This window comes from Carassius gibelio, chromosome A4 (assembly GCF_023724105.1).
Source record: "Carassius gibelio isolate Cgi1373 ecotype wild population from Czech Republic chromosome A4, carGib1.2-hapl.c, whole genome shotgun sequence".
Classification (NCBI taxonomy): Eukaryota; Metazoa; Chordata; class Actinopteri; order Cypriniformes; family Cyprinidae; genus Carassius; species Carassius gibelio.
The window spans coordinates 29,559,053-29,680,948 of NC_068374.1; the positions used below are offsets into that span (position 1 = coordinate 29,559,053).

The window sequence follows — 121,896 nt, forward strand, 5'->3', positions numbered from 1 at the left end:
TAAATAGAAATAAATATAGAACAGATTAAACATATTGCCAATAGACAATTACATTAATACATGTTTTGTCTATATTCTTAATGAATATTAGCTGGTTAGTTAAATGATTTGAAATGAAATAAATTTCCAGGGGCTGACTTGATGTATAACCAACCGTATTGTTGATTATAAAGGCTAAAAAGCTAAAAATTAATAATAATAATAATAATAATAATAATAATAATAATAATAAAATATAATAATTTATATTTCATTGTAGATGGATATACAACATTTTTTTTGTCGTGCGGGAGTAGGTCTGCAAATGAGCAACAGTCAGGTGAGAATAGAACAGACAGCCTCACACACACACACACACACACACACACACACACACACACACACACACACACACACAATACCACTGTATTCCCAAGATTCATTGCAGTCATTGAACCCTTATGTTGTTTTAATTTTCTGCCAATTTCCACATACATTTCATAAGAAAAAGCAGTGGTATCATCAAAGGATAAACATGAATGTCCTAATACTGAATCAGGAAGTCTTTATTGTAAATATCTACATTCCCAATTCAAAATTTTCCAGTGACTGGTCACATCTAAAAAACTGTATTAGTTTTTTTTTACAGTGTTGTATATGGCTCAGTCAGTACTCCTACTCCCATATATGAAATACAGGGAATACAATGGAATAGTGGATTGCAATAAGGTTAGTAGTATACAACCCTACCCTAATAGTCAAATATAATTTTTTAATCATACCCTTATTGGGGGCTGAGCCCCCCTAAAATTAAAATCTTAGAATCGCCCCTGACCGAGTCATACAAAGCTGCACACAACATTACATCTTCTCACTGCTGACAGAGATAGTGTGGAGCTGCAGGTTCGTTTCGGTTGATTGTAGGTCACTGGCGTAGCCAGGGGAGGGGCCATGGGGGCACTGGCCCCTCATGAAAACTGATTAGCCCCCCAGTGTGCCCCCACATTTCTACTTGTCTGTCACTCACAAATTCAAATTATAATCTTTCAGTTTAGTAAATAACTCATGATTGAGTCGCGATGCTTCTCAACGAGGACCAGGAATAGCGAGCTGCTGTTTTCCAACGAAAAAAGCACCTATTTTAAATAGCTTATGTTTTTCGATTAGCGAGTTGTTGCAGTGCAAGAAGTGTTTGGTACTAACGTTAACGTCTTTCGGTGTTAGACAGACCTGGTTCGATGACGATGTTATCTATAGAGCAGACCAAGATGCTAATCATTATATTTATATGCTCCTCTGATGCTGAATGTAAAAGGGGTTTACTGCGTTACGATTTACTTATTTTTCGGCCGAACAAGCCGATATAGGCAACAACGCAATTTAAAGCAATGGTTTTAAAAAACTATAATAACAATTCTAATAAAGTCATTATTTAATCATGCAGTCGATTAGCGACTTTTTTCACTCAAGTGAGGTGACGAAACAAATCTTGAATGTTTATCTAACGCTCCACACTCGAGACTTTTTTTTTAAGTCTATATGGGTGAGACACATGCAAAAACATTGTTTTTTTTTACTGGTCAATTTTGAGATTTGGGGCTGTTTGTCTTCAGTAACATGTCTTCTTTCAGACTTGTGGTGAAAAAAAAGTCCAAAATACACATATAGGTCTTTATTTTTCTACACCTGTAGTCTATTTGCGTCTGTAGATTTCTAATAAATTCAGTTGGTGTTCTAAATCACCATGGTGGTCCGCGATTGCTGTCTGCACCCTGGAAAGCTCTCTCTCCCTCCCTTCACAGAAGTTATTGACAAAACGTCATTTGATGACACCCAGAAACATTCTCAAAAAAATCATACATAATTATTTAATGCATGATTAAATAGCAAAATAAATAATTAATACTAAAATAACACTGGACTAATTAAGCTATTCTAAACAGTTTTATAGGATCCACATATTTTACATGTTAAACTAAAGCTACCTTTTTGAACAAGTAGCTTTCTAACAAAGTATGGATATATTATATTTTTATATCAATATGCTCAAGATTAATTAGTCTTGACATAAGTAGATTTTGTTTATTCATCAATGCAAATTTAGTGCAACTGCTGCTATGCAAATTTAATGGGATGTGGATAATAAACAAAAACATATTATGAAATTATATTACATTTATATTAGTTATATTAATTAATTAATTGTGTATTTTTTTTCTATGAATTATTAATGTTATTCTGCATTTATATAAATAAGGCTATTATATATATATTATATAAGGCTATTGTAAATAAATAATATTATTATTATTTGTGAGTTGTACACTATTCATACATTGGATTATTTTTTTTATTACAGTTTTTCACTTTTGTAAAGTGAAAAGTTAATACAAATTGTATTCGATTTTTTTTTTATTTAGAGCAGTGAATAACTGCTATTAAAATATAATAGGGTATCACCGTTTATTACTGATTTTAAAGGTTACTGAACTCTTGAAATGATTTGGATATACAGTTCAAACAACACAAGATTGGCCCCTCTGTATTAATCGTGGCCCCTCTTGTGCCCCCCCAGTTGAAAAAATCCTAGAATCGCCCCTGTTGTAGGTAAGTATCCTCTTCATCGAGCGCTACTTTTTTTCTTATTTTATTTAGATGTTAATATCTCGTTACAGTTTTGCTAAGTGAACTCCATTGATTCAGTTCTATTATTCATTTAACAATTAAGTGGTCATCAAGTTTACCATTTCAGTCCTTTACTGTCACCAAAGGAATAGATCGGTATTTCAGTATAAACACATACAAGTGCAGCTGCAAACTTTTTCTGTATGATGAACTTTTTATATATTTTGTCTTTTTTAATACCCTACTAATATACTATATGCATTAATATATGTAAACTAATGTGTTCCTGACAAGCATTGCTAAAATATACTTTTTAATAACAATACTTTTGAGTCTTTAAAAATGTAGCCTACAGTTGATTTAATAGGCTAACTAACATGAACTCAAAACATGAAGTAATTTGTTATCTGCACTAGTATTTCTATATCTGCAATTGCTGAGCTTTGTTTTTGTAAATGAACTGGAAAGTTTCCTGTCCCAATCAGTTTCCTTTATGAACATTTTGATGAGTGACCTCATAAACATAGTTTTAAATGAGTTAGAAGAGTCCTAAATGACTGTGAAGAGTTGTGAGTAGAGATGCTCAAACATCATCTGAAAGTCGCTGCATGAAATAAATTATCCATCCGCCAACCCACACCTATTTTTCTCTGATTTTGATATCCACCCCAAACCTGAGAGAGGCACTGGATGGAGGACAGAAACCTCATCTGAGCCTTAAGGGGGTAACAGTAACAATAACATAAGAGGCGCTGCTAAATATAAAGCTCTAATAGGGCACATGTCCCTCAATGCTCATAGGCCTATTACTTTTCTTTCTTGCATGCAATAAGTTTACAACATTGAATTATACAAACTTGTGTAACCCACTGATTTAAATTAAATTTGTAGCCAAAATGTGTGAATTAAATAAATGAACATTTTTTCTCTTGTGGCGACACAAGGACAAGACTCTTGCCTGCTGCTCTTTATAATAAGAGCTTTGCTGCCATCTGCTGGACACATATACAAATGTATTTGATATGAAGTCAAATTAATATCTTTGGTATTTACCCATACTCTGTCTTCCTGCTCCCTCAGGACCCTTAAAGCATGAATTAAAATAAATAAAACAACAACAATAAAATAAAAAAATAAACAAGTTGTATTTACATATCAATGTTCATTAAAACACTTTTAAGATAATGATGATGATGATAATAATAATAATAATAATAATAATAAATACTTAATACATATATATATATATATATATATATATATATATATATATATATATATATATATATATATATATATATATATATATATATATATATATATATATAAAACGAAATATGTTTTGCTTGTGCAGTAATCTCATATCTAATTTATTCAACAGCTGAAAGTGTCTGATTATAGTGGAGATACTGAGAAAAACTTATTAGCATTGGGCTGGTCATGTGATCTCAACTTGGCTGCCAGCAGGCACATTTACTGGGCCTTTCAAAGTAAATAAACTACATATGGTTCACACAATCGGCAAAGTCACATTTTTGATTGCACTTTGAAGATTATGTCGGTTACTGTAGCTGTCTCAGTTATATAATTTATTTGTGGGTTGCAGCCGTGGCTGAAGTGTTACTAACATCACAGCTTAACAAAATATGTCAGTCTTTAACAACATGTTGCAGTTGTGTGTTTTTGAGTTCTTACCTGGCCAGATGTATCACATTAGCTCCAGTATAAGCACTGCACTCATAAAAATTCAAGTTTGCTCCCTATCAAATTTATCAAATACTATTAATCTGTGCTTACTGTGTTGAACGAGGTGATGCTAGATAAAGACAGAGCATATTATATATTATTAATAATTTACTATGATATACTGTGTGATTGACATCATAAGAGATGTCTACACCTCTGCTCAGCCTCCTTTGTCTGCACTTCTCTCTCATTCTTCATGTCCGATTTGTTGCCAAGGAGCATGACAGGTATAGGGTCGCCTACGGCCTCCTGTATGCTGGTCAGCCAGGGGCGGACTGATCTGAAACTGTCCTCCATTATGATGTCATAGATGACCACCACACCATCTGCCTTACAGAAAAACTGCTTGGTAATGCTGCGATACCTGCAGGGCACAGTGACATTGCTTTTTATTAAAGCTGGATGTTTATCATCAGTGACAAGTTGAGATTATGTTTTGGTTATGCCATAGATTACTCTAGACGACAAGCTTTTCAGAGATGCTTAAAAGGATAAGAGTACAGACTGTGGAACAAAAATAAAGAAATCAGACTCAAGCTAAATGTAAATGTCCTAAAAGACGATAATAATTGTATTAATGCAAAACTAACTCAATCCTGTTTGTACTATGTAGGTATCAGGGCCTTACCTTTCTTCATCTGCAGTGTCCCATAACTGAAGAGCCACATGACTGTCTCCCAAATTCAGAGTCTGCACACAGTCAATGTAAAGCACTGCAAAGCACAATGGAAAGGTTTTTTTTTTTTTTTTTTTTTTTGTGACATAAATTGTGACATAGTCCAAACACAATTGAAAAGCATTTGAATTTCAGATGTCTTACATGGAAACCTGTCAGTTCGTGTCGGGGTGGGAATATACTTTGGGGTGTATTTGTATTGGGAAATATTTTGTGGTTTTTACCCCAAATCTCTCACTGTTTGCACTCTGATTCACGTCAGCAAAACAACATTGCAGTTCTACTCTTGCATCTCACCGTATATTTTATTCCTCAGGAGAAAAGCATTTGGTTAATGGTGAATATTGACCAATAGTACCATGTGGCTTCACCTGTTAGCAGGGGATAGTACCTGCATTTGGGGTAAAAATAACAGACTTATTTATTGTGTAAGGTGCCAAGAATATAGGGAGACCCAGGTTTCACTGTCAGTCCTTTAACACGCATCTCTCGGAGCGGCAGCTGCCTTTAGTAGTGCATTTACCTCTATTGTTCAAAGCGTTTGGCACAATTGTCTTTGAGTGAAGTCCCCTCCCAATACAAACACGGCCCATAGTATTGTCTGTAGCAACCCTGATCAGTACGTATCCAGATCAGAGGGGTCACTGCAGTAACTCGGATCCAGTGCGTATCCAGACCAGATGGTGGATCAGCACCTAGAAAGGACCTCTATAGCCCTGAGAGACAGCGGAGACCAGGACAACTAGAGCCCCAGATACAGATCCCCTGTAAAGACCTTGTCTCAGAGGACCACAGGAAACAGATGATTCTTCTGCACATTTTGACTTTGCTGCAGTCTGGAATTGAACTGCTGGTTTCGTCTGGTCAGAGGAGAACTGGCCCCCCGAATGACACTGGTTTCTCACAAGGTTTTTTCTTCATTCTGTCATCGATGGAGTTTTGGTTCCTTGCTGCTGTCGCCTCTGACTTGCTTAGTTGGGGAACCCTTAATATCAAGCTATATCATTGACTTGATTGCACAGCTGGATGATACGTCGCTGAATCAATGATGAATTGACTTTAACTGAAAACTGAGTGTTTACTGTTGTCCCTTTTCATTATTACATACTATTTTCCTATTTATTTAGCTGCTTTGATACTGTATTTTTTAAATATTATAGGCTTATTGCTCATAATACATGGAAAATACAGCTGCCAATGGAGTTAGATTTTCCATTTGAAATTTGGCAGTCACCGTGCATTCATGAAAATGGAAACATAATGCAAGATTTGCAATTGTGTTTGGATTATGTAAATATAATTTGCAATTCCTTTTGAAAATTGCCCTTCTATAGACAGGCTCTATATCAGACCACACTGCTCTCAGTTGTAGATCTTTGCTTTAAAGCTTTCTAAGTGTTTGACAATAGTTCTCCCAAAAATGAAAATTATTCACCCTGGTCTGAAAGCTCACGGATTTCATCGAAAATATCTTAACTTATGTTGCGAAGATGAACGAAGGTCTTACGGGTTTGCAACGACATAAGTGGGGAGTAATAAATGAAATAATTTAAATTTTTGGGTGAACTACACCTTAACTACACTAAGCAGTGCACATCTACCTAGGCGTCTTTATATGCTTTATTTACATTTTAGGACATCTTTAAATTATTTAACATTCTTTTTATTTTTTTTTTTATTTTTTTTGTCAATGTCATTTCACTGTCATTTCAAAATGTAATAGTTAAACAGCTAGACACCAGTCTTTCAGAACTAATTTTCTTATTTGATTTTTGCATTTGCTGGAAACTGCTGTTGAAAATGTTGTTTGTCATTGGTACAAATTTTGACACATTTGTGATGGCATTAATATATATATTTTTACAGTCTAAATAACCTGTATTCTTCATTATTTATTAATCCATGATTGTCTTGTTGAGCATAGGCAAAATTATGAGAATAACCCAGAACCACAAAAATACAAATGGTAAAAATGACTTTATCTGGGGTTTTCACAATAGCCCAACCTGCTGGGATAACAGATAAATGTGTAAACCAGCATGCTGGGTTACTTTAGCCCAGCACGTGTCTGTCCCAATATTTACCCAGCACGTGTTCTTGCCAATTGGGTTATTTTTAACCCAGCCGTGTACCTGAACAATAACACAAGTATTTTACTCTTCCAGGGGCCTGTTCTTCGTACGTCACTAACTCAGTTAGCTGGATTTGAATGTTGACGATTTGGTGTGATCTTGGATCATTTGGTTCTTCGAAGCTCATCCCGGAGCTGCTGTCATAGCAACAGGTCCGTAAACTTAAACCTGCTCGGGAGCAGGCTTATTTCATGTAAACAGGATTAGATCGCTTCACTTCAACCAGAACTGATACTCAAAATATGTCTGCTACCACCGATACTTTATTACAAGAGTATCGTACTGATCCAGGGACAATAATTTAAAATAATAATCATTAAAAAAAATATTTAAAAATAATATAAAAATGCTGTGTAGTCCATAACAGCCTAGGCCTACTATAGACAGCCAGTTTTACTCACTGAAATATTTATTTGTCATAAAATTATTACTTCATAATTGTATTAAAGTCTTACACACATGCTATACAGATAATAGAGTCGTGCATTATTTTGAGTGATGACTGCTATTATAAGAGTGGCTTGATGGAGCGCAGGAGATGCAGATAACATGATATTGACCCTTAAGAAACTTTCATTAATGCTGTCACGTAACATCCATCCATCCATCCATCCATCATCTTCCGCTTATCCGGGGCCGGGTCGCGGGGGCAACAGTCTAAGCAGAGACGCCCAGACTTCCCTCTCCCTAGCCACTTCTTCCAGCTCTTCCGGGGGGACCCCGAGGCGTTCCCAGGCCAGCCGGGAGACATAGTCCCTCCAGCGTGTCCTAGGTCTTCCCCGGGGCCTCCTCCCGGTGAGACGTGCCTGGAACACCTCCCTGGGAAGGCGTCCAGGAGGCATCCGAAATAGATGCCCGAGCCACCTCAGCTGGCTCCTCTCGATGTGGAGGAGCAACGGCTCTACCAGGGGCGTCGCTAGGCCCTTTTTAGGGGGGCTTCAGCTGAACTTATGCCCAGCCCCCCTAAAAAATTATTTGATTAATTAATTAGTGATCGCTTCTGTCCCCTTTAAAAACTCATTTGAAACGGTGGCAAGCTGCATCAAGTTCCGGTGTTACGGTTTAACTGGTTACCGTGTTATCTGGTGACCAACTTCCTGTTTAGGTCTCCGCTGCAGATGTGCTGGAACGACGGCAGCAGATTCGCCGATTCTGAAAGCACAAACTGACGTGATATTAAGTGCCTAATAAACTCAGACTTGCTCATTGCATGATTTTGATATTCTTGCAGAGATAACAAGTTATATGTATGATCGCCCGTAGCGGCTGAAGTAAGTAGGATAAACAAAAAAATAAAATAAAGTACATCTGTGTTGGCACGGGTTTCGAACACGCGCTAAAAGACGACGCGCCGCGAGACGACACTCACGAACCACCGAGCCATCGATCTTTACATAAACAGTTCCAGATCTCTGGATTCAACACAGGACTCTCGGCGTCACATCGTGAAACGGGCTGAATCAAGGAACTGTGACCGTGTTAACTTGTGACCTCTGTTTGCAAGCCAAAATCCAATTTTACTGTTACTATAAGTTAACATTTCCAGCCAAAGCGCTTCTAATGCTGCTAAATGATTTGATACGATCTGAAAATTACTCATCGTCAAAAATTACGAATCCCATTAATGTAAACATGCATAACAACAGCCCAACGTTTAAGTAGCTTAGTTCCCATTGGTTCATTGGCAAAACACATTCTTACAGTGGCAGGCTGCCCACATACACTTCTTGGCTATGAACTTCAAAACTAGATGTACAGAAAGCATCATTTCACTTTGAGGAACAATATTTAATAATAATAGGTTGCACTACTTTGCTGTAAAGTGTAATTTACTTTGTTTAAATAACTTTGCAACATATTTTTTCTGCTTGAATGGTTGTGATTGTATGCATCTGAATTGAAATCAACTAGACACAAAGCACAATTGATTACATATAATTATCATTAAAGACTTACATGCAAAGACCATCAAAGTTTTGATTGAACCCAAATGGCCATTTCCGTTACAACCATTAAAGCTCGTGAAAATGTTCTGTGATGTTTAGATGATTTAGATAATATAATAGATAATATTTCACATAATCTTTATTAAACAAAATAGATGATAAACAAGTTAACACAGGCACATTGTCTTTAAAGTGCAACATGCATTCTTCACAGATTAATATCACATGTGACCTATGGTTTCACTGGAACTGTGTTGGTCAGCCTCCTATTGAGGAAGATTTGATTTGTCCTGCTTGTGTTTAAGTGTGTGTGTGGTAAAGCAGTGAAAAGTCCTCTAGAAGTGTTATATGAATTTGTTTTTTACCTTTGTTTATATAGTGCTTTATACAATACTGATTGTGTCAAAGCAGCTTTACAGAGTCAACAGGAAAATGGAGAACAACAGTCATTTTTCAGCTAAAGTCAGTTCATTGATTTAGTGATGGCATCGTCAAACCAATGAGCTTAGTGATTATGAACCAGTGAAATGAACCACTTCTGTGTACACTGTCTTTTGTAGCATGATTGATTTGAGCATTAACATTTCTTTGATTCATTTTGTTTTCTTTGTATTTTTCACAAATGTCTAGTACACCAAGATAAATTCCTTGTACCTATAAATCCATTGTATCTTACAATAAAAGGGATTGTGATGGTGAAAAATAACTTGTGGAGCATTGATTGAAAGATTTTGGAAATTTGTCATATACATATTTTGACATTGTGGCTGAGAGGTTGCATGGGAACAATGTCCCAACAGATATGGATCCATTTCGAAATCCTGATTTTTACTAGTGTTTTTGACACTCTTTAAAAGTTGTGGCTATTTAGTAACACTTTAAATGTTGTCTTGGATAGATGACAGGTGATATATATCTTTTTTATGTTGTAAAATAAGAAGTGTATGTGGGCAGCCTGCCACTGTAAGAATGTGTTTTTGCCAATGAACCAATGGGAACTAAGCTACTTAAACGTTGGGCTGTTGTTATGCATGTTTACATTAATGGGATTCGTAATTTTTGACGATGAGTAATTTTCAGATCGTATCAAATCATTTAGCAGCATTAGAAGCGCTTTGGCTGGAAATGTTAACTTATAGCAACAGTAAAATTGGATTTTGGCTTGCAAACAGAGGTCACAAGTTAACACGGTCACAGTTCCTTGATTCAGCCCGTTTCACGATGTGACGCCGAGAGTCCTGTGTTGAATCCAGAGATCTGGAGCTGCTTATGTAAAGATCGATGGCTCGGTGGTTCGTGACTGTCGTCTCGCGGCGCGTCGTCTTTTAGCGCGTGTTCGAAACCCGTGCCAACACAGATTTACTTTATTTTATTTTTTTGTTTATCCTACTTACTTCAGCCGCTACGGGCGATCATACCTATAACTTGTTATCTCTGCAAGAATATCAAAATCATGCAATGAGCAAGTCTGCGTTTATTAGGCACTTAATATCACGTCAGTTTGTGCTTTCAGAATCGGCGAATCTGCTGCCGTCGTTCCAGCACATCTGCAGCGGAGACCTAAACAGGAAGTTGGTCACCAGATAACACGGTAACCAGTTAAACCGTAACACCGGCAGCGGCAGGCGCCGTCGCCGTTTTAATGACGGACAAAAAAAATAAATAACATTTGCACGCATTCGCTGGTCAAAAACTATATATTGATAACAACAACATATAATTTGTTTTTACCATCGGAAAATCATAGCAGGTGCGCCCCCGCGCTGTTTCGTACTGGAACTTACACAAAGCAGCGAGTGATCCTCGTCACCTAGATAACTATATTTCTAAGAAATTTCTTCTTTGATTTATGATTGCTGATACACTTAATTTTTTAACATTTAGGATAATCATGTTATGGTATACTCTCCGAATACTCTCTGTATAAAAAGTAGTAAAACATGGTTTTACTACAGTAATGTAGTAGTAACTAAAAAAAATTACAGAAGATCACTGTGAAATCTTTATATTTTATCATGCAGAATGTAATTCATGATTCATTCCATTTTTACAGCAAAAACAGTAATATAGTGTAATATTTTTACAATTTTAAATAACTGTTTTCTATTTGAATATATTTTAAAATGTAATTTATTTTTGTGATCAAAGCTGAATTTTCAGCATCATTACTGCAGTTAGTACTCTTCAGTGTCACGTGATCCTTCAGAAATGCTTTTCACTGCAACTGTACTTTTCACACTATTTTTATTAATTTTTTCATTGCTGGCTTATTTTAGGGAAAGTGTAGTGAATAAGAGACCTTCAAGAAACCAACATCCCTGGTCCACCACAGTATCAAATTTTTGCCAGGTAGGCGGAAACATGTTGGATATGTTATAGTAACGGTATGGCTATAGTTTCTTATAATCTGGAATTGAGTTGTACCGTAGTGTTGGACATAATTACTTAAATTATATTTCAAAAAAGTTAGTCAAAAATACTTGACTCATTGCTTACCTTCCCCTCTTCTCAATGTAATTCATAATAATGTTAACCAAATAATACAAATTAGCTTATGAAACCAAACAGAATAGCTAAAAAAGAGAATATATATAATTGATATAAAAAAGGGAGGGGGGTGCCCTTTTTCAGTTTCAGCACATGCCCCTCAAAAGGTCTGTGCACGGCCCTGTTCCAAATAAAACATCTTTGTGGTGAAAAGTTATGCTAATAAATTAATGCCCATGCTAAGAGAACCTGTCGATGAAAGTTGGAAAGTTTGATCGGGAGTTTGGATATATCATAATCACACATTAAGAGAAAATTAAGGCCACCAAGTTGTGAAAACACTAATTGAGGAAAAACATTCCAAATAGAAGATGGTTGGGCTAGATATTGGTTCAGCCAATTAATTTTGAAAGTATTGTTGAGAGAATCAAAATCAATAAAGTTCAGACCACCATTATTTTACCCATTTAATATGACTGATTTTCTCAATTAATGAGATTTATTTTTCCATAGGAATTTTATTAGAACCTCATTAATTAATTTAGATGTGGGCCTATCCACAAAAAGAGATTGAGCTGCATAGGACAAACGAGACAAACCCTCTGCCTTAGCGAGCAGTGTTCTGTTTAGTGACAGATCCCTTTGTGACTAACAATTAAATTTTTTTTGTGGTTTGGTAATAATAGGTTTGAAGTTTGTTGAACACCTACATTCATCTTTATTAATTAATATACCAAGATATGTTACCCTATTTTTGACAGCAATATCCTCAATAGAAGTAAGAGAGCAATCTTTAATTGGAAGCAAGTCACATTTATTAAGGTTTAAAGTTAATCCTGAAGCTTTAGAAAAAGTCTGAAGAATACTCAAAGCCAATTTAATTTGTGATGAATCATTCAAGAATAAAAGCTGTATCATCTGCTAATTGACTAATTTTAATTTTAGTGTTACCAATTCTGATACCCTTTAATTGACTTTTGTTTATATGTGTGCTAAGGAACTGTGTTGCAATAAGAAACAGGTAAGGGGACACTGGACATCCTTGTCGAACTCCTCATTTAAAAAAAAATCTAGGTGAAGTGCCATTACTTAATTTAATAGAACTGTTTCCGTTTATGTAAAGCATTTGGACCATCCTGCAAAAAGCATCACCAAAGCCAATTTTTTGTAGAGCCTGAAATAAAAATTCATGTTCCAATGTGTCAAAAGCTTTGTAATAATCTAAAAAGAAAATGAAACAATCACTGTCTATTAAATCTGAATAATCTAACACATCTAAAACTAACCGTATATTATTAGAAATGTGCCTTTTCTGCATAAATCCCGATTGTGTTTCGTCAATTATGGAGTGCAAAACACATTTCAATCTTTTTGCTAAAACTAAAGCTATAATTTTATAATCATTATTTAATAATGTAATTGGATGCCAGTTATCTATTAAAAGGGGATCTTTATTTAATTTTGGGATAAGTGTTATTAAACCTTGACATAATGTGGCTGGAAGCAGTGTTTTCTCTATACTTTCCTCATAAACCTTTAATAAGAATGGTGCTATACTACAACTAAACAGCTTGTAAAATTCTGAGCTGAGACCATCTGTTCCGGGAGATTTGTTAGCTTTTAAAGTATTAATAGCTTCCTCTATCTCTTTCAGTGTAATAGAGGCATCACAAATTTTTTTATCTAAGTCACTTAGCTGGTTTATATTAGGTAAAGATTTAAAGAAGTCATTCATATATTGTTGGGATAATTTAGAAGTATACAAATCACTATAAAATTTGGCACAAAACTTAGCAATATTTTTTGGGTCATCACTAATATTACCATTAATCATTAATTTTTGAATTTGATTGTTTTTAGCTTGCTGCCTTTCCAGTCTGAAAAAGTATGCAGAGTTCTGTTCACCCTCTTCAATCCATTTTCTACGCGATCTAATAAATGCCCCTTCTGCTTTCTGTTTATATATGTTGTCTAATTTGCACTGTAATTCAGCCAGTTCAGCTTTTTCACAATCAAGTAAATCATCCATATTTTTGATAAAAGATTAGTGATTTTGTATATAACATAACAATATTTTCATCAGTTTTTTTCTTTTTTGCCACATCACTACTAAATTTTCTAAGATATTTGCCAATTTCGTATTTAGTAAATTCCCAATTTTTGCTGTAACTGTTCTCATCTTTTGCTTTATTCCAATTTTTTTGAATTATCTTTTTGATTTCATCTTTTACTTCATTATAAGAGAGAATAGAATTGTTAAGTTTCCAGTAAGAACAAAACCCACGCACATCATCAGAAGCAAGGAAATGGGCACGAATAAAGATACTCTTGTGATCAGAAAAGAGAGATGGTAAAATATCAGAAGAGGTATTGTAAAATTCTTTAGAAACAAGCCACATGTCAATTCGGGACTGGGAGGAGAGAGCGTTATTACTCCATGTGAACATCTTTTGAGAGGGATGTAACTCCTTCCAACTATCAATCAAAGAGAATCTTTGCATAAACATTTTCAAATATAAACTACTATTGTCAGACAGTTTTGGAGGCCATAGGTCCATGCTGCTATCTAAAGCCACATTAAAATCACCACCAAAAATAAGCATGGAATTTGGGTACTTAGTCAATAATTTCAATACATGTTCCTCTAAGCGATTAATAAAGGCTTCATTTTTTTTCTTCTGATTATAACCGTAAACACAAACAAGGATACAAGTCAAATTTGAAATTTCAGTCACGAGACTGATAAAGTGTCCATCTACGTCACTTTCACTGAGTAACACCTTCCCTTTAAACTGATTTTTTAAAATGCATACACCGGCTGAATGTGACGTGCCATGAGACATCCATATGTCCAGACCCCATTGTGATCTCCAGAAATTAAGATCCTCTACTGATGAGTGACATTCTTGGAGGAAACAAAAGTCAGTTTTAAATTGTTTGAGATAAAAGAAAACAGCCTTTCTCTTAGTGAGATTTCTTAGTCCTCTAGCATTTAAAGAAACAACAGATAAAGACATGAGAAGAAACAAAAAAAAAAAACTAAAAAAATTGCCTACAAAATAAATAAAACAATTAAATAGTTTGTCAAGTTTTTCGTCGGGTGTCATTTTAAATTATATGACGTCATTACATTGCCGTCTTGCCATCAGCCAATCGCTGCACTGCTGATCATGGTTTCGAGTATCGATACATTACCCCTTTTAAGCCAACACATGAACACGCAATTATCTCAGATAACTCAATCGAGTGATACTAAACATACACAACAGGTGTGTTCGAAGAACCCAATTAGCCGGATCATGATTAGCACGATGATATCATCTTGGATGTGTCACTTGATCTCGGATGTAATAAGCGACGTACGAAGAACGGGCCCCAGGTGTATGCGTACAATAATGTTAGTATTGACTTTTTAAAAAATCCAGTAAATAAGTCAAGTTTGAGGAGAGAGACTGTTACTCAGGTCTCAATGCTCAGATCTCGGTGCGCGCGAGAAGAGATTGAGAAACCTGTTCAGCTCGCGGTCAGAACAGTAGATACGTTTATAGAGTGACACAGAAGCATGGGATAAAATTATTCACAAATTTACTAAACAAATGCACAATTATCTATTAACTTGTTAAATGTATCTTACTATCCTCAACCAAATGTCTGTCAACTTGTGTCTGTGGAATTCAGAATTATATGTATCTGCAGCGGTTTCTACAAATAGAAACATGTTTGTGAATACAGATTTTTTTGTTTTGCGTTTAGCAGAATTTGTGTATGCAGCAAGGAAGATGTGCGTTTGTGGATCAAGTGGCACTCGTGCATTCGTTGGCGTCTTTTCTGAGTCAATCCTTGTTTGATTCATTTGGATTTAGAGACTTTCTTTTCGCAGTATTTAGCATTTCACAACCCACACACAAACAACTACTACAAATTAATAAGACCCCGCAATAGTAATCATGGTTGCTTAGTAACGGAATAAATGGGCGTTATGTAGCCTTATCAGGATACACAAATGTAATAACTATAATCATTTACAGTTGCACCAAGAAACTAAGCATTCAGATTACAGTTACATTTTGTAAAATCAGGATTACACTGGTTTCATTTAAAATTCAATGAGTATTAAGACATAACGCTATATATCCAGGCAGCCATGCACAGTTCCTGGTTCTTGTTGTGATATGTAATACGTGTGTACGTGTGTGTACGAGTATACGTGAGCCGGAAGTGTATGTTATATTGAACATGTGAATCCTTAGTAAAGATGTTCTGATCCATCTCTGATTCTGTAGAGTAATACTTCATGGTGGCAGCGGTAAAACAACTATAGTATCATCCACGTGAGTGTTCGTGACCAATGAAGCAAGGAAATTATGCTCGAGCCCAATCTGTTTAACGTTAGATAGCTGTGTGAATACCGTGGGAGTCCACTCTGTGACACGCTCTCTTATACACGTGTGGGATCGTAAAAGAGCATTGTCTGCGTGATAATTGCTTATCAGTCCGAGGATACAACAAAATACAGAAAAGGACGACTACTTTTAACGTGAGTACAAGATACATGTGCAAAAATGGCGGCACATCTACCAATGATGAACTGGTCTGTGCTTATTCCAGAATCCATGACCAGCAACATTCTGACTCAACTCCATGCAGCCCACCAAGGTATCGAAAAAACATGCAGGTTGGCTAGAGAAAGTGTATATTGGACAAAAATAAACACAGACATTGAAAAAATGTGCAGAACACCAAGATGCACAACCAAAAGAACCTCTCATTCCACACAAAACTCCCACAAAGCCATGGCAATACCTGGCATCAGATCTGTTCGAGATCCATGGCCATCAGTACCTACTTACCGTGGACAGATATTCTAAGTATCCATTAGTTGATGAAATGCCCATACCAGTAAGTAGCCATGCAGTTGCACAAAAAATGCAATGTTACATGTCTTTATTTGGTCAACCAGATGATAATGACAGATAATGGACCGCAGTACACGGGACAACCTTTCAGGAAATTCGTAACTGATTGGGGAATAGAACATATCACAAGTTCACCACACTATCCAAAAAGCAATGGATTTATTGAACGACATGTGAGACACATCAAATCAATCATCAAAAAAAACAATACAACACAAAGGAGATGTACAAGTGGCTCTGATGTAGGTGCGAGCGACACCCATTGACAGTGATTTACCATCCCCTGCAGAATTACTCCTCGGCAGACCAATCACCACACTCCTACCAAGTCATACAGATCCAGGTAAACTGGAACACAGACAGCGCCTGGAAAAAAGGATTACAAAAATGAAAACACACCATGACCAATGTAGTGGTAGGGACTTACCACCATTGTTTCGTGGACAGAGTGTAAGGGTCCTAGACAAGGAGAGGAAAACTGGCACCCAGGAACTATTGTGGAAAGATGCAAGGAGCCGAGAAGTTACCTGATCCAAACACCAAATGGAAACACAGTCCGACGTACTAGGAGCCAACTCCGTGAAATGTATGTAACACACACACAGAAAATACAGAAAAAAGTACAGTTTGCTGAAACACCCCAAAAAGATGAGGTGGAACAAAGCCACAAGAATCCAGTGGAGAGCAAAATAACACAACCTCTTGATACAAAAACAGACAATACAGGTACTGAGACAAGACCAACACGCACAAGGTCTGGACGGGTCATTATCAAGCCAGCCCAATACAAAGACTTTGTGTAAAGCTGAAGTAATAGTCAAACAGTAAAAAGAATACCAAATACGGACTAAGTGTGTATTTTTCACTTTTAGTGTATTATTCTCCTCAAACGAGAGATGACTGAGACGCTGCTACAGTAAATTAATTACGCTGCTTTCTGCTGTGAAAAAGGTTTTAAAGTATGTAATTGTCACAGTTATTTTGTTTTCAAAGAGGATAAAGGAAATAACATAGTTGTACAGTTTAAGCTATGCCTGAAGACTCTTGCTTTAACAAAGACTACTCAACTAACTTGAACTTTTGCAGTTACGAGTCCGACTAGCATGGAAATCATAAAGTTAGCTAAATTCAGTGTTTGATTTAAAGCTCCATGGTGTGCATAACTGCAGTTGTAAGTTTTCTGTCGGAAATGAGCCTAAAAATGTAGATCTGATCCCACCCGGATCAGTCAATGAAATAAAATAAAGTTAAAGAAATGAAAAATGTATAAAAATAAAAACTGTAATTCTAAACTGACACTAGATTAATGCATAGCCTTTTATGTATATATACGGGCTTTAATAGCTAAATAGTGAAACAAGACACGGTTTTTAATAGTTTAAAATACTTTTTACTATAGATTTTATTATCTTTAATTTTAAAGTCATAATAAAAAAAAAAATTGCTTTTTTGATTTACATATCTTAAAGTAATCCAAAAGTAAGGGGTGTGTAGAACAATTGAACATATATATTTGTTATTTTCAATATTTTGCATTTAAAATAAACGTCTAAGTGTCTGTTCAGTCGTCCCTATAACAGACAACACAATTTAATAATTGTGGTGGTGCTTAAGCAATAAAAACAGTTGTAAATGATGTACATAATACACATACTCATCTTTGTTTCAATAAAATGTAAAAAAAAAAAAAAAAGAAAGAAAAAAATGTTTTACTATAAGATTATATGCAATATCAAATTATTTTAATTTACAGTCAAATGTTTTCCTCCATTTCACGATTTCGGAGCACAAGATCCTGAACATGATGCATGATGGGATACACTAAGCCTTGAATACTGCTTAGGAGCAGAATCGTGTTTAGGTGTAGTGTGCATCAAAGGAACTGAACTGATACATTTTTAGAGGTGCTTGCAGCTCTCTCTGTTGGTCAAAATATTTACAAAGTTACATGACTGCTCTGATGACCAACAGCAGCGGTACACAAACCATGCCAGTGTTTGGGGCCCCCTGTGGGACCCCCCCTTCCCTGAAATGGGATTTTTTTTTTTGCCACATTATAAAAATCGTGTTACACCGGGGACTATGTTAACATTTTTGGTGCCAATTCTCCTTAAGTTTGCATGTTATTTAGACATCAGACAAGAATTAACATACAACAGTGGTCTCTGCCTAATATAATATAATAAGTTCTCATATAACATCTGTTTTTCTCTTAAATCACACAACAGTTCCATAAGAGCTTTGTTTCAATGAGATATTGTGCATTTGCCTAATCTTTATTAATATCAGAATAAAGTAAAAGACAATATTGTTTGGAAAAAGGTTTTGTTTAATACCTAATCAGTATTAAATTACAAACAAGGTTTAGGAAGTATCATTCAAAATTATACACAGGATTTACTCAGCCTAATATTATTTGTTCAAATTTAAATCTGATATTGATTTTAGTTGCTCCTTTTGTGTCAGTTGCCCTGAGACTGTGGTACATTTGTTTTGGCATTGCCCTTTTGTAAAACTATTTTGGCAAAATGTATGTGATTTTATTGTGCAAAATATTGATAATCATTTTGTTTTGTTATGGAAATATGTATTATCGGTATACTAGAGAAGAGCAAAAAAACATGTTTACATGATAAATCTTATTATTTTTTTAAAGGCAAAATTTCATATTCACAAATGTAAGTTCTCATGCAAAAGAAAAACTAACTTTATTGATGCTATACGATTTTCTGTTAAAAAAAAGCTTAAAAGTTTGAAAACGCTTTAATATTTTTGTATAAATTTGTATTTATATACAGCCCCTCTAATGTGAAAAGTTTATTTAATGTATAATGTTTGTATTATGTATACTGTTTGTCATATACATGTAATTTGATCTTGTTCAAAAAAGAAATAAAAAAGAAGTCTGTCTGGAAAAAGAGAGACGCTCCCAAGGACAAGACTCTTATCTGCTGCACTTTACAATAAGAAGTGTTTTGCTGCCATCTGCTGGAAAAATTACACATTACAAGGATAAGCACTTAAAAATGTCTTAAGTTTAATATGATGCAAAATTAACATATTTAGAACAGAAAACAATGTTTATTTACAGATCTTGTCAGAATAGTCTTCTGCTGTTGAACACAATCAGTCCAGTTCATTTGATAATATATTAACATACTGTTTATTTTATTATTGTTTAGACCATCATAATGGTGAAGTAAAATCCACCCAATATTATGCACTTTTGTTTCTAAAAATAGCTTTAAATAGTTTTGTTCAGTTTATTCTAATTTATAAATTTATAGCAAAAATAGCATTTTTAAAAAGTTTCAGTAAGTGAGCAGTCATCAGTGCTTGTGTCTGCTGTGTTCAGGTTCAGGTTTTGATGCTGAATATAAGCTGCAGTGTTTCTGTATCAGTCTGCTTTAAGTTTAGTGTGACTTTATCTCCACACTGACTTCTGATGACACGAGTCTGTCCTCAGTGAAGTGTCTCTCACGCTGGAGGAGGAGTCCCGCTCATCAGCGCTCACACTTTATTGATAAATATGGAGAAAATAAAAATGCTGCTTTCTGATTTGTCACTGATTGTGTTTGATGATTTCCTCTGTTGTGTCTAATAAGGTAACAGTGAGTGTCATTGGCAGCTGTGAGTCTCTCTCTCTCTTTAGGGGGCTGACAGGAGCCAGTTTCTTCAGTGTGTTTGAGGGAGCAGAGGAGAAACTTTGGTGCTTAACTAATTCGTTTTTTGGACAAACAAAGTGATGGAAAACTGTCTGTTACTTATTTTATTGTCTTCACTGGTTACACTCATCAGTGCTAGTAAGTACACTCAGCGACAGATGAAATTCTATTTATTTTTTTAAACATTCTATATTGTATTGATTTATCTGTGATTATGCAATTAAATGTTATTCTTATAACTTTTATATGGTTAATATTTTATTGTTGTATGCTAATTAAAAATGCTTATTTTATGATGTATCCCTCATGGACAGACAGTGTGAATGTGAGGCTGGTGAATGGTAACAGTCGCTGTGCTGGACGAGTGGAGGTTCTTCATGATGGTCAGTGGGGAACAGTGTGTCATTATAACTGGGATATGAATGATGCTGCAGTGGTGTGTGGAGAGATGAGCTGTGGAGAGGCTTTACAAGCACCAGTAATTTCTTACTTTGGACGAGGATCAGGAAAAATCTGGATGGATGAAGTGCAGTGTAAAGGATCAGAGTCTACACTGAAGGACTGTAGATCATTAGGATGGGGTAAACATGATAGCGGCTGTGCCTATCATAATTATGATTCTGGAGTCATATGCTCAGGTAAGTGATTTCATGCAGCTCATTGTTTAATCACTTATCGACCTTTCTTCTCTTAACACAACATAAGCAATATACAATAATTTTATAGAATTTGTTTCAGAGCTAGCTATAAACAAATAATTTGCAATTAATTGTGATTGTATTGTATTGTAATGTATTGTAATGTTCTGACATGATTTTGTTTATGAATTGACAGTTTTTTAATTACAATATTCAACTGAAGGATAGACTTAATCACTCACAGTTGTTGTTTGTTTGTAACATTCACAGTAAGACAGCTTCACTCACCATGACTCTAATTTAATTGGTTTTGTGTATTATGCAAATATGTAGAAAGATTTACAAGACTTGCTGATGGACCTCACCTGTGCTCCGGGAGGTTAGAGGTTCTTTATGGGAACACATGGTACGCAGTGTGTGACGCTGCCTTTGACCAGAAGGATGCAGAGGTTGTGTGTAGAGAGCTGGACTGTGGGGCTCCTGTACAGGTGCTGGGAGCTGCTGCTTTTGGCAAAGGAGACGCTCAGATGTGGAAACAAGAGATTCAGTGCAGAGGAAATGAATCAACCATTCGATTGTGTCCAACTTCAAATGATATAAAGTGCTCTCAAGACAACAATGTGGGACTTATTTGTTCTGGTAAAATCTCACTGTTTATCCTGTCAGTTAATTAATAAATCAAATCCAACACTTTAATCGCTACTGTAAATATATTAGATCCAATTGTTTTATCAACATTTCTAATGAGCATGTTATGCATTATGAATGGTAATACAACAATAGCAACAAATGAATAAATAAATTAATAAACAATCAGTTCTCTCCTCTAAACTACCCTCATCTCATGTCTTGTTTAAATATATTTTAATTTCCTGTAGGTTACACTGATCTCAGACTGGTCAATGGTCCTGACATCTGTTCTGGTCGAGTTGAATGTCAGTACTTTAGTAAATGGGGCACAGTGTGTGATGCATGCTGGGATATGAGAGCTGCCAATGTCCTCTGTAGACAGCTGAATTGTGGGATTGCTGTGTCTGTTGTGGGATCAGACTGGTTTGGAGAGGGAAGTGTTGAAATCTGGACTGATGTGTTTGATTGTGACGGGAATGAAACAAAACTCTCAGAATGTTCCATCTCTTCATGGAGTCGAGCTGAATGTTCTCATAGACGAGATGTTGGAGTCATCTGCTCTAGTGAGTCTACATTACTGGAACATTTTACTGGAAGACTTAATCTTATACAAAATGCTGTATATATTCCCTATACCAGGGATAGGCAACTTCGGACCTGGAGGGCCACTGCAGAGTTTAGCTCCAACCCTAATTAAACATGCCTGAACAAGGCAATCAGTGTTTTCGGATTACTAGATCGATACAGGCAGATGAATTTTTATGAGGGCTGAAGCTAAACTCTGCAGGATAGTGGCCCTCCAGGACCGGAGTTGCCTATCCCTGCCCTATACGTTTCAGATTGAAGATTAATGCTTGTGTCATTTAAGTTCCCTTTCAGTCGGTCACGTTCGACGTTACGATTGGGATCTCGCCCGAGAGCCCAATCACCTTCGAGTGGTACAAAACGAGCCAATGGTACACAAAGTACCTTGGTCTGCGGAATTTGCATCGCGAGCTCCGCCCCATACGGGCCGATTTGCGTCTTTTTAAAGATGTCATTTCGCCCGTGTGTTTCTGGGTGCGGTCGATATATCGCTCCTCGTGACGGTCACGATCGCTGTGTCACATGTCTGGGCTTCCAGCACGCTGAGACTGCGTTCGTGGATGGCTCATGTTCTCATTGCGGGGACATGACCATCTCGGCGTTGAGATCGAGACTCGATTACCTTAAAAGGTATAGAGTCCCCTCTGCCACACCCCGTTCTAGCTCTTCTTCTCGTAAGAGAGCTACTTCGGCTGGTGGCCAGGGTGATCTGAGGGTTACCGTGTGGGCTTCCCTGACGAGCGAACCTCCTCGGGCCACACCCCCCTCACATACGCCGCAGCCGGTTGAGTTCCCGGATGAGTTTGCTGGACCCTCTCAGGCTCCTGACATCTCATTCGGGGCTCGCGAAGAGGACCGTATGTCGATCGCCGCATCACAAGGCGGGCTTGAGTCCTCGGGAGATGAGGGTTCGGCTGCGTTGCCTCCCTCGGGAGTGCCAGCGTTGTCCGAGTCTGATCCCGAGCTGACGGCCGTGCTTTCCCGGGCAGCGGAGAGCATCGGGCTTGAGTGGAATCCTCCACCCTGTCCTGAGCGCTCGAGGCTGGATGATTGGTTCCTGGGGGCTGCTCATGCGGATCGCCAGCACCCCCCTCTGGTTCCTTTCTTCCCGGAAGTGCACCAGGAAGTAACTAGTTCATGGAAGGCACCTTTAACTGCCCGAAACCGTTCTGGTTCTTCCTCCGCCTTCACTGCCCTCGATGGCGGGGCGGCCAAGGGGTATGCTGGGATTCCCCCGGTGGAGCGTTCTGTTGCGATGCAACTGTGTCCACAGAGCGCCTTCGCTTGGCGTGGTGGTCCCAAGCTGCCCTCCAAAGCCTGTAAGTTCTCATCCACGCTTGTGGCCAAGGCTTACAGAGCTGCGGGCCAGGCCGCTTCTGCCCTGCATGCCATGGCCTCACTGCAGGTCTATCAGGCCAAGCTGCTCCGGCAGCTGCACGAGGGCAGTGCTGACCCAGGGGTTTTGCAGGAGGCGCGCACTGCAACCGACCTCGCTCTCTGGGCGACGAAGGTCACTGCGCGCTCCTTGGGTCAGGTGATGTCCACTTTGGTGGTCCAGGAGCGCCACCTATGGCTGAACCTGGCAGACATGAGGGAGTCTGATCGGGCTCAGCTCCTCAACTCCCCGGTCTCCCAGGATGGCCTCTTCGGCGACGCGGTAGAGAGCTTTGCCCAGCAGTTCTCTGCCGCCCAGAAGCAGTCTGAGGCCATCAGACACATCCTGCCCCGGCGGCCCTCTGCTGATTCCACCCCGCCGCCGGCGCAACCTCAGCCTGCTCGTCGCCGAGGGCGCCCCCCTGCGGCCTCCTCCACTCCCGCTCGGCCACAGCAGCAGCCTTCACCCCGGCTGCAGCGAGGAGATGGCCGCAGAAGGGCGGTGCAACCCGTCTCTGCCCCTAAACCTGCCAAACGCCAGGCCAAGCGGCGTTCCTGAGACGGGCGACCTGGAGTTGGAGACGTCAGCTCATCAGGAGATGGTAGCAGGACCACTCCTTCCCCCGGAGGAGGGCCGGGGGAGAATCCTTTGTTCTCGTTTTCCTTTTGTTCCGCCACTGGCCCTGCGGCCAGTGGTACACAAATCTTCACTAAAAGAGCTGTTTCCTCTACCTCCAGGTCCCAAGAGGCCACGAATGACAGCTGGCGACGTGCTTCCTCGCCGCTCTCGTTCCCCTCTCCCCTTGCCAATTTCCATGCAAAGACGGCTCAAGAACGCTTCGCCTTCTCATGCCCTCTTTGCCACTTGGAGTCAGACGAGTGCCCGCACTCCGCCCCCGCTAAGGGACACTATGCCTCCCATGCCGGGGCTGTCTGCTCCACCACGCTGCCCCACTGTGGGTACGCCTGTAGTCCCCTTGACCCCGCTGGTTCGGTTCCTGGGAGCCTGGCTAGAGCTCCCCAGGCCTTCCCGCTGGCTCATCCGGACGCTCAGGCTCGGCTACGCGATTCAGTTCGCCCGGCGTCCCCCCAGGTTTCGGGGTGTCCACGTGACGATGGTGGGCAAAGATGCCCCTGTCATGCGCGCGGAGGTCGCGACCCTGCTGGCAAAGGGCGCGATAGAGCCGGTCCCTCCAGCCGACATGAAGTCCGGCTTTTACAGCCCTTACTTCATAGTACCCAAGAAGACAGGTGGGTTACGGCCAATCCTGGACCTGCGTGCCTTGAACCGAGCTCTGCACAGACTCCCGTTCAAGATGCTAACGCCCAAGCGCATTTTCGAATGCATTCGTCCGATGGATTGGTTTGCAGCGATCGACCTGAAGGACGCGTACTTTCATGTCTCCATTCTTCCTCGACACAGACCGTTTCTTCGGTTTGCTTTCGAGGGGCAGGCATATCAGTACAAGGTTCTCCCAATCGGGTTGGCCCTCTCTCCCCGCGTCTTTACGAAGGTTGCGGAGGGAGCCCTGGCTCCTCTCAGGGAACAGGGTGTCCGTATCCTCAACTACCTCGACGACTGGCTGATCCTAGCTCACTCTCGAGAGCGGTTGTGCGAGCACAGGAATCTGGTGCTCAGACACCTCGCCCGACTGGGTCTTCAGGTCAACTGGGAAAAGAGCAAACTCTCCCCTGTGCAGAGGATCTCTTTTCTCGGTATGGAAATAGACTCGGTCGCCATGTTCGCGCAGCTTACAAACGAGCACGCGCAGTCACTGCTGAGTTGCCTGAGACAATTCGAGGGCAAGAGAGCGGTTCCAACTGTTTCAGAGGCTCCTGGGGCATATGGCGTCCGCGGCGGCAGTCATACCACTCGGGCTACTCCATATGAGACCGCTTCAGCACTGGCTTCACGACCAAGTCCCGAGATGGGCATGGCAACAGGGCACGCTCCGAGTGACCATCACTCCGGCCTGCCGTCGATACTTCACCCCGTGGTTGGACCCCTCGTTTCTACGGGCCGGCGTGCCCCTAGAACTGGTGTCCAGACATGTTGTTGTGTCAACAGATGCCTCTGCCACGGGCTGGGGTGCCATGTGCAATGGGCATGCTGCGTCAGGCTCCTGGACAGGACCCCGACTTCAGTGGCATGTCAATTGCCTCGAGTTGCTAGCAGTACGTCTTGCTCTGCACCGCTTCAGGGCCCTGCTGAAGGACAAGCACGTTCTGGTCCGTACGGACAACACTGCGACCGTAGCGTACATCAACCATCAGGGTGGTCTACGCTCCCGCCGCATGTCGCAACTCGCTCGCCATCTCCTCCTGTGGAGTCACAAGCATCTGAGGTCGCTTCGTGCCATTCACATTCCAGGCAGGCTCAATCGTGCAGCCGACGAGCTCTGACGACAGCAGTCTCGCCCCGGGGAATGGAGACTCCACCCCCAGTCGGTTCAGCTGATTTGGGAACACTTCGGAGATGCTCAGGTAGACCTGTTTGCCTCTCCAGAAAATTCCCACTGCCAGTTGTTTTACTCCCTGACCGAGGGCACCCTCGGCACGGACGCCCTGGCACACAGCTGGCCGCTGGGCCTGCGCAAGTATGCGTTTCCCCCAGTGAGCCTTCTTGCACAGACGTTGTGCAAGATCAGGGAGGACGAGGAGCAGGTCCTCATGGTTGCGCCTTTTTGGCCCGGCCGGACCTGGTTCCCCGAACTTGTACTCCTCGCGACAGCCCCTCCCTGGCCAATTCCTCTGAGGAGGGACCTTCTTTCTCAGAGACGGGGCACCCTCTGGCATCCACGTCCCGATCTGTGGAACCTACATGTGTGGGTTCTGGATGGGTCACGGAAGGTTTAGGTACCTTGCCACCACACGTGGTAGCTACCATCACTTCAGCTAGAGCCATGTCCACCAGACATGCCTATGCTTTGAAGTGGAACCTCTTCGTCACTTGGTGTTCTTCACGGCGTGAGGACCCCTGGAAATGCCCGATTGGGTCAGTGCTTTCCTTTCTTCAGGAGGGGTTGGAAAGAAGGCTGTCTCCGTCCACCCTCAAGGTCTATGTGGCTGCCATTTCGGCTCACCATGACCCTGTTGAAGGTAAGTCTCTTGGAAGGCACGATCTGATCATCAGGTTCCTGAGAGGAGCAAGGAGGCTCAATCCGCCTCGCCCTCAGCAAGTCCCCTCTTGGGACCTCGCAGTGGTTCTATCAGCACTGCAGAGAGCTCCCTTCGAACCCTTGCTCTCAGTAGAGCTAAAGTTTTTATCTTTGAAAACTGCGCTCCTGACGGCTTTGGCTTCGGTGAAGAGGGTCGGGGACCTGCAGGCATTTTCAGTTGACGAAGCGTGCCTGGAATTCGGGCCGGCTAACTCTCACGTTATCTTGAGACCCCGGCCTGGGTACGTGCCCAAAGTTCCCACCACTCCTTTTAGGGATCAGGTGGTGAACTTGCAAGCGCTGCCCCTGGAGGAGGCAGACCCAGCCCTGGCGCTGCTCTGTCCAGTACGTGCGCTCCGCACCTACGTGGACAGAACTCGGTGCCTTAGGACCTCAGACCAGCTCTTTGTCTGTTACGGAGGCCAGCAGAAGGGAAAGGCTGTCTCCAAGCAGAGGTTATCCCACTGGATAGTGGATGCTATTGTCCTGGCTTATCAGGCTCGAGACCTGCCATGCCCCCTAGGGGTGAGAGCTCACTCAACTAGGAGCGTAGCTTCCTCCTGGGCGCTGGCGCATGGCGCCTCGCTAGCAGACATCTGTAGAGCTGCGGGCTGGGCGACACCTAACACATTCGCAAGATTTTATAATCTCCGTGTAGAGCCCGTGTCCTCCCGGATACTCGCCCCTTCGGGCCAGTAAGGACCTGCTCGGTGTCAATCCGCTTGCTGCGCCATTCCACTCCGCGGACTGGATGCGTGCGCTATTCCCCTCAGGTGAGTTCCTCAGTCAGAACCCTGGGTTCCTCCAGCACTGTTGATGTCCAACACTTGCGTACATGCCCCTTGGTCAGCCATGTGTGGGACTAGGTGCCTCCATGTGTCGTGATTCCCCTTCTGGGTAATCCCACGTGTGTATGTCCACAGGACCGCAGCATGTGTCTTTCCCTTGGCAAGCCCTTGCCAGCTCTGTCGTTGAAAATTCCACCCTGCGGGCTGGGTACCTCAGAGTTCTTATTTATCACCACCTTGGTAGATACCTGCTTTCTGTAAGTCCTCCCACGGGCAGGCAGCCTGCTAGCATATGTCCAGCTGGAATATGCTCCCCAGCGTATTCTGTGCGAGCTGTAGGCCCTCACTCGTGCTGGCCTCACGACAGGGTGCTATCACTCACACGGGTCGCTGGAAGACAGCCATGTGGCGTTTTGTAAGGGACCCCATTCGTAATGTTGAACGTGACCGACTGAAAGGGAACGTCTTGGTTACGTATGTAACCCTCGTTCCCTGAAGGAGGGAACGGAGACGTTACGTCCCCTTGCCACATCGCTGTTCCGCTGAACGGCCGGGTCACTGGCTCGGCTCCTCAGCGAAGACTTGAATGCGAGTTGCTCGCGTTGCTCCTTATATACCCGCTCTGCGGGGCGGAGCTCGCGATGCAAATTCCGCAGACCAAGGTACTTTGTGTACCATTGGCTCGTTTTGTACCACTCGAAGGTGATTGGGCTCTCGGGCGAGATCCCATTCGTAACGTCTCCGTTCCCTCCTTCAGGGAACGAGGGTTACATACGTAACCAAGACGTTTTTAATTTACTTATATAAATGTAATACTGACATAAAGCATATTTATTATATAAATGTTCCTCTGTGGTCTTTAACACATTTGCAGTATTTTAGTAAAATGTCAGATCTTTCACTCAGATTCCTCTCTGGCTCTTCATGACGGTCTGGTGCGGTTGTCTGGAGAGAGACAGTGTGAGGGGGAGGTGGAAGTTTTCATCCATCAGGTCTGGAGGAGAGTTCTGCTGGACTCCTGGAGTCTCTCTGAATCCTCTGTGGTCTGCAGACAGCTGGGCTGTGGCTCTGTGCTGAACTTCTCTGGCTCCTCTTCATCCAGTCCTGAACACAGTCATGAGTGTGTGACGGGCTTCCAGTGCTCTGGGAGTGAAGCTCATCTGGGGAACTGCAGATCTCCACGAACTCTCAACTGCAGCTCCACACAACAGCTGTCAATCACCTGCATCGGTGAGAAGAACAACATCTGGACAGATTCTTCAGTTGTTTGTGATCAATAATGTGTTTTTCTTTCTCTGAATATCAGGTCGGGGGTCCATCAGGCTGGTGGGTTCTGGGGGAGACTGTGCAGGGAGGCTGGAGGTTTTTCACAGCGGCTCATGGGGGACAGTGTGTGATGACTCCTGGGATATTAAAGATGCTCATGTGGTGTGCAGACAGCTGCAGTGTGGAGTGGCCCTCAGTAACCAGCCGGTACCAGCCTGGTTTGGTCCTGGTTCTGGACCCATATGGCTGGATGAGGTGGAGTGTGAGGGGAATGAGACGTCCCTGTGGAGCTGCTCTTCTTCAGGCTGGGGAAAACATGACTGTCAACACAAGAAGGATGTAGGAGTCATGTGCTCAGGTAAACTGTCAACACAACCTCCTTGTGTTTGTGGGGCAGCTGTGGCCTAATGGTTAGAGAGCTGGACAAGAAGGTCACCGGTTCGAGTCTTGGTGCCGTACAGGAGTTGTAGGTGGGAGGGAGTGAATGAACAGCGCTCTCTTCCACCCTCAATACCCATGGCTGAAGTGCCCTTGAGCAAGGCACTGAATCCCCAGTTGCTCCCCGGGCGCTGGATCTATAGCTGCCTACTGCTCCGAGTGTGTGTTCACAGTGTGTTCACTTTTCACTGCTGTGTGTGTGTGCACTTGGATGGGTTAAATGCAGAGCACCAATTCTGAGTATGGGTTACCATACTTGGCAAATCTCCAAACTTTCACTTTAAACACACTGCTGTGTTTTTTTTTACATCATATTTAAAATTAATATAACGATTTTAGAAATAACCTTTTATTGGGGAAGTCGTGGCCACCCACTGCAGAGGTTGGTGAAAACTGCCCAACGCATCACAGGGACACCACTTCCTGCTCTTGAGGACATCCAGAGGAAACGCTGTTTACATCGAGCTTGCAGCATTCGCAAGGACTCCTCTCACCCTGACCACGGACTGTTTAACCTCCTGCCCTCCAAGAGGCGCTATAGGAGCCTCCGGACAAGGACCAGCAGATTCAGGAACAGCTTTTTCCTTACAGCTGTCTCCTTGCTGAATCCAGAAACACTGAGTAATGCATTTGCACACTGAAATATTTTCTATGGAATTTACTGTCCATTGCACTAGTGTAAATGATGTTCATATGTTCATAGTTTCTGCCTATAGTGTACATACACTTTTACATAAACCATCTGTATAGTATGTTCATAGTACACCAGTACATCTGTATTTCATGCTGATAGTATTTAAAATCTGTAAATTATGTCCATAATACTTAACTGTATAGTTATTGTACATATTGTAGACCTTGTATATTCTGTACTTACTGCTTATTGCACTTCTGGTTAGATGCTAACTGCATTTTGTTGCCTTGTACCTTACATTTGCAAAGACAATAAAGTTGAATCTAATCTAATCTAAAAGTTAGAGACTCAGACCCAAAGGTTGTGGGTTCGAGTCTCGTAACGACAGGGATTGTCGGTGGGTGGAGTGAATGTACAATGTTCTCTCCCACCTTCAATACCAGGACTGAGGTGTCCTTGAGCAAGGCACAGAACCCCTAACTGCTCCCCGGTGCTTAAGCAAAAATGGCTGCCCACTGCTCCAGGTGTGTGTTTACTGCTGTGTGGCCCTTTGGATGGGATAAATGCAGAGCACTAATCCTGAGTATGTGTCACCATACTTGGCCACATGTCACTTTGCTTTCACATATCCGTAATGCACGGGTTTTTCAATTTTGGAATTTTAAAATTATATTTTCTTGTCATTTTCATCTAGAGTTTAAAGAGATCAGGTTAACTGAGGGCTGTAAAGGGAATCTGGAGGTTTTCTACAATGGATCCTGGGGTAATGTGTGCTGGAACCAGATGGAGGAAGACACAGTGAGTCTGATCTGTCAAGAGCTGAACTGTGGAAGATCTGGTGTTTTGTCTGATTCTACAGCAAGAGTGAAATCAGCTCCTAACTGGCTGGATAAAGTTACATGTCGGCCACATGATTCATATCTGTGGCAGTGTCCATCTTCACCGTGGGGACAGAATGACTGTAATAGAGATGAAGTGGCCAAAATCACCTGCTCAAGTGAGATGATATTTAAATGATGTAAATGGTCTCAGTAGTCACATTTCTTTAAACACAATGTTTATATTTTGTGAGAAATGTTTTTAAGAAAAGCTAAACTTAGCTTTTAGAAAAGAAAAGAGCATACCGGTACATTGTTTTGTGAGGTTTAAATGATATGTTTTCACACTGATATGTTTCACTGAATGATGTTCTGTCCCTTGTGTGCTAATGTTCAGTTCTCTTCATGTTTTAATCTCAGAGGATAAGAATCAGGAGTCTCCTCGTAGTCTTCTGACATGTTCAATCTCACCATCTCCTCACCAGAAACAGTGTTCAGGTAAGTTACATCATACAATTAAAGCCATCTTGATTCAGTGTGTTTTTTTGTTGTAAATGTGCTGAAGCTGGTATGTGCTGATATGTGTGTTTTAGATCATGTTCCTCTCAGACTGACTGAAGGGGACGGCCGGTGCTCTGGGAGGCTGGAGGTGTATCATAACGCTGTGTGGGGCTCAGTCTGTGATGATCAGTGGGACATCAGCAATGCTCAGGTGGTCTGCAGGCAGCTGGGTTGTGGAGCAGCACTGAGGGCTGATGGGAATTCAACCTTTGGTGCTGGTGAAAATGTTGTGTGGATGTACAAAGTCGAGTGCAGAGGGAATGAGATTCATCTGTGGGACTGTCCTCTCTCACTGAATAATCACACTGACTGCTCCCGCAAGCTTGTTACACTCACCTGTGAAGGTCACAGCAAGATTGTTTGATATTTTTAGTGCAAATAATAGTTGAGTAATTAATCAGTCATTTGTATGTTTTTTATTATGTTTTGACAGGCTTGTTGGATGTGTCAGTCTCCACTACTCCTGCCACAACATCATCAGCTTCTCCTCCAGTTTCTCCTCCAGTTCGCTCAACATCATTCTCTCCTCCACAAACTCCTCCACCAGTGTCTCTCCCGGTGCTTGTGATTGTTCTGGGAGTTGTGCTCTTACTGCTCTTAGTGCCACTGCTTATACTGATTCAGCAGAACAGAGTGATGAGGAGAGGTAGGAGAGATCCAGAGACTGTCATATTGTGTCTTATTCAGTGTGTGATCAGTCATGTGTTGTGAACTGATGCAGGTTTGTCTGTCTACACTCACAGCTCTCTCTAAGAGGAGACACAGGACAATGTCTGAGGCCGTTTATGAGGAGATTCAGCACAGACACAATCACTTCACTCAGAGGGGTGAGACATGAGCCATCAATCTCATTTAATATCATTAATAAGAGTCTGTCAGACAGTAGATGTTCATCTATTATTAGTCCTGTTAAACCTCCTGCTTCAAACCACAGAATTCCTGACAGAAAACCACAGAGCTGCAGGTGCATGTTTGTGTGTGTGTGTGTGTGTGTGTGAGAGAGAGAGAGTATGTGAGAGAGAGACAGAGAGAGTGTATGTGTGTCTGTGCCAGTCAGCGTCTCTTCCTGTGTGTATTTTTAGACGGTCATAAGCAGGGATATGTTTGTACATGTACAGTAGATGCAGGTGTGTGTGTGTGTGTGTGAGCGAGTGCGAGAGAGTGAGTGTGTGTGTGTGTGTGTGTGTCTGTGTGTCAGTCAGCGTCTCTTCCTGTGTGTATTTTTAGAGGGTCATAAGCAGGGACTTATATGTTTGTACATGTACAGTAGATGCAGGTGTGTGTATGTGTGTGTGTGTGTTTGTGTGTGTGTGTGTGTGTGTGTGTGTGTTTGTCTCTTCCTGTGTATATTTCTGGAAGGCAGTAAGAAATGGGGTCATATGTTTGCTAATAGGCCTAAACACCATGGGATTTATTTATTGAATGCATTAAATAATAAAGTAATTGTGTTAAGAAATAAAGTAATTTATTGTGTTGTCACTAACACAGTGTTTTATAATCGAAAGGAAGTAAGCATTCAGTCTATTTCTAATGAACATGTTTCTGACTGTTCTGATCTTCTTTAACAGGGAGTCTCATCTCTGAAGAACTGCATTCTGGGTATGAAGATGCTGATGAACTTCTCTCAGGTTAGAGAGCTGAAGCGCATAATAATTCCACATTTTACAAAAAAAAAAAAAAACTTTTATAATGAATTACTGTAACTAATAATTCCATATTATATTTGATTAATGACTCAATACTATTCAAATCCTGCTGTTTACTTGTATATTAACAGTCTGCTCTCCTTTTTTAGCAAAAGAGTTCAATACTGCATATTATGATGATGTCAACAATGGCAGTGGCCTAAAAGGTCAGTGACCTTTTAAATTGATCCATGATTCATTACCAGATGACATGTAATACATTTTCGGTTTGATCTGAAGCAACCACATATTTTGGCTTTTGTATCTAAACATATTGTGTGTTGATGCAGAAGAGATGGTGAAGGAAATCACACCGGGATACTATGATGATGTCATCACTGATGGACTGAAACCAGATCGTGAGACAGGTGTCACTCTCTTATTCTACAGCAGCATATGATATAATTTTAAATCTAAATATTACAGTATATTTAAAACTGATATTTCAAATTTGTTCTGAATGTAATGAATGTGTGTGTCTGTGATGAATGTGTGAATTTGTAGAAGACACACCTGAGAGCTATGATGATGTCATGACGAGCGAACACAACTCTGATATCAAAAAAGGTGTTTTACTTGATCATTAAAAAAAATTCACTCTACAATCAAGATCATTACAGATAATATTTTAAATTACTTAATTTACTTAACTACTTAATGGTTTTTTGGTTTACAGTTAAATTAACTCATATTTGCATGTGTAGTGAACACCCCAGAGAATTATGATGATGTCATCATTAATAGACCGAGCTCTCAAGGTTTAACAGGTGAGATGCACAGAACTACATTTTTAATCACCCTTCACATATTTACATGAGTATTGTGATGTGTTGGAGAAAGCTGTCTGAGATCAGATCTAACTGCATGAGTTTAATAGAAGTAACACACGGAAGAGAAACACAGGCAAAACAAGCCCCAATACATTCAACAGCTGACAAAACACAAGAGAAACACAAGGGCAATTTATAAATTTTTATCTTATTTTTCAACACAGAAGCCAATTTCTGTGAATGTGAGACTTCTGGTTCATTAGCTTCTGTAGGGAAATAACGAGAAAAATAACAATGTGCAGTAAACCGTAAAATATTTTGCATTACAAACCAGTGTGTTAATAATTAAGATTATAAATTCAAGTAATAAGGTAAGACACATCAGTTTGCAATATCAAGCATCAAAAAGGGCTGTTTTGTACAGCTAAAAATAGCTAGAATCAGATGAGACCAGAAGCCAGACATAAAATTTACAAAAGCATACACTCTTACAGGAAAAATAAGGTGGATACACTAAAAAAAGAGACTAATGAGTTACTATAGCAACAAACAGATGGGTGTGGTCAAATGAGTGGCTATGGCAACTAATGAGGTTAACAATAAAGACAAACAAGGCACACAACAGACAAGGACAGAAAACACACAGGAAACGTAACAAGTATCAGGCCCTGTCCACAGGAACATGGGTATTTTCAAAACTCCTGCCAGGGTGAAGATTTTCAGAAACTCTGATTGCAGTGTTGTTGTGTATTTTCATGTGGACAAGTTTTTATTTTATTTTTTTATTTTTTTAATGGAGGAAAAATCCTGTTTATAAAAATACCAGTGTATTGTGGACTAGGCCTCAGATGTGTATTCTGTGTAATAACGTCACTGAATGGAAAAATATCCTTCAAATGAGATGACATGTTTTATAAACTGATGTGACATGTTTTTCTGTCATTCTTGATCAGAGAGAGTTCAGGAGGAGTATGATGATGTGATGAGTGTCAGTGAAGATGTGAGAAACCTGTTGGGTAAGTTATTATAACCCTTTTGTTCTCATTATATTAACATCTTTATTTTAATTTAGTTAATATTTTCAAGCTAAGACTTTTAAAATATTCATCCAATAACAACATTTGACTTTTGTATTTAATAACAGATTATGATGATGTGGAGGAGGAGTCAAACAAAGAAGTGGGGCATTCGGCTCAGTGATCATCCTCTGCCTCGGTTCAACAAATCTGAACAAAGTTTGAGTGATATTGATATTGATATGTTAAAACTCCGTTTTTATACCCCCCCGCCTCCCATCCCTTTTTGTATTAAAACTTTTAAGCCTTAGAGAGTTTTGTATTTTTTTGTTGATACCAATAAAAAGACTTAAAAAAAACTTTTCAGACTTTTTTTGTGTATTTCAATAAGACATTACACAAACTTTGAAATCAAGCTTGAGATCCTACCTTATAAAGCACAACCACAGTGATAGTTGAAGACATCTTAAACATATGACCAAATGACCGTGAGTGATTTAACTGTCTTCAGCATCACTGCAGTAAGCACTAGAGATTTGTAAGTGGATAAGTACTGAATAAATAAATAGTCTAACTTATAAAATAATTATTAAAATAATAGTTATTGTTATTAACCTTATTAATATATTATAAAGTGTTTTTTTAACCATTAAATAAATATGCATATTGCTTGTCTGCTGGGCATTTTACTTTTATATGCATCATTTATCAGACTGTATAAGTGTTGAGTTATGTGTAGTTCAACAACCTGTAAGACTTTTAAAAAATACATCTTCACTATAATCCATATGAATCACTTTATAATAACTTTTACAACATATGACTTAATAATAAATAGAACATTAGAACCCAATGCAGCTCATGTTTTCTCCATCAATATAAAACAAGTACAGTTGACTGTTGTGTGACGTCACAGTAATTTAATCTACACAAATTCTTCAGTCATACATGAAAACATGGTTATGTCCTGCTAATTTATGATTATGATGAGATTGTTCTTCCCTGCAGTACCGAGTCATTCAAAGCTGCACACAGCATTACATCTTCTCACTGCTGACAGAGATAGTGTGGAGCTGCAGGTTCGTTTCGGTTGATTGTAAGTATCCTCTTCATCGAGCGCTCTTTTTTCTTATTTTATTTAGATGTTTATATCATGTTACAGTTTTGCTGAGTGAACTCCATTGATTCAGTTCAATTATTCATTTAACATTCCAGTAGTCATCAAGTTTACCATCTCAGTCCTACTGCCACCAAAGGACTAGATCGGTATTGCAGAATTAAACACACACAAGTGCAGCTGCAAGCTTTTGCTGTAGCCTATAATGTACTGTTTATATATTTTGTCTTTTTTAATGCCCTACTAATATTCTACATGCATTAATATATGTAAACTTATGTGTTCTTGACAAGCATTGCTAAAATATACTTTTGAATAATACTTTTGAATCTTTAAAATGTAGCTTACATCTGATTTAGTGAGAAGCCTGCACCCCATTGCTCATATAACTTTTCTTTCTTGCAGTTTACAACACACTGAACTCTACAAACTTGTGTAACCCACAGATTCTACACTGCAAGCACTAGGTAAAGTAAATGTATACTTTAACTTTTTATTATACAACTTATTAATTTGTGTCTTCATCATACTTCACATGAACATTCTCAATTACCAAACAGCTGCCATAGCTACTGCCAACTGTTTATGTTGTGTCAAAAAAGAGTTAGCAAATTAAGTATAGGCTTGGCAAGGATATTGATATAACACATTTTATAAATAATTGCATTTCAAAGTGTTTTATGAATGGGAAAATGTATTAATAGCCTACTGTTTAGAATAAAAAAAGAGGATAGATGCAGTGGAATCAGTCGTACTTATTCATTCAGCAAATGCACACATGCACAGATGTGTTTTGATTCTGGATCTGAATGTGGCTAAACTGTTGGAGAACATCTGATCTCTTCTGGAAGCTGGTTCCAACTAGCCTATGTGTGCCATAATTGCTGAACCCTGTATTTCTAACTGACGTGTTCCTGATGATCTGTTTATATCTGATTCGGCCATAAGCTTATTGGTTAAGTCCGCCCCTGCTTTTTAGATTGTAATGTAAAAATCGATTGAAAATATGAGAAATATCACTATTACTGCTACAGTGTATTTACTTCATTCTGAGTGTTAGAATATATTACAGCAGCAAAAAGTCAAATGAATGTGCTGTGAAATAAGATCTACATTTAATATATTATACTGGTAGCCGGAATGTAGCTGTGAATTAAATGAACATTTTTTTTGTCTGGAAAAAAAGTGAGAAGCTCCCTCATGTGGCGACACAAGCTATATTAAGATTATAATAAGAGCTTTGCTTCCATCTGCTGGACACATATACAAATGTATTTGATATAATGGCAAATTAATATATTTGGTATTTACCCATACTCTGTTTTCCTGCTCCATCGGGACCCTTAAATCATTAATAAAAAAACAAACAAACAAAAAAACAACAACAATAATATTAAAAAAAATAATAAACAAGCTGTATTTACATATTAGTGTTCATTAAAATACTTATAAGATGATGATAATAATAATAATAAATAATAATTAATACACATTAAAGTTGCTGCATATATAGCTGAAATGAAAGTGTCTGATTATAGTGGAGATATGAGATAAACTTAGTAGCATTGGGATGATCATGTGATCTCAACTTGGCTGCCAGCAGGCACATATAGTGGGCCTTTCAAACTAAATAAACTACATATGGTTCACACAATCGGCAAAGTCACTTTTTTGATTGCACTTTGAAGATTATGTCGGTTACTGTAGCTGTCTCAGTTATATATTTTTTTGTGGGTTGCAGCCATGGCTGAAGTGTTACAAACATCACAGCTCAACAAAATATGTCAGTGTTGGATGTTGCATTTGTGTGTTTTTTTGTGTTCTTACCTGGCCAGATGTATCATGGCCTCCAGTACATTAGCTCCAGCACTGCACTCATAGAACATCAAGTTTGCTTCCTGTCAAATATAGCAAATACTATAAATCAGTGCTTACTGTGGTGAGCAAGGTGATGTTGAAGTAATATCAAATCATATGAATTTAATGAGAAAACATCACCTGACAAGTCAGTGCTTTTTAAATCTGAAGTATCTATGTTCATTCTTACAATGCAAACACTCTAGGCATATAAACGGTTATTTTCTTTAATGTCGGGAATTTTCCCTACTTATTAAAAAGCTATGTTGATTACAGTAGCAAACATCATGAACATGATAAACATCAGACAGAAACACGACCTCAACATATATATAACAAATGACAAGTGCTCATTCTGAAATCCTTGTTCAGTTATTCTTTTATTCTTACAATAGGCACTAACTGCAAAAGTTTCAACAATAATCTCGTTAACAGCATTCATTTTGAAGCAGGTAATGATTTAAACGATGGTTAAATATATTATTAATTAATCATGCAACATGTAGGCCTAAGCGGTGGTGCTAGTAAACATATTTGCCCAATCTTGAAGAGTCTGAAATAGATGATGCTCAATCAGGACATTAAAAATATACATATCATAATTTATTCAGATAAATAACTGAGTAATACAGTACGGACATGAAACTATATTTCAAGATGGTAAATTAAGCTTTACATTTCAGTATACAGCAATATAATAACAGAGGCTATTGTATTATTCATTGTATATTCAAATCAATTTCTGAGACTAATAGGTTCATGTTTAACAATTCCTGAATAATTACGTACATAAAGAAATAGGCTATATTTTGTGTAAGATCAGTTACCTGTGCCGTCAGTGCGGTTTGAATGTATCTCAATGGTGCTCTCTGCTGGTAGGGATTAGTAAAATAGTGGAGCAAACACTTCCGGTGGCTTCACTTCCTGTTGGCAGTTTAGCACGTGATGAGCGATGCAGTCATATATAGATCAGTGGTTCTAAAACCCCAGTATGGTGAGGGGGACACAATGCTGTCAAAAAGCACCGTCGTTCAGATGAGATGTTAAACTAGGGTCCTGACTCTCTGTGGTCATTAAAAAAAATCCCAGGATGTCTTTTGAAAAGAGTAGAGGTGTGACCTCGGGATCCTGGCCAAATTCGTCCATTGGTTTCTGACCATCATGGCCTCCTAACAATCCCCATATCTACTGATTGGCTTCATCACTCTGTCTCCTCTTCACCAATAAGCTGGTGTGTGTTGGGTGTTCGCACTATGGCTGACGTCGCATCATTCAGGTGGATGCTGCACACAGGTGGGGGACGAAGAGATACCCCTCACAATGTAGAGCACTTGCCTAGAAAAGTAGAAAAGCGCTATAGAAATGTAATGAATTTAATATTATTATTAATATCATTATTATTATATATTTTTATTTTAGTTAACATAAGCCTTATATTATATTATTTTCCAAATGGTTCAGTGTGCTGGTATGTTGTGCTGAAGCTGGTCTGTTCTGGTTGATGTGTGTTTTAGATCATCTTCCTCTCAGACTGACTGAAACGGACGGCCGGTGTTCTGGGAGGCTGGAGGTGTATCATAACGCTGTGTGGGGCTCAGTCTGTGATGATCAGTGGGACATCAGCGATGCTTAGGTGGTCTGCAGGCAGCTGGGTTGTGGAGCAGCACTGAGGGCTGATGGGAATTCAACCTTTGGTGCTGGTGAAGGTGTTGTGTGGATGTACAAAGTCGAGTGCAGAGGAAATGAGATTCACCTGTGGGACTGTGATCTCTCCCTGAATAACCACACTGACTGCTCCCACCAGAAGCTTGTTACACTCACCTGTGCAGATCACAACAAGATTGTTTGATAATTTTAGTGCTAATAATAGTTGAGTAATAAATATGTCATTTGCATGATTATAATTGTGATTTGACAGACTTGCCAGATGTGTCAGTGTCCACTACTCCTGCCACAACATCATCAGCTTCTCCTTCAGTGCGCTCCACATCAGTCTCTCCTCCACAAACTCCTCCACCAGTGTCTCTCCCAGTGCTTGTGATTGTTCTGGGAGTTGTGCTCTTACTGCTCTTAGTGCCACTGCTTATACTGATTCAGCAGAACAGAGTGATGAGAAGAGGTAGGAGAGATCCAGAGACTGTCATATTGAGTCTTATTCAGTGTGTGATCAGTCATGTGTTGTGAACTGATGCAGGTTTGTCTGTCTACATTCACAGCTCTCTCTAAGAGGAGACACAGGACGATGTCAGAGGTCGTTTATGAGGAGATTCAGCACAGACACAATCACTTCACTCAGAGGGGTGAGACATGAGTCATCAATCTCATTTAATATCATTAATAAGAGTCTGTCAGGCAGTAGATGTTCATCTATTATTAGTCCTGTTAAAATTAAACCTCCTGCTTCAAACCACAGAATTCCTGACAGAAAACCACAGAGCTGCAGGTGCATGTTTATATATGTGTGTGTGTGTGTTTGTGTGTGTGTGTGTGTGTGTGTGTGAGAGAGAGAGAGAGACTGTGTGTGTGTGTTTGTGTGCTCTTGTTTTTGTGACATATCAGGACACAACTTTGTATAATGACATGGGTATGGCACTGGTATTACAAGGAGAGGGTGACTTATGAGGACATAACCCATGTCACCATTTTTTCAAAACGCTTATAAATCATACAGAATGAGTTTTTTTTTTGAGAAAGTAAAAAGGCACAGTTTCCTGTTTCCTGTTTCCTGTGAGGGTTAGGATTAGGTGTAGGGCCATAGAATAAACAGTTTGTACAGTATAATTACGCCTATGGGATGTCCCCACTTTTCACAAAAACAAATGTGTGTGTGTGGGTGTGTGTGTGTGTGTGTGTGTGTGTGTGTGAGAGAGAGAGCACGAGTGAGAGAGTGTGTGTGTGTGTGCCAGTCAGTGTCTCTTCCTGTGTGTATTTTTAGAGGGTCATAAGCAGGGACTTATATGTTTGTACATGTACAGTAGATGCAGGTGTGTGTGTGTGTGTGTGTTTGTCTCTTCCTGTGTATATTTCTGGAAGGCAGTAAGAAATGGGGTCATATGTTTGCTAATAGGCCTAAACACCATGGGATTTATTTCTTGAATGCTTTAAATAATAAAGTAATTTGTTGTGTTGACACTTACACAGTGTTTTATAATCGATAGGAAATGAGGATTCAGTCTGTTTGTAATGATGAACATGTTTCTGTTCTGCTCTTCTTTAACAGGGAGTCTCATCTCTGAAGAACTGCATTCTGGGTATGAAGATGCTGATGAGCTTCTCTCAGGTTAGAGAGCTGAAGCACATAATCATTCCACATTTTACAAAAAAAAAAAAAGCTTTGTAATGAATAACTTTAACTAGTAATTCCATATTATATTTTATTAATGACTCAGTACTATTCAGATACTGCTGTTTACTTGTATATTAACAGTCTGCTCTTCTTTTTTAGCAAAAGAGTTCAATACTGCATATTATGATAATGTCACCAATGGCAGTGGCCTAAAAGGTCAGTTACCTTTTAAATTGATCACATGATTCATTATCAGATGACATATAACGCAATTTCAGTCTTATGATCTGCATCAACAACATATTTAGGCTTTTGTATCCAAACATATTGTGTGTTGATGCAGAAGAGACGATGAAGGAAATCACACCGGGATACTATGATGATGTCATCACTGATGGACTGAAACCAGATCGTGAGACAGGTGTCACTCTCTTATTCTACCACAGCAGATAATATACTTTTAAATCAAAATATTAGAATATATGTAAGATAGATATTTCAAATTTGTTCTGAATGTAATGAATGTGTGAATTTGTAGAAGACACACCTGAGAGCTATGATGATGTCATGAAGAGCGAACACAACTCTGATACCAAAAAAGGTGTTTAACTTTTTCAATTGTTTAAAATTAATATCACTCTACAATCAAGATCATTACAGATATTATTTTAAATTACTGCCTTTGGTTTACACTTAAATTGACTCATATTTGCATGTGTAGTGAACACACCAGAGAATTACGATGATGTCATCATTAATAGACTGAGCCCTCGAGGTTTAACAGGTGAGATGCACAGAACTACATTTTTTTAAATCAGAAAACACACAGGAAACATGTAACAATTATCAGGCCTTGTCCACAGAAACCCAAGTATTTTCAAAACTGCAGCTGTTTCTGTGTGGTTTAGCTGTTCGTACACACGCAAACACAGTATCAGGTCACTGAAAGTGGACCTTTTTAAAAACTCAGGACTTCATTGAGTAATTTTTCAGATAAGGTTTTTATTTATTTTTTTCTATGGAGGAAAAACTCAGTGTATTGTGGACTAGGCTCAGACATGTGTCCTATGTAATAAATTCACTCAAGGGAAAAATTATCCTTCAAATGAGATGAAGTGATATATAAACTGATATGTATTTATGTAATTCTTCATCAGAGAGAGTTCAAGAGGAGTATGATGATGTGATCAGTGAAGACGTGAGAAACCTGTTGGGTAAGTTATTATAACCCTTTTGTTCTCATTATATTAACATCTTTATTTTAATTTAGTTAATATTTTCCAGTTCAGACTTTTAAAATATTCATCCGATAACAACAATTGACCAGATTTAATATTTAATAACAGATTATGATGATGTGGAGGAGGAATCAAACAAAGAAGTTGGGAATTCGGCTCAGTGATCATCCACTGCCTCGGTTCAACAAATCTGAACAAAGTTTGAGTGATATTGTTATTGATATGTTAAAACTCTGGTTTTTACATATACACCCCCCCCCCCCCACCCCCCCATTAAAACTTTTAAGCCTTTGAGAGTTTTGTATTTTTTTGGACTTGTAAATATCAATAAAAGAAAAACATTTTAGACTTATAATCTGTATTATAATAAGTACATTACACAAACCCTAAAATCAAACTTGAGATCTTACCTTAAAGCACAACCACCACAGTGATAGTTGAAGACATCTTAAACATATGACCAATTGACCGTGAGTGAGTTAACAGTTTTCTCCATCAATATAAAACAAGCACAGTTGCCTTTTGTGTGACGTCACAACAATTTAATCTACTCAAATGCTGCAGTCATTCATGAAAACATGGTTATGTCCTGCTACTTTTGATTCTTTTAATATTCGTTTGGTCGGAGATTGTCCTTCCCTGCAGTACCGAGTCATTCAAAGCTGCACACAACATTACATCTTCTCACTGCTGACAGAGATAGTGTGGAGCTGCAGGTTCGTTTCGGCTGATTGTAGGTAAGTATCCTCTTCATCGAGCGCTAATTTTTTCTTATTTTATTTTGATGTTAATATCTCGTTACAGTTTTGCTAAGTGAACTCCATTGATTCAGTTCTATTATTATTCGTTTAACAATTCAGTAGTCATCAAGTTTACCATCTCAGTCCTTTACTGCCAAAGGACTAGATCGGTATTGCAGTATAAACACATACAAGTGCAGCTGCAAACTTTTGCTGTATGGTGAACTGTTTATATATTTTATCTGTTTAAATGCCCTACTAATATACTACATGCATTCATATATGTAAACTAATGTGTTCTTGGAAAGCATTGCTGAAATATACTTTTGAATTTTTAAAAATGTGGTCTACATTTTATTTAATAGGCTGACTAACAAGAAATTAAAGCAAGAATCATGAAGCAATTTGTTATCTAAACTAGTATTTCTATCTGCAATTGCTGGGCTTTGATGCTGTAAATGAACCGTAAGTAGTAGATATTCTATACCTTCTGTCAAGATGATTTATGACTTTGACCTTTGACCTTTTGACAGGTTGAACTTCCGGTAACCTTATGATGGATGGCGGGACAAATGAGATCAAGGGTTAACCTATGACCTTTCCACGCATCGATCATGTGCTTTTGACAGAAAGTTTTACCCTATTGACCTAATTAGTTCTAAATCATGGTTTTGACGGCTAGTTTAATCTGTACATGAAAGACTCCCCACACATCGATCATGTGCTTTTGACAGAAAGTTTTACCCTATTGACCTGTTAGTTCTAAATTATAAAGGTATATGAAAGACTCCCCACACATCGATCATGTGCTTTTGACAGAAAGTTTTACCCTATTGACCGTTAGTTTGTTTGAAGTGTGTGCCAGATAGCTTGTTTGAAGTTTGTGTCAGTTAGCTTGTTTGAAGTTTGTGTCAGTTAGCTTGTTTGAACTTTGTGCCAGTTGTTTGAACTTTGTGTCAGTTAGCTTGTTTGAACTTTATCCCAGTTATACGGTTACGTGTGTGTGTGTGTGTGTGTGTGTGCGTGTGGTTATACGGCTTCTCCCCCCTCCCATTACGTTTATGAGCGCTGTATAAATGGGATCGGTGTGTTCTACATTTTATATATATATATATATATATATACATTCTATATATATATATATATATATATATATATATATATATATATATATATATATATATATATGTATGTATATATATATATATATATATATATATATATACATTCTATATTTTATATAATTCTAAAAAATAATACATTCTATATTTTATATAATTCTAAAAAATAATTAAAGGTTGAAAACACATTTTAATTATTTCACATTTATATATATAAAACATTATATAATTTCTATAATCTAAAACACATTTTAATTATTTCACATTTATATATATATATATATATATATATATATATATATATATATATATATATATATATATATATATAAAACATTATATAGTTTATATAATATACATAATCTAAAAACAATTTAACTAAGGTTGAAAAAACATTCCGTTCTTTTTAAAAAAAAAAAGGTTATAAATTAAACTGTATAAAAAAATATACTGAAACCGACTGTTTCAGATAAAACAAGATCTTTTTTTTTCCTTTTTTTATTTTTTTTATTTTACACACCTTTGATCCTGACCCTCTGTGTCCCCACTGTCTGCGTTTGCACGCCACAGTGCACACTCGTCGGAATTTACTAACCAATCATAATATCTTCAAAGCCATTTTTTAATTAAAACCAAACGTATCTCACGCGGGAGTACCATGATTTTGACAGTTTTCTGACGGTTCACCTATGAATTACGTTTGGTGCGCGGCTAGCATCTCTTGTACCCCTCTCTCTCTCTCTCTCTCTCTCTCTGATGCCTGTGTACACACATTCGTCTTCAAGTCTTATTTCTTATTTCTTATTTTAATGTATATAAAACAAAACATTTACAATAGTTTTAGTCATCACTAAAAATATATATTTTACCAGGATCGGGGAAAAAATATATATAATTGATCAAAGCCTGTTATGCTATTTTTTACAGTCTATGGCGACTTTAAAACCATATTTCATGTCATTCCTGTAATTTTCTTCATGTTAAGCAGATTACTCAGTCATCTGCTGATACAGATATTTTAACACTATAAAGTATGTGTTATTTGACTTAATATCATGAATGAAAAAATGAAAAAATACTTTTATTTTGAAAATATGACGAAATCCTGTGATGCGTGCTTAGCTTTGCCTGCTTCAATGCTATGTATAGAATTTCAAAAAAAAAAAAAAAAAAAAAAAAAAAAAAAAACAATTCTGCTCCGTTAAATCGACGTTTTGCCATCGCGTTATCCGTTTGTCATCTATGAACACGACATCGCGGGCGTGTATGCGCTCCCGGTTAGGAATGCACGGGTCTATGGTCTTAGTGAAACGGCTTCCTCCGGTGGAATTCATACGCAATGCATTATACTGATTATTGTATAAGCCCTAAACCCTTCCAACGCAGTAAAACGGAACTATAACTGATCTTTTTCAAAAAGCTGTTTAATTATTTTTATTTTAACCGTACACCCTACCACCACCACACAATAAAATGCTGCATGCACGTACACTTTTAAGCGATCTGAATTATGGCTAGCCTATAAACTTCATCATAAGCCACATGTACCTTGTTATATCACTATAATATCCACGGCGCTATACAAATTTGTATTTTGATAAACCATATAAACAAGCGGACATACGCGTGGACATATCAAGTTAAAAAGAGACTTATCTCTATTTTAAACAATATTAAATTATATATGACGGCATGTTACTAAACCGGAACATACATTTTAAACAAGTATTCATCGTTTTTATAAACCACATCGCAGTAACAGACATGTTACTAAACCAAAACAAAGAATTGTATCATTCATTTTTTAATCATGTATTCAACCAATACTTATACAAACACGTTTTAAACATATTTTAAACAGAAACTAATCATAAACGCAGCCTTCTCAAAATTACAGACATGTACAATCATGCTGATCACATATTATGGATATTCCGACTTTTAGCCACTAATACGTTTTAGGATATTGAAAAACACCAACGTCTGAGGACTGCCAAAATATCTCCAGTCCCCAAAACCCACTCATACTCCAGGGGTTAAAGAATATGAAAATAAATAATTATATAATGACATCATCATCCTAAAGCAATTCATTAAACAAAAAAAGTATTCAACATTTAAGTTAATCAAACTTATAAAACACACCGTACTCTTCTTTTTTTAAAAAGATAACTTATTTTAAATGTGATAGCATAGTATATAAAATATTTCTGATGATACATATAAACAATTATCCCTTACAGTTTTAGACCGGTGAGAGATGTCCAAACATGAATGAAATATCCCCAAAATAAAATAATACGACTTAAAAAAATAAAATAAAAATGTTTAAATGATAAACAGAATCTCACAGGTCCTCGTAGTGAAATGTATGTGAGACCTGAGGGGCTGCTTCACACACACCCCGCGCAGGATAGGGTGGAGTTCCAGACCGCATGATCTAAGTCGATGGTGTACATTATTTCAAAGCTAACATTAATGTAATGTTTTTTAATAATCAGTACCCCCACTACATCTGATGTAATTTATTACAGCTGTTTAAATGTTTCTTAATTCAACAAAATGATGATATGTATTACCTAAAATATTTTATATTTTTATATAATATTATATAATAAAAAATTATTTATATCATATTATATCATATCATATATATGATAATATTATATAAGATGCGTCATGCATTAATCACTTTAGATTCTTTAAAGTTCTTATTTTTAGCACCATCTTCAAAGTTTTCATACCATCTCTCTCTCTCTCTCTCTCTCTCTCTCTCTCTCTCTCTCTCCCCCTCACACACACACACACTCTCTCTTTCTCTCTCCCTTTCCCTCTCCCTCTCTCTCTCTCACACACACAATGAAACATGAAGCCAAAGTCTTTCTGTATGTTTTTTAAAAATAAAACTTAAAATATTGATTTAGCTTTAAATCTATACTTAGGAGCTCGTTTGTTTGTCACAGTATAGACTGTGAAGTTTAGATGAAGTTGTTTTATCTTTTAGAAGAAAGACCCTCGATGGTATTCAACCATTAAAGATGGTTCAGGAAAGACCCACGCGTCCTAGAGATGTAATTTATGTGCGTTGCTACGGTCGTAAACCTTTCACATATCCACGGTACACAGAGCAGGAAAGACATTTTGCAGGCCCTCTGCTTAGCCGTCCAAAAATACCTCCATTTAAAAGCAAAAATATTAAAATGACCGCCTGTACATCTAACAGGCTGTAGTTCTATTTTATATGTTTTGTATTAAAAGTACTATCCATATTATATTCCTTATTTAAAACAATATATTTAACCGGCAGTATCCCCCAACGTGTGTTTTCCATCAGTTGTTTGCCCTTCAGCCTTATTACGTAGTGCTTTTCATTTAGCCTACTGTAAGATCCCTTTACAGTAGTGTAATGAAAGTTAACTTTTCTTAAAGTTTATAGTTGTATTTTACTGTATCCCCATCCTTCTATCCTGTAGATTGTATGCGTACTGTAAAATAACAAATATGCATCTTGCTTAAAGTCACTAAAATAATTACACCCACAATTTGAAACGTGTTTAAACACGTTGTGTGTCACTAAAGCAAGGCGTTAAATAACCGATGACCGTCATCGTCTCTTCATATAATTTATCCACCCGAGTGCTTTTCTCACACGAGTTGAAAACTCTTTCTCTTTGGATGTGTTTGGCTGAAACATAATTTCTACATCAGAAAATTTTTTAAATGTACGCTGAACTTTTCTCATTCGACAGAAATACTATTTTCAAATTATTTACCCGGCCTATAACACTCGGTGTAAATGTTCTTACCTAGAGCAGAAAACTGCTCTAAGCAGATTTAGCCGTATCAAGATTTTGGACGGCCGTTCACAATTTGTTTGTCGGATCCTACGTTTTTATGCGATCTTTGTGCGGCGTCATCATAATAGGAATAAATGAAAATTAAGAAATTAAGTTACAGTTTTTCTCTTCGAGATATTTCTTTTAGCTCAACTTTGTGTCTGTCCAAAAAAATGTGATCGCATGAAGCATCGACGCAAAAATGAAGTCTAGCTGTTTTTACACTTAAAACTATTACAACCTAAACAAATCAAACGGTACACTAGTTTAAGTTTGAGCGCGTTAAAGTTTCCACACTCTTGTGAGATACATTTTATCCATAACCTTTTGTGTATTCGAGCGACCAAACCACTAAGATAGATAGTATAGCAAGAAAACTAACGTTTACAACGTATATAGAATTCAGAATACAATTGTTAAAGTATTTTTATTTATTTTTTGTTAACTGTTGATTGGTAAATGATATTTGTATTACTCCATTAGATTTAGTCATCGTGTTCGGATAGCCGATGACGCAAATCACATTTTGTTTTAAGACTCCTGTAAGTCCATGCTAACTCTCGCGTGGGAAAGAGAGCGGGGTGAGCGTATTCTATTCATTTAAGAAAAATTGCCCAAACTTTTCTATTATTTTGACAAAGCACGACACAACGACATTAAAGAATGTTATCAGTTCCTACGGCCATCTTCTTCGATTCAAATAAAGCAACATCTCTAGTGTATGTGCTAAACATCTTTGCTTCTCCACTTCTCCAGATTTGTTAGATGGGCTACCGTTGTAATACAAACACATTTGAGAACTACGACGTTCTCACTTTTGTAACGGTTATAGAAAAATGCCGTACACACTTTTGCATTTCATAATTCAGTGATTTTAGCTGTAATGGTCACATAAGACAAAAATTGCCAACGTGTGACTCGTAAACATCTATCATTTTATTTATTAATTTTTTTACCAGAGATAGTCGACCGATCTGTTGACACGTTGTTTTGCAGTTTTCTGATGAAGAGTTTTCTCTGACTGCGGTCAAACATACACCGCCTGTTCATAGGAATTTTACAGCATGACAATATCGCCCCTACATCTAGAGCTCTTGTTCATATAGCCGATGACCGTATTCAGATTGTTTCAGCATTTGCCGCTTGACATTAAAGAGTAGGCCTATGCGTACCCCCCTTCGGTCGTAAGCATTATCATCTACCGTGCGCTGAGATTTTTCTGCTTTGTCCACTTTTGACAGATTTGCTAGAGGGACTATGTCGCTTTGTTGTAACGTGATTACGTTTAAGATCCATAAGATTTCACTACATTCACCTGAAAAGGTTATAGATATAGTCTTTTATACAGGAAATGTGTATCGGAATAACAATTAGCTAATAGTGAAGTCCGCTCTTTTAAAGTATTGTGAAAACTTTTAATGTTGATCCGGCCCACCAGCCGTGTATCTTTTTCATTGTTTTTAGATAAAGACTATTCTCAGAGTTTGGTCAAACAGACAAAAACATGAACAAAATAGAGTACAAGATGATTAAATGATTGTCAAGAGAGTGTTTAAACTGAGATTGTGATGCACTTTAGAGCTTTTTCTGGTCTACCTGTGTCACAATGACAAATAATAGCCACTACCTCGACTTTTAAAATGAGCCTTACCATCTTCTGTTATGACTCTTATACTTAATACAAACCCATCTACTACACTAAAGTTAGACATTAAAAGTCATGGATGTCGTGGATGTGGTATTTTCATCGTATGCATCTCTAAACAGTACTTCAATAAATAAACTGCTGTTGATAAGTCGTTCATTTAAGTGAGAGGCGGGATGATTTTGACTGTTTTAGTCATTCGTCGTGCTTAAGGTCTGATCCAGGAAACCGCGCTACGACTGTAACTGCGCTGTCACGTCTAAATAACCCGCTCTTCTTTAAGAAAACCGCGAAGCGAGCAGTTTCTGACATCTATTAATTCACTTCATTTTTTCACCACCACAAATATTTTGTTTAGCATACATATTAGTTTTAGTCAGTTACATAGACGTCACGCATTAAGTTTATAGTTATTTTAAATAATTATGATGGAGTTACAGGTTTAGGTTAGTGGGGTGCCTGTAAGCGGTGACAACTTCGAGCATCGGAGACGACGGTGTTACTCAAACAGCCCATATCTTTATCTTTCGTCGTATTACGCGTTACTGAGACAAAATCTGTAACAGCGTTCATTAATATGTTGAAATGAAAATAAACACACAAAACTTTATAATGACCGTATAGCCTAACACCGCATTGACAAATGTTTGTTCTAACGCTTTCGCCCAAAAATTGCTAAATTTCTTAACGGACGCTAGAGCGAACTGTAAACCACACACTTCCTCATCACATTACGCTAAGAAACTGAACATGGTTAAAGCTATTACGCCATAAACTGTCTAAAGTCGTTAATGTACAAGCACAGTAAACTATTTCTACAAAAAATATCATTGCACTACTGTTTTTGCATATAATACATCGTTCAACAATACTTTTGCACACTCATTCGACTTTATTTATTACCGCCGTTCTAACGTTCCTGCTGTTCATAATGTATATATAATCCTTCATTGCTCGGTTCATCATGTACATACGATCCCTACATTGCATTCATATTTATATTCTGTATATACTCTGATCAATATCGTATATAGCAACTACACTTTATATTCTGTATAGCTTTACTTACTCTGCACTTTTATGTAGATAAAACACTATATTCTTGCACTTCTGGTGAGATGCTAACTGCATTTTATTAGCTCTGTACTTGTACTCTGCATAATGACAATAAAGTTGAATCTAATCTAATCTAAACAAGTACAATCGTACGCTTCCAGGACTTTGCTCATTCTTTCTGTTTAAATTAGTTTAAACTGACTTTCGCATTCTTATCTTATTTTCACCAACTAAGTGTTATTCCTAGGCCTCGCGGATTGTTTTCTAGTTTTGGCCCTCAACCTCTTTGTTCATGCGCAGTGATATCTCTGTGAATCTGCTCGATTTCATAAAATATCTTTTACGTTATATCATTATACTATCCTAGTTTATATCAGATACAAGTTTGTTTCTTCATATTTCTCTTACATCTACCCCCGTTAGAGTATCCGCGACAGTATACTCATTTGTAAGTCTCTTCGGGTGTATGCTAAATCATTAAAATCCAAAAAATGAACTCTGAGAAAGAATATCCGGTGAAAGGATTCAAACTTTTATTTCAACAAAACAGCGTTGAATTTACAATGAAGTAATGAAGAAAGTGATCAAATTGTTATTACAAACAATAGGGATGACATGACATCACAAGTTATCTAGCCAGAAAAGAAAATCTCGGCAGGCTCTCAAGTTTTGTTCTACTATGAAATTGACGACGGTTTCAATAAGTTCAGGTATCGCGAAACCATAATGTTTAGTGACTAACATCACACACAAATCCGTTATGCACGTACACAGACAGAGAGTTTTGTTAATGTACATCTCGCCGCTACATTCGGCAGTCACATACAGAATTTTTCTGGTCGTTACACAAATCGGCGCCTTGCTGGTCGTATACAAGCTCGTCAAATCGGGCCACGGATTATTTTTCAGTCTTCTTACAACGTCCATTTCTTTCTTGAGATTTGTTACGCGCTTGGAATCCGTTGTAAAATCATGATTTGGATCAGATGCATCGTCTATGATTTTACGCATCAGATCAACCATTTGCTCTCTGTAACATTGTTTAAATATAAAGTCTGTGTTGGCTTTTACAGGACACATCTTTCCCTCGGCACAGCCGCACTCCACTCGCTCATCCGCAGCAGCGCTGGTAGTGGCGGACATCCTTTTCAGAATTTGTTCCAAGACGTAAACCGAGCGTTTTTTTAAATCCACGACGATCCAGTGTTTTTTTTTTTTTTAAATGGTTCAGATCCGTCGAAGCCTTATTATTTGAAAATGAGAGAGTGCGTCAGTTTCAGACAAAGCCGATTCTGTCAGTCCAGGTAGATACTGATAGATACTCCATCGACCGCGCTGTAAAACCCTTGTTCGCGGATCATAAGAAAACCTGCGATAACCGCAGAGTTTATGAGATCAGCCGCTCACAGGGGATAAAGACTAGCCGTAGTCACGAGGAAGTAGCGGTGGATCTTCTGTACATTCGACCAAAAAAAAAAAAATAGGTTGTGGGTGTTGCGCTCAAAAAGCGGAGGAGGGTGAAGGGGCCGTGGTTAGGGTTTGACTTGCGAGAAATATGAAGAAACAAACTTGTATCTGATATAAAGTAGGATAGTATAATGATATAACGTAAAAGATATTTTATGAAATCGAGCAGTTTCACGGAGATATCACTGCGCATGAACAAAGAGGTTGAGGGCCAAAACTAGAAAACAATCCCCGAGGCCTAGGAATAACACTTAGTTGGTGAAAATAAGATAAGAATGCGAAAGTCCGTTTAAACTAATTTAAACAGAAAGAATGAGCAAAGTCCTGGAAGCGTACGATTGTACTTGTTTAGATTAGATTAGATTCAACTTTATTGTCATTATGCAGAGTACAAGTACAGAGCTAATAAAATGCAGTTAGCATCTCACCAGAAGTGCAAGAATATAGTGTTTTATATACATAAAATTGCAGAGTAAGTAAAGCTATACAGAATATATAGTGTAGTTGCTATATACGATATTGATCAGAGTATATACAGAATATAAATATGAATGCAATGTAGGGATCGTATGTACATGATGAACCGAGCAATGAAGGATTATATATACATTATGAACAGCAGGAACGTGAGAACGGCGGTAATAAATAAAGTCGAATGAGTGTGCAAAAGTATTGTTGAACGATGTATTATATGCAAAAACAGTAGTGCAATGATATTTTTCGTAGAAATAGTTTACTGTGCTTGTACATTAACGACTTTAGACAGTTTATGGCGTAATAGCTTTAACCATGTGCAGTTTCTTAGCGTAATGCGATGAGGAAGTGTGTGGTTTACAGTTCGCTCTAGCGTCCGTTAAGAAATTTAGCAATTTTTGGGCGAAAGCGTTAGAACAAACATTTGTCAATGCGGTGTTAGGCTATACGGTCATTATAAAGTTTTGTGTGTTTATTTTCATTTCAACATATTAATGAACGCTGTTACAGATTTTGTCTCAGTAACACGTAATACGACGAAAGATAAAGATATGGGCTTTTTGAGTAACACCGTCGTCTCCGATGCTCGAAGTTGTCACCGCTTACAGGCACCCCACTAACCTAAACCTGTAACTCCATCATAATTATTTAAAATAACTATAAACTTAATGCGTGACGTCTATGTAACTGACTAAAACTAATATGTATGCTAAACAAAATATTTGTGGTGGTGAAAAAATGAAGTGAATTAATAGATGTCAGAAACTGCTCGCCTCGCGGTTTTCTTAAAGAAGAGCGGGTTATTTAGACGTGACAGCGCAGTTACAGTCGTAGCGCGGTTTCCTGGATCAGACCTTAAGCACGACGAATGACTAAAACGGTCAAAATCATCCCGCCTCTCACTTAAATGAACGACTTATCAACAGCGGTTTATTTATTGAAGTACTGTTTAGAGATGCATACGATGAAAATACCAATAAAATACCGATAAAATTCCATGACTTTTAATGTCTAACTTTAGTGTAGTAGATGGGTTTGTATTAAGTATAAGAGTCATAACAGAAGATGGTAAGGCTCATTTTAAAAGTCGAGGTAGTGGCTATTATTTGTCATTGTGACACAGGTAGACCAGAAAAAGCTCTAAAGTGCATCACAATCTCAGTTTAAACACTCTCTTGACAATCATTTAATCATCTTGTACTCTATTTTGTTCATGTTTTTGTCTGTTTGACCAAACTCTGAGAATAGTCTTTATCTAAAAACAATGAAAAAGATACACGGCTGGTGGGCCGGATCAACATTAAAAGTTTTCACAATAGTTTAAAAGAGCGGACTTCACTATTAGCTAATTGTTATTCCGATACACATTTCCTGTATAAAAGATTATATCTATAACCTTTTCAGGTGAATGTAGTGAAGGCCTACTCTTTAATGTCAAGCGGCAAATGCTGAAACAATCTGAATACGGTCATCGGCTATATGAACAAGAGCTCTAGATGTAGGGGCGATATTGTCATGCTGTAAAATTCCTATGAACAGGCGGTGTATGTTTGACCGCAGTCAGAGAAAACTCTTCATCAGAAAACTGCAAAACAACGTGTCGACAGATCGGTCAACTATCTCTGGTAAAAAAATTAATAAATAAAATGATAGATGTTTACGAGTCACACGTTGGCAATTTTTGTCTTATGTGACCATTACAGCTAAAATCACTGAATTATGAAATGCAAAAGTGTGTACGGCATTTTTCTATAACCGTTACAAAAGTGAGAACGTCGTAGTTCTCAAATGTGTTTGTATTACAACGGTAGCCCATCTAACAAATCTGGAGAAGTGGAGAAGCAAAGATGTTTAGCACATACACTAGAGATGTTGCTTTATTTGAATCGAAGAAGATGGCCGTAGGAACTGATAACATTCTTTAATGTCGTTGTGTCGTGCTTTGTCAAAATAATAGAAAAGTTTGGGCAATTTTTCTTAAATGAATAGAATACGCTCACCCCGCTCTCTTTCCCACGCGAGAGTTAGCATGGACTTACAGGAGTCTTAAAACAAAATGTGATTTGCGTCATCGGCTATCCGAACATGATGACTAAATCTAATGGAGTAATACAAATATCATTTACAAATCAACAGTTAACAAAAAATAAATAAAAATACTTTAACAATTGTATTCTGAATTCTATATACGTTGTAAACGTTAGTTTTCTTGCTATACTATCTATCTTAGTGGTTTGGTCGCTCGAATACACAAAAGGTTATGGATAAAATGTATCTCACAAGAGTGTGGAAACTTTAACGCGCTCAAACTTAAACGAGTGTACCGTTTGATTTGTTTAGGTTGTAATAGTTTTAAGTGTAAAAACAGCTAGACTTCATTTTTGCGTCGATGCTTCATGCGATCACATTTTTTTGGACAGACACAAAGTTGAGCTAAAAGAAATATCTCGAAGAGAAAAACTGTAACTTAATTTCTTAATTTTCATTTATTCCTATTACGATGACGCCGCACAAAGATCACATAAAAACGTAGGATCCGACAAACAAATTGTGAACGGCCGTCCAAAATCTTGATACGGCTAAATCTCGAGGTGTAAGAAAAATGTGATTTACAAAACATTGTGATTCTTAGATGTGAAACACCCTTGACATAATCTGTTGGCATCTACAAAATAGTCAAAGCGTATGTTTTCTGCTCTAGGTAAGAACATTTACACCGAGTGTTATAGGCCGGGTAAATAATTTGAAAATAGTATTTCTGTCGAATGAGAAAAGTTCAGCGTACATTTAAAAAATTTTCTGATGTAGAAATTATGTTTCAGCCAAACACATCCAAAGAGAAAGAGTTTTCAACTCGTGTGAGAAAAGCACTCGGGTGGATAAATTATATGAAGAGACGATGACGGTCATCGGTTATTTAACGCCTTGCTTTAGTGACACACAACGTATTTAAACACGTTTCAAATTGTGGGTGTAATTATTTTAGTGACTTTAAGCAAGATGCATATTTGTTATTTTACAGTACGCATACAATCTACAGGATAGAAGGATGGGGATACAGTAAAATACAACTATAAACTTTAAGAAAAGTTAACTTTCATTACACTACTGTAAAGGGATCTTACAGTAGGCTAAATGAAAAGCACTACGTAATAAGGCTGAAGGGCAAACAACTGATGGAAAACACACGTTGGGGGATACTGCCGGTTAAATATATTGTTTTAAATAAGGAATATAATATGGATAGTACTTTTAATACAAAACATATAAAATAGAACTACAGCCTGTTAGATGTACGGGCGGTCATTTTAATATTTTTGCTTTTAAATGGAGGTATTTTTGGACGGCTAAGCAGAGGGCCTGCAAAATGTCTTTCCTGCTCTGTGTCTGAAAGTACCGTGGATATGTGAAAGGTTTACGACCGTAGCAACGCACATAAATTACATCTCTAGGACGCGTGGGTCTTTCCTGAACCATCTTTAATGGTTGAATACCATCGAGGGTCTTTCTTCTAAAAGATAAAACAACTTCATCTAAACTTCACAGTCTATACTGTGACAAACAAACGAGCTCCTAAGTATAGATTTAAAGCTAAATCAATATTTTAAGTTTTATTTTTAAAAAACATACAGAAAGACTTTGGCTTCATGTTTCATTGTGTGTGTGTGTGTGAGAGAGAGAGAGAGGGAGAGGGAAAGGGAGAGAGAAAGAGAGAGTGTGTGTGTGTGTGAGGGGGAGAGAGAGAGAGAGAGAGAGAGAGATGGTATGAAAACTTTGAAGATGGTGCTAAAAATAAGAACTTTAAAGAATCTAAAGTGATTAATGCATGACGCATCTTATATAATATTATCATATATATGATATGATATAATATGATATAAATAATTTTTTATTATATAATATTATATAAAAATATAAAATATTTTAGGTAATACATATCATCATTTTGTTGAATTAAGAAACATTTAAACAGCTGTAATAAATTACATCAGATGTAGTGGGGGTACTGATTATTAAAAAACATTACATTAATGTTAGCTTTGAAATAATATACACCATCGACTTAGATCATGCGGTCTGGAACTCCACCCTATCCTGCGCGGGGTGTGTGTGAAGCAGCCCCTCAGGTCTCACATACATTTCACTACGAGGACCTGTGAGATTCTGTTTATCATTTAAACATTTTTATTTTATTTTTTTAAGTCGTATTATTTTATTTTGGGGATATTTCATTCATGTTTGGACATCTCTCACCGGTCTAAAACTGTAAGGGATAATTGTTTATATGTATCATCAGAAATATTTTATATACTATGCTATCACATTTAAAATAAGTTATCTTTTAAAAAAAAGAAGAGTACGGTGTGTTTTATAAGTTTGATTAACTTAAATGTTGAATACTTTTTTTGTTTAATGAATTGCTTTAGGATGATGATGTCATTATAGAATTATTTATTTTCATATTCTTTAACCCCTGGAGTCTGAGTGGGTTTTGGGGACTGGAGATATTTTGGCAGTCCTCAGACGTTGGTGTTTTTCAATATCCTAAAACGTATTAGTGGCTAAAAGTCGGAATATCCATAATATGTGATCAGCATGATTGTACATGTCTGTAATTTTGAGAAGGCTGCGTTTATGATTAGTTTCTGTTTAAAATATGTTTAAAACGTGTTTGTATAAGTATTGGTTGAATACATGATTAAAAAATGAATGATACAATTCTTTGTTTTGGTTTAGTAACATGTCTGTTACTGCGATGTGGTTTATAAAAACGATGAATACTTGTTTAAAATGTATGTTCCGGTTTAGTAACATGCCGTCATATATAATTTAATATTGTTTAAAATAGAGATAAGTCTCTTTTTAACTTGATATGTCCACGCGTATGTCCGCTTGTTTATATGGTTTATCAAAATACAAATTTGTATAGCGCCGTGGATATTATAGTGATATAACAAGGTACATGTGGCTTATGATTAAGTTTATAGGCTAGTCATAATTCAGATCGCTTTAAAGTGTACGTGCATGCAGCATTTTATTGTGTGGTGGTGGTAGGGTGTACGGTTAAAATAAAAATAATTAAACAGCTTTTTTGAAAAAGATCAGTTATAGTTCCGTTTTACTGCGTTGGAAGGGTTTAGGGCTGATACAATAATCAGTATAATGCATTGCGTATGAATTCCACCGGAGGAAGCCGTTTCACTAAGACCATAGACCCGTGCATTCCTAACCGGGAGCGCATACGTCGATTTAACGGAGCAGAATTGTTTTTTTTTGTTTTTTTTGTTTTCTGAAATTCTATACATAGCATTGAAGCAGGCAAAGCTAAGCACGCATCACAGGATGTCGTCATATTTTCAAAATAAAAGTATTTTTTCAGTTTTTCATTCATGATATTAAGTCAAATAACATCTCGGTTACGTATGTAACCTTGGTTCCCTGAATAGGGAACGAGATGCTGCGGTGACGTCACCACGTATGGGAACACCTCCGGTGTGACGAATGTCTGAAGCCCTATACCATCCCGCCAATCCTATTGGCCAAATGGCGCATAGCACCACCCTACGCATGCGCACGCATGATATACCTGGGTGCAGCGCGCCATTTCGCTCAGATTTCATGACTGAAGATGAAGAAATTATCAAGGTACGGAACGGCCAGAACCGCAGCATCTCGTTCCCTATTCAGGGAACCAAGGTTACATACGTAACCGAGATGTTCCCTATCATAGGTCACTTCGATGCTGCGGTGACGTCACCACGTATGGGAACGATATACCAAAACGCCTGACGTACCTGATAACTGAGATCCGAGGAAGCATCTGCTCAAGCGGAGAGAACCTGGGAGCCAGGAGCCATCCTCACATCCAGACTGTAGGACTTGATAAAAGTGCTCGGTGAGGACCATCCTGCCGCAGCACAGATATCATCCATAGAAGATCCACTGAGAAAAGCTTGAGAAGAAGCCACAGCTCAAGTGGAATGAGCCTTAATTCCTAAGGGTGAAGCGAGTCCGCGCGCCTCATAGGCCAAAGAAATTGCCTCCACCAGCCAATGGGACATGCGCTGCTTTGTAACCGCATGGCCCTTACTTTTATGTCCAAAACAGACAAACAGCTGGTCAGATTCACGCCAAGGGGCTGTACGATCCACATAAGTCTTTAAAGCTCTCACAGGGCAAAGACTTAGATCTCCTGATCCAGCCTCAGCAGGTGAAAAAGCTTCCAGGAACACTTGCTGAAAGCGAAAGAGGTTAGATGCGACCTTAGGAACATAGTTAGGCCTGGGCCGCAGCAGCACCTTCACAGAGCCCGGTGCAAATTCCAATTGCATGAGGGTGAAACAGAAAGAGCCTGTAAATCCCCAACTCTCTTGAGGGAGGATAAAGCCATGAGAAGAAGTGTCTTCAGTGTCAAGAATTTATCCGATACGGTCTCCAAGGGCTCAAACGGATGCCCTGATAAACCTAGCAACACAATGGATAAACCCCATGAAGGAACTCGCACAGGGCGGAAAGGCCTCAGCCGTCGCGCACGCTGTACGAAACGAGAAACTAGTGGATGACGCCTCATAGAGGCACCGCCTATGTATTCGTGGTAAGCTGAAATGGCTGCACGTAAACCTTAAAAGTGGCTGGTGTTACGCCATCCGAAAAACAATCCTGGAGGAACTCCAGCACTGAAGCCACTGGGCAGTAAACTGGATCCACATTACGATTGCCACACCAGGCTGTAATCAGTCTCCACTTGAAAGCATATAAGCGTCTCGTAGAAGCTGCTCTAGAATTCAATATAGTCTCAGTGGTTTCAACAGAAAGACCGGGACATACTAACGCACTCCGCTCAGTGGCCACGCCACAGTTTCCACAGATCCGGCCTCGGGTGCCAAATCAGCCCCTGTGCTTGTGATAATAAATCCTGTCTGAGGGGAATCTCCACGGAGAGCCCGCTAGCAGACTGATCAGATCCGCAAACCACGACTGCGTGTGCCATCGCGGAGCCACCAGCAGCAGCTGTTCCAATCTGTCCCGCCGTATTCTGCATAATACCGCTGGGATCAAACGAATCGGAGGAAAAGCATACAGACTGGTCCTGGGCCAGATGTGAGCTAATGCATCCACGCCCAGGGGCGATGGGGGGCATAGGGAGAACCATAGCGGGCAATGCGTAGTCATGTTTGACGCGAATAAATCCACTTTCGCTTTGCCGAATATCCGTCATAAAAGATTCACCGTCTGGAGGTGTAATCTCCATTCTCCCTGTTCCAGAGCCTGTCTGGATAGCATATCCGCTCCGAAGTTCAAACGTCCGGGGACATGAACAACTCGGATCGACAGAAATTTTCTCTGAGACCAGAGAAGAACATGTCTCGCCAGCCTGCACAGGGGGCGAGAGCGTAATCCTTCCTAATGATTCAGGTATGAGACAAACGCTGTGTTGTCTGATCTGAGCAGCACAAGACGGCCGATCAGCAGATTCGCGAATTACTGGAGAGCCAGAAAACTGCCAGTAATTCCAACCAGTTTATATACCAACTGCGTTGTGCAGCTGTCCACACTCCATGGGCTGGTAGCCCTTGACAAACAGCTCCCCAACCGGTCAAAGACGCATCCGTCGTGACGGTCTCTGGGAAAGCTCAAATCCCCAGCCGAACCCCGGTAGGAGAAACTCGGTTGGCATCCATAGCTTTAATGACATCACACAACTCCGTGTCACCGAAATCGTCGGATGCGGAAGACAACGGGGTGAAATATTTCGTCTTTCCGCCCACTTTTCCACTGAAAAGGGCGCATGTGAAGTAACCCCAGACAAATTACGGGGAATGCCGCTGCCAATCGTCCAAGTGGTTAACAGACGGACGCCCTGGAGCCGCAACGGGGCCAGAGCTACATCCATGCATTGAGAAGTACGGGGTCTACGACTTCTATAGCCCCTTTGCTCAGCAGAGTTGACATCTCCTGTCACAACACTGCTATTACCATCAGTCTACCACCGTGGAAAGAATTCAGCGGAAAGAGGCGGCCTCTAAATAACGAATTGGTGTATCCGTGACAATTGTGCGTAACACCCATTGAGAAATGCCGGGCAAGCGTTCCACGCGACCCAAAACGATACTAGCAGTCTCAAATTTCCGCTTTCTGCAACGCTGTCATACACATAATGTCCGTGCACGGAAAAGCCTGCGGCATTCGTGCACAGGGGAAGTGTATGCATAAGAGCTATTGCGTCCCGTTGTGTATAATCCTGAACGTGTCCACGGCAGGAATTAGACCAACGAATTGAACATCAGGCTCTGCCGCGAACTAAAACGGCGGCTGTGCGAGCCGTCATAAACGGGTCGTCTGTGTAAGACCCTTGAATCGCCCCTCAAAATCTGAAAGCTGGATTGCGCAGTGTCTGAGGGATTATTATTTATTATTTACGCCTGGCGTCACAGCCAGATCCAATGCTGCTCGAAGCGCTGTTTGCTGCGAGACAGTCAATGTTAGAGCGTAGGGACTGCAGTGAGAGTGTTGGATGCGCATTAGCGGTCCAACAGCACTCTATAGTGGAGGGCACAGTCCCTGGCGAACATGAAGTAAAGCGCATGCGTAAACTCGCTGCGTTTCGTTGTGTATAATCCTGAAGCGTATCCACGGCAGGATTTAATTCACCAAGATAAAAATCGGCCACGTCGCCATTGCGAGAACGTGGCGGCTGTATGAGCAGTCATAAACTGGCCATCTTTGCCAGCCTTTTGTGCCGCCCCTCAAACTCTGAAGGCTGGATTGTGCAGAGTGTCTGAGGGGGCGCTCAAATGATAGCTCAATCCAATGATGCTCGAGGTGGCTTTGCTGCGAGACAGTCAATGTTAGAGCGTGGGGACTGCAGTGAGAGGGTTGGATGTGCATTAGCAGTCCAACAGCACTCTCTAGTGGAGGGCACAGACCCTGGCAAACATAGAAGGAAAGCGCAAGCGTCAAACTCGCCGCGTTTCGTTGTGTATAATCCTGAAGCGTGTTCACGGCAGGATTTAATCCAACAAGATAACATTAGGCCACGCCGCTAGCGAGAACGCGGCAGCTGTGTGAGCCGTCATAACTGGCCATATTCGCCAGTCTCTCGTGGCGTCCCTCAGACTCTGAAGGCTGGATTGTGCAGAGTGTCTGAGGGGGCGCTCAAATGATAGCTCAATCCAATGATGCTCGAGGTGCCTTTGCTGCGAGACAGTCAATGTTAGAGCGTGGGGACTGCAGTGAAAGGGTTGGATGTGCATTAGCAGTCCAACAGCACTCTTGTGAAGTGGAGGGCACAGACCCCGGCAAACATGGAAGGAAATGCATGCGTCAAACTCGCTGTGTTTCGTTGTGTATAATCCTGAAGCGTGTCCACGGCAGGATTTAATCCAACAAGATAAACATAGGGCCACGCCGCTAGCGAGAACGCGGCAGCTGTTTGAGCCGTCATAAACTGGCCATATTCGCTAGTCTCTTGTGGCGTCCCTCAGACTCTGAAGACTGAATTGTGCAGTGTCTGAGGGGCGCTCAAATAACAGCTCAGTTCAGTGACGCTCGAAGTGCTTGTGCTGCGAGACAGTCAATGTTAGAGTGTGGGGGAAGAACGAGAGGCTTCTCGTAAAGAACCGTAATAAGAGAATAAAATTTGCCGAAATAGACACGACTCGATACGTCTAGACGAGACTAGGTCGCGGCGGAGTTTGGCGCGATCCGTTCGGCTAGAGAGGTAGTCAAACGGCATCGCTATATAATAGCAGTCCGCCATGTCACTTAATCGTGGCAAAAACCCGCGCCGTTCGTGATATGCGCTGATAAGGCTGCTTCCAGGACCTCGAACCTCTTGGTGGAGGTCCGTGAGAAGGGTAATTTATCCACCGCGCGGATAGCCACATAATAGCACACTGAGGAAGGGGAAGCGCGTTTCTCCTGTCCGCTCGGAGGGAGAGAACCGCTTATGCCGGTCAGAGCCTACTCTGAGTAGAAGCTGCGGTTAGACAACATAGTATAAAAGCAAAACTGCTCTGATTAACGCGCTCGAGTAGGGGAGAGCGAGCAAGTGGAACTCCAGTGCATCACTGTACTCATAGACAAGCCGCACATATCGCCCCTAACCAACACCTCGTGCGGGGCCTCGGCGACCGCAGAAGCGAACGGTGGGGGTTAGACGCGAGGCGACTGAAGAAATAGACTCCAGAGCGCGGATACTTTTCTTTATTTTACCATAGCCGTAGGCTATCACAGAGAGAACATGAGAGAGGCTGCAAACGAATCTCTCATGAGTGCCTCCCTGTGATAAACCCATATACGGCTCTTACCTTTCGTTGACTCATCGCGTCCGCGAAAGAGGAGTTAACACTGCTCGAAGAAAATCGCTGGAGAACGCGAGATGATAGGGCACAGAAGATTCGCTATTCCTGAAGGAATGAAATCTGAGCGAAATGGCGCGCTGCACCCAGGTATATCATGCGTGCGCATGCGTAGGGTGGTGCTATGCGCCATTTGGCCAATAGGATTGGCGGGATGGTATAGGGCTTCAGACATTCGTCACACCGGAGGTGTTCCCATACGTGGTGACGTCACCGCAGCATCGAAGTGACCTATGATAGGGAACACATACTTTATAGTGTTAAAATATCTGTATCAGCAGATGACTGAGTAATCTGCTTAACATGAAGAAAATTACAGGAATGACATGAAATATGGTTTTAAAGTCGCCATAGACTGTAAAAAATAGCATAACAGGCTTTGATCAATTATATATATTTTTTCCCCGATCCTGGTAAAAAATATATTTTTAGTGATGACTAAAACTATTGTAAATGTTTTGTTTAATATACATTAAAATAAGAAAATAAGACTTGGAGACGAATGTGTGTACACAGGCATCAGAGGGAGAGAGAGAGAGAGAGAGAGAGAGAGAGAGAGAGAGAGAGAGAGAGAGAGAGAGAGAGAGAGAGAGAGAGAGAGAGGGGTACAAGAGATGCTAGCCGCGCACCAAACGTAATTCATAGGTGAACCGTCAGAAAACTGTCAAAATCATGGTAGTCCCGCGTGAGATACGTTTGGTTTTAATTAAAAAATGGCTTTGAAGATATTATGATTGGTTAGTAAATTCCGACGAGTGTGCACTGTGGCGTGCAAACGCAGACAGTGGGGACACAGAGGGTCAGGATCAAAGGTGTGTAAAATAAAAAAAATAAAAAAAGGAAAAAAAAAGATCTTGTTTTATCTGAAACAGTCGGTTTCAGTATATTTTTTTATACAGTTTAATTTATAACCTTTTTTTTTTAAAAGAACGGAATGTTTTTTCAACCTTAGTTAAATTGTTTTTAGATTATGTATATTATATAAACTATATAATGTTTTATATATATATATATATATATATATATATATAAATGTGAAATAATTAAAATGTGTTTTAGATTATATAAATTATATAATGTTTTATATATATAAATGTGAAATAATTAAAATGTGTTTTCAACCTTTAATTATTTTTTAGAATTATATAAAATATAGAATGTATATATATATATATATATATATATATATATATATATATATATATATATATATATATATAATGTATATATATACAGTATTGTTCAAAATAATAGCAGTACAATGTGACTAACCAGAATACGGTTACGTGTGTGTGTGTGTGTGTGTGTGTGTGTGTGTGTGCGTGTGGTTATACGGCTTCTCCCCCCTCCCATTACGTTTATGAGCGCTGTATAAATGGGATCGGTGTGTTCTACATTTTATATATATACAGTATTGTTCAAAATAATAGCAGTACAATGTGACTAACCAGAATAATCAAGGTTTTTAGTATATTTTTTTATTGCTACTCGGCAAACAAGTTACCAGTAGGTTCAGTAGATTCTCAGAAAACAAATGAGACCCAGCATTCATGATATGCACGCTCTTAAGGCTGTGCAATTGGGCAATTAGTTGAATTAGTTGAAAGGGGTGTGTTCAAAAAAATAGCAGTGTGGCATTCAATCACTGAGGTCATCAATTTTGTGAAGAAACAGGTGTGAATCAGGTGGCCCCTATTTAAGGATGAAGCCAACACTTGTTGAACATGCATTTGAAAGCTGAGGAAAATGGGTCGTTCAAGACATTGTTCAGAAGAACAGCGTACTTTGATTAAAAAGTTGATTAGAGAGGGGAAAACCTATAAAGAGGTGCAAAAAATGATAGGCTGTTCAGCTAAAATGATCTCCAATGCCTTAAAATGGAGAGCAAAACCAGAGAGACGTGGAAGAAAACGGAAGACAACCATCAAAATGGATAGAAGAATGGCAAAGGCTCAGCCAATGATCACCTCCAGGATGATCAAAGACAGTCTGGAGTTACCTGTAAGTACTGTGACAGTTAGAAGACGTCTGTGTGAAGCTAATCTATTTTCAAGAATCCCCCGCAAAGTCCCTCTGTTAAAAAAAAGGCATGTGCAGAAGAGGTTACAATTTGCCAAAGAACACATCAACTGGCCTAAAGAGAAATGGAGGAACATTTTGTGGACTGATGAGAGTAAAATTGTTCTTTTTGGGTCCAAGGGCCACAGGCAGTTTGTGAGACGACCCCCAAACTCTGAATTCAAGCCACAGTACACAGTGAAGACAGTGAAGCATGGAGGTGCAAGCATCATGATATGGGCATGTTTCTCCTACTATGGTGTTGGGCCTATTTATCGCATACCAGGGATCATGGATCAGTTTGCATATGTTAAAATACTTGAAGAGGTCATGTTGCCCTATGCTGAAGAGGACATGCCCTTGAAATGGTTGTTTCAACAAGACAATGACCCAAAACACACTAGTAAACGGGCAAAGTCTTGGTTTCCAACAAAATTAATGTTATGGAGTGGCCAGCCCAATCTCCAGACCTTAATCCAATTGAGAACTTGTGGGGTGATATCAAAAATGCTGTTTATGAAGCAAAACCAAGAAATGTGAATGAATTGTGGAATGTTGTTAAAGAATCATGGAGTGGAATAACAGCTGAGAGGTGCCACAAGTTGGTTGACTCCATGCCACACAGATGTCAAGCAGTTTTTAAAAACTGTGGTCATACAACTAAATATTAGTTTAGTGATTCACAGGATTGCTAAATCCCAGAAAAAAAAAAAATGTTTGTACACAATAGTTTTGAGTTTGTACAGTCAAAGGTAGACACTGCTATTTTTTTGAACACACCCCTTTCAACTAATTGCCCAATTGCACAGCCTTAAGAGCGTGCATATCATGAATGCTGGGTCTTGTTTGTTTTCTGACAATCTACTGAACCTACTGGTAACTTGTTTGCCACGTAGCAATAAAAAATATACTAAAAACCTTGATTATTCTGGTTAGTCACATTGTACTGCTATTATTTTAAACAATACTGTATATATATAAAATGTAGAACACACCAATCCCATTTATACAGCGCTCATAAACGTAATGGGAGGGGGGAGAAGCCGTATAACCACACGCACACACACACACACACACACACACACACACGTAACCGTATAACTGGGATAAAGTTCAAACAAGCTAACTGACACAAAGTTCAAACAACTGGCACAAAGTTCAAACAAGATAACTGACACAAACTTTTAAACAAGCTAACTGACACAAACTTCAAACAAGCTATCTGGCACACACTTCAAACAAACTAACGGTCAATAGGGTAAAACTTTCTGTCAAAAGCACATGATCGATGTGTGGGGAGTCTTTCATATACCTTTATAATTTAGAACTAACAGGTCAATAGGGTAAAACTTTCTGTCAAAAGCACATGATCGATGTGTGGGGAGTCTTTCATGTACAGATTAAACTAGCCGTCAAAACCATGATTTAGAACTAATTAGGTCAATAGGGTAAAACTTTCTGTCAAAAGCACATGATCGATGCGTGGAAAGGTCATAGGTTAACCCTTGATCTCATTTGTCCTGCCCATCCATCATAAGGTTACCGGAAGTTCAACCTGTCAAAAGGTCAAAGGTCAAAGTCATAAATCATCTTGACAGAAGGTATAGAATATCTACTACTACTACCGTACATTTTCCTTTCCCTGAAATCAGTTTCCTTTATGAACATTTTAGCGAGTGACCTCGTAAAGACAGTTTTAAATGAAATAGAAGAGTCCAAAATGACTGTGAAGAGTTGTGAGTAGAGATGCTCAAACATCACCTGAAAGTCGCAGCATGAAATAAATGATCCATCTGCCACCCAGCACCTATTTTTCTCTGATTTTGAAATCAGCCCCAAACCTGAGAGAGGCACTGCCTGGAGGACAGAAACCATGAGAGGGTTTAATGGTAACAATAACATAAGTGGCGCTACTAGACATAAAGCTCCAATAAGGCACCTGTTCCCATTGCTCACATCACTTTTCTTTCTTGTGTACGATAAGTTTACAACATCGAATTATACAAACTTGTGTAACCCACAGATTCTACACTGCAAGTGTCAGGATCTGGGTCTCGTCCTCTCTCGCTCTCGCTCTCTCTCTCACTTCAGTGCACGCACACCTGTTTGCGCTCTGTCTTCACCTGTTGCTCATCGCAATCCGCGCTCTTGCCGTCTGTGTCTTGTCTTGTCTAATTTCTCCAGTCTATTTATGATGTTTGTTCTCTCTGTTCTGGGTCGGATTATTGTGTGAGCTATGCCGTTGTGTGATTGTCAACAATAAGCCTGTCTTGTCCTGTCTTGTATAGCAGCGTTCGCCTTAGTGTGCCCTGTCTCCTGTCCCCAGCCGGGAAGAGCCTCATCTGGAGTTTCTCTCCTCTCGAGTAATCCTTCTCCTTTGCAAGTCCTGTTAGAGAGTTTTTGTTCTGCGCTGCCCCGCCTGGCAGAGGCTCTTCGGTCAAGTTTAAGGATAGTTTTTTTTTTGTTCCATTTTTATGCCATCTACCTTCGGCTGTTTTGTTATAATAAAGGACTGTATTTCTAACTGAAGTGTTCCTAATGATCTGTTTATATCGGATTCGGCCCTAAGCTTATTGGTGAAGTCCGCCCCTGTTTTGTAGATTATAATTTAAAAACGAATGAAAATATGAGAAATATCACTAGGCTCTGACGTTTGTGGGTGCCTGCCGCTTTAAGACTCTTCTTCGGTGGTTATGGGGAGGAAGTGTGTGGTCTGGGAACGCCCCCGGTAACAATACCACCTGATGTGAATTTAGCCTGTGGGGGAAAACATTGCCTTGGCGACAATTGAAATTAACGGGACAATCATGCCGAAGAGTTGCTGTGTCGTTTTCTGTACCTCCAATAAACTAACAAATTATGAATTGAAGTTCTACATAGTTCCTAACAAACATACAGAGCCGGAAAGGATTACAAAATGGCAACAAGTAATAAGTTGTGAGGATGATCAAGGGAATTTGTGGAATCCCAAGACTAAGCATTTGTGTGTGCAGTCGGCATTCATCACAGGCAGGCTATATTAACATCGTGTTCATTATTAACGCTATCAAAACTGTGTAAGGTTGTTTCAGAAAGTGGAATGCATATATAATTAGACTTATCATTCTACATGAAGCAAAACTATGTAACGTTAGCCTTGTGACGAACATAAACCCAATTAAAAAAGCATGTGGACACGTAACAACTTAGTTTTTTGTCAGAACTTTTACACTTTCATTCATAAATTCACCCCATCTGTGTTTGCGAAACAATTGAATCGCGGAATCTAGTCAAAAATAGAGTTTGCTGTATAAAGCAGAATGTCACGGGATTTGGCTATTTTTGAATGAATACATCTATATTAGTTCTGTAAAATGAATCAAATATCGATATGGACTAGTGTATATGAATATTAAAGTTAAAAGAGACTACAATTGTTCTACGTGTCTCTGGGAATGAGTGCTCAATATGTGCATTTTGCCATTCAGATACACACGATGCTCGCAGTGTTCCCTCTCGAGAACGGTCTCTCGACATGTCGTTGCAACTCTCACTGGCCAATGCCAGCCAAGACGGCAAATATGGGCGGGGCCTCGCCACTATATATTGTGCCGTGTTGGTGGCATAACCTCAGAATCTTCCTCTTTCAATTATCCTACGAGACAGCTGTTGAGAAGACGCAAGAAGACGGATTTCCCTCTTGGCGTTCCAGCATGTCGAAAGTTTGCACGCTGTGTTCAATGCAGAGGCAGCACTCAACGGGTCAGGCTGCCCACACTGCGAAGAATTCTCAGTGCGGGTGCTTAGGGCCCGGAAGAATATCGCGCTCGGTGATTTCTCTCGGCAATGTCCCACCGCCGCCAGCGAGCCGCTGGTGGGACTACAGCCGCACGTGGGCGACCACGCAGAATGGCGCAATTCACCTCCCCCCCGCTCTCCAATGTGCTTGGAGGAGGATCTCCAACCTGCCGCTGGAGCATCGGAGATTATTTCATTCGGTGCGGCGGGGGTCGACGATTTCGACAAAGCGCTGTCCCTAACGATGTCCGAGAAGGACTGGGCCCGCTCTCCGGAGGAGCGCTCTGAAGTGGAGGGACACGCTGCATTCCAGGATGAACTCGTCTGGATTCTCACTAAGGCCGTGAGTGGTCTAGGCTTAGAGTGGGAATCCCCCGACGAACCAGCTAAGAGCAAGCTGGATTCTTGGTTCCTTTACTCGGGCCGCCGAGCTGCTGCTCCAAGGAAACGAGCACCATTCCTTCCAGACCTGCATGACGAGATCGCTAAGGCGTGGGCTGCGCCCCAATCGGCTCGCGCTCACGCTGGTGGGTCGGAAATTTTCACCAAAGTCGATGGAGCGGCCTCGGGAGAAGCAATTTCTGCTCTGCACACGATGGCAGTGCTCCAAGTTTTTCAGGCACAGCTTATGAAATCCCTGGATGAGGGCGGGGCAGATCCAGAGGCGTTTAAAGATTTACGCGCAGCAACGGATGTCGCGCTCAAAGCCACAAAGAAGACGGCCCAGGCGATCGGGCAGAGCATGGGCTACATGGTTGTGCTCCACCAGCACCTGTGGCTTACTCTCACTGAGCTGAAGGATGTGGACAGGAAGGCCTTGCTCAACGCTCCTGTTTTTCCATCTGGCCTATCTGGAGATGCAGTAAAGGCTATCGCAGAGCGTTTCTCAGAGGCACAGAAACACTCTAGGGCGATGAATCATTTCCTGCCTTGCCGGGCTGCAGCACAGCCTTCTGCGCGCAGTAGATCCTCATCTGCTTCCAACCGGCCGTCGAAGCGACCCCCCGCTGCTTCCACTGCATCAGCACCAGATCCTGAGCCATCTGTTCGCGCCAAAACTCCTTGGCAGAGGACACCGAAAGAAAGGCGTCATTGCTTCAAGAAAGGCGGGAAACGTCCCGGGGGAGCTCCTCCGTCGGATCAAAAACCTTGTTCCTGACGAGAGGGCGCGGAGGAGGAGAGCGCTGAGCGGCAGGCCCGCTGCGAAGCGTCTGAGATATTCTTGCGAAGTCCCCTTGGCTGCTGCAGGCAACTACGAGAGTGTATTGTGTATGTTCAAAATGCAAAAGTCTGTGACACCCTCACAAAAAGAGCATTTTTCTCCTCCCCCAGTGATAACGGCCTTACAAACAGGTGTCGGACCTCCGCAGCCGCGGCTTGCGTGTCATTCAACAGGAGACTCGCGCTCCCCGCTGATCGGCGAAGCACGACCCTCCCTAACACACAGCGCTCCCACTCGTCCCGTGAGTTTTCTGACAACGACCCCGGTACAAAGCAGCGTCGTTCAGAATGCAGAATGCACTTCGCCCTCTGTGTCTTTTTGCGAGAGCATGGCGATCCATTCCGGGCATTTCGGCTTGGTTGCGAAACGTCATAGAGAACAGCTACACACTTCAGTTTCGACGCAGACCACCCCGGTTCAATGGCGTGGTCATGTCGACGGTTCCGGCTCACAACGAGCTGGTTCTGAGGAAAGAAATTCTCAATCTCCTTGTGAAATGCGCGATAGAAGTGGTCCCGCCGAGCGAGAGAGAGAGCGGGTTTTACAGCCGGTACTTTGTCGTTCCCAAGAAAGGCGGTGGTCTCCGTCCAATATTTGGGCTTTCTGAGATTTGCGTTCGAAGGCATAGCATATCAGTTCATGGTGATGCCGTTCGGGCTAGGGCTTGCGCCTCGTACGTTTACGAAATGTGTGGATGCAGCACTTTCCCCTCTGAGAGCGAGCGGAATGCGCATACTGAACTATTTGGATGATTGGCTGATCTTGGCACATTCAGAGGATGTGATCAACAGCCACAAACACGCTCTGTTACGTCACCTGGAGAGGTTGGGTCTCTGTGTGAACTCTGTGGTCACTCGCAGGTGCTTAAGCGCACTGAAACCATGGCAAAACCCCGACTTGTACCAGCGCGGCATCCAGAAGGGTCTGGTCACGCAGCGGAAAGTGGTCACAACGGACGCGTCGGCGATGGGCTGGGGAGCTCATTGCGATGGCTTACCGGCTTCGGGCCACTGGACAGAGTCGGAAAGAACGTGGCACATAAATCGCCTCGAGCTGAGAGCGGTTTCTTTAGCCCTTCAGAGTTTTATGACGCAAATCAGGGGGCACCACGTGTTGATTCGCACGGACAACATGACGGTGGTAACTTACATAAACCACCAGGGCAGAGTACACTCGAAAGCCCTGTACATTCAGGCAGCACACCTTTTGCTGTGGGCTGATCATCATCTGCTCTCCATTCGAGCAGCGCACGTTCCGGGATGCCTGAACAGTGGCGCGGATATGCTTTCAAGGAACGGGATTCCACACGGAGAATGGAGACTGAACCCTGGGACAGTGAGGCTGATCTGGGAACAGTCTGGGAAAGCGGAGGTGGACCTGTTCGCGTCAGAGGAGAACACGCATTGCCCTCTGTTCTTCTCGCCGTCGCGCTCTCCCCTGGGCGGGGATGCACTCACAATGCCGTGGCCTAATGCCCGTCTGTATGCATTCCCCCCGCTAAAGATTTTGTCACAAGTGCTGCACAAAATCAGAGGGGAGAAAGTGTCAGTGTTATTAGTCGCTCCGTACTGGCCGAACAGGCCTTGGTTTCCCGATCTTCTAGGAATACTAACGGCTCCCCCGTGGCCGATCCCGCTGAGACGAGATCTCCTGTCTCAGGCAGACGGCTAGATATGGCACCCCAACCCAGAATGGTGGAAACTTCAGGTATGGATGGTGTGCGGGAACCGGTAAACCCGGGTTCGTTGTCTCACCGATAACGGAGGCGCGAGCCCCTTCTACAAGATGCCTGTACGCTTGTAAATGGGCAGTCTTTGAAAGGTGGTGCGAATCGAATGGTCGGGACCCGGAAAGTTGCCCGTGTCTCACATTCTGGATTTTCTGCAACAACGAATGGACGGTGGCAGTATGCCCTCTACGCTTAAGGTTTACGTTGCAGCTATCTCCAGCTTTTCACGCTGCTGTTGACGGGCGCTCAGTTGGGAAACACGATCTAGTGATCAGATTTCTGAGAGGCGCGAGAAGACTTAAACCCTCCCGCCCCCCTGCAATGCCATCCTGGGATCTGGCTCTAGTGCTGGGAGCGCTAGCCCTCCCGCCATTCGAGCCACTTCAGTCTGTCTGCTTGAATGAGCTCACGCTTAAAACCGTGCTGCTGTTCACCCTTGCATCATGCAAGCGCGTGGGGGATTTGCAAGCGCTCTCTGTGAATACAGACTGTATGCAGTTTGGACCAGGTGATTGTAATGTCACGCTCAAGCCAAAATTTGGCTATGTGCCTAAATCGCTATCGACACCATTTAGAGCGCAAGTGGTGGCTCTTTCTGCCTTCTCTCCAGAATCGGAGACTTCATTGGATGGCACCACGAGTCAGGTGTTGTGTCTGGTGAGGGCTTTACAACTCTACGTCAACCGCACGGCTGCGTTTCGGCAATCCCAGCAGCTGTTTGTATGCTTCGGAGGCAGCACCAGAGGACAGCCTGTCTCTAAACAACGACTGTCACATTGGGTGGTCGATGCTATTGCCTTGGCATATTCTAGCCGTGGTATGGAATGTCCTATTGGTGTTCGAGCCCATTCGACGAGGGCTGTCTCCTCCTCGTGGGCGTGGACTAAGGGAGTTTCTATCAATGATATTTGTATGGCGGCTGGATGGTCTTCGCAGAATACCTTTGCCAGATTCTACAACTTGGACGTGCAGTCATTAGCCTCACAGGTTCTATCGGTGAGTACAACCTGTGGTTCTTCCTGCAACCACTAGCCGCTTGACAGCGCTGGTGGTTTCGACCAGGTCCTGTAAGGAGAGGTTCAGACTGTAACGCCTCGTACGGTCATTCCCTATGTGTGCCCAACATTTCCTTCTAATGGTTGTTGCACTGTTTTGCTTTACGCTTGTATGTGGGTTCACAGGACTGTGTCATATTTGTATAGCTATGGGGCTGCGTCTCTTTCAGACATAATTTTTAATTAACCTGATTGGTCCCCCATACGGGAATCTATATCCAATCCCTTCGAGGCATGTCGCAGGGTCATATCTGATTGGCTGGGGATTAACTTTAGTGTATACAGGAATTATTTATGATTGCTCCGCCGAGGCTGAGCCTTTTTATTCATTGTTCTCACGGCGTTGTTCTATACAGTCCCCAAGGCGTTAACGCCATGTCGAGAGACCATTCTCGAGAGGGAACGTCTTCGGTTACTATCCTAACCTCGGTTCCCTGAGAGCCGTGTTCACTGCTCGGATCTGCTGTACTGTCAATTCAGTTGGAAGATTCTGAGGTTTTGCCGCCAACACGGCACAATATATAGTGGCGAGGCCCCGCCCATATTTGCCGTCTTGGCTGGCATTGGCCAGTGAGAGTTGCAACTTCACTGGCGTTCTGCAATAGGATTTCAGGTAGGTTAGGAAGGAAGGGTTTTTGCTGTTTGCTGTTGACGGCTGTACTGCGTTTGAGCTCCGTCACTATATTCTTTTCATTGACTATTTTTAACTTAAAAATCAATTTTATACATCATTGTTTCCGTTTATATAACGTGTGAATATATCCTCTATTGTATTCTACAACAAAAACAATCAGAGCGCCTCGCTATCACTAGTTTTATTTTGATCTCCCGGGTCCGCTATTAGCTTTTAGCCAGTTAGCATCAGCAAGCGTGTTTGCTGCTAACTGCGCTTACATTGCTAATACTCTATTCTCACACATTACCACTGCTGTACTCACTGTTACTTGCTTTAATGGTGGATGAATGTCTCCACTCTGTGCAGCTCGAGCTCGAGGCCGTGGGGAAGCAGATTCGCGACCTGGAACAGAGGCAGGCCCAGCTGAGAGAGCGGAGAGCCGCGCTGGAATCATCCCGGGCTGAAGCTCACAAGTCCGGGGTAAGTATACAGCGTGCTGTTAACAGTCCCACCACGTCTACTCCGTGTGTTTCTCTGCGCAGGCCCGGTGCACCCAGGACGCGATCTTCCCAGATGTCCTTCACTGCGACGCCGGGACACCACGGACCCTGGGTGCATCCACAGCGGAGGACGCGAGCTGGGTCCCGGGTGACTACTTCTCCCCCTCCTGCCTTCGAGCTCTCCATCCAGAACCGCTTCGCTCCCCTCCGCGAGACAGGACGCGACGCTGTGATCATCGGAGACTCCATCGTCCGACACGTAAGTGCTACGTTAGCCGAAGGTAAAGTGCACACTCATTGTTTGCCTGGTGCTCGTGTTCTCGATGTTTCTGCGCAGATACCCGCGATCCTGAAGGACGGCGAGAGCCCCAGAGCGGTCGTGCTTCACGCCGGGGTTAACGACACCACGCTGCGGCAGACGGAGACGCTGAAGAGGGACTTCAGGAACCTGATCGAGACTGTTCGCAGCACGACGCCCGCGGCGACGATCGTCGTGTCAGGACCACTGCCCACGTATCGATGAGGGCACGAAAGGTTCAGTAGACTTTTTGCTTTAAATGAATGGTTGTTGTCATGGTGTAAAGAACAGAAACTGCTATTTGTTAATAACTGGAATCTTTTCTGGGAGCGTCCTAGACTGTTTCGCGCTGATGGATTACACCCCAGCAGAATTGGAGCGGAGCTTCTCTCTGACAACATCTCCAGGACACTTCGCTCCATGTGACTAGTAAGACAATTCTCAAATAACCATTATGATGAGTTTTGTTCTAACCGCTTAAATGCTAAAGGTACTTGCGCTGTAAAACCTATTAAGACTGTGTCTGTTCCCCGAATAGTGAGGTCAAAATATAAATATAATGTAGGATCTAGAAAAAATCTTATCGTAATTAAACCAGAAAAATGTAAAGTAAATGAACAAAAACAATTTTTAAAGTTTGGGCTCATAAATATTAGATCACTCGCACCAAAAGCAGTTATTGTAAATGAAATGATCACAGATAATAGTTTTGATTTACTCTGCTTGACTGAAACCAGGCTAAAACCAAATGATTATTTTGGTCTAAATGAGTCTACTCCACCAAACTACTGTTATAAGCATGAGCCCCGTCAGACTGGTCGTGGCGGGGGTGTTGCAACAATATATAGTGATATTCTTAATGTTACCCAGAAAACAGGATACAGGTTTAACTCTTTTGAAATACTTCTGCTAAATGTTACTCTGTCAGACATGCAAAAGAAATCTAATGTATCTCTTGCTCTGGCTACTGTGTATAGACCACCAGGGCCGTATACAGAATTCCTGAAAGAATTTGCAGATTTCCTCTCAGACCTTCTAGTTACAGTTGATAAGGCGCTAATCATGGGAGATTTTAATATTCACGTTGATAATGCAAATGATACATTAGGACTTGCGTTTACTGACCTAATAAACTCCTTTGGAGTCAAGCAAAATGTCACCGGGCCCACTCATCGTTTTAATCATACACTAGATTTAATTATATCGCATGGAATCGATCTTACTGCTATAGATATTGTACCTCAAAGTGATGATATTACAGACCATTTCCTTGTATCGTGCATGCTGCGTATAACTGATATTAACTATATGTCACAGCGTTACCGTCTGGGCAGAACTATTGTTCCAGCCACCAAAGAAAGATTCGCAAATAACCTGCCTGATCTATCTCAACTGCTAATTGTACCCAAAAATACACACGAATTAGACGAAATTACTGACAACATGGGCACTATTTTCTCTAATACATTAGAAGCTGTTGCCCCAATCAAATTGAAAAAAGTTAGAGAAAAACGTACTGTACCATGGTATAACAGTAATACTCACTCTCTCAAGAAATTAACTCGTAGTCTTGAACGCAAATGGAGAAAAACTAACTTAGAAGTTTTTAGAATTGCATGGAAAAACAGTATGTCCAGCTATAGACAGGCTCTAAAAACTGCTAGGGCAGAGCATATACACAAACTCATTGAAAATAACCAAAACAATCCTAGGTTTTTATTTAGCACAGTGGCTAAGTTAACAAATTACCAGATGCCACCTGATTCAAATATTCCACCAACGTTAAATAGTAATGACTTTATGAATTTCTTCACTGATAAAATAGATAACATTAGAAATACAATAGCGAATGTAGATTCTACAGCGTCTAACACTTCAGTTTCATCCATCGCACCCAAAGATAAACTGCAGTGCTTTACAACCATAGGACAGGAAGAGCTAAATAAACTTATCACTGTATCTAAACCAACAACATGTTTATTAGATCCTGTACCCTCAAAATTACTGAAAGAGCTGTTACCTGTAGCAGAAGAAATGCTTCTCAATATCATAAACTCGTCGTTAACTTTAGGACACGTCCCAAAACCATTCAAGCTGGCGGTTATCAAGCCTCTTATTAAGAAACCAAAACTAGATCCTAGTGTACTGGCAAATTATAGGCCTATCTCAAATCTTCCATTTATGTCTAAAATTTTAGAGAAAGTTGTGTCTGCTCAATTGAGCACCTTCCTGCATAAAAATGATATGTATGAAGAATTTCAGTCAGGTTTTAGGCCCCACCATAGCACAGAAACTGCACTTGTTAAAATTACAAATGACCTGCTCCTTGCGTCAGACCAAGGCTGCATCTCATTTCTAGTCTTACTTGATCTTAGTGCTGCGTTCGACACCATAGATCATGACATACTCATAGATCGATTACAAAACTATACAGGTATTCAAGGGCAGGCTCTAAGATGGTTTAGATCCTACCTGTCCGATCGCTACCATTTTGTTTACTTAAATGGGGAGTCATCTCATTTATCATCAGTAAAATATGGAGTGCCACAAGGATCCGTCCTAGGTCCCCTTCTATTTTCAATATATATGTTGCCCCTTGGTAATATTATTAGAAAATACGGAATTAGCTTCCACTGTTATGCTGATGATACTCAGCTATATATCTCAACGAGACCAGATGAAACTTCCCAATTATCTAAGCTAACAGAGTGTGTTAAAAATGTAAAAGATTGGATGACACACAATTTTCTCCAATTAAATTCGGATAAGACAGAGATACTAATTATTGGACCAAAAAACACTACACAGAATCTTGTAGATTACAATCTGCAACTAGACGGATATACTGTTACTTCCTCTACAGTCAGAAATCTGGGTGTTATATTAGACAGCAATTTATCTTTTGAAAATCATATTTCCAATGTTACAAAAACTGCATTCTTCCATCTTAGAAACATTGCCAAGCTACGAAACATGTTATCTGTTTCTGATGCAGAAAAGCTAGTTCATGCATTCATGACCTCTAGACTGGACTATTGTAACGCACTTCTAGGTGGTTGTCCTGCTTCTTCAATAAACAAGCTACAGGTAGTCCAAAATGCAGCAGCTAGAGTCCTTATGAGGTCAAGAAAATATGATCATATTACCCCAATTTTACAGTCTCTGCACTGGCTACCTATTAAGTTCCGTATCAGTTACAAATTATCATTACTTACCTATAAGGCCCTAAATGGTTTAGCTCCAGCGTACCTAACTAGCCTTCTACCACGTTACAACCCATCACGCACCCTAAGGTCACAAAACGCTGGACTTTTGGTCGTTCCTAGGATAGCAAAGTCCACTAAAGGAGGTAGAGCTTTCTCACATTTGGCTCCCAAACTCTGGAATAGCCTTCCTGATAATGTTCGGGGTTCAGACACACTCTCTCTGTTTAAATCTAGATTAAAAACACATCTCTTTCGCCAAGCATTCAAATAATGTATCTTTTTAATTGTGAGTGTAGTTGCATCTGTTCAAAGTTGCATTTTTATTCATTAGCTTGGGTTAAACTAATTTTACTTTGTTGGATCAGCAGCTATGCTAATGATGTCTGTATTTTGTTTCTATGTTTCGCCACGGGATTTACATCCCGTGGTAACTAGGATTTAAACAAGCTCCAGTCTGAATCCAGAAAACCTGAGAAGAGATGATGCTGACCCTCAGAGGACCCCAGATGATGCTACCTTGAATCAACAAACAGAACTAACAATTATTGCTAAATGTGTGACTGAATCATATAATAACTTAATTAATAATATTGATAGTTCATCGTCTAGCTGACTACGTCTTGTATTATTATTATTATTTTTTTTTCTAAAATCCTGTCAAATGTGCACAAACTACTAGCTACTACTAAATATTGTAGAAACATAATTTTCTGTAAAGTTGCTTTGTAACGATTTATTTTGTAAAAAGCGCTATACAAATAAACTTGAATTGAATTGAATTGAAAAGGGAGTCCCCTTACGATAGTAACCGGAGACGTTTTCCCCCAATCCGACTCCGCCCTCGCCACGCCCCCAGCTATGACTAGATGCCGACTGTATCTATAGAAGCCCAAGAGGCAAAACTCAATAGAACGCTCCATAGCAACAGTCGCCCCCATGACGTGACGGCGCGGCCGCCATTATGGACTGAAAACTGAAGCAAAACGCCAAGAAATAATGGGAGTCAATGGCACTGAAAAACTTAACATAACAAAAACTTAACATAACTTAATGAACTTTCTTCTGGACATCATATCTAAATATGAAAACAATTTAAAATACATTAATGAGGATGACCGACGTTAAATGACAGAAAATATATATGTGTCAGTTATGCATGGCCTAATTACCCTTAGGAAAATAGTATTTTGGGACAAAATATTATTATAGAAGTACTATAAGACTACTATAGAAATACTATAGCGGCTCTAGGATATTATAGAGGTATTACAGAGCTTAACATACTTCTGTGATGTTCTGTAATACCTCTATAATATTTTTAAGCTGCTATAGCATTTCTATAGTATTTTTATCGTACTTCTGTAGTATGTCCCAAATTACTATAGGCCTAGTATTCCTATAAGATTACTAGAATATTTTGTCCCAAAATACTATAAGATTCCTATAGTACTTTTTCGTAAGGGTATGTCCCCCACCAAATCGGCTTTATTAGCCTACCACTTACGGTTTGCAAAGATACAATTATAAAATTACTGCAAACCTTTAATCTATCAATATTTATGTTCTATTATGCATTTTCCTTGTTATATGAATAACAGAAATTCATGAAATAATATATATAGGCAGACACACAGTAATAAGATTTATTCAAATGTTGATTTTGACATTAGTGAACATCACCATATAAATGATTTGGAAAAATAAATAAAATTATAAATGAGCATTTCTAAAGACAGTTCATATTTTACATAGAATTTCACAAAAAATATTAACAATTTGTTTTTCAACATATTCAACATCTGTGAATGTCCTATTACAGACGGAAAAGTACAAAAAAAAAAAAAGATGTGCAATCTAGCAAGTGCACACATTATCTATAAACAGTACTAAAATGGAAGTGGTGCCTATATTTTTAATATAGTTTAGGTAAACTGGTCAGTAGGAGGTGAAGCTAGGAAGTAATATCCTCATTGTGTAATTGTAGATTATGTTTAAAGGGACATGTTTGATGATCCTGTTTTGTATTATTTGTGTGGATTTATTATTTACATTGCATAGTAATCAGTACCTAATGGTGATTTATTTGTTTCTTATAAGACTATAATGACAATGCTGGATATTGGAATGTTCTGATGAGTACTGCTGGATCTCAATACAGTTAATCGAAGAAATTACATCTCCTTGTCTTCATTCCTGTGTCCAGATCGATACACCATCCTGTTTACTGGCTAAAACCCTTGATGAACTAGCCCTGCTAGAATACCTCACTAACAGCTACAGTGTAATTACTTCATTCTGAGTGTAAGAATATATTAAAGCTGCAGGCAAAAATTTAAATGAATGTGCTGTGAAATAAGCTCTACATTTAATAAATTAGATTTGTAGCCAAAATGTAGCTGTGAATAAATAAATTAACTTTTTTTTCTGGAATAAAGTGAGGAGCTCCTTCATGTTGCGACCCAAGGACAAGGCTCTTGTCTGCTGCTCTTTGTAATAAGAGCTTTGCTGCCATCTGCTGGACACATATACAAATGTATTTGATACGATGACAAATTAAAGGGTTAGTTCATCCAAAAATGAAAATAATGTCATTAATGACTCACCCTCATGTCATTCCAATCTCAAGATTATACCTACTTGGATCTTGGGGTGATTTGGTGATTTTGTTGGTTTTCCACCAGGCTGACAGAGTTGTTGCTATTGTAATGTTATGATATAAGTATAGTTTTTTGATTGACTGTGGTAGAAAGGGGAGGTCTGCGATTGAGTTGGGGAAGCACAAGTATTGCTCAAGATCAAGCCATGACTTTATTCAGCATTGTCTTCTCTTCCGGGTCTGTTGTGTCTGAGTGTGTTCACGGCGCTGCTGATGTACTATGCTGCTGACGTGTTTTCTTTGTTATTGGGCGCACCAGAAAACACGTCAGCAGCAACATTTTTTTTTTGTTGTTCAAGCCGTTATTTTTTATTTTTGGAGCAAAATGTATTTTCGATGCTTCAACTAATTCTAACTGATCCTCTGATGTCACATGGACTACTTTGATGATGATGATGTTTTTATTACCTTTCTGGACTTGGACAGTATACTGTACATACATTTTCAATGGAGGGACTGAAAGCTCTCGGACTAAATCTAAAATATCTTAAACTGTGTTCTGAGGATGAACGGAGGTCTCACGGGTTTGGAACGACATGAGGGTGAGTCATTAATGACATAATTTTCATTTTTGGATCAACCAACCCTTTTATATCTTTAGTATTTACCCATACTCTGTCTTCCTGCTCCCTCAGGACACTTAAAGCATTAATTAAAATAAATAAAACAACAACAATAATATAAAAAATAATAAACAAGTTGTATTTACAAATCAGTGTTCATTAAAATACTTATAAGATGATGATAATACTAATAATATAAAATAAGTAATACATATTAAAGTATTAAAGTTGCATGCATATATATATATATATATATATATATATATATATATATATATATATATATATATATGTGTATGTGTGTGTGTGTGTGTGTGTATATAAAACTAAATATGTTTTGCTTGTACAATACTTTCCCATAGGGCTGTAGTACTCGAGTCCGGTCTTGGACTCTAGTCCGGACTCGAGACATTTTTCTGTCGTCTCGGACTTGTCTCGGACTCGTTGAATTTGCACTCGGACTTGTCTCGGACTTGGCCATTGGACTCGCCAAGTCTTCTAGTTGGTCTCGACCGAGTCCAGCAAAAAAATTTAATAAAAAATTTCTCCTTCAAAACAAAACCACATTTGCATGATGTCGCGACTGAAAACGTGTGGAAAACGCTAGGTGCGCCGCTCTCCTTTTTCCAAAGCACTCTGTTATCTACGCTCGCGCTCCAGTGGCGTCTGCTGTTGCTGGGCAACCATGACCCGCTCTCCATGATGACGCAGAAGTTTCAGCAAAGAATAAATGGAATTCCAGCACTTAAAATCACTTGCAGTAGCTCTGCTAATAGATTCATTTTAAAAAATGGCTATCCTTGTACAACTATGATAATCTGTTTCTCCATCTTAGCTTTCAGTATTGTTCCGGGAAAGGATGTGCATGACCAGCAGTGCACTTACTGCGACCTGAAAAGTTTAGATGTTTCTAATTTAATTTTCTACCTGTTAGATTGTGTTTTGTTTACGTCTACACCTAGATAGCCTTTTTTTTTATCAATAAACGCGTATTAATGTATAGCCTTATGCAACAATTACATATGTAAATTTGAAAAACTCTATATATGACATTACATATTTACATTTTCATGTAACAGCCAGTATTTGTATCTGTAACAATCACAAATTTTTTCCTATCTGCATTCGGATACAACATCGTACAGTTACTTGATAAGACTGTTATGACTTTTTATATATTTTTTCGTAGTTATCACTGAACAAGTATGTCGTGTTAAACTGAAATAATTATTAATTTCTAAAATAATATTTATCATGCAAGCAGAGAGATGTCATGACAAACGTAAAGGTAAATATGCAAACATGTAGGACAAGTAGACAATGTATCCGTATCGAAGCTGATTATTAGACTACTCTTGAGAGAGAACTGATTTGGTTTTTGAGAGACTGAGACGCGCAGCGCGGCTGTTTGATTGGCGAGCGTTCTGAGCTTATTTCATTCATTCGTATCATGGTAGCCTAAGCTTTCAATATTTGCCTTTTAAATATATACAAATAATATAACGTGTAGCTATGATGTATTATTATAGGTAAAATTACTCTTGCAATGCTCTGATTTCTGAGATATAAACAGAGGCGACATCAATGCGGTGTTTGATTTGCTCTCTTTTCACTCATAAAGTTTACATTCATTCACTCCTGGCGCTGATCCCCTGGCTCACCTGTTATCTGGCAAACACCAGACTGTGTCAGCTTCAGCCGAGTATTCAGGCAAAATTATTCCTTGAGCGTTATTCGTTTTTTAAGCCATTATCCGTGCCATTCCGAATAAGGTATTCGGCTTCAGGCACAACCCTAATTATTACATTACATATTTTATTTTTACATGCAACATAGATAAGGTCACATAGTAACAGCTCCACGCAATATTGTAATTCTAAAATTCACGTCGTACTTGCAAACACTTTGTATGAATTATGGTTAATGCATGCTGGAGTAGTCGATTGTTTCCAACAGAGCTCGACTAGTCTATGCAAGCCCTAGTACAGTATGACAAAAATTTCGCTGTATTTGTGTGCGCATGTCCAGTAGAGCCAAACGTATCCATTCTAGCCTTGCTGCGCGCATTTGTCTGTGCACTGAGCCAATTAGGCATAGTCATATACATTTTTGACCACAGATATAATGTCAACAAAAAATAAAGTACATAAAAATTATTTGACCTTACAGTTCCAAACTTTGTTTGTTTATCCAAGTTTAGCTCCCAGGGTCGGACTGGGGGTAAAACCAGTACTCATTAACAAGGCCCCAAAGGAAGAGAGGGCCCGTGAAAAGTATGAATCTGAAATATATATTTTTTACCTGGATATTTTCATGGGTGGGGGCCATGGGGGCCCATCAGGACTGCCTATGCATAGGGCCCAGGATCTTGTTTAACGCCCCTGTTAGCTTTAACCCTAATTATACACACTTGAACCTAATCAAGCTCTTACTAGACACACTAATCTTCCAGGTGTTTTAAGGCCAGTTGGAGCTAAACTTTTCAGGACATTGGCCATCCAGGATGTAGTTTGGAGACCCCTGTCCTACAGAGTTGTTACTTTGCACATGCTTTTTGATCATTACAAATAATAATGTAAAATGATTTTCTTAGAATAGGAGATATGCTTTCTCTCGCGTCACAAACATTATCAGTAGTTAAGTATGTGGTCTTGAAGAGGACCCTTTTTTCTTTCATTTGGACTCGGTCTTGGACTCGAAACTTTTGGACTTGGACTTGACTTGGACTCGAACCTCTTTGGACTCGATCTTGACTCGGTCTCGACTAGTCCTGGACTTGGACTTTACTTGGACTCGACAAAGCCGGACTTGACTACAGCTCTACTTTCCCATATCTAATTTATTCAACAGCTGAGAGTGTCTGATTATAGTGGAGATACGGAGATAAACTTACTAGCATTATTGGGCTGGTCATGTGATCTCAACATGGCTGCCAGCAGGCACATTTAGTGGGCCTTTCAAAGTTAATAAACTACATAAGATTCACATAATCAGCAAAGTCACATTTTTGATTGCACTTTGAAGGTTATGCTGGTTATTGTAGCTGTCTCAGTTTTATAATTTTCTGTGGGTTGCAGCCGTGGCTGAAGTGTTACTAACATCACAATTTAACAAAATATGTCAGTGTTTTTCAACATGTTGCATTTGTGTGTTTTTTGAGTTCTTACCTGGACAGATGTATCACATTAGCTCCAGTATAAGCACTGCACTCATAGATCATCAAGTTTACTTCCTATCAAATATAGCAAATACTATTAACCCTTGTGGATTGTTCAAATTCAGTACCCTTTCGAGTTGTTCGGGATGAAAACATCCACTCATTTAAACTGCTGTAAAAATGTATCAGATTCATATTTTTTTTTCCAAATTTTTTTTGCATAAATCTGTTAATCAACCTCAGTCCTGATCAAATTTACCAAATGTTTTAAAAAAAATCCAAGATTTTAACTCTTTAATTGCCAAGTTCATAAATGATGTCACTGATTTGGGGGGGGAAACACACAAAATGACTTATTTTCAATATAAAAGTAATTGTGGCTGGATTTTTTTTTTTTACTTTTTATAACAGTCTTGGGCATGTCAAAGATTAGTAGCAACATTGGCTTTGATGCATTTTTAGTTTTTGTGCAGAATTAGATTAAATTTTTTTCTCCCTAATTTGTTGTTGGTGGCTGTTTTTGCCCCTTTGACTTCCATTATAATGACATTTTTTGATTGCAAAGCCATGACACTTTTGAACAAAAATTGAACAAAAATATTTATCTGATACATTTTTACAGAAGTTTAATTTAATCCCGAAAGGGTAGTGAATTTGCCCACAGTGTACCATTGAGTTTTTGAAAAATTTCTAAACATTTTCCCAAAATATTGGGTCAAAATAAGATTTGTCACCAAAAATCATTCCATTAGCTCAAACACAGAGAAAGTTGTGGCCAAAATAAGACTCAACTTTACCCCCTAGTGGACGAAAACGTCCCCAACAACCCACAAGGGTTAACCTGTGCTTACTGTGTTGAATAAGGTGATGTTGGATAAAAACAAAGCAATTTGGGTATTATTAATATTTTACTATGATATATTGTGTGATTGACATCATAAGAGACGTCCACACATCTGCTAGCACTTCAGTCTCCTTTGTCTGCACTTCTCTCTCATTCTCCATGTCTGATTTGTTGCAAAGGATCATGACCGGTGTAGAGTCGCCTGCGGCCTCCTGTATGCTGATCAGCCAGGGGCGGACTGATCTGAAACTGTCCTCCCTTGTGATGTCATAGATGACCACCACACCGTCTGCCTTAAAGAAAAACTGCTTGGTAATGCTGCGATACCTGCAGGACATAGTGACATTGCTTTTTATTAATGCTGGATGTTTATCATCAGTGGCAAGTGAGATTATGTTTTGGTTATGCAATAGATTACTGTAGACAACAAGCTTTTCAGAGATGCTTAAAAGGATAAGAGTACAGACTGTGGAACAAATATAGAAACCAGACTCAAGCTAAATGTAAATGTCCTAAACAAGACGATAATAATTTTATTAATGGAAAACTCTATCATGTTTGTACTATGTATCAGGGCCTCACCTTTCTTGTCCTGCATTGTCCCATAGCTGAAGAGACACGTGACTGTCTCCCAAATTCAGGGTCCGCATATTATAATCAATGCCTGCACAACACAACAAAATTGAAATGTTAAAAAAAACATAAAGGCATAAAATACTGTTGTTATAACATTTCTTTATGAAATCAAAACATGCAAAGAAATAAAACTGCAGTAAGGTATAATGGCCATTAGGAGGTACTGTTGTGTAATATTTCTGTGTGAAACATTGATGAATTGATTAAAAGTAAAGCTTCAGTTTTGTTTTTTGAAGATGCCTTTTGGTTTGTTTGTACCTAATACAATGAAATTCATACTTTTTAAGTGTCCAGATTATTTATGAAACTGTACAGTTCAGGGGTGAAACTATAAACTCTGCAGAAAGTGAATTGATGGTGTTTGACAATCTGCTTTGCAGTCAGTGTGTGCCAGGGTTTAAATGCAGGCAGTGTGACTTCTCAAGCCCTTTCATGTGATGCCTCCTGCTTTAACAAATCCATCTGATATAGCATATAGTGGGCTTTAACTAACACACGAACACACATTTAAACACGATTAGCTGAAAAGCCTTTAAGAAGTAATAAATGCTATGCACAATATTTACGCACAAACTTTAGATTTCAAAGGTTGCAAACTTTGGTGAATCAGTAGCCATATTATAACAGTAAGCAAAAGAGAGAGCAGAAATCCTTCCATCTGATCCAATATACTGTAACGAGTTATAGTGAATACATTTTGATTGTAGCACATTGTTTTTTTTTCTCACTAAAATCATTTTATTGTATTAGGGGTTATTTGTTATTGTATTATTGATTTATTTCTATTTTCTTTGAGCAATACTTGTCGATGCTGTTGTTGACTGTTTAGAGGCCTTAATTTTTTGAAAATTTCTGTCGGCGCTCTACTGACGCCATTTTCAAGTGAGTGCGTGCTTCTCTTCAGTTCGTATTGTATATGCTGGTGAGAGGTTTATCAGAGCTCTCCATTTTATTGCTGAATTAAGTTTGCAAAGTGTAAAAAAAATATCCTATTATAAGTACTCCTGGGACTGTATGCAGTGTTCTGTTATAAGTTTCATGCGCAAGTGGATTAAGAATATGAAGTTATGTCACGTGGGCCGTATGATATGCTATATTGGCATGGTTTTGAGTCATTAATTAGCTAAAAATTATTATATCATACAGGAATGTCTTCGAAATGCCTATATGAGAGAGAGAGAGAGAGAGAGAGCCTTCTTTTTTACTTTTAGTTTTTCTTTATTTTAACAATTATAACATTACCAATAAAACAGTATTTACAAAATACATAAATTTACATCAATATACAAAAAAACTCATACATTCATGTGTAAGATGGTGTAAGATCTCGAACCATTTTATAGTATGTGAACTCAACAGTAAGCCGGGCAGATAACAGTCCTTTTAAAGTCATGTTAACATCAGTAGAAACACCCCCATTCATCCTTTCTTTCCTTGTTAGCCATATAGCTAACTTTGCTTGACCATATAAAAAATTAATTAAGACATCAGTTTTTCTATTTTGATATTTATACTTCGGGCCATAAATAAACCCCGTTTAAAGTAAATTCAAAATTCAAATTTTTACTCCATTCTTCCAACAATAAAAACATTGGCCTCAATCTTTCACACTGCAAAAATAAATGATACATATCTTCATGTTCAAAGCAAAAAGGACATTCATCCCTTACAGTTGGATCAATATGTGCCCTGTGTCTATTAGTAGCTATTATTCCGTGTATTATACGCCACTGGAGATCACCGGTTCTCTTATCAATAGGACGTTTATATAGAGTCCTCCAACTACCTTTAGGTGATCCATCTAACCCATCTATTCCTTGCCATTTAGAGTCTAAAGCATCTTTTAAAGACTCATAATGCATTACTTTTACACAAGTATAATACAACACTCTCTTTCCTATATCAGCAAACAAATTAAGCTCTGGAGTTTTAAAACTCAACAGCTTTCCTTCATCTCCTGCCCTTGTCTCCACAGCTGCACTTACCCCTAAATTTGGAAATTCAACCATCTCATTAATATATTGGGGTTTTGTTTCCTCGTCTTTCAATAACTCTGTAAATGTTGATGGTATTACAGATAAGAATTCAGTCCTTAATCTTTCAGCAACACAAAGTGATTTAATGCCAAGCTTTGCTGCCATATCCTTTGAACACATCCATTCACTCTTAGTCCACAGATGAGAAACTTTTATGAACTGGGCCTTCACCATATAGCAGCTTGCATTGAATGAGAGTTCAAGATTTTTATAGGTAAAGCAGGATTATAAAGAAGAGGTTCTTCTTTAATCCATGATCCTCTTACAATTACTTGTTCTCGTACAACTTTCAAAGCATTCCATGATTTTAGAACGGACTTATAAAAAGGAGTTATTTCAACTAATACAGTATCATTTAAATTTATTAAAAACAATTGTCGGTCTAAACCCAGTTGTCCTCCTCTCCTCAAAAGACCACAAGCCACATGAGCCCAGCTAACGTCTTTCCCATACAAAAGTCTCTGGGCAGCTTGTAGTCTAAAAGCAGCAATCCTACAGCCAATATCAATTAATCCTTGCCCCCATTCGCTCAGAGGTAGGTAGAGTACAGCAGGTCTCAGCCAGTGCTGAACGGTCCAAAAGAAGTCAACAAGACATTTCTGAATGTCCTTTATGACAGCAGCAGGGGGGTCCAATACAGCCATTTTATGCCACAATGTTGAAGCAACAAGATTATTGACTATCAGGCAGTGTTGTAGTCGAGTCACCAACTGTCGAGTCCAAGTCGAGTCTCGAGTCTCAGTGTTCGAGTCCGAGTCCAAGTCCGAGTCACCAAAGAAGAGTCCGAGTTGAGTCCAAGTCGAGTCACCATTACCAGAGTTCGAGTCCGAGTTGAGTCTCGAGTCCCTTATTGGATTTTTTTTTTAGTTTGTTGAGAAAACAATAGCAACCAACTGAGTTGGTAGGCATTGAAGTCCATTATATGAAGAAAACATCATTAAATGTTTTCCTTAAAAAACTTAATTTAAGAAAAAACGCCAGATATACTGGATGGCATTGGGAGGAGTAAATGATTAGGAAATTTTAATTTTTTGTGTGAACTAATCCTTTAACACTGTATTACAGAAATACACTCGGCGAAAAAAAGAAACGTGCATATTACAATGATTGTGTTTGTGTGTGAGTGAGTGAGTGAGTGAGTGAGTGAGTGAGAGAGAGAGAGAGAGAGAGAGAGAGAGAGAGAGAGAGAGAGAAAGAGAGAGCGCGTTTGTGTGTGAGTGATCACTCACACACAAACGCTCTCTCACGCTCATCGATGAGTGATTTAACGTGAGTGCGTTTGTATGTGTTCACAAGGGTGTAACTTTGGTCTGAGAAGTGGGGGGGACACAAAATGGGGAATTTTTTTTTTTCGATTTGAATCCCATTTCCACCATTTACATACAGTTAGGGATTATGGTGATACAAAATCCAGGAAATAATTAAGTTGTTTATAATGATGAATTCTCCCAAAAAGAATAATAGGCTACTATGTAGAAGAAAAAGATACTTTATTTATTGTTGAATACCAAAGACTTGAGAGAATAATTTTATATATCAAAAACTTTCACTAAAGATTTTCCCTGTCTCACCTATGAAATATGAAAATGTGCTAGCCTGTTTCTGACATGACATAATTAAAATTAATTACCTGACCCTTTACACAGCACATACCTGCAACTCTGAGCTACTTCTCCCTGTCTCACCCTCCCTGTCTTTAAGCAGCTTCACCTCATCTGTTCTCTGATATGAAAGCATGGCATAAAAAAAATAAACAAAAGTTCATCACAACTGAAACTATATTATAACAGTCAACAGAAAAGTATCAGGGCCTGATTCTGTTTCTCTCCTACCACACAAGTGAGCAGGTAAATAATATGAAACCACACCCATGTGATGATGTGACCATGTTAAAAAAATATTCTAAACAAATAACAACACGCAGTTTGGCTCCTACAAGAAGAACATTTAATTTGATAATATTCTAACTGTATTCACTATTTATCATGTACACTTCTTCCCTTTTATCACCAACAAATCAAAATCACCTGGCGTTTCATACAGCACATAACCCTACCTGTAACGTTGTGCTGCTACTGCTTTTCCCTATCTCACCCTCTCTGTTCTGAAGCAGCTCCACCTCATCTGTGCTCTGATATGAAAACAACTGAGTTATGATCATATTGAGTCCACATAGCCAGAAAAGAGTCTCTGGATGTACATTTTAAAAACTGGGTGTGCCACATTCATTTTCAGATTAATGTGTAAAAAAAACCCTACTGCGTATCAATAACTTTACGGACTAGACTGGGCTGATGTGTAAAACTATACTCAGGCTCACCACATAACCATAACACTATATTAAATATAGGCTAACTCAGGCTGGCTCGACATCAAGCCTTTTCTTTGAACAAGTAACTCAATTTTTACAAATTAACTTCCATTTTAAATGAACAAATATTATAAGTGAACAACAATAGCTCAAGTTTAGAAAAACATTTATTATTAAGAATTATTTTGTTTCTGCATCTGAGTATAATGAGTTGAGTAGCCTATAACAGCAGCCAGAGTCTGCTTGTCATACATTGCTGACAGAAAACGCTGCTGTTTAAAGTGGACACAGAATGTTCTAGGCAACATTAAATGTTTAGGTTAGCTAGCTAACGTTCTGAAGTTACTTTCTTTTACTGTCTATGGAAGTTACCTAGCAACAGTGTATGTTAACGTTAGCTCATCAACAGGTGTAGACCATAGACTGTAAAAAAATAAGTAGACAGACATTTTGATTACCCTGACCTGAGCTAATTTACTTAATCAACCAACTCACATCTCCTTTCTTTTTTCATCCATGAAGACATTAAAGTCATCTGTTGCTGGCGTTTCATGACTGACTGTGATACCGGCTGCTCAGTCGAACTTTCAGTGCGCTTACACTATTTAGAGTGTGCACGAGACGTCCCTGCCTGTACGCGGACGCGCGCATCGACACAGACAGGCAGGTTCTGCTCCGTCCTGCTCCTCTGTGGCGATGACGGCGCGCGGTTAAAAAAAATCATAACAAACTAATTTGAAAGTGGGGGGGACACGAACGGGATTTTGAAAAGTGGGGGGGACATGTCCCCCCTGTCCCCATAGGAAATTACGCCCGTGTGTGTTCAAGTGAATGTGTGTGTGTGTGTGTGTAACGGTCATGTTCGTTATTTCCAATGTAGGCGCGCGGTATGCACGCTCGCTCATAATGGAAGCGTATGCGCGCTCATAATGGAAGCATCCATGCGCGTCCGCAACGCGCAACGAGTTAAAACATCTCAACTTTTCAGAATGCCACAAGCGCACCGCGGGTCATGTGACAAGAACTAACCAATCAGCTTCATCCTTTCCCGCAAGTGCCCGAGCGCTTTAGAAAAAAAGTAAAGTGAGTGACGTCAGTGAGTGTGTTGTCAAGCAAAGAGAGTGAGCGGTAGCAGTGTCTGATCCCGGCAGGTCTTGGGCACGAAACATTTTTTATAATATTTTTTGTCAAAAACAACGTGATGAATGCTCAAATCCGAGTCCGAGTCCAAGTACGAGTCATCAGTCCACGAGTCCAAGTCGAGTCACGAGTCCAGAGAATGGAGTCTCGAGTCGGACTCGAGTCCAAAGAATAGTGACTCGAGTCGGACTCAAGTCCGAGTCCAGGACTCGAGTACTCCATCACTGCTATCAGGACCCTTCCCCTGTAGGAGAGCTGAGGAATTAACCATTTCTACCAGAAAGACTCGGGAGATAGAAGAATGTACGAAGCATACATTTATTGACAGCTCAGCGAGCACAATTATAAGTTTCTTTGGCGGAAGGCCCCGTCCATGGTTCGTAATCCGAGGGTAGCGAATCTGCATTTCCTGCCTGAAGACGAAGGAAGGGGCGCAGCAGACCCCCAAAATTAGGTGGATTATGAGACCTCCAGATGGGGCCAGCCTTCCCCCCAAAAAGTAGATGAAGTATACCCACCAGTTGTGAATCCTAAGGTTCCTGGAAGAAATAGAAGGAGAGTTAGCATGACCAGTATAATGACGTTAGATTAAACTTCTTACAAGTTTTAACAGAAATAGCCGCAATAGGCCAGACACAGACAGCCACGATAGGCAGACACAGACAGCCACGATAGGCAGACACAGACAGGCCTCGATAGACCAACAGAAATAGCCACGATAGGCAGACACGGACAGGCCCCGATAGGCCGAACATAAATAGCCACGATAGGCCAGACGCAGACAGCCACGATAGGCAAACGCGGACAGGCCCCAATTGGCCGAACATAAATAGCCCAATAGGCCAGACGCAGACAGCCACGATAGGCAGACACAGACAGGCCCCAATAGACCGTACATAAATAGCCACGATAGGCCAGACGCAGACAGCCACGATAGGCAGACAGGCCCCGATAGACCAACATAAATAGCCACGGTAGGCAGACACAGACAGGCCTCAATAGACCAACAGAAATAGCCACGATAGGCCAGACGCAGACAGCCACGATAGGCAGACGCAGACAGGCCTCGATAGACCATACAGAATAGCCATGATAGGCAGAACACAGACAGCCTCAATAGACCGTACAGAAAAATAGCCACAATAGGCCAGACGCAGACAGCCACAATGGCAGACGCAGACAGGCCTCGATAGACCATGATTAGCCACGATAGGCAGACACAGACAGGCCTCGATAGACCGTACATAAATAGCCACGATAGGCCAGACACAGACAGCCACAATGGCAGACGCAGACAGGCCTCAATAGGCCGTACAGAAATAGCCACAATAGGCAGACACAGGACAGGCCTCAATAGACCGTACAGAAAAATAGCCATGATGGCCGGACACGGACAGGCCTTGATAGGCCGTACAGAAATAGCCACGATAGGCCAGACACAGACAGCCATGATAGGCAGACACGGACAGGCCTCGATAAGCCGTACAGAAATAGCCATTATAGCCAGACACAGATAGGCCTCGATAGACCGTACAGAAATAGCCACGATAGGCCAGACACAGACAGCCACAATAGGCAGACATGGGACAGGTCTCGATAGACCGTACAGAAAAATAGCCATGATAGCCGGACACGGACAGGTCTCGAAAGACCGTACAGAAATAGCCACGATAGGCAGACACGGACCGGCCTCGAAAGACCATACAGAAATAGCCACAAAGGCCAGACATGTACAGGCCTTGATAGACCATACAGATATAGTAACACCACCACCAGTAATTGCATGAATTTACCTGATTAGTTACAGGAGAGCTTGCTGAGCTTCAATAATGGTTTTGAATCAGGTCTGATGTATGATTCAAATGACCATCTGCCCATGATCTTAACAGCTGATGTAGAGATCCCTCGTTCAGCTGCTGAAGTAGCTGCCCCAATTCTGAATGAATGGCCAGTAGATAGACTGCAGCTTTGAGAACAGTGGTTAAGTGAGTTCTAAACAGCCTTGGAAAGGGGTGCTCCGTTAGGAAAAATAGAGCTGGTGCGTTTTAGAAATTCTAGGTCGGATTTTAAGAAATTTCACCATGCAGAGAAGGGACAGGATTTATTATTGATTTTAGAATTGTTAAGGTGACACCAGAACCTTGCACATCGGTTTTTGAGTGCTTGAGGAGAGTGTGAAGAATTTTTGGTCCGAATCATAGATCTGAAGGAAATGCCGCGAGCAGGATCAAATTGATTAGTTTGAAGTGAATTCCCCTGGAAGCATAACCCGTAGAAGGCAGATAAACACTGCCTCGAGAAGAATATTGAGGTACTTAGAAGGAAGGCCGTAGCAGATGGAAGTAATTAATTTTGCAATATGGGCAGGGTAATAGGCAGACATTTGTCTTTAATTTGTTGGAAGATTTAGCTAACCCCTCAAGTAGTAATAGAACTGAATAACCAAAGGCTTGAAAATTAGATTATAAAATTTAGCGTGGATTAGATGCTGGCAAGGAGTCTGCGAATAGAGAAATTAAGATTTTTTTTTTTTTTTTTTTTTTTAAAGACGAGAAAGGAGCAACGGTCGAAATTAGAATAGGAACGCAAAAATGGAAGGAAAAACATTAGAAGCGGACCATGCAAACGTGTAGGCTTGATTGTAGAGGGAGCGACGCCTTAGAAATGTGATTTCAAGCTGATGTAAGCACTTCGTTTAGTATTATGTCTGCTAACGGAGGGCAGACTGAAGAATCCGGGTTGGCTGAGGGCACAGCTGTCTGAAAGTCTAAAAGTGTAAAGTGAAAGCCGCAACAGCCGATTAAGAGTGATGAACCAACACCAGTAGATGCGCGAAATAAACAAGCCTTGATTTTAGCTTAACCCCTTAACTGTCACTCCCCAATTTTTTTATTTTTTTATTTTTTTTTTATTAAGTTGACGTATCAGAGGTTAAGTTTAAAATACGCATAAATCGAATTGACTTAAGCTTACTAGCACACATTGCTAATCTTGATGTAAACAATTAAACCTTGTTTGTCTTAGTAATCTTATCAAATTCTGAACATTTCCACTCTGTAACGAATAATTTTTCTGATGACGTCAGTTTTTTTTTTTTTTTTTTTTAAATAGTAGTAACTGGCGGTTTGAGAACCTGGCAACCCTGGCCTGGAAGCACACGGAACTCCGCCAATGTTCACATCCTCTGCCGAGAAAAGCTTGTAAATCATCCAACACAAACGACTGCAGATAATCACCGCGACACGGAGCTAAGCCAACGATCCCGTGTGCATCTTAGAGGAACGTCAAACTCTAGATAGTTTGCGGGGCACAAACTTAATTACAGCAAGTAGATGATTAAACACAACAGCTTGAGCAAGTACAAACGCGTCGGCATCTGCGAACTCAAACATGTGTAAGTACGATCTTTTATACAGGAGTATAAAGACGTGATTGGATAATGATGAAGGTAATTAGTGACAAAGTGATTGAGTCTTCCTGGCAGAACTTAGGCTAAAGGAGACGCACTTTTTCCAGTAATCCTTCCCAGTTCTTTTCCTTATAAACCTTAGAACCTAAAAACACTCCTAAAAACTTAAAACCATCTTTTCTCCAAGTGACATTATTTGGCAGCTGTGGGACATTAGATCTTTCTGAACCACACCATAAGGCTTCACTTTTTGTCCAATTTATTTTTGCTGATGATGCACTTCCATAACATTTAAGGTTTTCTAAAACTATTTTAATATCTTCACTATTTCTTATTATTACAGTTATGTAATCAGCATAAGCGGATAATTTCACATTATTTAAAATATTTGACCCCTCAATGTGTAAACCTGTCAACTGTTCTCTCAATTTACACAATAGTGGTTCAATTACAAGGCTATAGAGTTGCCCTGAAAGAGGGCACCCTTGCCTTATTCCTCTTTTTACTTTAATAGGAACACTTAATCCACCATCAATTTTGACCATACATTCAGCTTCATTATACAATAAATTAACCCATGAGATAAAACCATTTCCAAAACCGTAAGCCTTAAGTAAATCAAACAAATAAGCATGTTCAACTCTGTCGAACGCCTTCTCTTGATCAAGAGATATTAAACCCAAATCATAATCCTTGTACATTGCATAATCTATTACATCTCTCATTAAAAAAAGGTTATCTTTAATACATCGCCCCCTTTACACAATATGATTGATCTTTCATGATTAATACACTCATATAATTATTTAATCTATTGGCAATACATTTCGAAAAGATTTTATAATCTATACACATTAGTGCAACAGGTCTCCAATTCTTCAAACAATACAAATCACCTTTCTTCGGTAACAAAGACAACACTGCCCTGTTACAACTCTTAGGTAAAGACCCAGTCTGTATTGAACTTAAAAGCATTTCAAAATAACCTTTTCCAATCACATTCCAGAAATGTTTATAAAATTCAGATGGAAACCCATCAAGACCTGGAGCTTTCTCAGATGATAAATCATTTACAGCTTTTGTCACTTCTTGAAAAGTAACTGGTAAATCAATAACCTCCTGTTGTTCAGGCGTCAACTTTTTAAGGCATGCAAATAATTCATCTCTACATTTAGAATCTGTGACATTATCGGCATATAAATCAGAGTAGAAATCAACAGCAATTCTTCTCATTTCATAAGAATCATAGGTAACAACACCATCATCTTTTTTTAAACCAACCATCAATTTTCCTTGATTATCAGAATCAGAATGAGCTTTATTGCCAGGTATGTTTACACATACGAGGAATTTGTTTTCGTGACAGAAGCTCCGCAGTACAACAGAATGACAGCGACAGAACATAAAACACATAATAAAAGAATAAAAAATACAAATATGTAGACAGTGAATGACAATATACAAATGACAATTGTAGGCAGGTATATTACAAAGTGAAGTTATGTATGTACATATATATTGTGTGCAAAATTTAAGTGTATACTAAGTATGTGTGTTAGATAAATAAAGTGTGTGTGTATATAAATATAAAGTGTAGTGTGTTCGCCATTATTGTCAGCTGTTCATAAGATGGATTGCCTGAGGGAAGAAACTGGTCCTGTGTCTGGTCGTTCTAGTGCTCAGTGCTCTGTAGCGTCGACCAGATGGCAACAGTTCAAAGAGGGAGTGTGCTGGATGTAAGGGGTCCAGAGTGATTTTGACAGCCCTTTTTCTCACTCTGGATAAGTACAGTTCTTGAATAGATGGGAGAGTTGAACCGATGATTCGCTCAGCAGACTACTCTCTGTAGTCTTCTGAGGTCAGATTTAGAAGCTGAGCTGAACCAGACAGTTACTGAAGTGCAGAGGATGGATTCAATGATGGTGGAGTAGAACTGTTTCAGCAGCTCCTCTGGCAGGTTAAACTTCCTCAGCTGGCGAAGGAAGTACAACCTCTGCTGGGCCTTTTTTACGATGGAGTCAATGTGAATGTCCCACTTCAGGTCCTGAGAGATGGTGGTTCCCAGGAACCTGAATGACTCCACTGCAGTCACAGGGCTGTTCATGATGGTGAGTGGGGGGAGTGCAGGGGGGTTTCTCCTGAAGTCCACAATCATCTCCACTGTTTTGAGGGTGTTAAGCTCCAGGTTGTTGAGACTGCACCAGACAGCCAGCTCTTTTACCTCCTGTCTGTAAGCAGACTCGTCACCGTCCTGAATGAGGCCGATGAGTGTGGTGTCATCTGCAAACTTCAGGAGCTTGACAGAGGGGTCCTTAGATGTGCAATCGTTGGTGGTTATTCTTTCGTTCTAAATTGAAGAAGTATTTTGTAGGTCCATCAATGTCCTTCTTTTGGATAAAACATGCCCTAACAAGGGCAGCTTTCACTTTATCATACAATAAATTATTCAACTGAAGCTTTTTCTCAGAAAGGGCAGTTTCCAATTGAAATCCATTCCTCGCCATCATTTTCTCTTCTATGTCAGAAATCTCATTCTCCAAGTCTTGTATTCTGATCTTTAATGTCCTTTTTGAATAAGATGAATATTGCTGACAGAAAACTCTAATTTGCACTTTTACAATGTCCCACCATTGTTTAATATCACCATAATTTCCTTTTTGCTTTCGCCATATTTCCCAAAACAATTAAAAATTATCACAAAAAACATTACCTTGTAAAAGCTTATTATTAAAATTCCAATACAAACTCCTTTTACTTTCGTTCAACATGACAAAGTCCATTGTTATCATTTTGTGATCTGAAATTATATTTGGAATAATATTAACATTACCCACTCGGTTTCTTGAATCGCGAGAAATATAAAAACGATCCAATCTAGCAGCATGAACTCTACCATCTATGACTTTTACCCAAGTGTATTGTTTAAGCAATGGGTTTTTTATTCTCCAAATATCTTCAAGATTTAAAATTTTTACCATATTAGATAATACACAGGCTGATTTCTGGTGAGGTTCTCCAGCATTTCTATCTATATTAAAGTTCAAGGTGCAGTTCCAGTCTCCTGCCATTATAATTATATCTCCTAAACTAAGAGTTTTTAAAACACGACCTAATTTCTCGAATAAAAGAACCCTTTCTGTTCCCCCATTAGGAGCATATATATTAACAAAAAGAAAAAGAAAATTTTGTATTTCAACTCTTACTAAAAGTAGTCTTCCAGGTTCTATATCAAATCTAGATACAATTTTTATTTTTAAAGTTGGATTAAAAGGAATCGCAACTCCTGCACTAACATTAGAGCCATGACTTAAAACATATTCTCCCTTCCACCACAAACCCCATTCAGACTCGTTACTCACATTACTATGGGTTTCTTGAAGAAAACCTTCTGCAATATTCTTAAGATTAAAGTATTCTGAAACTAAAGCCTGCTTTTTCCTATCCCTCAAACCATTCACATTAAGAGAACCTATTTTGAGATACTCCATGAAAAAGAAAGAATAGAAAGAAAAGCAGGAAAGAAGAAAAAACACACACAAAAGCATGTATAAAGCCATACTGTCTATTTAGCTTTACCTCGAACTCTTCTTTCATTCACATTCTTTCTACCTTGTCTAATCGTCGTTATGTACTTCTTAAGCCTATAGCGTTTCTGTTGGGATAACACAGTATGATTGTACGTTTTACGTGCCCACACTACAGAAGCAACAAACTTTTCCTTATCAGGGAAGAAATCTCCTATCTCTACCCTTTTCCCTTTAGTCTCATCCAAGAAAGCATTTATCTGTTCCACAGAGTACAAATCATCATCAGCTTTATAGAGATCTAACAAATCTGACAAGCTCTCATCATCCTTCATATCATCCTGACTCTGCGTCATGACTTCAACATCCTCCTCCTCCTCCTCCTCCTCCTACTCGCAGACAGCTGCTCACTGACGTGTAAGCTTACATGACTATCTACAAACTTCTCTTTTACATGTGCAGTACCATTTACACTGCTACAACTCGGCTTTTCATTGTCAACTTGCTTTAGGTTACTCACAACGCTCTCACTCACCTCCAATCCATTGTCTTTATTCGTCTCAGCCACAGCCACAGGACCTTCTTCCGAGCCTGATGTTTCCTCTCCTGGCTTCTGATTCACCTCCACATCTTTACACACCAATGTTTCTTCCGTCTCACTTGTCCTAACTTGGTCCAAAAATTCCTTTTGAGGGCACGAGTCTCTTTTGTGGCCGTATTCCCGGCACTCAAAACAGCGCAAACTCTCCGTACTTGCAAAAATCATGTACGAGCTATCACCATCTTTCACCCTAAATGATACATCCAATAATTTATCTGGAGAATTCAGAAACATGAACACGTGTCTCCTAAAAGATATTACATGTTTAAGCGCAAGATTTTTACATCCTAAGGAAACCGCTTTGACCTCACTTACAACTTTTCCGAATCTCGCAAGTCCTCTCACTATGACTTAGTTTTCAATGAACGGAGGGACGTTTGATATAATCACTTTTGTTGCTGGTGCAAACAGCGGAGTGACGGTAAAAAAAAATTTCTTTCACCCACAGACCATTTTCAATTATCTTATTAACCAACGATTCCGTTTTAAGAAACACAACTACAGCTTTATTCATTCTCGAAGCCGAAACTATATTTTCATAACCTATCTGCTCACCGACCGCCAACAGTACATCCTCAACTGTAGCACTAGACTCTGGCATACACCTGAAACCATGACGCAGAGATAATGGCGTTCTTCCACCTGTGGACGCCATTCCTAGGCGGACCGTGCAAAAGCACGGCACGGTACTAAATTTAACCCAATATAAAATTTTACACACAGCAAACTATACAAAACAAAAAGAAAAAAGAAAAAAACACATACAGAAAAAAGAAGATAGAAAACACGCACGACCGCAATCCGCTCTCAAACACAAACCCTTCCCAACATCCACTCCAACAGGGGGAGAGAGAGAGAGAGAGAGAGAGAGAGAGAGAGAGAGAGAGAGAGAGAGAGAGAGAGAGAGAGAGAGAGAGAGATGTAAACTTTGTTCATGTGGATCCACAGGTACTTCACTCTTATTGTTTGTTTTCTTCTATGTTCTTGTACTATGTTAATACTATGTTTCAGTGTTAATGTTGTCTTTCTCAATTGTCATTGTATATGGTGTTGGGAGGAATGTCTTTGGAATGGCCTCGAGAGAGAGAGATGTAAACTTTGTTCATGTTAATCCACAGATTTAATGTTGAGCATGGCTGTCAATAAATCTCCTTTGGTGAACAGAAGTGAAAGTGTCCTGAGCCTTCTTACACACAATCAAATGATGATATCAGCGGTCAGCAAAGGACTGGTTACAAAAGCAAACCTATTAAAAGGGCAACCAACTTGAAGGACCAAAACTGTATTTCCTGCAAATCCCTCATTGCAAAGTCAAGATTTAAATCCTGTCTATACACTAACCTGAACAATAGTAAATTGTGAATTACACATGGAGTAGGAGAGCAACTCACCCACAGTGGCAGCTGTGACCTAATGGTTAGAGAGTTGAACTTGTAACCCGAAGGTCACTGGTTCGAGTCTTGGAGGCCGGAGTTGTAGGTGGTGGGGGAGTGAATGAACGGTGTTCTCTTCCAGCCTCAATACTGATGACTGAAGTGCCCCTGAGCATGACACTGAACCCCCAGTTGCTCCCTGGGTGCTGGATCTATAGCTGGCCACTGCTCCTAGTGTGTGTTCACTTCTCACTGCTGTGTGTGTGCACTTGGATAGGTTAAATGCAGAGCACCAATTCTGAGTACTAGGCAAATGTCATGAATTTAACTCTTCCGTGGCAGAATGAAACTTACCATCAGAGAAGCATTGAAGCAGAGTGGTTTTGCCAACACTAGAATTTCCCACCATAATGACCTTAAAGAGGTGCTGAGGATATGCAGCAGATCCCTCTTCAGGGCCCTGCAGCCGAAAATACCCTGAGTGACCTCTTAAAACTAAAGTTTAAAGCTAGCTGTGTTGAAAAGTGTGCATAGTAAAGAAAACAATTTTACACGTTAAATGGCACATAGTCTAGTGGTTTCTAAACCTGTTCTTGAAGGACCGTGGTTAGCTTCTAAAGCTAATCATTTTATGCCCTCTCTCTGACACATAAATAAAAAATGTTATATCTCTTTAAGATCTCTACGTGTAAACATTTTGTTATGATATTCAATATTTTGCCAATGAGGTTATGCTTGCCTGCTGAAGGGTCTCTTTTCCGACAGGCTGACCCCGTCCAGATGAGGGGATGTTTCCGTTGATCCATTTCTTCTTCGGTGGCTTCTTCGCCCTAACTGGTGGTGGAGAGTCAGCAGAGGCAAGGGAAGCGTTGGATGGGAACAGGGAGCTTGTCTCTAGTTTGGCCCTCACCTTCTTCTTGCCCCGCACTTCTTCTTTCCTTACTTAGCTGATGCAGAAGAAGGTGAGGGTCTCCTTGCAGCAGGTGAGGGAGGTGGTCCTCCTCGATGGATATGACTCTGCATAGAGGCTGTCCATCCAGTGGCACATCCTCCACATCCACCACAACATTTACACCTTCTGAGTCCCCATTTACTTTTTCAGAATGCCCATCCACCTCCGGCTTCCCATCATCCCCTGTGGTGAAGGGTGAACAGAGACCCTCTGCTAAAGAGGAGGGTCTTCCTGTTAGAACACTGAGTCACTTCCTCTTTATCAACTTCTCTAAAATGACAGAGAGAGGTGAGAGAATAAATGTTTGCATGTCAGTAAATTATACATGTAGGTATTCTAAGAGAAGATTTGTGAGGCTTTATCACTTTCTGACAGATGGTTTCCTCTCATTGTATTTCATCGAGGCTGTGCTCAGTCTTTGCCTGCGTGAGGATTTTTTCATTGTATTACTGCGTTTCTGTCGTGAAATACAAGGAGATTTTTGTTTTAAATGCTCTTGTTAGACATACAGATATACACATACATTAAACAATTTCAGCACACCCACTAATTTTCCATTATTAATATTTTCCCCATTTAGAGTAACAGTAGTCATCAAAACAATGAAAAAAAGACAACTGGAAATATGGGACTATTTTATGACAATAAAAAATGTTTTATAGCTTCTTCAAAACTAAAATGAATCATAAATTAATTAAACAAAATAAATAACACTTAAAATAAAACTAAAATATATATATATTTTTTTTTTTGTGTGTGTGTAATTTTTTTTGTGTGTGTGTTTTGGAATTAATATTTTCCACTTCATTTTAAAAATGGAAAATATAAGTATAAAAATAACTTACAATTGGTAAACTTACCATAAAGTTAATGTCTCGCTCATCTCGTAGATGTTTATTTATTTCTCTGAAAAATAACATTTGATTTAAGATTTTAGTTGTTTGTCTTTATATACGGCATCTGTGAGCATGTACCAAGCTCACCTGACTAGATCCAGCTGTTTCATCAAGCCTTCTGTGATTCTATACATCTCCCTGCGAGGGGGAAAATTATTTGAGTTTATGAGAGACTCAAAAACACTGGTCGGATCTCTGTCTGTATGTAATAATTGCCTAAACTGACATCTCTCTTTCCTGCTGTAGTCGAGAGGCCTGCTCCTGTAGAATGCCCAGCTGCTCCTGAGCCAACACTAGCTCCTCGCGGGTGTGCTCAAGTTCACGAGACAGCTCCTCGTTGAGTTTAACGTTCTCTAGTCGACTCACCTTGTGTTCGCTATGAAGGTCACAACATTGTCCCTCCAACTGAAAAAATAAAGACATGAAGAGAATGACTTGAAAGCTGTGAGTTAGAATGTGAGTTGCACAAAAGTATAACATTTTGTAAGATTATGAATGTTTAATCGTGACACTAACCCTCCTCTGTTTTTGGAAATGCTGCTCCAATTCTTGTTCTTTACAGCGGAGCAGCTGCTGTCGGTCTTGACTGCACGACTGTAGATTTTCAGTCCTGGAAGAAAGCATGAACATACTAGTTAATTTCAGTTCAGACAGCCTTAATATTAACAATGCACCATTATCTCCAAGCTGAGAACAAGTGATAACAAATGCACAGACTGAAACAGAAACTATAGTTTGAAACGAAGTAGACTAGGATATATATCAGCTGCATGAACTGCACACATACACTAGTGGTCATGATTCTGCCTTAATGTCCTGACTTTTCTCTAGTCTTGAGGCAGGATCATGATAGACCCGTGTTTTGTGTACAAGCACATGGTCTTGTCTTTGGGCCATGTGCTTGTCTTGTCTCGTCCCCTTGCCCCGCCCCCTCGTTATCCTAGTTTTGTCTGATTGCCTTACCTGTGCCACCTGTTGTGTCTTAATTAGTTCACCTATTTATATCCCCTAGTGTGCGCTGTCTTTTGTTGGTGCATTGTGATTGTTTCCATATTGTGAAAGGCGTTTCTACATGTTCCTGTGAAATATTGTTACTCTGTGTTGCTCTTGGAAGAAGACGTTGTGAGACCTGTTATTGTTTATTTGTAGTTAGTGTTCTTGTGTTTCGAGTCTTCGTTTATCGTGTCTACCCAGTCTTGTTAAGTTATTTAGTATCTGCCCTAGTCATTGTTTTCCCCCTCGTGGGTTTTGTTTTCCCCTTTTTGTATAATAACTCATGTGTTTGAGTTCCTCCTTACCCCCCCACATGACAAAAAGTTTGGGGATGGTTTTTTTTTTTTTTTTTAATCTTTTTGAAAGACGTCTCTTATGCTCCCTAATGCTGCACATTTTTGACAAGAAACATTATAAACTGTAACATTGCGAAATATCACTATACAATTTAAAATGACTATTTTCTGTTTAAATATATTTAAAATTAATGTTTTTTTTTTTTTTTTTGATGGCAAAGCTGAATTCTCAGCAGACATTTTTCCAGTCTTCAGCATTTTATGATCTTGCAGAAGAAACTCCGTATTATTCTTATTATCAATGTTGAAAATGTTGAAATATTTTTGTGTAAACTGTAATAAATTCTTTTTCAGGATTATTTGATTAATAGAAAGTTCAAAGTTCCGAAGAACAGCACTTTTTTTTGTAACATTATAAATTGTCTTGTTATAATTGTTATTTTGATCAATTTAATGTGTCCTTCCTTGCTCAATATAAGTATTCATTTCTTTTTTCTGTTTTTTTTTTTTTTTTTTTTTTTTTTAATACAAAATCTTACAGACCCTGAACTGCAGAACAGTAGTGTAAAAGCACAGTCAGCAGTTTAAAAAAAAGTTTTTACCTTTGTTCGATCTTTTTCATTAATGATTTGTTGCTCCATTTACTCATATAATCAGCAAATTTCAGTGTCATGTGTGGCTGCTTTCCTGTGCAATGAGACAGTGTTGTTCAATGTTAAAACATAAATATCGCTTAAAGCAATAAAAAAGCAAATATATGGCATAAACAAGATTTCACATATTATTAAACCCCAATTTCAGCATTTAGCTACATAAGACTTGGACATAAAGAGGTGATCTCCCCCAAAGTATGTAAAAACCTGGTAAGCTTACAGTCACTGGACACAGAGCGCAGCATTCTACAGAGAATTCTACAGACCCAGTGCTATTTATGGGCGTTAGCTACCTTAAAATGATGTCATAGTCAACGTTTTGATTGACAACTTCATCTGCAAGAGTCAACAACAGATCTTTTACTGTACCATCCTCAGCCATAGCTCATGATAAATAAATAAATAAAAACAAGAAAAAGGTGCCTAAATTACAACGACCAAGTTGAGTGACTTGCCCACAACCGTTACCCATATCCCTGAAAATGAAATGTAGAGGGAGGAAATAAATGAATGAATTAATAAATACATAATTAAACATAAATAAATGAAGAAATTAATAAATACATACATAAATTAAAATTATTTATTAATGAATACATTAATATTTATATATTTATTTCTGCATCTCTGCATTCATTTATGTATTTAATTATTTCATTATGTATTCCACAATTTATTTATATATTTCAACATTTATTTAATTGTTTAATTTTGAGTAATCTGGCCCTCCATAGTAATGTAGCTGTGAATAAATAAATGAACATAATCTGTCTGGAAAAAAGTGAGAAGCTCCCTCATGTGGTGACATAAGGACACGACTCTTGTCTCTGCTCTTTATAATACAGTTTTTTTTTTGTGTGTGTAACTGCTTACACACAAAATTATTACTTGTCACAAAATTTCTAAAACCTGACACTCAAACACCAGGGGGGTATTCCAGAAAGCTTGGTTAACTTACCATTTGATAAACTATAACCTCTGGGTTGATTTACCCCAAACAGGCATACCATGAGTATGTCGGTTCCAAAACACCTGAGAAGAGTTAGCTTAATCAACCTCTGACTGGTTACCCAGAGTTAATGCGCGTGCACGGTGCATGTATAAAGACATTTTCAATGGATCGCCGATTTCACGAGTCACCATGGAAACTCAAAGCGAAAAAAAGAGAGCCGCGTATTTCACAGAGGCGGAGTTGGAAGTTTTAATGCATGCTTATGAGGAGTTTAAGCCAATAATATTAAAAAGAAGCAATACAGCTGCATCGGCTAAAGCAAGAGAGTTGGCTTGGCAAAAAATAACGGACAGAGTAAATGCGTGAGTGTATTAAATTACAAATTTGGTATTGGCTCCCGTTTTATTGAAATGCAAAATAATGAAGTATGACTTATACATACTTTTGAATATGTTAAATCACTATGAAAGCATTTACTTTTCCTGCCATTTTATTTCTTTAGCTTGAAATAATAATGTATATTTCTTATTTAATAAGGTGTAATCCTTCTGGAGCCACAAGAACTTTAAGCCAAGTCAAAATGAAACACAAAAACATTCTGCAAAAAGGTAATATTTGATTACACAATTACTGAACTATTATTATAACAGGATTTAGTATATTCATTCTGTCATGCAGCTAACAGAAAAAAGACTGAAGCCCGTCTAACTGGCGGGGGGCCACCACCACCTCCCCTCACCCCATCTGAGGAGCTGGCTCTGTCCCTTAATAAAGGGCGACCAGTGGTTGCTGGCATTCCAGGGGGCAGTTCATCACACATACTATGCACCACAAGTGATGGTGAAAAAAGGGTGAAATGTAAGTTTACCTCTATGATTTGTTTTCATTTTTTATCCTGATAAATTACTATCTCTGTCACTTAAAGGCTTTTTGAACAAGATTAATTTATGTAGGCTTATTTTATTTAACTGCATATGATGTATTATTTTCTTTGATAATATTGAGAATTTAACGGGTTGTGTGTTCTTATAGATACTGATGGACGGATTGTATTATTGGACTCTCCAGAAAGAACACAGTCTGTCACAGTTGTAAGTGATTTGTTGTCAGGTACTTTTAGGGTTTTTTTTTTTTTTTTTTTTTTGCCAAATAATGTATACTTGAATATTTGTCTTGTAGGATGAAGATGATGATGACGATGAAGAGACCACATCTGCTGTGACAGAAGTGGACAATGCTGGTAGATCCACTGAGGTATGATGCATACCATTATGATGTATGGCCCCTTTTTGCATTAGAGTAACAAACTGTCATTGTCCTTTCATAGTACATACCTAGGGATTTGCCCACAGATGAGGGTCCTTCAGCCTCAGCACACAATCTAAGCAGGGTAAGAATTTGTGTCCATGTGTCCATATTTTAATTTTATTGTCTGACCAAACAATCTCATTTATTACATTTTTCCACCTTAGTTGCCAGCAAAGGAGCTGTATAAGGTCCATCTTCAAAAACAAATAAGAAAAAGTGACATGGAGATGGACCTTATACAGCTTCAAATGGAAGAGAAAAGGCTCCTCATTAAAAAAGCAGCACTTGAAATAGAATTACTTGAGAATCGCCTTAAGGTGAGAACTTGTCTGAATATTAATCTGTTGCATGTTAAAAGTGGTCTGTCTGTCTCTATCTATCTATCTATCTATCTATCTATCTATCTATCTAGCTATCTAGCTATCTAGCTATCTATCTAGCTATCTATCTATCTGTATGTATGTATGTATGTATGTATGTGTAAAGCAATATAAAAAAAAAAAACATTTTAATGAATTTTACTTTTATTGTTTTTCAGGAAATGAAGAAATAAACTGCCTGGCAGACCAGTGCAAAAAAAACTAATAAAAGTAATTTTGACAAATCCTGTCTCTCAAAAGTCTTCCGTCTCTGTTGGCCTCTAAAATCTGTCGGTGTTCCTCTGGGCCATCTTCCTCAATACAAGGAGGGTGGCTCTCTCCTCTTATAGTGGCAATATTGTGAAGCACAACACAAGCCACAATAATGTCGCATGCCCTCTCTGGACTAACCCGGAGCCCACGCAGACACTGAAACCGAGATTTGAGGATCCCTATAGTCATCTCCACCTTGGCCCGTGTTCGGCTGTGAGCCAGGTTAAACCGTGTCTGTGGTCCAGGCTCAGGTTCAGGGTAGGGTGTCATTAAATAGGGCAGACAAGGGTATCCTCTGTCCCCCAGCAAGTAACCATTGTACTGTCCTGTAATGATTGAAGTGTACAACACAAATATAGTAAAAACGAAAAAACAAAAATTGTATAAAGCAAATCATACCCTGCTGAAATGTCTGGCATAATGATGACTCGCGGAAAATTCTGGCATCATGCACAGATCCTGGCCATTTTGCCTCGACATTGGTGATGATTTGGGTTGCCTCACATATTACCTATAGTTAGTGGAAAAAGTAATGACTTTGATGATTTTAAGAAGGGGAAAAAATTAAGTTGTTACCTGCACATTGATACTATGAATAGATTTCCTATTAACATAGTCTCCCTCATTTATTGATGGAGCTTTAATAGGAATGTGAGTGCCATCAATGCACCCAATTACATTTGGAAACCCTGAAACAGAAAGTTTTGGAAGTATGAAGTGTGTGCATAAGGAATACATGTATAGATATTAATAATATGACTAAATATTAAATATGCGTCATATATTTTACTACAAAGGACAAACCTGCCACTCTGTGGAATTCGTCTTTAATAACAAGCAGAGGTTTATGGCCAGGGAACTGTACAAACGTGGGTAACAACTGTTTAAGTGCCAGACACACTGTACGAACGGCTCTACACACAGTTGCCTTTCCCACATGCTCTGAATCGCCCACACTGTACAAAAAATGGCCAGACGCAAAAAACCTAAGTGCTATGCACAGAATGTTTTCTGTGCTAAGCGCAGAGCCGCGGTTTGTCACATTTGCGATATGCGGTTTTAAAAGACGTGTTAAATAAACTAATGAATCTTTTGAAAAACGATAACGCTCTTTTAAATATTCATTAGGGTAAGCAAACACATCAATACGCGGTCTTATAACCCTCTCCCGATGAAAAAAACCTCGTATAATTTGTGCTTCAACGTCCACAGGATCCTCGTCAAAAGGGCACGCCATGCTCACCAACCTTCTGAAACGAAGTTACACTGAAACATAACCTGCTCTCGAGCAGGTTATCTTCAGAGAGTCAGTTGCTATGGTTACATACATACCCAGAAAGTGACCTCTGTTTTTGGAACCGAACGTTGAGGTTATCCACGAACTTGCCCTTATACATACCCAGGTATGTCACATAACCTGCTTTTTGGAATACCCCCCAGAACAACACACTAAATCTGCACAACCATACACACATTTTTGGCCTTTTACTTAGTTTTCAATTTCGTTAAACAATTTGCAATTTTGCAAAACACAACGCATAATTTTCTATGCAACACACAAAAATCTGACAGGAAGTTTCTTGATTTCCTTTTATAAACACAACCAATCAAAATACCACACTAATTCATCAGTGCCTCACACTAATTTCTCACATGTGCTTTACTTAACAACAACCAATCATAACTTTAGTAGTGGCCTATAAATAGGCCAAAGGTCAAGTAATAGTTTTTGGACAATGGATGCAAACAATGCAGACAGAGTAAGAGGAGTTGGAGGGAGAGCCAGAGGACGAGTTCGACTAAGAGGAGTTGGAAGGGGAGAAAGAGGACGAGTCAGAAATTGAGGAGGACAAGGAACAAGAGTGGTCTCGAATGAGATTAGGTCTACAGTAGTCGATCATGTAATAAACCATGGTTTAACAATGAGAGAGGCTGGACTGAGAGTAGATTTACTGTGGAGGGTATAATTCAAACCTTTAGAAATGAGAACCGGTATGTAACAATCTAATGTAAGGTACACATGTTCTAATGTACACAATGGCTTTTTTACCATAACAAACAATAGGCCCATCCTATAATAAATATCTTACTGTAGGACCCTTGCATTCATTTACAGTACTACAAGTGCATAGCATTGGTCACAGTTTGGTGAGGTATCAAGAGAGAATATAGCATGTGACGTGGATGAAGTATGTTGGCCGGACCCAGCCCGGAGGAGAGATGGAGCCTAGATACACCCAACCATCTCTACATGCAAGCACACACATTATGTTTGGTTTTAGACAACATGCTACAAAACTACATATGTATTTTTTTTTTCTTTTCAAACTGTGTACTAATACGACATATACAAATCACAAAGAACAAAAAAATAAAAAATAAAGTTTGGTTAAAATTTAGCTTTTGTTTTTCTTTATATATTCAACAGCTCTCTCCCAATTACATTCAATCAAGTACATGTGAGCTTTTAAAAGAAGAGCTTTAGGTTTTGAATAACAGTGTGTATATCAAAACACACCTGCCTGCTAGCTTTGTTGTCCCGTTTTGACCGCCGCTGACGTCTAAGCGATAAACATCGTCACTATTTTTAGTTAATTAATAAATATTGATATAAATTGTAGATAGGACATTTGTACATTTTATTTTATTTATTTTTTTTGTCCCTCTGTCTGGGCCCCATCCCGCCAATCGGGCCCTAGGCACGTGCCTAGTTTGCCTTTGCGTTAATCCGGCTCTGGCCAAAGGGAAAGAGTGTTCAAAATAACAGGGAATCTGGTGTCCTCGTCGTGCTGTGGGATTCGTGTGGGTTGGGCAGTGTTCATGGAGGAAGGGTCCAGGTAAGGGGCGGAGTCCGGCGGCCGCACGTGCTCCTCTCCCAGATAGCATACATATCCGGGCCTCATCTGGGCCAACTATGGCACATCTGGCTCAGTTCTGGCAGCGGCAGAGGTTATATGGGCCCACACACATCAAGCCGGTTTTAGTTTGAGTTGTGGCATTCTGTTTATGGTCCAGATCTGGCCCGCGTGCAACAAACCGGCTTTAATTTGAGTCGTGGCTTGCTGTGTGTGGGCCAGATCTGGCCCGTGTGCGACAAACCGGCTTTAATTTGAGTCGTGGCTTGCTGTGTGTGGGCCAGATCTGGCCCGTGTGCGACAAACCGGCTTTAATTTGAGTCGTGGATTGCTGTGTGTGGGCCAGATCTGGCCCGTGTGTGACAAACCAGCTTTAGTTTGAGTCGTGGCTTGCTGTGTGTGGGCCAGATCTGGCCCGTGTGTGACAAACCGGCTTTAGTTTGAGTCGTGGCTTGCTGTGTGTGGGCCAGATCTGGCCCGTGTGTGACAAACCGGTTTTAGGTTGAGTTCTGGCTTGTTGTATGTGGGCCAGATATGGCCTATACCAGGTGGCCAGATGTGCCATTTTCTGAAGACACATCCTGGCAGATCACCTTACTTTACCAGTCAGTAGTTCTATAACTATTTTTAGTACTGGACACCCATAATATTTCAGGACACGTAATATAAATACATACACACATTTATTTGACCTACACGGACCTGTTATGAAGTTGCAATGTTATTCAATTTTTTTTACATTTTTGTACCATGTCCTCTGGTGTGACACCATGTCCTTTGAACTTTTTTGGAACCACTACAAATTTTTTATGCTTTCTTGTGCATTAATATGACACCCCTAAATTATACATATTTTTTATTCAAAAGTGCATGTTAAGCTACATAATCCTAGAAAATTTTACAAATGTGTCTTGCTTGCCACTAATGACAGGTTAGCTTGGATTAGCAAGGTCATTAATTGACAGAAAAGGCTGAAACATCCTTTGGTGTGATAAAAAAAAAAAAAAAAAAGTCCTCCATTGTGACATCTGTACTGTCACACCACAGGACAAAGTTTCTTTAAAAATAATTTTAAATAATTAAATAATATTTGTTTAACTCCTTTTTTATACTTTTAAATGCAATAATTACATTCATTAAATTAAGCTCTAATCATCAAAAAAAAAAAAAAAAATGGATCTTTAGAATATATGACAATTTCACTTTTTAAAAATTTTTTTTTACAAATAATGAACGTTTTTCATGATATTCACATTTCTTCAAGATGCACCTTATATACACACACACACACACACATATATATATATACACACGCATACATACATATATGAGTGTTCGTAAAAGCAACAATACAAAATCTTAAACTATAAAAGTGCCACTTTGTCCCACTATTATGTGCAGGCCTGGCATTTTGCACTGGGCTATAGAACTACAAAATGAATTTTTAATTACCAATATCATGATTGAATGACATTTTGAATTATGTAGTGATCTAATTCTATCCACCAAGAAATTGTATGTGAATGTGTGAGACTTATGGTCATGGTTATAGGGAAATATCAAGAAGAACAAAGTGCAGTAAACGGTAAAACTGTTTGCATTACAAACCAGTACGTTCATAATTAAGACAATACATTAAAAATAGCATAGTAAGATACAGCAGTTTGCGACAGTACAGCTGTTTGTACAGCTAATATAACTGGAATGACACCGAAAGCCAGACACATTAAATTTACAAATGGCCGGCCCCCTCTTACAGAAAAAAAGTATAAAGGGCATATGTTTATTCATATTTTTATTTATGTAACGTAAGCGTGTGACTTTTAATTCGTGACGTGCTTTCATGGGCGTGCGCGCGGACCGGATGGAGTTGCCATGGAAACGGAGCGCAACACTGCAAATGTCACGAGGAAACACCCCGTTTCTCGCTGATTTCACTGTTTCTCACTCTGTTGAGTTAAGTCCATAAAATCACACAAATACTACTTATACCTGTTTTTGACACTTCTCTTACTTGTATTTGACTCGCTTCTGTTGTTTATTTAGTTTATAGGAATGGTTTAATGTCTTCGAAAAAGTCCGTTAGCGTTTCTACCGTTTTCAGACGACGTGTCGTCAGGTATGATAACTCTTTTGTGCATTTATTTATTAAAGTTTGGACTTTTAATCAAATCTTCATCTGTAGATGATAGCTTTTGGCTGTTTTGTTGGTAATCTTTCAATGGATGATTGGAAATTGCTTAATTTATTTAACCTTAACATTTACACTTTACTGTTTATCGATGACGTCACGTTATCAAGGAGCGCGAAAATTGGCAGAAAACTGAAGTTGTTGTGATCTTTTATGGTAAACATAAAATTGTTCTGCGATTTAAAGAGTGACAAAATAATCCTTCTACAACAGAAGGGAGTTTTCAAGATTTCAATATTTCTGAAGGGAGCTGCTGACAGATTTTTTTGCATGTCACCTGCTCTAGCTTGTTTCCATCTAATAAACCTGGAACGAAATGCAGACTAAATATTGTTGGCTCTGTGTCAAATTGCTTGTTTTGTTCCTAGATTCTTCAGTGCTGATGGCCTGCTGCATCCAGCAGAGTCGGAGTGAACCTACTGTAAGACAACATCTCCAAGATGCTACTGACCACAAGACTAGTACAGTAAGTCAAACCTCAAATATACAGTACACTAGTGTTCAAAAGCTTGAAGTTGATACAATTTGTAATAATTATCTTCTGGTCACCTCTGTAGTAATTATTTAATTAAAATATGTAAAAAGAGTAATATTGTGAAATATTATTACAATTTAAAATAGCTGTTTTCTATGTGAATACATTATAAACTAATTTATTCCTGTGATGTGCAGCTGTATTTTCAGCATCATTCCTCCAGTCTTCAGTGTCACATGGATCCCTCAGAAATGCTGATTTGCTGCTCAAGAAACTTATTATCAGCGTTGAAACAGTTGTGCTGCTTCATTTTTTTTGTGGAAACTGTGATGCATTTTATTTTTCAGGATTCACAGATGAATACAAAGTTCAAAAGACCTGCATTTATGCATTTAGCAGAGGCTTTTATCCAAAGCGACTTACAGTGCATTCAGGCTATCAATTTTTACATATCATGTGTTCCCAGGGAATCGAACCCCCAACCTTGCGCTTGTTGCTTGCTAGCGCAGTGCTCTACAAGTTGAGCTACAGGAACACTATTTGAAACAGATGATTTTGAACAATTTGATGCATGTAACACTAACATTCAAATGTTTGGAGTCTATGTAACAACGAATCCAACAAAAAAAAATTTCAGCACGTCTGTATTTTAACATTGATCATAATCAGAAATGTTTCTTGAGCAGTAAATCATCATATTAGAATGATTTCTGAAGATGTGTCACTGAAGACTGGAGTAATGATGCTGAAAATTCAGCTTTGATCAAAGGAATAAATTATGTTTTAACATAATATTCACATAGAAAATAGTTGTTTTGAATTGTAATAGTCACAGTGTTACTATTTTACTGTAATTTGATTCAATAAATGGAGCCGTGGTGAGCATAAGAGATTTTTTTATAAAGGCATAAAATATCTTACAGACCCCAAACTCTTGAATGGTTGTGTAAATTACAGTTATGATGTTCCTCCCAGTTAAATTTTATTAAAATGTATTAAATGTTACTCTGGCATATGCAGTCCATTCTATAGAGACTGTGCCTGTTGCCCAAAAACAGACAACAAATAATATGTTTATTAAGGGATCTAGAAAAATTATTTCAGTTTAAACCTACTAGATTAAAAATAGTACTCAATGTACTCCATTGATGAAATAGTAAAAAGTGCACATTGCCTGAAATTATATGAACAGCAGCTATGCTAATCTTTCTCCCTTTGCCTTCCTGTTTCTGCAAATGTCCATCCCAAGGTTATTAGAAACTGCACAGCACAGGACTTGTGAGGACTTGTGAGGACTTCAGATGATACCAGTACTCAAAAGACCTTAGATGATGGCAACTATAGATGGACATACAAACTACCGCCACTGCAAAAAAGGTAATGTTAATTTGAAAGAGCTGTGTCACAGTATCAAGGGATCCCTTATCAGTTCTGTTTTCAGTACTGGAGAGTAAAAGATAAATTTTTTTGGTTGATGTTTTTATTAGTACATATACGTTATCTTGCACATTTTATCTCCCCAACAGATTATAATTTGAAAGAAGTTTATAATGCATGTTCGCTACTCCCAATTCAGAAGACTGAATCAGCCTGTGTATCTGAATGTTTCTCATACTCACTCCTCTCTGCCGCGTCTGAATTTGGGATTTTCCTTAGCTGTCAGTTATAAACGTCAAAATTAAAAGAAATAAACGTTTGAAATATATCAGTCTGTGTGTAATGAATAAATATAATATACAAGTTTCACTTTTTGAATAGAATTAGTTAAATAAATCAACTTTTTGATGATATTCTAATTATATGACCAGCACCTGTATATCATTGCTCTTTTGTTGATTTTGATTGCTTCCATTGTCCTCATTTGTAAGTTGCTTTGGATAAAAGTGTCTGCTAAATGTAAATGTAATGTTAATGTGTATTTAACTATATTTATAAATATTTATCTGTATTTTTTATTTTGTAATAATGTAAGTGTATTTGTTTTATATCTATACATGCAGTTGTATTCATGTATGTATATTTATTTGTCACATTTTTATATTTTAATAAAGCAGTTTAGACTACATGAGTGTTTTCTTTATTCTGGATGAATTACATATTCTTTTGTGTCTAGAAAGGGTACATATGGGCCATATCTAACCCAGAAGTCAGCCACAACTGGGACGGATCTGGGCCACATCTCACAAATGGCATGGGCGACATCTGGGCCAGGTGTCGCCCATGCCATTTGTGAGATGCGGCATGGATCTGGTACAGTTGTGGCTGACTTCTGTCAGACAAAACTGGGCCAGATCTGGCCCAGATGTCAAACCACACCATTTCTGAGATGTGGCCCAGATCTGGTTCAGTTGTGGCTGACATATGTCAGCCAGACTCAGGTTGAGTCATCGCCGTCATTCCGCGCGGTATGTGGGCCAGAAGAATATGGGAGATGTGGGCCAGAAGAATATGGGAGATGTGGGCCAGAACTGGGCCACATGTCATTTGCTATCTGGGTTGTATTCTACAACAAAAACAATCAGAGCGCCTCGCTATCACTAGTTTTATCTTGATCTCCCGGGTCCGCTATTAGCTTTTAGCCCGTTAGCATCAGCAAGCGTGGTTGCTGCTAACTGCGCTTACATTGCTAATACTCTATTCACAAACATTACCACTGCTGTACTCACTGTTACTTGCTTGTCTCCACTCTGTGCAGCTCGAGCTCGAGGCCGTGGGGAAGCAGATTCGCGACCTGGAAGAGAGGCAGGCCCAGCTGAGAGAGCGGAGAGCCGCGCTGGAATCATCCCGGGCTGACGCTCACAAGTCCGGGGTAAGTATACAGCGTGCTGTTAACAGTCCCATCACGTCTACTCCGTGTGTTTCTCTGCACAGGCCCGGTGCACCCAGGACGCGATCTTCCCAGATGTCCTTCACTGCGACTGGAATCTTTTCTGGGAGCGTCCTAGGCTGTTTCGCACTGATGGATTACACCCCAGCAAAATCGGAGCGGAGCTTCTCTCTGACAACATCTCCAGGACACTTCGCTCCATGTGACTAGTAAGACAATTCTTAGATAACTATTATGATGAGTTTTGTTCAACCCGCTTATATGATAAAAGTACTTGCGCTGTAAAAAAGATTAAGACTGTGTCTGTTCCCCGAATAGTGAGGTCAAAATATAAATATAATGTAGGATCTAGAAAAAATCTTATCGTAATTAAACCAGAAAAATGTAAAGTAAATGAACAAAAACAATTTTTAAAGTTTGGGCTCATAAATATTAGATCACTCACACCAAAAGCAGTTATTGTAAATGAAATGATCACAAATAATAGTTTTGATGTACTCTGCTTGACTGAAACCTGGCTAAAACCAAATGATTATTTTGGTCTAAATGAGTCTACTCCACCAAACTACTGTTACAAGCATGAGCCCCTTCAGACTGGTCGTGGCGGAGGTGTTGCAACAATATATAGTGATATTCTCAATGTTACCTAGAAAACAGGATACAGGTTTAACTCATTTGAAATACTTCTGCTAAATGTTTCTCTGTCAGACATGCAAAAGAAATCTAATGTATCTCTTGCTCTGGCTACTGTGTATAGACCACCAGGGCCGTATACAGAATTCCTAAAAGAATTTGCAGATTTCCTCGCAGACCTTCTAGTTACAGTTGATAAGGCGCTAATCATGGGAGATTTTAATATTCACGTTGATAATGCAAATGATACATTAGGACTTGCGTTTACTGACCTAATAAACTCCTTTGGAGTCAAGCAAAATGTCACTGGGCCCACTCTTCGTTTTAATCATACACTACATTTAATTATATCGCATGGAATCGATCTTACTGCTATAGATATTGTACCTCAAAGTGATGATATTACAGACCATTTCCTTGTATCGTGCATGCTGCGTATAACTGATATTAACTATATGTCGCAGCGATACCGTTGTATCGTTGTGGAACTATTGTTCCAGCCACCAAAGAAAGATTCGCAAATAACCTGCCTGATCTATCTCAACTGCTATTTGTACCCAAAAATACACATGAATTAGACGAATTTATTGACAACATGGGCACTCTCTAATACATTAGAAGCTGTTGCCCCGATCAAATTGAAAAAGGTTAGAGAAAAACGTACTGTACCATGGTATAACAGTAATACTCACTCTCTCAAGAAAGTAACTCGTAGTCTTGAACGCAAATGGAGAAAAACTAACTTAGAAGTTTTTAGAATTGCATGAAAAAACAGTATGTCCAGCTATAGACAGGCTCTAAAAACTGCTAGGGCAGAGCATATTCACAAACTCATAGAAAATAACCAAAACAATCCAAGGTTTTTATTTAGCACAGTGGCTAGGTTAACAAATTACCAGACGCCACCTGATTCAAATATCCCACCAACGTTAAATAGTAATGACTTTATGAATTTTTTCACTGATAAAATAGATAACATTAGAAATACAATAGCTAATGTAGATTCTACAGCGTCTAACACTTCAGTTTCATCCATCGCACCCAAAGATAAACTGCAGTGCTTTACAAATATAGGACAGGAAGAGCTAAATAAACTTATCACTGTATCAAAACCAACAACATGTTTATTAGATCCTGTACCCACTAAATTACTGAAAGAGCTGTTACCTGTAGCCGAAGAACCGCTTCTCAATATCATTAACTCGTCGTTATCTTTAGGTCACGTCCCAAAACCATTCAAGCTGGCGGTTATCAAGCCTCTTATTAAGAAACCAAAACTAGATCCTAGTGTACTGGCAAATTATAGGCCTATTTCAAATCTTCCATTTATGTCTAAAATTTTAGAAAAAATTGTGTCTGCTCAATTGAGCACCTTCCTGCATAAAAATGATCTGTATGAAGAATTTCAGTCAAGGTTTTAGGCCCCACCATAGCACAGAAACTGCACTTGTTAAAATTACAAATGACCTGTTCCTTTGCGTCAGATCAAGGCTGCATCCCATTTCTAGTCTTACTTGATCTTAGTGCTGCGTTCGACACCATAGATCATGACATACTCATAGATCGATTACAAAATTATACAGGTATTCAAGGGCAGGCTCTAAGATGGTTTAGATCCTACCTGTCCGATCGCTACCATTTTGTTTACTTAAATGGGGAGTCATCTCATTTATCATCAGTAAAATATGGAGTGCCACAAGGATCCATCCTAGGTCCCCTTCTATTTTCAATATACATGTTGCCCCTTGGTAATATTATTAGAAAATACGGAATTAGCTTCCACTGTTATGCTGATGATACTCTATATCTATATATCTCAACGAGACCAGATGAAACTTCCCAATTATCTAAGCTAACAGAGTGTGTTAAAAATGTAAAATATTGAATGACAAATACTTTTCTCCAATTAAATTTGGATAAGACAGAGATATTAATTATTGGACCAAAAAACACTACACAGAATCTTGTAGATTACAATCTGCAACTAGACGGATATACTGTTACTTCCTCTACAGTCAGAAATCTGGGTGTTATATTAGACAGCAATTTGTCTTTTGAAAATCATATTTCCAATGTTACAAAAACTGCATTCTTCCATCTTAGAAACATTGCCAAGGTACGAAACATGTTATCTGTTTCTGATGCAGAAAAGCTAGTTCATGCATTCATGACCTCTAGACTGGACTATTGTAATGCACTTCTAGATGGTTGTCCTGCTTCGTCAATAAACAAGCTACAGGTAGTCCAAAATGCAGCAGCTAGAGTCCTTACGAGGTCAAGAAAATATGATCATATTACCCCAATTTTACAGTCTCTGCACTGGCTACCTATTAAGTTCCGTATCAGTTATAAATTATCATTACTTACCTATAAGGCCCTAAATGGTTTAGCTCCTGCATACCTAACTAGCCTTCTACCACGCTACAACCCATCACGCACACTAAGGTCACAAAACGCTGGACTTTTGGTAGTTCCTAGGATAGCAAAGTCGACTAAAGGAGGTAGAGCTTTCTCACATTTGGCTCCCAAACTCTGGAATAGCCTTCCTGATAATGTTCGGGGTTCAGACACACTCTCTCTGTTTAAATCTAGATTAAAAACACATCTCTTTCGCCAAGCATACGAATAATGTATCTTTTAAATTGTTAAATTTAAACTATTATTATTCTTATTTTTAATTTTTCTAAAATCCTGTCAAATGTGCACAAACTACTAGCTACTACTTAATATTGTAGAAACATAATTTTCTGTAAAGTTGCTTTGTAATGATTTGTATTGTAAAAAGCGCTATACAAGTAAATTTGAATTGAATTGAAAGCTTGAAAAAGAGAACACAATGCTTTATCAATATGATCATGACCATGAAAGCATCCTCTTCAAAGATGCTGTATAATTAAATGTTAAATGCATCCATTCACAGTGGCGCCGATACAGGATGGCTGCCTCCGTGACGAGCTCCGCATATGTTTTTGTGTTTTTGTTAGTTTGTCCTGTCTTTAGTTATATTCCTGCCATCAGTTTCACCAGGGAAGAACTGCTGAACATTCGACAGAACGCACCACAAGATGTTTTTCCGGATTTCAATTATTCAGATGTTTTACTGAACGTTGTTATAGGAGGAGCGGCGGCGCTGATCAAGCGCTTCAGGACGCGCAGACGGGGGAAGCGAGCTGGAGCGCTCGTCAGACTCAGGAAGCGCGGATTTCGAACGCCGTTGCCTAGCATCCATCTGGCAAATCTCCGCTCTCTACCCAACAAAACGGACGAACTCCTTCTGCTTTTTCGGACAAATAAGGATTTCACACACTCTGCTGCTCTATGTTTCACGGAAACCTGGCTGAATGACACCATACCGGACAGCGCGCTCCATCTGCCGGACTTTCAGCTGTTTAGAGCGGATCGTGACGCAGAATCAACGGGGAAATCGCGCGGCGGCGGGACATGCTTTTACATCAATGAACGGTGGTGTACAGATGTAACTGTGTTAAAGAAGACGTGCTGCTCAAATCTTGAAACACTCTTCATTAACTGCAAGCCGTTCTATTCGCCGCAGGAGTTTCACTCGTTCATTCTGGTCAGTGTTTACATCCATCCGCAAGCGCATGTGAGCTCAGCTCTACAGAAACTCGCTGATCAGATCACAGAGACAGAACAACAACACCCGGACTCTGTTTTAATCATTCTCGGGGACTTTAATAAAGCCAATCTGTCCCGTGAACTGCCAAAATACAGACAGCATGTTACTTGTCCCACAAGAGACAGTAAAATATTGGATCACTGTTACACCACAATAAAGGATGCATTTCACTCTGTTCCACGAGCAGCTTTGGGACATTCTGATCACCTTCTAGTTCATCTTATACCGTCCTACAGGCAGAAACTAAAATCAGCTAAACCTGTATCAAGGACTGTAAAAAGATGGACTAATGAAGCAGAGCAGGATTTACAATCTTGTTTTGACCTCACTGATTGGAGTGTTTTTGAAGCTGCTGCCACCGATCTGGATGAACTCACAGAGACCGTAACCTCATATATCGGTTTCTGTGAGAATATGTGTATTCCTACAAAGACTCAACTAATTTACAATAATGACAAACCGTGGTTCACTGCAAAACTCAGACAGCTCCGTCAGGCCAAAGAGGATGCTTACGTGAAGGGGGACAATGTCTTGTATAAACAGGCTAAATACACATTGGAAAAGGAGATCAAAGTGGCAAAGAGGAATTATTCTGGAAAAATAAGGACTCAGTTCACTTCCAACGACTCCGCATCAGTGTGGAAAAGTCTAAAGAAGATCACCAATTACAAGACACCACCCCCCAGCACTGTAGAGAATCAACGACTGGTAGACGATCTGAACGAGTTTTACTGCAGGTTTGAAAGAACACCCATCACCTGCCCTGAACACCTCCCCACACAACCATTCACACCCTTCACAACTCCTGCAACCAGCCCTGAATGCCTCTCCAAACAACCGTTCACACAATTAATAGCTCCTGCAACCCATCCTGAACACCTCTCCAATCAAGCACTCTCACCATTCACACCTCCTGCATCCCCCCTCTCAGGTGGGGCACCTGCAATTCAGATCAGCGAGGATGCGGTGCGCCAGGTCTTCCGGAAGCAGAAAAGGAAAAAAGCACCAAGCCCAGATTGTGTTACACCAGCCTGTCTGAAATCCTGTGCTGACCAGCTGGCCCCCATCTTCACACAGATCTTCAACAGATCGCTGGAGCTGTGCGAAGTCCCTTCATGCCTCAAACGTTCCACCATCATCCCCATCCCTAAGAAACCCAAAATTACAGGACTAAATGACTACAGGCCTGTGGCTCTAACGTCTGTAGTCATGAAGTCATTTGAAAAACTGGTGCTGGGCCACCTGAAGGACATCACTGGGCCCTTGCTGGATCCTCTTCAGTTTGCCTACAGAGAAAACAGGTCTGTGGACGATGCAGTAAACATTGGACTGCATTATGTTCTGCAACACCTAGACAGACCGGGGACTTATGTGAGGATCCTGTTTGTGGACTTCAGCTCGGCCTTCAACACGATCATCCCAAACCTCCTCCTGCCCAAACTATCTCATCTCTCCGTGCCCACCTCCATCTGTCAGTGGATCAACAGCTTCCTGACAGACAGGCAGCAGCTAGTGAGGCTGGGAAAATACACATCCAGCACCCGTACAATCAGCACCGGAGCTCCCCAGGTCTGCGTTCTTTCCCCACTGCTCTTTTCCCTCTACACCAACGATTGCACGTCTAAGGACCCCTCTGTCAAGCTCCTGAAGTTTGCAGACGACACCACACTCATCGGCCTCATTCAGGACGGTGACGAGTCTGCTTACAGACAGGAGGTAAAAGAGCTGGCTGTCTGGTGCAGTCTTAACAACCTGGAGCTTAACACCCTCAAAACAGTGGAGATGATCGTGGACTTCAGGAGAAACCCCCCTGCACTCCCCCCACTCACCATCATGAACAGCACTGTGACTGCAGTGGAGTCATTCAGGTTCCTGGGAACCACCATCTCTCAGGACCTGAAGTGGGACATTCACATTGACTCCATTGTGAAAAAGGCCCAGCAGAGGTTGTACTTCCTCCGCCAGCTGAGGAAGTTTAACCTGCCACAGGAGCTGCTGAAACAGTTCTACTCCACCATCATTGAATCCATCCTCTGCACTTCAGTAACTGTCTGGTTCAACTGTCTGGTTCAACCCTCCCTGCTATTCAAGAACTGTACTTATCCAGAGTGAGAAAAAGGGCTGTCAAAATCACTTTGGACCCCTCACATCCTGCACGCTCCCTCTTTGAACTGTTGCCATCTGGTCGACGCTACAGAGCACTGAGCACTAGAACAACCAGACACAGGACCAGTTTCTTCCCTCAGGCAATCCATCTAATGAACAGCTGATAATAACGGCGAACACACTACACTTTATATTTACTTTATATACACTACACTTTATATTTATATACACACACACTATATTTATATATTTATCTAACACACATACTTAGTATACACTTACATTTTGCACACAATATATATGTACATACATAACTTCATTTTGTAATATACCTGCCTACAATTGTCATTTGTATATTGTCATTCACTATCTACTTATTTGTATTTTTTATTCTTTTATTATGTGTTTTATGTTCTGTCGCTGTCATTCTGTTGTACTGCGGAGCTTCTGTCACGAAAACAAATTCCTCGTATGTGTAAACATACCTGGCAATAAAGCTCATTCATTCATTCATTCATTCATTCATTATTAAAAGCAAGTCATTAATAGCAATATCTACTCATGGACATCATGTATAGTTGGAACATGAACTGATGGGGCTTATTTGAAGCAATTTAATGAGAAGCCAATGAACAATATAAACTTTCTGACTGTGTGGGGCAACTGATTTTCCAATATTGTGATAGTGTCAGATGAGATTGTCCAGGGGCTTGTACAATATCATACAAGTGTTAAATTGAATTACTGAATTATTAAGACTTTGATGTGCGACTGTATTTAGGGATCATTTTAAAGACTTTTCCCCTTTCCAGATACCCACACTTGAGGTCTTAGTCACTTGAGAGTGTGTGTACGTGACAGTGCATGCACAAGACTGTCCCCGGTCTTAATAATGCCAAAGCGCAGCGCTATACAACGCTTAGTGTATCCCATCATGCATCATGTTTTGGAATTAATGTGAGACTTTTTGCAAAGATCTCACAGGAGGTCACACAAACCTTTACAATGTATGTGAAATATTCATTATAATAATTAGAAATTGAGAATA

The 121,896-nt window shown here is 39.6% G+C and overlaps 4 protein-coding genes, 2 long non-coding RNA genes and 1 pseudogene across 7 annotated transcripts; 4 read left to right on the forward strand and 3 right to left on the reverse strand.

Moving 5' to 3' along the window:
- Positions 1-3,187: 3,187 nt before the first annotated feature.
- LOC127971094 (EF-hand calcium-binding domain-containing protein 4B-like) lies at positions 3,188-15,887 on the reverse strand. The gene is made up of 7 exons (XM_052573882.1): positions 15,791-15,887; positions 4,979-5,063; positions 4,503-4,714; positions 4,463-4,471; positions 4,300-4,360; positions 3,658-3,688; positions 3,188-3,208 (listed from the first exon to the last, which is right to left on the reverse strand). The coding sequence occupies exons 1-7, from the start codon at positions 15,885-15,887 to the stop codon at positions 3,188-3,190; spliced, it is 516 nt and encodes a 171-aa protein (XP_052429842.1).
- A 4,580-nt stretch (positions 15,888-20,467) lies between these two features.
- LOC127971100 (scavenger receptor cysteine-rich type 1 protein M130-like) lies at positions 20,468-69,725 on the forward strand. Its single transcript, XM_052573894.1, has 17 exons — positions 20,468-20,810; positions 21,689-22,003; positions 28,252-28,610; positions 28,652-28,734; positions 28,782-28,969; positions 30,378-30,680; positions 30,922-30,999; positions 31,095-31,406; positions 31,496-31,708; positions 31,806-31,889; positions 40,728-40,787; positions 40,953-41,009; positions 41,137-41,214; positions 41,332-41,394; positions 41,515-41,577; positions 41,951-42,007; positions 68,515-69,725. Exons 1-17 carry the CDS (start codon positions 20,468-20,470, stop codon positions 69,723-69,725), a joined length of 3,867 nt encoding a protein of 1,288 aa, XP_052429854.1.
- On the forward strand, positions 34,131-34,746 carry LOC127976469 (uncharacterized). The gene is made up of 3 exons (XR_008157805.1): positions 34,131-34,226; positions 34,471-34,533; positions 34,662-34,746. It is a non-coding gene; the product is annotated as an uncharacterized LOC127976469 (long non-coding RNA).
- A 3,510-nt stretch (positions 69,726-73,235) lies between the features above and the next one.
- Positions 73,236-77,907, forward strand: LOC127976369 (uncharacterized). Of its 2 annotated transcripts, none has more exons than XM_052580748.1 (2): positions 73,236-73,947; positions 74,026-74,718. In XM_052580748.1, the coding sequence occupies exons 1-2, from the start codon at positions 73,525-73,527 to the stop codon at positions 74,209-74,211; spliced, it is 609 nt and encodes a 202-aa protein (XP_052436708.1). In that variant the 5' UTR covers positions 73,236-73,524; the 3' UTR covers positions 74,212-74,718. The 2 variants fall into 2 exon arrangements, 1 of the variants encoding a protein (XP_052436708.1); XR_008157770.1 differs by adding an exon at positions 77,640-77,907 and having other exon boundaries at positions 73,238-74,415.
- A 332-nt stretch (positions 77,908-78,239) lies between these two features.
- On the reverse strand, positions 78,240-103,614 carry LOC127971105 (EF-hand calcium-binding domain-containing protein 4B-like; annotated as a pseudogene).
- A 543-nt stretch (positions 103,615-104,157) lies between these two features.
- On the forward strand, positions 104,158-106,096 carry LOC127976342 (uncharacterized). The gene is made up of 8 exons (XM_052580707.1): positions 104,158-104,546; positions 104,722-104,792; positions 104,863-105,042; positions 105,217-105,275; positions 105,364-105,438; positions 105,512-105,574; positions 105,657-105,809; positions 106,031-106,096. The coding sequence occupies exons 1-8, from the start codon at positions 104,329-104,331 to the stop codon at positions 106,043-106,045; spliced, it is 834 nt and encodes a 277-aa protein (XP_052436667.1). The 5' UTR covers positions 104,158-104,328; the 3' UTR covers positions 106,046-106,096.
- Positions 105,999-107,542, reverse strand: LOC127976407 (uncharacterized). Its single transcript, XR_008157778.1, has 2 exons — positions 106,524-107,542; positions 105,999-106,450 (listed from the first exon to the last, which is right to left on the reverse strand). It is a non-coding gene; the product is annotated as an uncharacterized LOC127976407 (long non-coding RNA).
- Between the last annotated feature and the right edge of the window lie 14,354 nt (positions 107,543-121,896).

Excerpts from the sequence above, each read along its gene's own strand:
- LOC127971094 (XM_052573882.1), bottom strand. The coding sequence starts at position 15,887 with ATGAAGTATTACTCTACAGAATCAGAGATGGATCAGAACATCTTTACT. Across the intron at positions 3,689-4,299 it reads AATGTGATACATCTGGCCAG|GGTCCTGAGGGAGCAGGAAG; the intron begins GTAAGAACTCAA and ends TCATGCTTTAAG. Across the intron at positions 3,209-3,657 it reads AGCAGGAAGACAGAGTATGG|CGACTTTCAGATGATGTTTG; the intron begins GTAAATACCAAA and ends TATTTCATGCAG.
- LOC127976342 (XM_052580707.1), top strand. The coding sequence starts at position 104,329 with ATGTATAAAGACATTTTCAATGGATCGCCGATTTCACGAGTCACCATG. Across the intron at positions 105,043-105,216 it reads TGGTGAAAAAAGGGTGAAAT|ATACTGATGGACGGATTGTA; the intron begins GTAAGTTTACCT and ends GTGTTCTTATAG. Across the intron at positions 105,276-105,363 it reads GAACACAGTCTGTCACAGTT|GATGAAGATGATGATGACGA; the intron begins GTAAGTGATTTG and ends TTTGTCTTGTAG.
- LOC127976369 (XM_052580748.1), top strand. The coding sequence starts at position 73,525 with ATGGTGGATGAATGTCTCCACTCTGTGCAGCTCGAGCTCGAGGCCGTG. Across the intron at positions 73,948-74,025 it reads GAGACTCCATCGTCCGACAC|ATACCCGCGATCCTGAAGGA; the intron begins GTAAGTGCTACG and ends GTTTCTGCGCAG.
- LOC127971100 (XM_052573894.1), top strand. The coding sequence starts at position 20,468 with ATGTATCCCTCATGGACAGACAGTGTGAATGTGAGGCTGGTGAATGGT. Across the intron at positions 20,811-21,688 it reads TTCTGGAGTCATATGCTCAG|GTTACACTGATCTCAGACTG; the intron begins GTAAGTGATTTC and ends AATTTCCTGTAG. Across the intron at positions 42,008-68,514 it reads AGACGTGAGAAACCTGTTGG|AGGCAGCACTCAACGGGTCA; the intron begins GTAAGTTATTAT and ends TGTTCAATGCAG.